Here is a 139180-nt window from a genome sequence, read left to right on the forward strand (position 1 = left end):
CTTCGGGCTTGAGCCCTAATAATAATAATAATAATAATAATAATAATAATAATAAACGGAGCAATTCCAAGAGGGTCCTCACACCATCGGTGCTCGGGCCCTAATTATATTGAAATAGAATTTTTAAAATAATACAATAATTATAAAATAATAATATTTCACAAAACTAAAATTTTTGGTGTATTTTTTTATCAAATAAATGCAGCCTTGGTGAAATACACTCACCGGTCACTTTATAAGGTACACCTGTTCAATTGCTTGGTAACAAACTGCTAATCAGCCAATCACATGGCAGCAACTCAACATTTATGCATCTAGATGTGGTGAAGACGACTTGCTGAAGCTCAAACCAAGCAAAAGAATGGGGAAGAAAAGGGATTTAATTGACTTTGGACATGAGATGGTTGTTGGTGCCAGACGGGGTAGTCTGAGTATCTCAAAAACTGCTGATCTACTGGGATTTTCACACACAACCATCTCTAGGGTTTACAGAGAATGGTCCAAAAAAGATAAAATATCCAGTGAGCAGCAGGTGTGTGGACCAAAATGCCTTGTTGATGTCAGAGGTCAGAGGAGAATGGGCAGACTGGTTAGAGATGATAGAAAGGCAACAGTAACTCAAATAACCACTCGTTACAACCAAGGTATGAATAGTATACCATCTCTGAACACACAACACGTCGAACCCTGAAGCTGATGGGCTACAGCAGCAGAAGACCACATCGGGTGACGCTCCTGTCAGTTAAGAACAGGAAACGGAGGCTACAATTCACACCTGCTCACCAATATTGGACAATAGAAGATTGGAAAAACATTGCCTGGTCTGATGAGTCTCAATTTCTGCCGCAATATTTAGATGGTCGGGTCAGAATTTGGCATAAAGAAGATGAAAGCATGGATCCATCCTGCCTTGTCTCAACAGTTCGTTCCGGCTGGTGGTGTAATGCTGTGGGGGATATTTTCTTGACACACTTTAGGCCCCTTAGACCAATTGAGCATAGTTTAAATGCCAAAGCCTACCTGAGTATTGTTGCTGACCATGTCCATTCCTTTATGACTCCAGCGTACCCATCTTCTGATAGGGATAATGCTCCAATACACAAAGCTCAAATCATCTCAGACTGGTTTCTTGAACATGAGAGTTCACTTTACACTTGCCTCCACAGTCACCAGATCTCAACCCAATAGAGCAGCTTTGGGACATGGTGGAACGAGAGATTCACATCATGGATGTGCAGCCGACAAATCTGCAGTAACTGTGTGATGATATCATGTCAATACGGACCAAAATCTCGAAGAAATATTTCCAACACCTTGTTGAATCTGCCACAAAGAATTATATTAAGGCAGTTCTGAAGGCAAAAGGGGGTCCAACCCGGTATTAGCAAGGTGTACCTAAAGTATAAAGTATATATGTATGTGTGTGTGTGTGTGTGTGTGTGTATTTATATATATATATATATATATATATATATATATATATATATATATATATATATATATATATATATATATATATATATATATATATATATATATATATAAAATTATGCCTGTATGATCATAGCCATTATATCATTTTGGTAACACGCAGAAACGAGAGTCTATCATTGTCCCATGTTAAAATGAGCTGAATATTCTTGACTCTGAGAGATTACAGAATTACAGAAGTTAAATATGTTGCAAATGTGTTTTATGTTGTCTGTAATAAATTTAAATCGTATCAGGGCATGTTTCCTGCAGTAACAAAAAGGCTCACTCATGCAGTGAATCCTCCGTGAGTTCACTTACTTTCCTCCATGGCGGTGTCATCCAGCAGGGCAGGAAGTGGATCTGGAGCGCTCGTTTTCACTCTGCTGCTGTCTCTCTCCCTTTCCCTCTCTCGGTCCTTCTCTCTGTCTCGGTTGTGATGTGTGTTGTCGAGTTGTCGCCTCTGCTGTTTGTTCTTCTGAGCCTCTAATGCTTTCAGCTTACGAGCATGTTTATGGCCTTTATAATGAGCCTCAGCCTGATTCTAGGGAAATACAGATAGAAAAAGACAGTGTAAGGAATGCAAAACCTTAACGAAGCTTCTCACATTTACAGAAACATGCAGACATTTAAACTACCAGTCATGAGATTCACTGAATTGGTGTTTAGCATGATCCTGTATTTTCTATACATTTTAATGTCCTAACAACACTAAAATGTGTATATCTATATTTATTAAGTAACCAGCATACATGAAATCTTAAAAACCTCCCAGGATGCACCTCAAAAAGTTAAAGAGAAGTCCAGGGTGTGCAGAACTGTTACCGAGGCTAAAGGAAATGAGACATTTTTGATTTTTGTTAAAGGGTTAGTTCACCCAAAGTCATTATTTACTCACCCTCATGTCGTTCAAAACCTGTAAGACCTTTGTTCATCTTCTGAACATAAATTAAGATATTTCTGATGAAATCTAAGAGCTTTCTGACCATGCATAGACAGCAATGCAACTGAAACGATCAAGGCCCAAAAAAGGTGGTTCAACCGTGATTTTATGAAGCTACGAGAATACTTTTTGTGTGCAAATAAAACAAAAATAATGACTTAATTCAACAATTTCTTAATCAAAGTCGGACATATAAGAGAATAAATTGTTGTATTAATTTGTTATTCTTGTTCTTATTTGTGCACAAAAAGTATTCTCGTAGCTTCATAAAATGAAGGATGAACAACTGATGTCAGATGGACTATTTTAATGATGTCCTTACTACCTTTCAGAAGATGAACTAAGGTCTTACAGGTTTGGAATGACATGAGGGCAAGTACTTTTTGGGTGAAATAACCCTTTAACTATTTTGTTGTGATTACATTATTCCCATACTGCTATTTGTGTTATTTCATAGTTTTGTTCTCTTAGTTATTATTCTTAAACCTGGAAAATATATACTAAACCTGGTCAAAATGCTTTGCATGATAACAGATATGCATATGGGACAAAAACAAAAACGTGCATATATGTTTAAGTGTCTACGCACACACAAACAGTGAGTATGAACAGTCTGCATTAGGGTGAAAAGAGTAAATGCCCAGTGGAAGGCCCGAATTACAATAGCAGGTGTCAATTGATATACACTGTATAATTATATTGTTGATAAATTTAGTGATTGGCATTGTGATGTATTCAAAGACACACATATACGTTGACTTACAGTACAACACCTCTTCAGTTAAAAAATATAAATGTTTCCAGACTCTAGCAATCATCTAGAGCCATAATCCAGATTCTGCAGAAATGTATAGTAATAATTCGGCATGTAATTAAAGTGAACATGAGCTGTTTACATGCTGAGCTGTGAATCCTTTATTGCATACCGAAATAATTTTAAAAGCTGAAATTGATTTGAAAATGACACTAACACAAAGCATAGAACTAACATTTTAAATTGCAAATGGAATGGCAGCTGGTTAATGTTTTTCGACTTGCAAATCAAAGCTAACACCTAGTTCATCGAGCAAATCTTGGGCTAATATCAGAGCAGAAATGAGTCTGTGGGCCCAGAGGGAGTAATCAACCCACTCAAATCCTCTTAAGTACTTAGCAGATGACCCTCATCTGGGGACAGAAGGGACAACACTGTCTGCTCTAAACAGATGAGGAGGAAGGATGTTTATACACTCTCCTGCTCACACACACTTATTACACATAATATAATATAATATATACTGTATATATACTGTATATACTGTATATATACTGTGCATATACTGTATATATATATATATATATATATATATATATATATATATATATATAAGATAAAAAGATCTTTTGAACTTTTTACTGGCAAATCAGCATATAGACAGATTTCTGAAGGATCACGTGACTCTGAAGACTGGAGTAATGATAATGACAAAACAGCTCTGACATCACAAATATATTACATTTTATAAAACGATAGAGAACAGTTTTTTTTTTAATTAAAATTTTGAAATTGTAATAATCTTTCACTACAAACACAGAGAGTTTAAACAAGCTATTTAATATTTCTACCAGCTTATAAATCAAATCTGTAGAGAAAGTTATAATAGAGAAAGTAAAATGAGACAAGAGGAAACAGACAAGACAGGCTAACAGAGAAACCAAAAGACAGATAAACAGAGAGAGAGAGAGAGAGAGATAGAGTATTGTACGGTGAACCACAAGCAGTGGGAAACTAATGAGCAATTGATAGACTTTCAGACGTCTAACTGAGCAAACGCTGTTGGGTTTCTCTCTCAGGATATATCTGGGCTAAAATGCCCTTAACAGCAGTGAAAACCGAATAATAGAACTACAAATGACGTCCCAGTTCAATATTTTTCAACAGCTTGTCAGAAACATACAAATATACAATGATTAGTTGCACAGGTTAATTTTCATGGCTAAAATATTGATGTGAGCCAAATGCTACACTCTTAGAAGAAAATTTACCTTTTGAGGTTCCTGGAAATAAGACGATGGACTTATTTTGGACGAGTGACAGAATAGTAACCCAAAATGACAATATTCATCAAAATTCATGCAAACTGCCCAGAAACTGATCAAGTGTCGCCCAGAGGCTGACAGAAACTGTAAGTGAGAGGGACATAACCCTTTATGACAACACAAGCAGTATGAATCTGGCAATGGAGATAAGCATGCTTTCATTTTTCATGCAGATCATCTCAGTTGCGAGGATCTTCTCTTCACTCAAGCTCGCTGTCCAACACAGCACTGGACTTGCCAGAAACAACAAAGACTGTTAAAGCTGCATGGATCAAGTTATTTACGTACATACATAAACATAAAAAAAAGAAAAAAAAAGAAAAAGCTGTACTCTAAACCGTTATGTATTATGTTCGTTGTGGGACACACACATAAAAATTGATAAGGGATAAGGGGCAGATGATTTTGACAGTTCAAACATTTTTTTCTCACTAAACAACCATGAAAGTAGTTCTTTTCACACCTTATATCTCAAGTCTTCCTAACTAATACAATAGCTTTTATTGAGGAAACAGGCAAAATTTTGTTGTTATGTACTATAAACCTGACGCTCTGAAAGTTCATGCATGGGCATAAATTTTGAGATCCAATAAAGGTGTCTTGTGTGTTACAACTAAATGTAAATGAGCTGCAGCAGAGGGGAAGATTTTCAGTGATCTACACTTTGGTCAGTTTTTGACAAAAGGCTATCATATTAGTGCACGAGTCATATTAACCACTTTTATAGTGCTATTTGGTAGGGGTGTTCCAATCAGGATTTTTGAGGCCGATCACGGAAAGCAGTATCTGCCGATACCGATACATATCATTTAAGCCTTCTTTTTGTCATTTACAACCAATGTTTGGAATAACAGTAACGACGTTATTGTTTCAGTAATGGGGTAATCTAACTAATTACTTTCCCTGTCGTTATAACGCCGTTAACATTACTGGATGTTAAATGCGGTGCGTTACTATGCATTGATTTAATAAACTATGTAATCCGAACGCACCTCTAGTTCACAGAGCGAGTGTGGAGGTGGGTTAATGACGAGATAAGCGATTATGGTTGGCTAAGGCAGAGTCATATGTTTCATGGTAGCCAATCAGAGCCAGTGTTTTTACTCACATGCCGGCACACGCGCCAGCTGCGCCAAAAACACACACACACACACACACACACACGCTACAGCTAAACAGAGATTCGCAGCAGAGATGGCGAGTCAGGAGCAATCCGATGAAAAGTTGGCATTTTCAAGGTGGAGATATAAGCACTACTTCAAATTCATTGTGGTCAAAGGCAAGAACGTGCATGTAATGTGTGACATACGCATATATACAAAGCCAAAAACACTTTTCTTACAAAGATAATACACTTGCTGTCTGTTGACGTGCAATAAATATAGAAAGTTATGTATGAACACCTATCTGTTCTATTCTCATTTCAACTGACTTGTGAAAACTGCTAAAAAAACTAAATAAATAAATAAATCTTTGACATTTAGCAACTTTTAAAAAAAATTTTTTTACAGTAATGCAATAGTTACTTTACCTGGTAACGAGATACTTTTATTATAAAGTAATTCAGTTACTAACTCAGTTACTTTTTGGAACAAGAAGTGAGTAACTATAACTAATTACTTTTTTAAAGAAACGTTCCCAACAGTGTTTACAACTATATATAGTGATACTCCAATCAAGATTTTTAGAAATTTATTCAGGGCCTAAATTTCATTTTTGAAAATGGGGGCAATTCCCCTGTTAGGTGAATCTTGTGAGAGGGGAAGCAGCATGGACTGTGCTTTCACAGAAGAGTCCGCTACTGGTCCTTGGCTGTTTACCAGGGCAAAATTGGTAGCTGTTGTACTAAAGGCACAAACACAGCATTTATCCATTATTTTGATTTCAAATCCAAACATTGTCCCTGAAAATGCTTTATCAGCATTGCAATTTTTAATTTTTTTACACAGTACAATAATATAATCTTTAAGAGACATGTTTAAACACAATAAATAAAAGCAACACATTATTCAATGCTTTTACTTCTTTATTTACTTCTAGATTTATATATTAATTTGCTCAAGCAAGTGGCAAAACATTTAAACCTACTTTTCTTATGTTATCACAAACTTACCATTGACAGAAATAGTCAGCTCTACTGCCTTTCCTTTTTTTAATATTTATTACACGCAATCCTGCCATTCATAAAGAATGAAGTTTTTCTTCCTCCACGAGTGCCATCTCATTGCTAGATTTATCTAAAAGTGCCCTTTCTCTTTAAACCTAACCAAAAAGCCATATGTGTTGACTGTGAAACACAGTAGACTTTAATAATATGCATGTATGGTGTAATTACTAAATTTTTGCATTAATCCATGTCCATATTTACTGAAAACAATGCGTTAACATGAGTGCGGAAAAAAAATATGCACCGCATACGCAATGCAAATGGAGTAAAGTGAACTTGAAGTGCGCGCTGCAAGTGTGCATGCGCAGAATGGTTAAACACGGTCAACAATTAAAAAGTAATGCAATTTATAAACTTTAGTGAAGATGTGACACTGCTTCCATTGTGCAAGTGAAAATTCCTGTGTCACCTGTGCAGCTTGCTTATAGACAAATGCGATGTGGGTTGATTTGAATCCATTTGTGTATTTTGAGAGTGAAAGAGAGAGCTTGCAGTGATACACTCCCACTGTTTGTGAAGTAACTTATTATTTAATGGAGAAAAATAGCATTATAATTATTTCACCTGTGCCAGACAGAGGCTGAGACGGCATTTCATGCCAAACCTCTTGTGGTATCGTCTTCAGCTTGAGATAATTTCTTTGAGATTGGCCTTTTCAGAGACCGCCGATCAATTATCCCAATAAAATTATTGGTCCATAGTGATCGGTAGCCGATCAATTATCCCAATAAAATTATTGGTCGATAGTGATCGGTAGCCGATCAATTATCTCAATGTGATTATCGTTTAATAATGATCGGGAGCCGATCAATCATCCCAATGAGATTATCAGTCGATAGTGATTGGTAGCCGATCAATCATCCCAATGAGATTATCGTTTAATAGTGATCGGTAGCCGATCAATTATCTCAATGTGATTATCGTTTAATAGTGATCGGTAGCCGATCAATCATCCCAATGAGATTATCAGTCGATAGTGATCGGTAGCCGATCAATCATCCCAATGAGATTATCAGTCGATAGTGATCGGTAGCCGATCAATCATCCCAATGAGATTATCGTTTAATAGTGATCGGTAGCCGATCAATCATCCCAATGAGATTATCGGTCGATAGTGATCGGTAGCCGATCAATCATCTCAATGAGATTATCGGTCGATAGTGATCGGTAGCCAATCAATCATCCCAATGTGATTATCGTTTAATAGTGATTGGTAGCCGATCAATCATCCCAATGAGATTATCGGTCGATAGTGATCGGTAGCCAATCAATCATCCCAATGAGATTATCAGTCGATAGTGATCGGTAGCCGATCAATCATCCCAATGAGATTATCGTTTAATAGTGATCGGTAGCCGATCAATCATCCCAATGAGATTATCGGTCGATAGTGATCGGTAGCCGATCAATCATCTCAATGAGATTATCGGTCGATAGTGATCGGTAGCCGATCAATAGTCCCAATGAGATTATCGTTTAATAGTGATCGGTAGCCGATCAATCATCTCAATGAGATTATCGGTCGATAGTGATCGGTAGCCGATCAATAGTCCCAATGAGATTATCGTTTAATAGTGATCGGTAGCCGATCAATCATCCCAATGAGATTATCGGTCGATAGTGATCGGTAGCCGATCAATCATCCCAATGAGATTATCGGTCGATAGTGATCGGTAGCCGATCAATCATCCCAATGAGATTATCGGTCGATAGTGATCGGTAGCCAATCAATCATCCCAATGTGATTATCGTTTAATAGTGATTGGTAGCCGATCAATCATCCCAATGAGATTATCAGTCGATAGTGATCGGTAGCCGTTCAATCATCCCAATGAGATTATCAGTCGATAGTGATCGGTAGCCGATCAATCATCCCAATGAGATTATCGTTTAATAGTGATCGGTAGCCGATCAATCATCCCAATGAGATTATCGGTCGATAGTGATCGGTAGCCGATCAATCATCTCAATGAGATTATCGGTCGATAGTGATCGGTAGCCGATCAATAGTCCCAATGAGATTATCGTTTAATAGTGATCGGTAGCCGATCAATCATCCCAATGAGATTATCGGTCGATAGTGATCGGTAGCCAATCAATCATCCCAATGAGACTATCATTTAATAGTGATCGGTAGCCGATCAATCATCCCAATGTGATTATCGTTTAATAGTGATCGGTAGCCGATCAATAGTCCCAATGTGATTATCATTTAATAGTGATCGGTAGCCGATCAATAGTCCCAATGTGATTATCATTTAATAGTGATCGGTAGCCGATCAATAGTCCCAATGAGATTATCGTTTAATAGTGATCGGTAGCCGATCAATCATCCCAATGAGATTATCGGTCGATAGTGATCGGTAGCCGATCAATCATCCCAATGAGATTATCGGTCGATAGTGATCGGTAGCCAATCAATCATCCCAATGAGATTATCATTTAATAGTGATCGGTAGCCGATCAATCATCCCAATGTGATTATCGTTTAATAGTGATCGGTAGCCGATCAATCATCCCAATGTGATTATCAGTCGATAGTGATCGGTAGCCGATCAATCATCCCAATGTGATTATCATTTAATAGTGATCGGTAGCCGATCAATTATCTCAATGTGATTATCGTTTAATAGTGATCGGTAGCCGATCAATCATCCCAATGAGATTATCGGTCGATAGTGATCGGTAGCCGATCAATCATCCCAATGAGATTATCGGTCGATAGTGATCGGTAGCCAATCAATCATCCCAATGTGATTATCGTTTAATAGTGATTGGTAGCCAATCAATCATCCCAATGAGATTATCAGTCGATAGTGATCGGTAGCCGTTCAATCATCCCAATGAGATTATCAGTCGATAGTGATCGGTAGCCGATCAATCATCCCAATGAGATTATCGTTTAATAGTGATCGGTAGCCGATCAATCATCCCAATGAGATTATCGGTCGATAGTGATCGGTAGCCGATCAATCATCTCAATGAGATTATCGGTCGATAGTGATCGGTAGCCGATCAATAGTCCCAATGAGATTATCGTTTAATAGTGATCGGTAGCCGATCAATCATCCCAATGAGATTATCGGTCGATAGTGATCGGTAGCCAATCAATCATCCCAATGAGACTATCATTTAATAGTGATCGGTAGCCGATCAATCATCCCAATGTGATTATCGTTTAATAGTGATCGGTAGCCGATCAATAGTCCCAATGTGATTATCATTTAATAGTGATCGGTAGCCGATTAATAGTCCCAATGTGATTATCATTTAATAGTGATCGGTAGCCGATCAATAGTCCCAATGAGATTATCGTTTAATAGTGATCGGTAGCCGATCAATCATCCCAATGAGATTATCGGTCGATAGTGATCGGTAGCCGATCAATCATCCCAATGAGATTATCGGTCGATAGTGATCGGTAGCCAATCAATCATCCCAATGAGATTATCATTTAATAGTGATCGGTAGCCGATCAATCATCCCAATGTGATTATCGTTTAATAGTGATCGGTAGCCGATCAATCATCCCAATGTGATTATCAGTCGATAGTGATCGGTAGCCGATCAATCATCCCAATGTGATTATCATTTAATAGTGATCGGTAGCCGATCAATAGTCCCAATGTGATTATCATTTAATAGTGATCGGTAGCCGATCAATAGTCCCAATGAGATTATCGTTTAATAGTGATCGGTAGCCGATCAATCATCCCAATGAGATTATCGGTCGATAGTGATCGGTAGCCGATCAATCATCCCAATGAGATTATCGGTCGATAGTGATCGGTAGCCGATCAATCATCCCAATGAGATTATCGTTTAATAGTGATCGGTAGCCGATCAATCATCCCAGTGAGATAATGGGTCAATAGTGATCTTTAGCCAATCAATCATCGCAATGTGATTATCGTTTGATAGTGATCGGTAGCCAATCAGTCGGAGCACCCCTACTGTTTGGTGCTGAACAGCCTTGGTCACTTTGAAATGTTGTTGTATGCAAAATAACAGCATGACGATTCCTCAAAAATAATTTTGTCCTCAATGGAAAACAGCATATGGGTTGGAACGACACACAAGTACAAATAATCACAGAATTATAATTTTTGGGTGAACATTATTACATGAAAATATTTTAATGAAAAGTCCTTTATTTTATGCAGCACCAATTTTATATAAGCAATGAGAAAGGCTGTGTTATACTGTATTCAACATAGTACCTTATTATTGCTTAATAGGTATTGGGTTACAGTAAATCTGCAGTAATTATAATAATAAAATAGAAGTCAATGAAAAGTACCATTTAACCAGTTACAGTTTTTCTCAGTCACTTTGGTGCATTTTTCAAAACAGAAATGAAATTCTCAAAACTACTTGTACAACCTCCACATCATCTAGTCATTTATACACATCATAAAACCAGTTTTTCATTCTTTCGAACAAGTTGCGATTGCTTTTGTACATTCATTCAACTGATTATGCATGTTTATCGGCAGTTTCCTGCATTATCAGTTGCTCATGTCATGTTGCTCAAAACGTATTGCATAGTTTTCTGTGCAACAGTCTTACCACTCAAAACATCTAGTCTTTAGTTCATCGTATAAGTCATTAAATGCAAAATGGTTAATCTAGTTGTCAAAAACTGCCTAGCACACTTTTTATATTTATTTTTACAAGTTATTATTAGACTTTTTGTAAATTTGGCATGAATTGTCCAAGTGAATCTTGACTTATGAAGAGAATGTAGATGATAAACCAATGATAAACCCTTTCTCTGAAATAGCTCAAAGGTTCATCTCATGAATCTTCAGTTGAAAAGCTTATACTGTATAGACAGAGGACAACACAAGAGTTACACATTCTGACAATGGACTTATTTTCATATTTTGTGTCATATTTATTTTTCCTTTTCTATATCACAATGACATTGTAAAGTTTTTTTTTTTTTTTTGGTCAGACTTTGTAAAAGTGTAACTGGGAATTCTATCCAGTCTCTTTCAATCAATATCCCACATACAGTAATGTGTAAATGTGTACGTTTGAAATGGATATATGGCATACATAAGCATATGGCATATTGTTCAATACAGTAGTTTACATCAGATCATCCCTCCAGAGTAAACTGTTATATTGACAACATGGCTAAGCAATTTGACTGTCTTATCTGTAAACTATGACACAAGGACTTGTCATTCTGATGGCAGTGATATGTTCATTGACAAAGATATTTATTTTTGAGAGATGAACTAAGGATTTTGAGCAGGAGACTGGCTTTTGCAGGTAATCCATGGTGATTTGCTATTTGTACGAGTTGTTTTGAGAAATGCACTTTATGTTTTGCAAATTGTGAGTCTGATTCGAGAAATGTACCAAAGCGACTGAGAAAAACTGTAAATGTGTGTGAGAGAGAGAGAGCGAGAGTGAGAGAGAGGGATGTTAGGGACTGATAATTTCACATTATCAAAGACTAAGTAAGAAAACCAAAGAAATAAAGAAAGCAAAGAGACAAATGCTATAAGGGATGAAACAGCTTTTACCCATCCAGTGTGATGTTCACTGTCTGTCATCACAACTGCGCAGGGTAAAATACACACACACACTACACACTAACCGTGGAGTTGAAGCGCAGGTGGCAGATATTGCATGAGATGACCTGTTTTTTCTTCAGGGACTGAGGAACACCAAACGTATGGTTTATCACAGCCTTCTGCACCGGGTCCATCTGAGGTAAGGGTGAGAAACAATTATACAAATCACTTACTTCGAATCAACAGACTCACTCTCTGCTGATTCAAACACATTCCTTCTATCCCAGCAGCAACCCTAAACATGATGCCAGAGGCCAAGGGACTTTCCCTTGACACCCCTCGCCATGAGAACACACACCACATCACAATGACTCTGCAGCTGGTCACACGTCTATTTGTTTTAGAGCCTCAAGAATGTTCTTGTTGTTCATCTGCAGTCATCCCTGACCAGCTGGGACACTGCCAGGTCAATGTGTGTGTGTGTGTGTGTGTGTATCAGAGAGTCTATGTGTCTGGTGAAGCCGCATTGTTGACTCTTGAGTACTGGAGAGGGTTAGGAGATGGTGGAGCATGATATTAATGCAGGAATGAAGGGGATGATGTGATGAGACAAGAGATGACACAATAGTAAAGAGAGGAGAGAAGAGAGGAGAAAATATGAGATAAGATGAGCAGAGCAGAAAACAAAAGTAAAAGTTAAAAAGATAATATGACAACAGATGACACAAGATAAGGAAAATACACGAGATGAGCAGAGAAATAATGACAAGACAAAAGATGCAATAAAGAGATAAGAAATAAGATGAGAAGAGAAGGAGCAGTGAAAACAAAAGAAAAGGATCAAGAATAAATGTGAAGAAACAAGAAGAGAACAATGAGATGCAAAGCATAAAATCAAGAGAAGGGATAAGATGAAGAGTAGAACAGAAAATAAAGAGTTCTAGCAGTAAAATCAAAAGAGAAGAAAGAAAAAACGAAAAGAGACAAGAAGAGAAATAATGGGACAAAAGCAAAGTAGTAAACTCGAGAGAAGAAGTGAGAAGAAAAGAGAAGAGAACAGACAAGAAATGAAGCAACATGAGATAAGAGACAACATGTCATAAGATGAAAAGTAAAGAGCCAATAATAAGACAACCCAAGTTGAGAAGAGGAGCAGTAAAAACAAAGAGAGAGAGAGAAGAAAATAAAAGACGAGATGAGAAGAGAGGACCAAACCATCAGAAGATGAGACCAGAGATGACACATCATGAGATGAAAAGTCATGAATCAATAGGGAGACAATACAAGATGAGATGAGGTGTGAAAAAGTAGCTGTAAAGAAATGACATGGCAAAAAGAAGTAGAAAAGAGAAAAGGAGAGAAAAAACAGAGCAGAGAAGACTAGAAGAGCAGAGACATGAAGAACAGAGAAGAGATGAGAATACTAAAGCAGCAGTAAAGAGAAGAGAAGAGGAGCAGTAAGGTAAGCAAAGGAAAGCAGTGGAGGATAAGAGAGGACAGAGGTCAGTGACAGCTACTTTGCTGAAGAGACAGGTGCATTTATCACTCTAGTACACACACACACACACACACAGAGAGAGAGAGAGACTGATCTGATCAAAAAGAGAACCTGTACCTGGCTTTATACTGACAGCCCATAGTTGCGATAAAGACGTGCTGTTGGTGTATATTATTTTTAATATATGTTACTATATATTATTTTTAGCCGACCAGCAGTGTACTCATGAATATAACACATGGAGTGTGTATTCCAGAATGCAGATATCAGAAGAAAGAGAACCCTGTTACACACAAACTGCCTTCAAAACTGCGCTCAGAGAGTCTGAAACTAAATCTAGATCCTAATCTGAGCTGCTGCTCGAGTCTTAAATCTAAAATTACTATCGAACACAATACACCTCTGTTTAGCGGCCCTTTTTGCAAACATTCTGCACTTTTAAAAATACCCTGCAGTCTGCTGAATCGTTCCTGACATTTAGAGATGACATTTGGGACCCAACGCAATGCCTTTAAAATGTTCCGAGTTGACTTTAAACTTTAAATGATGACACATTTGGGAAGGTGAGGTTTAGAAAATAAAACCAAGAGAGTTAATTAACTCACAGTGTTGAAGTTGGGGAACAGGTTGAGGGGGGAGGAGCCACTGAGCCGGAAGGGCAGGAAGTGTTTCAGGTCCAGAGGGGTCTGAAGTGGGCGACCCTGCACCGGTAATGAGGCCAGCAGGGGGCTCCCCTGAGCAGCCATACCTGAGAACAGCAACAACAATAACCAACAAATACAAGAGAAAATCACCACTTTACAGACCTAGGGCAAGAGAGTATTTAAATCAAGCAATTAGTGCACAGACACCATGACCAATGAAGAGAAAGGGGATATTTAATAACAGTCACACAGTTCAGTTAACCAAGATCAAATGAGTTTTAAACCATCATTATTCTGACACAAAAACACATCGAATTATCTGATTACAAATATTGCAATTAACTATTAAGAATAAATTGTTAACAATGCATGAAAAAGAAGGAATAATTATAAGCAAAAAAATCATCCCGAGAGGATCTAATATGATTTTTAAAAGAATCATATTGTTTAATGTTACCATTCAATTTGATGAATTTTTCACTTTTGAACAAAACATTTCAAGTTGTTCATGATTGTTAGTTTTAAAAATTCACAAAGAGAATGTAAGTAAATTCATAAAGTATATTCACTACTGACTTTCACATGCTTTAAAAAATTAATTTATAATTAATAATTAATTTATAATTAATTATACCCTATAACTAACCTGCATTTACATATAACACTCTTTATAAATGTAGTACATGAATAGTTGACAAAAAAAACGTCTATCAACCATTTATTTTCAGCATTAAGACTCTAGGTTAAAATGTATATAATTAACATGAAAGTGCATTTTAGGTGCCTACTCTGCAACATTGTTGCACTTTTACAGCAAATATCATCCCAACACTTCAAATGAAAACATTTTAGTACACTTAAACAAACTGCAAATCAGCTAAAACATGGTCATGTTAACAAACAATACAGAAACAGATTCTGACAAAGCAAGATTGCTACATTATATTTTAAAAATACTATTATTACTAGCCTTGCTTGTTGTATTGCTTTTCAGATTGTTCTTCAACCACACAGGTGTTTAAAGTCCCAAAGAAATAAAAATGTATGCTTTTTTTGTATTAATATGTTAGCCTTAAGGTTAAGAATAAGCTGATGTGTTCCAAAACAATGACAAAATGTTAAATTTAGGAGTTATAAGCTTTCAAAACGTACAGTCTCTCACTTCTTATAAAATAGATCACATATTTTCATGACATCACATCGCACTTCATCTTCTCATCAAATCTTCTGACCAATCTAATGCTCTCTAGAATCTGAAGCATCCGCCCCTATACTATAAATAATGGTGCTTTTCAATAATTTAAAATGTCGAAGAAAAGTTAATTTATTTCAGTAATTCCACTCAAATTGTGAAACTCATGTATTAAATAAATTGAATGCACAAAAACTGAAGTAGTTAAAGTCTTTGGTTCTTTTATTTGTGAGGATTTTGGATCACATTTAACAAAATCCCACCAATTCACATCGCAACAAATCAGAATACTTCATAAGACCAATAAAAAAAGAAAAACATCATTAGTGAATTGTTGGCCTTCTGGGAAGTATGTTCATTTACTGTACATGTACTCAATACTTGGTAGGGGCTCCTTTTGCTTTAATTACTGCCTCAATTTATGTGTGGCACGGAGGTGATCAGTTTGTGGCACTGCTGAGGTGATCTGGAAACCCAGGTTTCTTTGACAGTGGCCTTCAGCTCATCTGCATTGTTTGGTCTCTTGTTTCTCGCTTTCCTCTTGACAATAGCCCATAGATTCTCTCTGGGGTTCATGTCTGGTGAGTTTGCTGGACAGTCAAGCACACCAACACCATGGTCATTTAACCAACTTTTGGTGCTTTTGCAGTTCGTCTTCTCCTTAGCCCAAGTAAGTAGCCAAATTCCTTGACACTTCTGTATGCCCTGTATGCCCAGTCCATTCCTTGTGAAGTTCACTAAAATTCTCAAATCCAATTTGCTTGACAATTCTCATAAGGCTGGTTCTCTCGGTTGGTTGTGCATGTTTTTCTTCCACACTTTTTCGTTCCACTCAACTTTCTGTTAACATGCTTGAATACAGCACTCTGTGAACAGCTTACTGGCAATGAGTTTTAGTGTCTTACGCTCCTTGTGAAGGGTGTCAATGACTGTCAGAGACCATTTTGAAGGCTCAGAAAAACTTTGTAGGTGTTTTATGTTGATTAGCTGATTGGCATGTCACCATTTTCTAATTTGTTGAGATTAATTGGTGGGTTTTTGTTAAATGTGAGCCAAAATCATCACAATTAAAAAAACAAAATACTTAAGATTTCTTCAGGCTGTTGTGCATTGAAATTATTTAATACATGAGTTTCACAATTTGAGTTTAATTACTGAAATAAATTAACTTTTCCACAACATTTTAATTTATTGAGAAGCACCTGTAGATGCTGAAGCCGCGGCTGTAATCGGTCACTTGTTTACAGAATTAGTATTTTCTGCATGATGAATGGCACATAGTGCACTATATAGGGGACAGGGAACGATTCAGACTTGCTTTCCATTGAGGAAAAAGAAGTCTGAGCTATTAAAACACATCAGAGCTATTTGAATTCTACACAGAATGCTATATTTTATAGCAATATGGATGTGATTGTGGCTGTCATACCATGTCAAATGAGGCTTTACTGAGCTCAACGACTCTGAACGGTTTGGCCAAGCTATGCAATAAAGGAACGATATTGGCTATTTAAAAAAAGAGGCTGGGCAGCTTGATATGTCCCGCCCTGTCTTCTAGTTAAAATGACGTCAACACATAGAATAAAGCTGCATGTTTACAAGCATTTGAGGGGACTTCTAAGGATAAATAATGATAAATACATTGAAAAAAAGACACTGATCACATCAATAATGCACATAAACACACATATACTCTTAATCCCGACTAACCAGGTGTGGACTGGGGCACATTGGCTGTGTCTCACTCAAAGAAATGGACACCATGGGATATGGGATTTTTAATAGGGTGTGTTTGTGTGTGTGTGTGTGTGTGTCTGTGTCTACAGGGATATCATGTTTCTAATGGAGCAGGGATGTAGAGGTTTCTCATTTTCCAGTTGGCTGAATCTGAAATCTAGAAGCGTATAGATACTTACCCTACCACAAAGATCAATCAGTATCGTGTACACACACACACACACACGCACACACACACACACACACACACACACACACACAGTCACACACACACACACACACTCCAGGGAGGCCTGATATCAGTCATTTAATTCTATATCAAACTGTCACATTTCTGTGTGTGTGTGTGTGTGTGTGTGTGTGAAAGAGAGAGAGTACTGAAGCTTTCAACCACAGAAGTACAACATTAATCATAGCCCTGACAATTTATTAGAGCGAGTAAACATACAGCCAGCACCTCATCATAAACACACACATGCGCTCACATACACACACACACAGATATGCTCAAACTGTCAGGATTAAGCTTTTCTTAGTGTACAAAATATATATAATGCCACATGGAGTGTCATAAAAAGAATAATTCTCTGGTTAAAAATATCATCTACTCAGCTTAATGTCTTTCCATGCAAAAAATTTGTGTAACAAAGTTCAAAATGTAAATATTACACACTGATAATCTCGTCTGCATGTTAGAGCAGGACTGATGCATTGTTATTATTATATAAAAACAAATTCAAAAATTTCTGATTATTGAAATAAAGCTGAAATATAAATATAATATATATAAAACATATAAAAAAGCTAACTTAAAATAAATGTTTAAATACTAAAATTGCTTAAAAATATATCTACATGGAAATGTTTAAAAAATTATACAAATTACAAAAGCATGTAACAAAATTACTACAACTTAAAGTAATTATTAAAAATATAAAAAATATATGCAAATGTAAAATATGAATGAAGATACTATATGCTATTATGCAATACTATAATAGTATATATATATATATATATATATTAGTGCTGTCAAAATTAGCGCGTCAACGCATTCGATTAATTTGAAATATTTAACGCGCTAAAAAAAAAAACGCAATTAACGCGGTTGCAGTTTTTTTTATTTCCGGTTGTGGCCTATGTGTGTTCAACGTGCAAAGAAATATGGATAAGACCAAGGAAGGACTTTTAGACGGAAAGTTTCAGTATAAAACTCTGCCGGATTACTCTTCAGTCTGCCACAAGAAACAGCAACATTAAAATCATGAACTCAAATGTCATTGTTTAAAAAAAAAAAAAAAAAACAATGACTGTAACAGTGCGTAAATCAGACCTTTCTGTAACGCTAACGTTAATAAGCTTAAACGAAAATAACGAAATAATTGTGTAGCAGAGTATTTTTTGTACACAGTGCCGCGAACTGTCAATCACTCCTGTACGCGCGCATCACTGTCCTCCTCGCAGCTGCAGCAACTTGCGCTCTCTCTCTTCATCAAGCTTTAAAACAAAAAAGGGACAAAAAGATCATATTGTCTTTGTGCATAGGCTTTAGATTAATTAGATAAATGAATATCTAAATTTGTGCCTTGCCGTCTACGGTATTTTTTAGAACGTAGAAAAAAGATGCTGCAGCCAATGAACAGCCAGCGGGGGCTGCAGGACGACTCAACCTCCGCAGACAGTTTTTAATGTTTATCAGACAATAAATACTCAAGATTTTGCTTTAGTATAACTCACAACGAGTTTCACACGCCTTCTCCGGCCACGTTGAGTTGTTGACACTTAACAGTGGGAAAAGCGACACATGCACTATTCACTTGTATAACTTAAGGGTGAATGGGTAATGTAGTTTCTGCTTTGGGTGGGATGAATTAGGAAGCTTGCATTGTGAAGGGCGCTCTGAAAATCGGCAGTGCAGGTAAAAGATTAAAACCTCTATTAAAACAGATGTCCAAATGAGCGTACCGGTACGCTACAAGCACGTTCTGGGCGCACGGAGAGGTGGCGGTACGCTTAAGAGCTATATTTGGAAGTGGCGGTACTGAGTACCGGTGTGTACCGGCCCACTTAAAGCACTGGCAATGACTATACTTTTGAATTTTTTTGCAGTCCACTTAGACTTCAACATGGAAATCATTTTTGTTTTTTATTGGCATTGATTGTTTTGAAATTCAAATGGTACTTACATGCCTGTGTTTTTATTTCTGTAATAAATATGGCTTTCAAGCCAACAGTTAATTTGGAGGATATTGATGGTTTATTGCAGGTATGTTGTTTACATGAGAAAATCTGTGTTACAAGTTAAACAAAAATTCCAATAAACAATCATATTTTGAATTTAAATAGTTTCTTTGTCTTGAGTTTACATTAATTATTTACATTTTACATTTACATATCCAAAAAGTTTCAGTCTTTTAATTGCGATTAATCGAATTTAATGATTTGAAAAAATTGTGCGATTAATTAGTTAATTTTTTTTAATCGATTGACATCACTGATATATATATATATATATATATATATATATACCGTATTTTCCGGACTATAAGTCGCACTTTTTTTCATAGTTTGGCTGGTCCTGCAACTTATAGTCAGGTGCGACTTATTTGTCAAAATTAATTTGACATGAACCGAGAGAAATGAACCAAGAGAAAACGTTACCGTCTCCAGCCGCGAAAGGGCGCTCTATACTGCAAGAAATGCTGCTCAGTGCTCCTGTAGTCTACACTGAGCAGCATAGGGCGCCCTCTCGCGGCTGTAGATGGTAACGTTTTCTCTTGGTTCTTGGTTCTAAATGAATGCGACTTATAGTCCAGTGCGACTTATATATGTTTTTTTCCTCATCATGACATATTTTTGGACTGATGCGACTTATACTATACTATAAAAAATACTGAAATAACACTGGTCTGATGTCACTGAAGCCAAATGTCATTGTTTCTTGCATATCTCTATTACTAATCACAACAAAAAATCTGGACACATGCATAGGAATCACCAGAGAAAAGAGATTATCAGTGAAAAACTGCTTTAAATTGTATTCGAATATCGATGATACCAAGTTCTACAGACTTCCAGCCATTTTTGCACTGTCATTGCACAGAAAAAAAAGCCTGCCTTTCACCCCATTTTGTTTCACAAATGATAAAAAAGTCCAATGGCTTTAGAACAATATGAGGGTGAATAAAGTTAATTTGCTACTTCTTTAAAACACGCACACAAAGCAGGACGCTTCAGTCCTGAAGCCTCACGCAACCTCATTCCATCACATTTTCATGTTCCAAAGACATGTCTGCGTGACGGCGTGCAAGCTGTCTAACTCAGTGGAGCTCAAAATAAATGACCAGCACGCCCTGAAAAGGCAGATTTATTTTGTGATTTTATATGCATGCAATATTCAGCCAGATACACACACGTCCACACAATGAATGGCTCACATATGCTCTTGGCCTCAAACAGATAAAGCTTTGAATTCAGATGGTGCCACCAGTGTACTTCTGTTTGAATGTAGTGGACCACAAAACACTGAGCAAAAAGAAAGACAGGATATTTTTTCCCCTTTCTCTTTCCTGACAACATTTGAAAGGCATAATTATGATTTCCAGAGCGCTGTAATTAGCAGAATCCGCCGCCGTTGCTTCTCTGTCTATCTCCCTCCCTCCTTCTCTCTCTCTTCCTCTCAAACATAGCCACAAAATCAGTGCAGCGTCCAGCTGGCATATCTCACTGTGTTTCTATGTCACATCACATATTCCTTCCTCATTGCTCTTTTGTTTCAACACTCACACCCTCACACATCCATTATATAGAAATGCTTGTGCATAGACTACTGTTCAAAAGTTTGGGGCCAGTAAGGTTTTTTAAATAATTTGTTCATGTTCAGCCTGTATTTAATTATTCAAAAATACAGTAAATTTAATATTTAAAATTATGTTTTCTATTTTAATATAATGTTAAAATGTAATTTATTCTTGTGATGGCAAAGCTGAATTTTAGCAATAACATCAGATGTGCGAAGCATCACTTGATCAATGTCAAAAATGTACTTTAATTAAATTACTTTAATTATTGTCACAGAAATAGTGCAAATCTGATATATGCTTGCTTCAATTTACACCAAAAAGGAATCTGAATTCTTAAAAGTTTTGTTTATTTCCAAGTTTAAATGTTGAAACAGAATTTTTAAGAATTTTCAAATGTTTACATGTGATATTGTGTATAATTGTGTGCGTTTTTCAGAGTTTGGATAAAGGCATTGCCGACATCCTTATTTCCATTTACATAACCCACAAGCCTACAGCATGTCCCACACACACAACCTAAGCTCAGTGTCACACACACTCACAAACAAACCCTGCGGCATCAAACCCTGCCTGAGTCCATCTAGAGATGAAACCAAGGGTGACAGGCATGTGCGTGTGAGCTTGCGTGTATGCACATGTATATCTCCTTTTATTTGTGCTTGCCTATTTGTATGTGTCTGTGATGCGAGAGAATCTGACAAAGCGAGAGCTGCATTCTGTGCTGTTGAGATGAGCACATAGTATTTAACTGCAGTGTGTGTGTCTGGATTGCACTGGAGCCCTTTAAAAAGCACAAAGAAATTCAGCTTGGATCTGGTCAGTCCAGCAGAACCAGTTCAGATGGTGGGGGTCCAAGATCTGCTGATGTTTGCTCTTCAGTGGTGGTCCTGAGGAACTGTTCAGATGTTTACAAGATAGTGCTCTTTGATAAAGAACCATATTGGCATAATATCTTGGTGGCAGTCTATATCTTTGATGACAAAGTATACAAATACAGCATTTAAGATATTTGTGCCAATAATTTCGCCAATAATTTCCAATGAAATTGTAATTATTGGCTGCTAGGCAAATGTATATTTAAATTTTATTATTATTATTATTATTATTATTATTATAAAAAAAATTGGTGAACGAAGTTTGAGTAAATAATATTATTATCTAATATAAAATAATATATGTAATATTTATTATTATTATACATATATTATGATATATGCAAAATTAAGAAGTAAATAAATATATTTTTCTAAAAAAATTTGAAAGAAATGAATACTTTTATACAGCAAGGATTAGTTAAACAAAACACAATAAAGACATCTATAACGTGACAAAAGATTTCTATTTCAAATAAAATCCATTCTTTCTCTTCATCAAAGAATTCAAGACAATTACTGTATCATGGTTACCACAAAAATAATAAGCAGCAAAACTGTTTTCAACATTGGTAATAAAAAGAAATGTTTCTGAAGCATCAAATCAGCATATTATAGAGTGTTTTCTGAAAGATCATGTGAGACTGAAGGCTGTTGAAAATTCAGCTTTGCATCACAGAAATATATTTCATTTTAAAATACTATATTAAAATAGAAACAGTTATTTTAAATTGTAATATTTTATAACGCTACATTTTTACTGTTTTTTTTTAATCAAATACATGCAAAAAATCGACACCATTCTTTTGAATAATACAAAATCTTACATTTATTTGAGCAATTTGTGTTTTGACATTTTAGTCCTCACCTTGTTATTTTGTTTGTTTGTTTGTTATATTGAACAGTACTTCAAGTCAACTTCTGCTGCATTAAAAAGTGTTACATAAATAAGCATTGACTTAATATATCATGTATATATTTGCATTATATCAGCCATTAACCTTCCCAAAACACACATATCAGTCAACCACTAAAGCATGGACTAAAGATGTAAGTGGGATACATAATAAAAGGATGAATGCTTAACTTACTGTAGCTGAAGAAATACAAATAGAGAAATAAAGTGGGTTTAATAGTTAATTAAATGTGAGCAGCTGTAAATCTTGTTTGCTGGTATCGGGATCAACCATTGGCTGCGCTCAGAGAGATTGTGAAGGAACATGAGCCCTAACGCTTCATGACAGGAAGCATCCCTGTGTGCATCTTTCCATTCCTCAGGCCTGTCTGATGCATCCTTAACAACAACAAAAAAAAATTCAATCAAAGTCGAAACCCTTCAATCAGGACTCACTCCCAAAATCTCTTTAATTCACTCACTTTCTTTTTCTTTCCACCTCTCTCTGACCTGCACGTCTTTCTTTCTCTCTTTCTGTCCTTCCCTACACCACTTCTTCTCTCGGTTCCCTTCAAGAGAACAGTCCTAAAGGACAAGTATGCCTGTTTTGATTAGATGTAACAATGCATGAAGAACATAATGAGAGAGGAAATGATGGAATGATTGTAGGCTCCGCTGAAGCTACGTTTCAGAGAGACAGAAACAAGCAGAATTAATTAGTTGCAGCAGGAAGACCCTTCCAGAACACAGAGGTCACCCAACACTGACCTTTAAAACCAGGAGATCCGATTGGCTGATGATGCACATGTAATACGATGAGCATAATGAGCAAAGATTTTATCAATTAAGCATCAGAGAGTGGTGGTGGATGAGGAGACAATGTAAAGCGCTTATATTGTCAATTCCTTATATTTAATATTTAAATGTAAGGAATTATTATTATTATTATTATTATTATTATTGTTATTATTAAAAGAGAGAGATATTCTGTCCCTCTTTTTCTGCCTTCCTCTCCTCTTTGTTGTTATTTTTTGTGTGCCTGTTCATTTTGCAGTTCACCTGCCAGCTTACATGGAATCAAGTACGTAATCACTCTGGCTGTGTGTGTGTGTGTGTGTGTATTGGTGTGTGTCCGAACTCACATGCGAGTGAATAATAATGGCTAATGAAACATCATGATGCGTTCACTCAAGCCGAATTGAATCTACCCAGAAATCTCAATTTAATGAAGTGCTTTTGTGTGTGTGTCTGAACGTACACGTGCCAGTCTCAATATAATATTTTGTATGTGTGTGGTCCAAATTGCATTGTGCTAGGATCAAAATTCAGACGTTTGGGGTCAGAAAGATTTTTTTCGTTTCTGAAAGAAGTCCGAAAACATTGTGAATCCTTAAGTCATTCTAATATGCTGATTTGGTGCTCAAGGAACATTTCTTTTTATTATCAATGTTCACAGTTAAATTGCTTCACATTATTGTGGAAATTTAAGAATAGGAAGTTCAAACAGCATTTATTAAAAATATAAATATAAATTAATCATTATTGTAACAATGTTAAAGTCTTTACTTTCACTTTTGATCAATTTAATGCACCCTTGCTACAAAAAATAATTTCTTGATAAAAAAAACAAAAACATTCTGATCCCAATTTTAATGTTTCAATTTTTAAACCACATTTTACTTAATGTTGTTTTAACCCCTAAATGTAAAGTTAACACTAAACAGTCCCTCCAGAAAAACGCGGATTATTTTTGTGATTGTTGCGGACAAAAATCCTTGATTTTGCGGCAGGTTTTCTTAAAAAATGCGATGGATTATGCGGGATATTTTTGCAATCTTATGCGATGAAATTGCGGGAACTTTCAAAAACTGCGGTTTGATGAAAAAGAGAAAAAAAGTTGACCCCCCCCCCCCAACACCCTGTTCTCACTAGGCTACTACCTTACTGTAATGAGTCATTTCTTATGACTTCCTATGATAAGCAAGCATACTAAATCACATAATATTTAAGTTCTCATTCTGTTTTATTTCAGACCTTAATTAACACATGGCTCAAACTTACAAAACATTGAGTCAAACAAGTTCTCTAGCTTTACAAAAGGAACATTCAACTACTTCTGTAAAAATGAATACAAATAAAATATACACACAAATATACAAATGCTGTTTTACAGGAATTGCAAAGTGCAATCTCTTACTGCAACGTAAACTATTTTACATACTACTAATATACTTACAACTGTAAGGTTTTGGTACTATTCTGTAACAAAAAAGTACAATATTACAACTGTAGAGGTGCATCAACTTCTGAATAAAACTAAAACAGAAAACTGTGAAAATGAAAACTAACTGCGTAGCCTTCAACACTGGCCTATCATTCGCCATCCTCATCCTCATCCCTCTCTCAAAATGTCATGTAACACACCGGGTAACTGCTTCGCGCGGTCTTTAGCGCTTATTTTAGTTGGCAGATGAGAATGATTTGCGTCCTTCACCCTGGTTTCACCGCGGGGTTCACAGATGATGTTCACGTCGCGCAATTACGTCATTTCATAAGGTTCCCATTGGGAAATAATGGCGATTTACTTGTGTGAAGTAAACGCAACATTTTTCAACTTTCTGCTAAGATATATGTGACTTTTTTGCAACGAAAATTATTATTATTATGAAATCATGCTACCTCCGCATATTTTGCTTCCTGAAATTGGCAATTTATGCGGCGAAAGTGCGGCGTATTTGAAAAAATGCGACTCCCGCATAAATATGCGGACCTTGGCTAATTATGCATTACATCACGCGATCGCATAATCGCGTTTTTCTCGAGGGACTGACTAAATGGCATAATTTACTAAAGAACGTAATTTTTAATAGAAGTCTTTTATAACATTACAAAGTTTTTTACAGTAGTTTTTGATCAATTTAATGCATCTTGCTGAATAAACAAATCAATTTCTTAAAAAATGTATTCTTACTGACCCCAAACAGTAATTCACATACTGAATACATGGATAATATTACTGAAATCACTTGCACAAAAAAGATACAAGGATCTAATTTCTGTAAAAATGTTTGACCTTGACTGATCTACATTTATGTTCAAAGAGACTCTGAATACACATCTCTACTCTATATCTTAAATCTGCACATGCAATATTATTCACAAGAGATTCTGTCAGCTACATATTTTCTATCTAGCTAATACATTTCCAAAAGAATGGAGAGAAAGCGAGGCGCAAAGCATGAGAAAAAGAATGTTGAATGAGCATCTTTCCTGTTCATTAAGATGGCCTATTCGCCATTCCAAATAAAAGCCTCTTTTAATAACGTCTTATCATCTCCTCTGCTTGGATCCAGAAGGGGCCGATACAGTGCTTCTGCTTCAGCCACATTAGAAAGCAGTTTACTGGACATACTTGGGGAATGAATTTAATATATATAGCATAATAGAAATCAAATGTATAATGTATTTATATTCTAAACTGATTAAATATTTAAACTATTTTTATTTGACTTTTTCAGCTCAAAAGATCTATCGTTCTGCTCCATTTCATTACAAAAAGCGTCAAAATGCTTATAAAGTGCTTCCTTCAGTCTCTACATTGTGTCACGTTGGCAACTTAAAATTTAATACGGAAATTAATAGTATAATGTTTTTTTCTTACAATAAACAAGCTTTATTCCAGGCAATTCCAGGATTTTCCTTTTAGGGGGGCACAGCCCATAATGAGGATATATATATATATATATATAGCAACATCATTTTATAAAGTATATGCATTCATATGTGCATAATTTTCACTGGAGGAAACCTTTGTTGTGATGAGGGGTGAACACAGTGAACTTATAGTTAACTGATTGCTCCCCCATGATATTTTGTAAACTGTATTTATGACAAAGAACTGCACAAATGCAGATATTATAACAATCTATTGTTAAACACACACCTTTTCCTCTGTTTCTCACTCTGTGCCGCCACAGTCTGCTGACTGAAAAATAACTCTCTGAAAGACGGGGAGGAGTGAAATGTGAAATTTAGAGGGGACTGAGGCAATCAAGAATTTGTGCACAGTTTATGAAACTAATAGCAAAATTTTAGCTATAGCCTCCTAAAAATGGCCTAGCGATGCCCATGTGCAGTGTGAATAGAGGCTACTGTTAATGTAACCTGTACAGACTGCTACTGCATCAGAATCGAAAATAGTGTCAGCGAGCCCAAAAGGAGACAATAAACGACGTGATTAAATGATAAGATCAGAAAGAAGAGCGCTTGAGCGTGACTAGGAGCCTCAAGTGTTGAGTGCTGTGCGACGAAATAACATTTAATGTCTTTCATTAATCATTAACATCATAAATTCTTTTTATCAAAAAATAAAAATCAAATCAAATCAAGTCCAAAAATTTAAATCAAGACAAAATCAACAACAATATAAATCATTCTATAACACCCATAACTCTCTCTCTCTCACACACACACACACATACAGTATTGTTCAAAATAATAGCAGTACAATGTGACTAACCAGAATAATCAAGGTTTTTAGTATATTTTTTATTGCTACGTGGCAAACAAGTTACCAGTAGGTTCAGTAGATTGTCAGAAAACAAACAAGACCCAGCATTCATGATATGCACGCTCTTAAGGCTGTGCAATTGGGCAATTAGTTGAATTAGTTGAAAGGGGTGTGTTCAAAAAAATAGCAGTGTCTACCTTTGACTGTACAAACTCAAAACTATTTTGTACAAACATTTTTTTTTTCTGGGATTTAGCAATCCTGTGAATCACTAAACTAATATTTAGTTGTATGACCACAGTTTTTTAAAACTGCTTGACATCTGTGTGGCATGGAGTCAACCAACTTGTGGCACCTCTCAGCTGTTATTCCACTCCATGATTCTTTAACAACATTCCACAATTCATTCACATTTCTTGGTTTTGCTTCAGAAACAGCATTTTTGATATCACCCCACATGTTCTCAATTGGATTAAGGTCTGGAGATTGGGCTGGCCACTCCATAACATTAATTTTGTTGGTTTGGAACCAAGACTTTGCCCGTTTACTAGTGTGTTTTGGGTCATTGTCTTGTTGAAACAACCATTTCAAGGGCATGTCCTCTTCAGCATAGGGCAACATGACCTCTTCAAGTATTTTAACATATGCAAACTGATCCATGATCCCTGGTATGCGAAAAATAGGCCCAACACCATAGTAGGAGAAACATGCCCATATCATGATGCTTGCACCTCCATGCTTCACTGTCTTCACTGTGTACTATGGCTTGAATTCAGAGTTTGGGGGTCGTCTCACAAACTGCCTGTGGCCCTTGGACCCAAAAAGAACAATTTTACTCTCATCAGTCCACAAAATGTTCCTCCATTTCTCTTTAGGCCAGTTGATGTGTTCTTTGGCAAATTGTAACCTCTTCTGCACATGCCTTTTTTTTAACAGAGGGACTTTGCGGGGGATTCTTGAAAATAGATTAGCTTCACACAGACGTCTTCTAACTGTCACAGTACTTACAGGTAACTCCAGACTGTCTTTGATCATCCTGGAGGTGATCATTGGCTGAGCCTTTGCCATTCTGGTTATTCTTCTATCCATTTTGATGGTTGTCTTCCGTTTTCTTCCACGTCTCTCTGGTTTTGCTCTCCATTTTAAGGCATTGGAGATCATTTTAGCTGAACAGCCTATCATTTTTTGCACCTCTTTATAGGTTTTCCCCTCTCTAATCAACTTTTTAATCAAAGTACGCTGTTCTTCTGAACAATGTCTTGAACGACCCATTTTCCTCAGCTTTCAAATGCATGTTCAACAAGTGTTGGCTTCATCCTTAAATAGGGGCCACCTGATTCACACCTGTTTCTTCACAAAATTGATGACCTCAGTGATTGAATGCCACACTGCTATTTTTTTGAACACACCCCTTTCAACTAATTCAACTAATTGCCCAATTGCACAGCCTTAAGAGCGTGCATATCATGAATGCTGGGTCTCATTTGTTTTCTGAGAATCTACTGAACCTACTGGTAACTTGTTTGCCACGTAGCAATAAAAAAATACACGAAAAACCTTGATTATTCTGGTTAGTCACATTGTACTGCTATTATTTTGAACAATACTGTACACTCACACAAAAGCGAAATAACTCTCTATATGGAGAGTTTACTAACGTATTGTCCTTTCACTAACTGAAGACCATATGGCCCCAAAAATGCATTTTATGTGCCCTACTGTCAAATTAAGGCTCTTCAGTAGGTGTGCAAGTGTGTGCATTCCAGAGAGAGAGACTGAGAGGGAGAGCATCATCAAAACCAATGGTGCAAAGCGGGCAACCCATCTGCCACAAAGGAACAATAAAGCCTAAAGCTTCTGTGTTTGTGTGTGTGTGTGTGTGTGTGTGTGTGTGTTAAGCACCCTGAGGCTGCATAGTGATAAATTACTCCTTTTTTCTTTTCCCCCCAGAGAGTCCGGCTGAAGGAAGGGAGGGTGAGAGGTTTGGTAAACGACTGCAAATATCAAATTGATAAAGAGCAGGAATTGCAGGACATGAATATGAAATCAAAGTATTACACTCGTTCATCTGTTACGCTTCTGTAAACCACAGCAGCACATGGAACAAACCGCCATGCAGATGAGGAAGAAAAAACACAAGGAAAGCAATGAGAAACAGAAAGGAAGTATGTTCCTATTTGTGAGCATCATGACTGCAGGGTGAATATATGCAGAGGGAGAGCGCATGCTGTTTTCTTATCTCAATCACACGGTGTGTGTGAGTGTGTGTGTGTGTGTGTGTGTGTGTGTGCTGAGAGAGCCGACTGATAGCGACAGCAAAATCTTGCCAAAGGCTCTGCAGTTGTTACACTGATAAGACAATGTGCTTTAAAAAAATAAAATTAAAACACTATTAAAAATGATTAAAAATGAGATCATTATTAATCAGCACTACTGTGTTAAAAATTCTTCTTCTACTAATTGTTTTAATTTTGTTTTAATAATATAATTCAATTTATATTAATAATGGTTAATTTTTAAAATTCTGTTTAATTTCATACATTATTAAGTGTGACTTAAGTGTCCAAATGCCGTTAAGTACCCTGGTTATCATAGTATATAATATTATATATTATTTATACAAATTAATGATATAGTATATAATAATATTATTCTTAATAAAAAAATACAATTAAATGATAATATTAATTTAATTGCAACCAAAATAATATTCATGATATTTCAAAGTACATTTCAGAATTATTTATTTATTTGTTTGTTTGAATTTACATTTATTTATATATACAGATTATACGCTATACACAGTGACCCCAAAATATTTGGACACTTAAATCACACCTAAACATGAATGGATTTCATTGCAATAAAAACAAGTAAGTGCCATGTTAAAATAAATGCCACTAGGTATGGTATTTTGTAACGTAATGAATTTCATATTCTTCTTTTAATACACAAGCACCTCAAGACGTAGAAAATTAGCGCTCAATCACAGCCATGAAGTGATGTGGAGTGTCAGAAGTTTAGTGAAGTTAATTTCCTGTTTAAATGAAGTCATTTCCTGTGTCAGTAGACACTAAAGAGCTGTGTCCTCAAAATAAACATCACTTATAACAGGATTAAACACCTTGCTGAAGAAAAGCACAGCGTATACACACACCCCCAGACTTGGCGAGAGATGAGACGTGCCTGACGCTAATGCAGTGCGAGACTGCAGCAGCATGATAAGGAAAAGTGCTTTTAAAATCTCATTATTCATCCTGTAGTTGTAAGAATGTGTCTACTGAGAGCGTGAACGTAAATGCAAATGTACAGCAAAAATGGCGGAAAATGTGTCACACAGATGGAAGGCTGAGCACATAGTCATATCTACAAATCTGTATCCGTCATTCTGTGTCGCTCTTCATCTATCGCTCGAACAGCATTATGGTTCATTAGTAAGCAGGTGTTCAGTTTGAATAGATGCAGCACCTCTTGAAGGACATGATATCATTGAAATGTCCCTTCCCACTCGCTCTATTTCCTGCCTGTCGATGTGTTTTTTAGGCTGCTTTCGTATTTTGTTAGAGAGCATGGCAAATGAGTTGGGAGCTGAATTTGGCAGCAGTGGTCTGTAATTGTTTTAAATAAGCCTCATGCGTCATGCCACATAATGGCAGCTCATTGAAGACATTAATCTACACAAGTACATCTGTGCAACTTCATTTACCGTCCTCCCCCTCGTGACTTCAACCGCGCGCCGCTATAAACGGTCCCCACGGTCCCTCTGCTAACCGAGGACATGTCAACTTATTAAACAGCCTTTTGGTGATTTAAATGAAGAACCGCACAAAGCGTAACACCTCTGACATTCATTTCGCAATTATCTGTCCATCTCTCTGTTCTTTTTCCTCTGTTCTCTCCTCCTCTATTCTGATCTCTCTCTCTTTTGAAACAGGGGGTATATGCTAAATGCTAAAAAAAGACAGTCTCTTTTTTTTTTTGCAGTAAGATGCATAAATTAGCAAGATTATATGGTGATTGGAGCTGGGTGATGTCACTAAAATAATTGCTTTTCAATATTTTCCAGTCTTTAGATGACATTTGATAAATATCCCAATATGTATTTCAACTAAAATTACATAAAGGGTCATTCTTTCCTGCTTTCAAAATCTGAGACCACCAGTGACAGTGCTTCTTATTTTGCATTTTAATACAATTCATTTTATTACAAATTATTTTATTAGCATAACAATTTGAGTAATAAGCTGTGCTTCAGTTGAAGCAAGACGTCCAGTCTTTTGTACATGAAGTTCACATGATCAGTGTGACAAATTTAGTAATTAAAGACCTAGAAAAGTGCAGAATTTAAAATGTTATTATTCATTTAGTTACTTTTACAGATTCTTTTTTTATTATTATTATTATTTTACCGATTTAATGTTTTTTAATGTGAACAAAAATTAAGTTTTTAAATCTAATTTTAAGATTTCCAATACGGACTCCAATACACGTTATCACTTAAACATTTGAACAGATTTCTGAGTGATAACACAAACAAATCTCAGAAGAGTTTTGAAACAATTCACTGAAATGTTCATTCAGAACAAACTCACTGAAATGTTTCAAGCCAGCGACGCATATTAAAATCATCCTGATATTCTTAAACATATCAGCACCAGAAAAATCTGTGTGAATATTTGTTATATCACCTTGCCCTAGAGATTAAATCCACTGACGGGCCTGTCAGTGCTATGGTAGATAGTGTGTAGCTTTTGCATTATGCGTGATTCATCCAGTCAAACTGGTAAAAGCCCTCAGCAAGACAACACAGCAGAGAGGAATAGAGAGAGAGGCATAAACACACTCACATATACAGTATGTCTGCAATCATCTACTGCACTGGTAATTAAGTCATCTGCCAATCAGAGTGCTGATTAATCATCAGTTACTCAAGTTTAACCTTCATTTTATGGTTAAAATATCTTAAGCCATGTTACAAAAATTGCAACCAGATACATTTCTGAAAAGAAATGTATAAGCATTGGTTTAATAGAGGGGTACAGCTTTAATAATATCTGGCTATTAATGTTTGATCAGGTTAGAGAAACATACACAAATCTGAAGTGAAAATAAGTTAATACTATTGTTTTTAATTTTATGTGTACATCACATATGGGACCTGTGGAAACCAGATAATATATATAAAAAAAAGGAATTGCAACTTTTTATCTCACAATTTGTACTTTGTTTCTTGGATTTAAAAAATAAATAAATAAAAAAACTAAATTGTGAGATATAAAGTAACATTGTGATATAAAAAGTTGCAATTACCTTTTTTTTGTTGATTGATTGGTTTCATACCGTGGTAGAAACGGATTTCTACAGGGACCACGTCACAGCAAAAGCCAAACTCATGAACATGAATGTTAAACATATATGTACAGAAATACACATGCATATGTGTTCACATTCACCACACACACTGTCAAGGTGATGCATTGACTTCACCTTCAGGCAGTAGATTTGGGCAGACAGAGCACATCAGAGCCAATACAATGCTCAGTAGTGATAGAAGATGCTGTCTCTCTCTCTCTCTCTCTCACACACACATACACATACACACACAACATCAGAGTTTCCTTTTCACCCTCTCTATTCCTCTGTGGTGTATCTCACAGGAAATATATTCCCCAGTACGTTAAGTGAAATGTCCTTCCATGTAACAGACTCCAATATATCTGTGGCTGTATTTATTTATCTTCTCCTCTTGCTCTCTTTCACACATAAGCTTGCATTTAAACATCAAACACTGATAATATCATATTTGATTGCGTATAGCACAGACTGATTTTTATCTGTTGTAAAAGATCCAAAACTAAGCCAATCAAGCCATCTCCAGACTAAGAGGCTTACAGGCTTAGCAGACTTTAAACCAGACATTAAACTAGACTACATCCTAAGTGACTAACTGGCTAATTACTTTTCTGTCATAAAGCTTTAGTCATGCTTCTAAAGAGCACAGACTTTGTGAAGAAAGGCTAACAAATTAACCCTTCAAGGGTTAGTTCAACCAGAAATCAAAAATTTGCAATAGGACTTTTTCTGTTAAAAAATAAAAGAAGATATTTTAAAGAATGTTCACACTGTCTTTTTTATTCAAAGAAAGATGGAAAGACCCACCAAGCTCCAAAGAGACAAAAATTACTTTCTTTTCTTTCTTTTTTTTTTTACCAGTTAAATGTTGTTAGGTTTCCATAATTTGTTTTAGTTTTCAAGGTTCAGTTTACAAGTTCAAAAGTTTGGTGTTTAAGTCTTTTATGCTTAACAATACTGTGGCAAACAATAATGCACCTAAATGTATTTAATCCAAAATACAGTAAAACACTAATAATGTTAATATTATAAAAAAATTAAGTAACTGTTTAAATTGAAAACAACTGTTACATTTTAAAAAGTAATGTATTCCCGTGATGCAAAGCTGAATTTTCATCACCCATTACTTCAGTCTACAGTGTCACATGATCCTTCAGAAATCATTTTAATATACTGATTTGCTGCTCAAAAATCACTATTAATTCTTAAAACAACTGTGCTATTTAATATTTTTTATAACCATGATATATTTCTTTCAGGATTCTTTCATGAACAAAGAGTTCAAAAGAACAGCATTTCTTTGAACAGAAATCTTTTGTAACATTATAAAATAAAACTTAATATGTGTACTATATACATCAAAATGTTCAGTCTCAGTTTAATGCTCCTCAGTCTAGTTATGTTACAATATATAGTGACACATTTCTAAAATTAAAATTAATTTGTGTAAAATGAAGTTAGTTTTAGAATCATGAAAATGTATTTACATTTACTTTCCCAGTTATTCTTGATTTATATGGAAGAAAAGCAGTTTAAACATTCTTTTAAACATCTAATTTATGTTCCACAAAAGATAGAAACCCATATAAGTTTGCGACACGAGGGGTGAGCAATTGATGAGGAGCGGAGAGAAGAGGAGGAGAGGATGGGCCCATGGGCAGTACTGACCTTCTTTGTAGGAGCCTAAAGACAGAATTACCTCACCAGACCCCCCCCCCCCCCCTCCTGTCCGAAACCATGGGTGTGATGATGTTTCTAGGCCACCACACACACCTCCAGCATCCTACGGTGCACCCATGTATCAATGTGGCCAACACAACAAAACAATGCTATGTGTGTGTGCACATGACAGAGCGTGAGTGTGTGCGTGTTATCCCTGATGTTCCCTTCCCCTCCTCCCCTCTTTCTCTCCAGGGACATTTGTAGTCTAAATGGCTGCCCTTCCAAAATCCCCAAATTACCCCCAATCAACCCTACCCTTCCACTTTCTGATCCTTTTGTGTGTGTGTGCAATGTGCATACGTGGGCTATTAGCATTCACGGCGAACTGGTTGGACTCGACACCCCTTTAAAAGGCCTTTAAAGAACATTGGCACCACTGTGTCCAGTAGGAGGGCAGTTATGCTGCATTCATGCCATGTCATGATTACTGTAATTTCGAGATGACAACATGTGACGTTCTACTCTCCCCCCCTGGACTATCGCACTATCACTGCCTAAACATAGCGCCTTATGAATCTCAGGTGGAACAAGTTGTAGCTCTTAGTAAATTCCCAGTTCACAAGTTGCAATTACGAGATCTAAGAGGACATGAACGCTTTTTAAAAGTTGGAATCTCATAATCATGGTAAACAGATATGCCATGAAAGCACCTTTAGACCCCCTCCTGCCCTGAATGACCTCAATGATCACAATGAGTCAAGGCAGAGCAGAGATAACAGTAGCTGCATGCCAAAGTCACCTTCCCGTAAGAGATAAGAGGAACCAAAAAGGCCAGTTGGCCTGGAGGATGGGGACGGGGGGTACTTTTTTTGTTACGCTGGCTCGAGTTGGTCCTGCAGTTGCTCCGTTGCCCCCTTTGGGCTCACTTACAACGTAAAACTGTGGCAACAAAATGGCTCCCACTGCAGAGACTATGCGAGAGGATAAATCTATCTATAGTCAACGCAGTAATTTAATGCAGATTAACATTAACACAATAAAGGCAACACCAATAATAGCAAATTAAAGATGCTCTCGAGGGAGAACTTGACCTTCAGCCTCCACGTCACATCCACCATCTCAGGTCCCAGCAGGGAGAGCCTCAAATAAATATGTCCTGATTCCTGGGACATTTTTCCTCTCCACAACTTTTCTTTCAGGTTTCAGGTCTTGCTTTATTCTGGGATGAAACATCAACTTTTTGGGATCAAATTAATTCCTGACAGATAAAATCAGGTCTCACTGGAAGTAAAATGGGTTGCAAAAGCAATTTGATGCTGGTTTTAAATTCAGATATTAAAACAACATTGTAGGAAATGTGATTTAAATATTAAACATTAAAATATGCAACCATTCAGACTTTGGGGTCAGGAAATTGTATTTAACAAGGATGCATTTAATTGATCAAGAGTGAAATGCAAGTTTCACAATGTTACAAAAAAATACTGTTCTTTTTTAAACTTTCTAATCTTATAATAATCCTGAAAAATGTATCAAGCTTTTCACAACAATATAAAGAAGCTCAAATGTATTTAAAATAGCTAATAATAAGAAATGTTTCTTGAGTGCCAAATCAGCATATTCAAATGATCTCTTGAAGGATCATGTGACCCTGAAGACTGGAGTAATGATGCAGCTTTGAAATCACAGGAACAATTGTAAAAAAACATTTTTTTTTACATATATTCAAATGGAAAAAAGTTATTTTAAATAGTATATTATTTGAAAAACATTAATGTTTTACTGTCTCTTTGATCAAATAAATGCAGCCTTAACATTGAAAAAAATCTTACCAACCCCCAAATTTTGAATGCCAAAGCAAAAAATTATAAAGGCATGAAGAGAATGAACCAATGATATCATTACCATTCATCAGCAAACCGATTCAATTAAAAAATTCTGATGCTGTTTCACGCTGTCTTATATGGCTAATTAAACATCTGGTTTAATTCAGCCGCTCTACCTTAAAAAGTGATGGCTATTCTAGCAAGTACAAGCTAAATCTCACTCTATTATTGCAGCTCCATATATAAAGTGTCGATGTATACAATGGACAAACACACAAAAAGTACACAGACAGACACTGTTGGGGTTGGAAAAACTTAATCCTAAAATCACTGTGCGCACATGGATGCACACACACATTCTCTTAAGCTAGGATGGAAGAAGCCGATCTGTGGATGAAAGGCATTCCTTATCAGCTTCCTCATAAAGAAACGGGAATAGAAGGTATTTACTCAGCCAGACAGACAGCGAGAGAGAGAGACTGAAGCTACAGAAAAGCAAGTTGTGTGGGTAGAAAGATTATGGGTGGGTTGCAGCAGCACTGAGCCACTTCAAAGACTGTCACACTCTAATCAGAGAGAGAGAGAGAGAAAGAGAGAGCACATTTCTGTCCATTTCAAGTGAATTCAGACCCAACAATCCCTGTTTCATCCTGCATCTCTTTCTCTCTGGGTCATGAAGTCAAGTGTAGGGTGAGCTGGTGTTTAGAACAACAGCTCAGCACATTAATAAAGACCATCTCCTTAGTAAACATGCACTCATTCCCAACCAGCCTGTTTTGATAAACATTCACAAACACACATTCATAGGCGGGCATTTTTCGTCTTGTAACCCCTGCTGAGAGCATTTGCCCTCTTGTCATTGTCACACACTCGCTCACACACACACACACACACACACACACACACACACAAGCACATCAGACGTACTGACAGCCCAATCAAGCCCATGCTGTCATTTCACTTTAATGACTCGCCCTGTCACTCATTCGCTGTTCTACAGGGAGCAGAAGAACACTCACTGCGTCACTAAATAGATGAGTTGAATATAACCACCATTACCGAAGGAGAGGCTCCGGCGAGCCGAAACACAGAATCTTACAAAGGAACACGGCTTTCAGTCCATTCACTCTGGATGTTGATATAATATGATGCATCAGTGCACTGCGTCATGGGCTGATAAATACAGGGTGGTAAATATTTGGAGGCCACGCTGAAGGCCAGAATGCAAAAAGATGATAAAATGGAAATGTGATGCAGTGACTGAATTTCCAAGGTGCTGTTTGAGGGATGAAATGGCAAAACATCTGCAGTGAACATCTGTGATAGAAGCACATCAGGTTTTTGAAGAACGGTGCAAGAATTTGGATCAAATCTTAATTATAAAACCAATTAATCAAATTCTGATTGGAGGAGCCACATTCTAAGCCCCTGTAAAATGACTAAAAAAACATGTGACGTCACATTATATAATAATCTAAATTTTCAGCTTAGGTCACTGTAGCCAGTCTAATATTAGCACAATGAACTACATTAGGTGGAAAACTTATTACTATAATTATTCTTAATAAATGTACCTGCTTAACATACACCAGACAAACAATAAATTTTTAATAAGATATTTAACGAACAATTTTTCTTTTAAAGTCCTCAGCATTTTTCAGGAAAATTAATTACAATTGGGAATTCCTAAAATTGTAATATGTTTCTAATAAAAAACATGATTTGCGAATATGTCTTACATATATGTCTTGGCAGTGTTTCGTTGTGGCCTTCCTAGAGAGTGCTGTATAATGCAGCTGGCAAAGAGCATTCGCTTAAAGGATGGTATTACCGCATTCTGCTCACTTACAGACACAAGGGCTGGGGCGCTGCCACAACAACTGAAACCATGACAGTGAGAGGGGGTTGAGAGAACAGAGCCAAAAAATCCAATGATCATGGTATGACTTCGGCCCAGAGGGCATCACACACACTCACATTCGAACACCTCTGCAAATACAGAGAAGAATGTTCAAGACAGAAAATGAGCTTTTAATTAGCAGCTGATTTATGCAAAGCACTCAGACTTGTAAATAAATATAAAAAAAAAAACACAGAAATAAAATACTGACTAGTCATGGTAACACAAAAAAAATGAAGGTCAAAGTAAAGTCAGTGCACATAACTTAAATAAAATATCCATTGTTCAAGACTGTTAAAGAATGTCAAGGGCATGACCTTTGTCCTCATAACCTGAGCTATTCATGTCTTCACGTTAGCAGGTAATTCACGCCTGAGTCTAGGGTGATAGATAATTAAAATACACACATGTTCACTTGATGGTGATCGTATATGTGCTGATTTGAGACTAACTGTGAGTGAACGCTGGAGCCATTTCATGCTACAGCTTTCTATCCTTTTTTCCTCCTCTCTTGTTCTTTTCCTTCATTTTCTTGGATTTAATGGAAGTGTCTTTATTTAAACAGCTTTGTGGTTTTGGTTACTTAGTATAACTGTGTAACATCTGTGTGTCCTTTTGTCTGTGTTGCTAAGCGGACAGAGCAATGGTATCTAGCTAATAATGAGAGCAAGGAGTGAGAAGGGCATTTAAATCTTTCCTGCTTCTTTTATTACTTACAATATATTTACAAAAGCCACAAGAATTTAAATGATGGATTCTAAAATTAAAAATGACATTTAGAACTAATATATTAAAACACAGCAATTACATAAAAACCTGAAATAAAAAACCTCTAATAGGATTAGAATACATTTTTTTAAAAACTAAAACAAAAATGGCATACAAACGATAAAAATAAAAAAGACACTACATTCTTATATATTAAATATACGTATATATTAAGTACACATGGTTTACAAAAAAAAATAAAATAATAATAATAATAAAAACATTAAGATAAGAAACGACTCAAAAATGGAGAGAAATGCAAACCCTAAAAAGAAAAAGCACCGTGATGAAATGCATAAGCAAATGGCTTCGATCCCAACGAAATCTAGGGCTAAGAAAAATAGAAAACTCGAACAATTTCCTTAAATGAGCTGCGTTATTGATAAAGCATTTTGAGCGCATGCAGGATCAATCCTTTATCATTTTTAATTTTCCGCTCCGCTGCTTTGAGCTCTTGTGAAGAACGAAGAACACCAGGTGCTTTGAGGAGACAAGATGCCTTTAGAAAGGATTTTATAGAATTAATTATTTAATAGAACAAAACATTTTTTCGCATGAATTAAAAAGAAAACACTTAAAAATAAATAATTTGTACTCAGTACACAATTTAAAACAGTGGCGGCGTATGAATGACATCTTATAAGGAGGCTTTATTTGTTTATAAACGCATGTTTGTCCATAAAATGTGCAGAATAAAATCGCACATAATTTTACGATGCGTAGACGAATTTCTGCATTGCTGTAGCCTACCCCACTGTCTGCTATGAGGACCAGAGAGAGAGAGAGAGAGAGAGAGAGAGAGAGAGAGAGCACGAAAGTTGTTTTAATGTCATTCCAATGCGCTCGGCCGTGTCGAAAGAGATCAACAAAAATACACACCATTCCTTTTATTTTCTGTCGTTCTCTAATGTTATTTTTGTCTGCTCTGGAACTACAGAGGTCAACGTAAAAAGAAAAAAAAAACTGTTTTAAGGACCATGGGCACCTGCTACCGATAAAACCGGAACTACGGCTCTCTCAGGCTGGACTTGTAAAATTAAGTCCAGGCTTGTGCAGGTGTTGACTGGACTAAACGTCATCCTAGTTAATCATCTGACACACTAATGGCCGTTTGATGGCACGCGTATGACAGTTTCACGCGCATCTGCCAGCGTTGCGAGCAACCAAATCTGCCACACACACAAACATAATCGCTTCTTGAGCATCTCTGCTTCTGGAAAATTCTACATCATCTGCCTTATATTTTGTGGAAAGTTTTCGTTTCAGCCTCATTTTGGATCGATTAAGCAATACAAGTGCACCTAGACTGAACAGCTTTGCGCGTGCCGGTGTTCAGGACGCAGAGCGCGAGGAGTTTGGGCACGAGAGACATCCTCAGCGCAAATCCAGAGTGACAATATTAGGCTAACACATTTAGGACTTTTATACAGCATAGGCTATGACACAAACACACACAAAAAAACATATTTATCAGAACTGACTTACCGATCAGCATTTTGTGAAAGGTATCCTGGTTTCCAAAAGGAAACCAACCAAAATAAGAAGAAAAATAATAAATAAATCAGCGCAGGAAAATCAGAACGGTTGATAAATACTCTCCGACCGTTTGAAATATGTCTTTTCCCCTCAGATTTCTCTCTCTTCGATGAGTCTCACTCTTGTTTCTGGTCCTAGAGTTGATATGTCAGAAGAAACGTTACACACGCTGGCCACTCGCGCGCGCAGTGCTCCGCTGATCTGTGCGCTCTCGACGGGGAACGGGAGGAGGAGGGAGAGAGCACGATCGGCAGTCCTTTCACCCCATCCACCCCCCCCCCATACACACACACACACACACACACGAAAACCACCTCCTCTCTCGCTCTTTTTGCTGCCTGCCGCTTAACCTGCACGAACGGCACAGATGGGTAAATTAGCTGGTGCTATTTTCTCCTTTCATGGTCCTTGATTTCGACTGAATAATTATGTGAGCATCAGTCACATTTCACCTCCAACAATTCTATATAATTTAGCACGCATACTCTACATAAGACATTTAATGTTCTAGGATGAAAAAAATACAATGAAGCAAAAAAAATTGTTTCAGAGAAAATTGGGACAATTAAGGCCTTGGCCCATAGAACCATAACTACAACTCTCGATGACGTTATTTCGCCTGCCGTTTTGCTCGAGCTCTTTAAATCGCGTCTATTCTGATTTTGCTGAAAGTTTGTATCATTCTTCAGCTGTAAAAGAAAAAAAAAACGCTGGGAAGCGTTTATTTCAGCAATAACGTTCCCGTGGGCCTGTGTGGACTTCCCTATTCCTTGGAAAGTTTTGATAATTATGATTATTAAAACGTCATAGCTATAGTTACCGTTATAGTTATTTACCGTGATTTAAAGGGCCTTCAGTTTTTCCCCCTCCATCAACAAATATAGTTCCAAAAGAAGCCAATAAAGCATTACGTTGAAAGCTAGAACAGCATAGTACAGCAGTAGAGATTCATTGCATCCATAAAATCGTCAACTGTAAGCCTACATTTAATGAAAAACTTACTTTGCAATCATTAAAACAATCTACATAAAGTATGCATGTTTAGTATTAATACAATCAGGAGATACATTCACTAAGTTGCCACAATAGTCAGGGTGTTTCACTGGACTAAAAAAATAACTTCCATTCCATACCATTCTACCATTTTATAAATACTGTAAATTCAGACATACTACTTATGTAACTTTTTTTTTTTTTTTTGCATGCTATACAGTAGGGAAGTAGGCACTTTCAGATATATTCTCGGCTACAGCTCCAATCCAGGTTTTACATTTATCAGAGAGAAACCCCACACAAAATTATACAACTCACATATCCACTTTCAGGAAAACTCAACTTCCCATCTGCATGACTCACATAGTCTGGTCTGGAACAATGAACCCAGACGGGCAGAGAACAGTGAAACAATACACACCTGCCTGATCAAAAAAGAAAAAGAAGATGAAAAAATGACAGTAGTCTGTGGATGTCGTGGAGAGATTAGAAACTGAACTGGACATTTTGATGGAAATATTTCAGGTCATCAATCTTTTGGCTGGCACTTATTACAGCATGGTACTGTATCTCCATCAGTGCTCTATGGTATTTGGATCCCAGCCTGAGGACCCCCTACTGGTGCCATAAACACCTCTCCTTCACCCAGCTAGAGTTTCCCTGGAGGTCTTTCTGCATCAGTGGGGGTTTGCAGTGGTCCCTTGTTGTTTCAGCACCGCAGAGTGGGCTGTATGTGACAGATGACTAGAAATAATTTTTTTGTACATATCAATTCTTTAAATACTTTAAAATCCTTTCTAATTTTAACCACAACATTATCAACCAAACAGGAATTATATCAATTCCAGGTAATGCATGTACTGTGTCTGTGATCATGAGTTGTCTTGCTTAGCATATGTTGCATAATGTCATAGACATAACAAACAGTGATCAGATGTATGTCGGTTTTCTGTGCATATGTGTATGTAACAGTTTGTTCAGCCTGAAGCTCTGAACACTGAGACATTAGCGTTGAAAACAGAGACAGCTGTGCCCTCTTCCTGCCAAAATACTTCTGCCATCCATCCACCCACACACAGATCAGTGTTTGTCTGTGTTGTGCTCTAGTAAAATAACTATATAGTACAATAAATGATTCAGTATCAAAATGGAATTTCCATCTCAGTTTAGATTAACAAAAGTTTGCCCAAAATAAAATCTGTCATTATTTACTCACTCTCATATTGTTTCAAACCTGTACAGTGTTTTTTTTCCCCCATGGAACACACAAATAATAATAATAATAATAATAATAAGATAACTAATACAATATTATTTAATTTATTACTATTATTTAGTATTATTGTTAAAAATATTTACAAACATAACTAAGGTATTTAACCTCCATTTATTTATTTATTGCGTTTGTGTGTAGTGTTCAGAGTAAAAATGGTGTAAAAGAACTATAAAATAAAATTAATTATAATCATACTAATATTACTGTCAGGATTGTGCTGTCTTTGTTGTATTTCTCCCTCATGTGTCCTTATTTGGTCGTTCCTGTTCCTGTGTTCATTGTCTCTTAATTAGTTACCGGTGTTCCTCACAATTGGCTTGTTAAGTCATATATTTAATTCCAGTCTTTGCGTTCCTCCTTTGTCGGATCTACCCAGGGCCACTGCTGGCCAAATGGGTGCCCTAAGCAGGATTGTATTGTTGTACCCCCCTTCCTCAAATATGATGATGAAAAAAAAAAAAACTACTATAGGGGTGAAAATAGAACTTTAATCAAATAAAAAAGTAAACAAATAAATTGTATTATTTACAAATTACAATTGTAGCTCTCGACATTTACCTACAGTATGGCTATAAGCAGTTTTCTATGATAAAACCACGGTTTATTTTAGTAAGGGTTGTGGTATGCACGTTTTTTGTTGAAGAAATTATAAAGGCTATGTCACCTATAGCAAAAAAGTGGCCAAAAATGAAAGATTAAGTGAATATTTGAATTAAATGTTTGGTCAGTAGTCTAAAAAAGGATTTGATTGTCCTGTAAGTGTTACAGCAGCAAACATGGCATTTGGCTCCCTTTTCAGGCATTTGTAATAACATGTACATAAATTGTTTATTTTGCATTTGCCTGCATTATGTATTAACAGCATTATTATTAACCAATCATTATTGCCTCATTGTTTTTTATATCATGCATTTTAAGTCATTTTAAAGGCTAAAGTCTGTTTTAATAGCAACAACAACAACAACAAAAAATTACAGTATATTAATACTTCTTTGTAAATTATTAATTGAAGTAACAAAACCATGGTTAATTTGCAGTTACCATGGCTACAAGAAGATGATTTGTGGTATTATTGTTAAAACCATGGGTAATTTTCATAAGAGAACCTGAAAAAAAAAACCTTTCACAGGAATGTGCCTGAAATTGATAAACAGGCCTCGTTTTTACCTAAATGATTTATAATTTATTTTAATATATATTAAAAATGTATAAGGTTGTAGCTGTATATGTACATTGTAGCTGACACATAAATGAACACATTACAATTGTTTTATGATTGCAAGTCTTTCTCCTCAAATGCTATTGAGCTTCAAATTTGCGTTTGAGCTCATGTGAAAAAGTAGCATAATTTACACTTAATTTACAGTTTATTTGAATAAATATCAAACATTCAATTCAATTGTGCATTATAGCTGAAACTTAGATGAACAATTACAGTTGTTTTTATGACTGTTAGTCATTCTCCTCAAATACTACTGACATTAGAAAAGTGTATACCAATATTGCATGTAACTCTCGAAGGTCCAACATCAAGCCAACTTTGCATCTGAATTTTATTTATTTATTTTACTTTCTTTAGTTTTCTTTTCTCTGCGCCGGATTGCTGATGTCCTTTATCCGGGCATAGATGTCCATCCATCAATTATGTACATTCAGCGGCAAACATGAGGTGTGAGCAGTTGCGAGCGCAGATGGGAGAATGGTGCATGTTTTTTTTGTTTTTTTGAGCAACTGGCATGGTGCCCTGCCCCCTCTTGGAGTTGATGCCCTACGCAGAATGCATACTCTGCGTATAGGGAGCGGCGGTACTGGATCTAACAGTTAGGTATGTGTGTCTTCCTTGCCTTCCAAGTGTGGATTTACCCTGTGTGTTGGAATTTAAAAAAAATGACAGTTTCATTTATCCACATTAATCTCACTGTTCTCGTTTGGGACAAATTACCATCACCCTGTTTACCTTCCGGACACCACTGGACTGAGCTAGAGGGAAGCAATCATCCAGTGTCTACCCCCGATCCGGAACATGGCCAGACCCAGAGCCCAGCCCACCATCTCCCCACTACTCGGAGCTCAAGCCCGTTACAACCAATAAGCCATCACACAGGAGTGCGACAGAGCTGTTGATCGCCATGCAGCTTGCCAGACCAGGTGCAAGAGCCAGCTACAACGCCTGCCATGAGGGAGGAAGGTGTGGACAGAGAGGAGCTCTTCCCACTGCACTGTGGTGAGCTGAAAGGGGATTTGGGAGAATGCAAAGTGGAGGAAAACTTAATTGACTTGTTTACCAACTTGCCCACTTTCCTTCGTCCTCCGTCTGTGAACTCTGAACTCTTGAATGAGCCAATATTTGGCAGGGCATTTCAAAATGTCTCACTTTCAACATTTGATATGTTGTCTATATTCTATTGTGAATAAAATATAAGTTCATGAGATTTGTAAATTATTCTATTCCTTTTTTACTCACAATTTGTACAGTGTCCCAACTTTTTTGGAATAAGGTTTGTTTTTTTGTGTGTGTTCCACAGAAAAAAAAGATAGCATAAGGATTTACAATGACATGAGGGTACGCAAATAATTACAAACATTTTATTTTTGGGTTAACTAAAACCAGTCAAAAAGAAACTTTATACACTGTACATGTCTCAAGACCTGTAGCTGCAAAATTGCATAAGAAAAATGTGGAGAATACTAAAGTACAAATACAAAAGTCAAAACTGTTCCTGAATAATTTGAATAATTCAGCAATTAGTCTTAAAGACTTCAGTATCCCAGAGTGCAGTAGGGCATATTACAAGAGGGTGATGGGCAGGAGGAAGCGTTAAGAGTCTATTACAACCACAGACAGACATTTAGAGCAGTATTATGACCTTAGCGCAATGCTCAGTGAAAATCCTTTCAGCTGAAAAAAACATCGCTGATGTAAATAAAGCAGCCTGCCAATCAATCCCATCATTCAGAACAATCCAAACACACCTGCCATACAGCCGCTTTTAGCTATATTTAAATAGTACAGTAAACATTTCATTCCTAAGGATCCCATTGGTGTGAGGCAGTCTTTGTTAACTTGTTTCCTTTTGTAATTTACTGGTAACACTTAACAATAAGGTTCTATTAGTTAATGTTAGTTAATATTTGAACTAATATGAACAAACAATGAACAATACATTTATTAAAGTATTTATTCATCTTTGTTATTGTTAATAAAAATACAGTCATTAATACATGTTAATTCACAATGCATTAACTAATGTTAACAAGCACAAGTTTAGATTTGAATAATACATTAGTAAATGTTGAAATTGACTAATCAACTAAGATTAATAAATGCTGTAGAAGTATTGTTCATTCGTAGTGCATGTTAACTAAAGTGAAAGTGAAGTGACATTCAGCCAAGTATGGTGACCCATACTCAGAATTTGTGCTCTGCATTTAACCCATCCAAAATGCACACACACAGAGCAGTGAACACACACACACACACACACACACACACACGGAGCAGTGGGCAGCCATTTATGCTGCGGCGCCCGGGGAGCAGTTGGGGGTTCGATGCCTTGCTCAAGGGCACCTAAGTCGTGGTATTGAAGGTGGAGAGAGAGCTGTTCATGCACTCCCCCCACCCACAATTCCATCCGGCCCGAGACTAGAACCCACAACCCTTCGATTGGGAGTCCAACCCTCTAACCATTAGGCCATGACTTCCCCACAAAAAAATAAAGTAATTAAGTGTTACCAATTTACTTGCACCTTTTAATCCAAATGGCTGTTATGTGCACATGGTAGCGTCTTATTTCCTGGTCATGCTAGTCTACTAGTCCATCTGCCTCCTCCACACTTGCACAGGTCCGAAGTGAGTCTGAATGGTAAGGGGGGGGGCTGTCAAACAGAAAAACTGCTGATGAAGTCAAGAAAGGGAATTATAAAGCTAGTCTCAAATATTTTCTTTCTTTTTTTTTACTGCCATCACTATTTCTATGTGTTTAACAGATAAATATCAAATTAATACACAAGATTTGTATTACTCTTTAGGCCTTCTTGTGTTACACTATCTATCATTATTTTCTATAAGAAACATACATGGGCATTTGTGTAGACTTGAAATACCAGCCAATGAATGCAAAACATTTGCATTGAACATTTTGAACAAAACAAATTGACGGATTTAAGAATTGTGCAAACAAAGGCCACTAGTAGTGCTGGGCGGTTTGACCCAAAATTTATATCACAGATTTTTTCACCAAGCTGAGCCAGATAATGACTCATTCACGAGTCAAGAACCGGTTGCATCGGTTTTTGGATCATCAGTAGTTCTTTCGGACAGTTCGATTAAAAAAAACTGGTCGAAGAAAACAGTTCACAGGTTCTTTTGCGCTCGACGTAATGGCGTTATTGGTGATGACTGCCCTTGATTCAATCCTTCGGGTTACCTGGGCTCATAACACTAGCACAGAATCAGTTCAGAATCAATCATCAAAAGAATCAGTTCGGTTCAGATGCTCTGTGTGACAGTCTGCTTCATGCTGAATCACACATTCGCAGTATCATCGGCTCCTCGGTTCACGAATCGGACACGTCTGACAGAAACGGTTCTTGTCTTGAGAACGAGTCAGTCTTTTGTTCGTTATCTGGCTCGGCTCATTGTTCATCTTCAGTTCTCTCTTCACAGCAGTTCAGTCAGTGTATTGTTTGAGTACATGAATTACTCTGGGATATTGGTTTGTTTGAACTCAGAGGGAGTGTCAGCCACATTAAAAAAGTTAACAACTTATGTCATTTGTGTATTAATGCGTATTGGAGACACGGACCGTTTTAAACGATTCAGTTCGATTTTGTGAACTGGTTCAAAAAGATCTGGTTACATCAAATGATTCGTTCGCGAACCGGATATCACAAACTGCTTTGTTTTGAACTCGCTCACAACAGACCCGGAAGAGAAGACAATGCTGAATAAAATCGTAGTTTTTGCAATTTTTGGACCAAAATGGATTTTCGATGCTTCAAAAAATTCTAACTGACCCTCTGATGTCACATGGACTACTTTGATGATGTTTTTCTTACCTTTCTGGACATGGACAGTAGACCATACACACAGTTTCAATGGAAGGACTATCCCTTTTTGGGTGAACTATCCCTGTAAATGCACCAGTATGGCGGTATATTCAAAATTAACATCGTAATGAAAATATACACCGGTTTTCGGTATGAACCGGTTTACTTCCCAGCACTAGCCACTAGAAAAAGGAATATCCATGAGAGAAAGAGTTTTCACGCACTTAAGCTGGAAAATCGAAGAACAAAAAGGCTTACAACCTAAAGCAAACAAAATCCCACACTGTTGGCGCTCCTGCTGAATGACACTATGGAATAATGACAGGGGTTAGGGGGATTACAAAAAGAGTGAATACATATGTGTTTTAAGAGAGAGAATATGGAAAAGAGAATGGAAAGAATAGAGTTTAAGTCTTAAGCACCTGGAAAAGAGAAACTGAGAGAGGAAGAGTGACTGGAAAACCAGTCAAAAGAAGTCCATAAAGCAGAGGAAAAACTGAGTGTAAAGGTCGAGCAAAGACTCTTGCAAGCATGATAGAAGCCATTCATTTGAAAGATTTTCTCCTTTTGTGTTCCAGAAAGAAAGAGGTCAAACAGGTTTGGCATTACATGAAAGTAAACAAAAGAAATTTATTTTTCATTGAACTACTTTACTTTTGAAAGAGACGGTGTGTGTGTGTGTGTGTGTGTATGAGAGCGTGAGAAAGAGATTTGTCACAGTCAGGTGCAACATTACCTCACTTTGATTAGATGCTAAGATATATGCAACACACACAAGCATGCATGCAGGCTGGTCTGCTAACATTGTGTCATATGGAGCTTGAGGTTGCTTCCTACACATCATTTCCTGTGCAGGGCTGTCACTGCCCATCAGAGCATTGAAGAGATCTGACACTGACAGGAGCTGACAGAGGAAAAACACCCACATCACAAACACTCCCTGACACAAAACACACACATCACAAACACACTGGCAATTCAACACAAACACTCCCTGACACCAACACACCCAGAAACAACAACCCACTGAGCACACAACTAACACACTTTAACAACATTTTCAAAAGTTACAACAAACATCATCCACAAAATATTAAAATGGCAATATTATGACAATAAGCAACATCTACTAGAAGATAATATTTTGATTAAAACATTTTTTGATTATGTAAATACATTTAGAAAATAAAAATATATAGTTTTTAAAATTATATTGTATATTACACAATATAAAACATTTATAATACATATATAATATATATAATGATATATATTAACTATACAAATCTCTGAAGATTTCGATTTCCATCAATACTGTTATTTTGAACTTTCTATTTTCTGAAAATGAATGACAGTTTCCACAAAAATGTTAAGCAACACAACTGTTTTAACACTTAAAATAATAAGTAATATATTACTTATATAATATGTAATATGTAAGCACCAAATCAGTATATTATAATGATTTCTGAAGGATAATGTGACACTGAAGACTGGGGTAATGATGCAGAAAATTCAGCTTTGCATCACAGGAATAAAATATAATATAGAATAGAAATATGCTAGTCTTTTTATATCAATATTTTAACGGTGGTGTAAAAAGATTTACATAATATAAATTCATAAAATAATGCTTAAAAAATTTTGACAATTGTAAAAGATAAAACATGACGAATTATGTGTTCAGAGTGTGCATGGGTATTCAAATCCTTTCTGCAACATTCAAATGAACATCCCATAATATGGGTGTCACAATGAATCTGAAGTGATTTGCTGAGAATGTAAAACCTGAATATTTCACAGCAGCATATTAGCCTGAGTCAAACACATACACTCCAGTGACCGGTGCTCAATGTCACACATGCGCGCACACACACACACACACACACACACTGGACCCCTCTTTGTTCTGGGGCAGCATCTGTTTGGTCTGATAAAGGGATTAGGACATCCATTCCCCTGACCAGCCAATAGGGTTTAACCACACTGAGAATAACAGTATGAGTTTGTTTTTTTTGTGCGAGGCAGACGCCATCAGAAACAGAGAGGAAGACTAGAAGTGTGCTGTACACAAGACTGTTGTTTCTTCTTATGGTGTGTGTGTGTGTGTGTGTGTGTGTGTGTTTGCAAAACCAGATTGTGCCATTTTTCGCCTGAATGAGAGAAATGATGAAATACTAATTACACGCTACAGACATCACCCCAAGCAAATACTCGCTCAATCAAGTGCTGCCCAACAAAGCACACGATTGCAACCTTTAGCCTTCACAACACGACTTCAGTACATTCCTCTCTCTGTCTTACCTCTTCATCGACATGAAGAGAGTTGTTGCGCAGCTACAACATAGGATCAGCCATGTATAATTGGGAAAATAATTCAATGTCAGCAAAAACATGTGCACACAAACTTCACCGCATGCACGCTGATGAACACTGATGTGTAATAGGGTGGAGTGAGAAGGGCATTCGTGATTTGTCTGCTGTTGGTTCAGGGAATCATAGGAAGAGTTGCTGACAAGACATTATGTCCTTGTGATTTAATACACAGATGATGATGATGATGACGGTGATGATGATGACAAAAGCCATGATGCTAATGTTGATGATGTAAATGCACTGTGATGATCCAGTGCTGTGGCCATTATGTTTCTGGATCATATTATTTTTTATTAATAATAATAATTTTAAAAAATTAAAAGCAAATTCACTCTCCCTTTTTGTCTATTTCACCCTCTGTTTCTGTCATTCTGCCATACTTTATCATTAACTGCAGCCACCCGGAGCAGCCAACCGGAAAATTTCCATCATGAAACATTAACTCATCTGCATATTGCAGCCCCATTCGCTCACTTCCCGTGCATAAATTAATACATGAATAACAATGAAAGACCCGGTGTCGCTCTCTGAACTGAATACGACGTTTCTTTGGTAAAGTGTTACGCTGTGAAATATCCTTACACTTAAATGTGCTCTAAGGTTTAATCCATACACTTAGTGTGTGTGTGCAGTGATTCATCTGTCTGACCTCTTTGTCTTTTTTATATCTTAATAAACTGCAAGAGTATATGCAACAAAACTAAACTGGATACGTGTTATTTTTATGACATTAAAGTACTGAGAAGTGTAAAAGCATTGCTGTTTGTTGGTAATGGCCCAACCTAGCAACACTGATTCAGCCAATGTGTGAGTTTTGGGGCGGGGCTAACTGTTTGACAGACCAATTGCAGATTGGGGGCAGTAGGAGTGTTTAGCCGTGTTTCCACTGTCGAGCTTAAACCGGGCGTGCTAGTGCGTGCCAGGGCCAGTCGCGTTTCCACTGTCACTTCCGGGGCTTGATCGTGCCTCGTCGGGGTTCCTCGGGGCAAACAGTCAGGTTTTTTTGGGGCTTTTCTGGGGCTAGAGGTGTGGTTATTGAAAATGAGTCTGGAGAGCGTCAGCACGGATCATTTCAGAAAGATAACAGCTTTTACACCAGCATTAAAGATGTTTTAAAATAAGTTGAGTTAAAAAATCACTCTTACTCAGCAGCGAGTGTTTAAAATAACTTGATCCGATGTGGATTATGATCACCATACAAGGCAAAAATATTTAAAAACGATGTAAAAGACTATGCACGCTAAACATTAACGTTACCATAGTAAACATAGTAAATATGACCGCTTGAAGAAATCAGACGTCAGCTTCTTATTCTCTATCACAATTGTGTATTTATTTAGTAACATATATTATCTGTCATAAAGTCTCGTCTCGAGAGTTTAGCTCCACATAGCCTGTGTCATAAAAATATAATAATGCTATTTTTTTTATTTTTTTTTCGGGAGCTTTTATAAAAATAGAGATATTATCATTCATTCTAAATGTGACGGGCTACTGTGGCTACAAATAAAAAGAAACAGACACAGCTGAATAAGCAGGCTATTTTCATAAGCGTTTAAAATAAATAAATAAAATACAAATACATTTATTTCTGTGTGATTTAATTCTGAGTGCTGATAAATTAATTCATTATGATCAATGTATCACTTATTCTATAGTGAAACATTGATGCTTTTGAATTTGAATATTTAACAAAGCATGCAACAAACGGCCACATTTATCATATTCGTTTTGTGATCGTGCTAGTTCCAGTGATTTATTCCTTAGTTTTCTGATAACTTCTGTTTGTTGGTGAAATGATGAGGTTGCATTACGTTTTTCCTGAGAGGTGTGTAAAGGGCGGGTTTTAGTGAAGCGCAGTAGAGCTACTGGCCCGATGATGGAAACCCTGTGCTTTTCTGGCCTCGGTGCTACTGGCCCGAGATTATTAGCCCCGCCTGGCCCGCTTCAAGCTCTGGCTCACACTGGCCCGACAGTGGAAATGCGGCTTTTGACAACTTCATTAATTTAGAATTTCTATTTGGTGGTATTAATGAATAAACAAAGTCACAAACTGCAGTTTTACCAACAATTCACATTTTCTAAAACAAGAAAAATAAGTTATTATTATTTAATTTCACAAATCATTATTTTTGTGGTATTATTATAGTGGCCACAAATAACAATCACCTTAAAACAACAAAAAAACATCAAGGAAAAATCTGTTGGAAATCGAAAAACAGACTTCCTCTCAAAGAAGTGACAAGAGACCATGTAAAGAGTAATAGGGTGAACGATGAGAAGAGAGGAGCTGTGAATAATCGAATGAAAATTGGTGATAAAAGAGGGAAGTCAAATAAAGAGGGGGGGGGGGGGGGGGTACATTGGAATGGTTGAAAAACGCAGCTGTGCAGACACACTCATGCAGAAAATTTTAGCCTTTAATAAATCTCTCTCTCCCTCACACACACACACACACACACACACACACACACACACACACAGACACAGACAGTTACTATAATCCAATACCTCATGCTGCATTAGAGGAGACCAGAGACGGAGAGTATAAGAGACAGAGAAAGACAAACACAGGAGCAGAATAAACATGCAAAACACAATCATACAACACACAGAGATGAAGCACTGTACCAAAAAAAATACCAGCATGTGTTCACTAAAGCAAACATTGCTATACATGACAATACACACACTTGCACAAATTTGCTATTTAGCAGCCACCTTCATCTAAAGAGCTTTCCAACACAACATAATACTATACCCTTGAAGATGCTTCAGGATAACTGGCTGGCTAAAGGTCACAATTATTAGTAACTTGGTTTTTCAATCACCAATGCAGATACTGATATCAAGAGAACATGATGGCCTTGTATATGAAATAAAAAATAAATATTTTAAATGCATTTCCAATTATGTAACTTTATACGTTTATAGATTCCACTTTATTAATTTTACACCATGTGAGTGTCTATACAGTATATATAATTGGTATCTGCTATTTTCTTATTTAATATTACATTTAATTGGTAATTAACTGAAATACATGAGATGTACAAACTGCTAAAATGAGTTATATTGCCACGTTCTGGTAAATATTGTTCACAATATAAATATGAACTCACAAATACACATCATATCTACTATTTAGTGTTTGTGTGTGTCCAGGCAGCCTGATAAAAGACTACTAATCTCAGCAGTCATACTACAGTACGTAGCATACCAATTGAGGAACCTATCTGGGGATTGGGATGGTGGGGGTGAAATATGGTTTTAGAGAGGAAAAGATGGGATGAAGTAAAATGATCTGCCAGCTAGAGTGGACCATTAACAAATGTGGACAAAAGCAGATGCTCTGAGGGATTTAAACATAAAGTCCTATAACAAATGTTCATGTATGCACACAGTTCTAAAACAGATTATAATTATTCAAATGTAACAAAATAAAAGGTAGATATGATATCCCTGTAAGCACATATTCATATTACCCTCCTTGTGGCATGTGTGTATGTATGTGTGTGTTTGTGTGCAGTCATGCTGATTATGTGGGTTTGAGTTCAGGGGCCTGGAGGAGTCAACAGAAGGTGAGCAGTGATAAGACTGTTACTTAGCACGTCTTGTGTGTGGTTAAGTGTCGCTGTAAATCAAGTTTCCAGGCTTTTGCCTTTTCCTACTGACATGAAAGTGAATCACACACACACACACAAACACACACACACACACACACACACACACACACACACACAAATGCATTTAATTATTCTAAAACTGATTTACAGTCTTACCATATGCAATCTAGAATTTAGTAACTGTTCAGTAGAATGACTTCTAAATTAATAAAAAAAGTGAGTTCTGTAATGTGTATAATTTATAGTATACTAATAAGTACACAATTTAGGGGAAGGGGAAGTCGTGGCCTAATGGTTAGAGGGTTGGACTCCCAATCAAAGGGTTGTGGGTTCTAGTCTCGGGCCGGATGGAATTGTGGGTGGGGGGAGTGCATGAACAGCTCTCTCTCCACCTTCAATACCACGACTTAGGTGCCCTTGAGCAAGGCATTGAACCCCCAACTGCTCCCTGGGTGCTGCAGCATAAATGGCTGCCCACTGCTCCGGGTGTGTGTGTGTGTGTGTGTGTGTTCACTGCTCTGTGTGTTTGCATTTCGGATGGGTTAAATGCAGAGCACAAATTCTGAGTATGGGTGACCATACTTGGCTGAATGTTTATTTGTATACTTTATTTGTTTTGTACCCAATTAAGTTTATTAACATGTTCAACGTAGTTTTGAGCAAGGGCCTTTCTCTTTAGTGGGGAGGCAGTCCCCCCATGTCAACAGGTCCCCTGTGGCTCCCCTAAATTTGGAATCTTATCACAAAAAATTATTTTGGGTTCACTGTGCTGTGTGTCCTTTGGGTGGCAGTAATGGAAAAAAGTAAAATATCACCAGCTGCTAAATTCAAATCTGTGTTAGCCAGAGACAGACACGTTTTCACAGCGCTGCCCATTAAAACCAATCACACATGATTCTGTTGAGTTAATGAACACATCGGCCAATCATAGGCTTTCAGGTGAGTCATCGTGTTTTGCTAAGTTCACATGCCCTGACTGAATTCTGCTCTCTGGCGAATTCTCTCATCAGAAACAATTAAGTGCAGATGTGCGTACGACTGTAATATCTCACATTATTTGTTAGTTAAACAGTTTAAACTGAGTTTTTGAGATTGTTTGAACTCTGGCTAGAACTTGACTCTTTCTGCAGTTTACATCGCACATCGCCAGTAGGTGGCGTAACAATAAATGTTTTGAGTAAATCATTTACTCAAATGTGTCATTCAAACACTCTTCATTCAGCAACAAAGTAATGCTGCTCCACAAATAGCTTAATTCTTCTGAAATCGCATACTCTTCTTTAGAATAAGTCATTACTAAGTGACTGTTAACATTTTTTTATTTTTTGTACTGTGTGTGTGTGTGTTGTATGAATGAAATAAAATGGTTGTAAAGCAATACAACTAATGCTGAAAATCACCCAAAATATTAGGTAATCTGGGTACTTTCATTTACTGTTTATGTTTTGGACATACTCTTTTTTGCCTACTAGGCAAGTATGCATTTTCGGATAGAGTAGTTCAGAGCATGTTCGGAAGCTCTCGTGAACACGCATTGGAGATTGAAGGGGAAGTGAAAAAAATTGTGAAAATTTTTAAAGTAATTATTTTAGGTTTTTTTTGATGCACAAAGAGCATTCATGTTGCTTCAGAAAATTACAGTTACCGGTAAACCACTGGAGTAAGTAATGACAGCGTTTTAATTTTTGGAATGTGACATATCCCTTTAATTATATTCCTCTGATAAATTTTGGATGTGTGAGAACAACTATGCATGAGGATTTTTTAAAGCTTTTAAAAATATATATCTATAAAAGAATAATAAATATGTGTTTATTGCATTTGTTTATTTGTATTTATATATCATGGACAATAAACATTAACATCACTCTCTCATATAAATCCACTCAGTGTAGCTAAAATTGGTAATTTGATGAGAATTAGCATTTTACTTCTTCTAGCTGTCAAAAGTTTAGATTCTCACACAAAAATGAAGGAACTGTAGCTAATGATGCAGCATCACTGGCTAGTGAACCGTGCTGTACAGTGCCATCCACTTAAAATGAGAAAGACACATACAGTACTAAAGGACTCAATCACCGTTTTGTGTGTGTGAGGATGTGTACGCAAAGCAGATGTTATGTGTGTGTAGCATCATGTAGGCTTTAGGCATTGCTGTTGTATGCTCATGGGAAAGGCTGTCCAGTCTAATTTGACTTCTATTATGCTGTCGAACATTAGCAGAATGGCTAATCAATGAACCTTTATATCTTTATGCTTGAATGCAAACACACACATTCACACATAGGCATGCATTTCAGAGCTTCTCCGTAAACAACATAAAGCGTCACCATTTAGAATCCTGCTAAGACCCTAACACGCGCAAACACAAAAACTGCATAAAATCTAGCTGGCTCAGAGACCGTGAGTGCCTGTACCCCGTTGCTGAAGGGGGTGTCGCCACGTCGAGCATTTCCATGGTGAACATGTTCGGTTGCTATGTAATTATGGTCTATTTGTATGAGAGCCTGCACCTGAAGTGGGTCTGACTGCTGCTCATATGATTGGCCATGCATGCGTGTGTCCTTATGTGTAAGAATCAACAGCATGGAAGTTAGCTTTAATTTCACATTTGCATTACAAGAGAAGGAAAATTATGTTTGTAGGCCAGGGTTTCGTGTGTGTGGCATTTGCATGCACTTGCTGTCTGTGCAGGTTTGTGCAGAGCTCTGTTGTTGCGTGCAAGGACAAACAAATTGTGTTACTGGATTATTCTACTGTTGTTCAAATAAATGGACAAATTCCACATCTAATCACATGATTCTGGATGACTCCACCCAGTTTTGTGGAGATAACACTGCACGACACTAAGCTGCCACCAGCTGCCTGACTTTCTATCCAGCAATTATCTCCAGACTGACATCTAGACTTACAGCCCAGTCTTTACCACCGTATAACTACAACAATCAGCATCTCACGGGCTTCTCACATGCTCCTTCCTGACCTATCAGCTGGGCTTTAAAGCCGCATCACCATGGAAACATAAAAGCAAGTCAAGTCAAAATCACATATTAACTGCAGATGGACACAATGAGGTCTAAGGGTATGAATTGCATGCAGATGCCTGTCAGACCCCGGCTGACAACATGAAGGTGGTTGATAATGTTTTTAAAGCTGTTTGCATGTCATAAAGATATGAATTTGTGACTAACAAAAAGTCTTATGGCACTAGTGAAAATACAGATTTGTCTCAAAATTGTTTCTACACATTTAATACTAATATAAGAAAAAATATTTGTTGAAAAAAAAAAAAAAAAATCAACACAGCGTTCATAAAAATGATGTGTTAAGTGTTTTGACATAAATAGCATGACATGATTCAGCCAGGATGGACATGTTCCTGGAATAAATTCTTTTGTCACAAAACACTATTCCTGTACCCCTAAACTAAGGGGTTTTACAAAAATTTAATAGAATTATATTTTACAGCCATAGCCATTTTTTAACAGTATCCTACCGTAGTACCCTAAGAGTAAGTAGAAAATCAGTGTCAGATTAATAGAAGCTAAACCTTTTACAGATAACATGTTCCACTGTATAAATGTAGTATATATACATTAAAATATTGCAGTCAGTTAATCAAATTTGGGGTCTGTGGTATCAAAAAGTCAGGAATCCCCTGCTCGAACCAACCCTTGAAATCAAGGGGAAATGAAAGGCAGATAAAAATGTTGAAGACCCAACCCCAGCTCTGCATCTAAACCTACACCTAAAATCTGATTGGTTGATAGGAATGTTGTCCAGCTTGAGTAATCATGTTAAGTGACATGCACAAGAATGTACGGTACACAGTGTGAGTCACCCTAGTAAAACATGTGCCCAGATATACAGTATATATAATTTATTGGTCCTGGAACCACCTTCTAGAAAAAAATCTGTAGCCTTAAACACCGAAAAATCAGAAGGCACGGATGTTGCTAGATGCGCACTTCCAGGGCTGATAAAGGATGTTGATCCAGGAACATGTTTTGTTCAAACAACTGTTTGGGTGGATAATGTTAAGCAAGAAGCTACAGTTTCGGAGCTCCAGCTATGACAAGAACACCAGAGAAAGACACACATATCATACCTGTGCTGCTGTTGTTTATGTGTTTGAGTCTTTTCTGGTGTGTTTTGCCATTGTAGTGTATCTGTGCTTGTGCTGCGGAGTTCAGCTGAATGTTGCACACTTCACAGAGTGTGTACGACCTGTGTTTGCGCTCCCGCTTCGGACGAGAGTTTATAGGTGGGACGTCCTGTCTTATATACTCCACCCCATCAGAGGACATGCCCTCATGCCCAGTCTGTTCGGTCAGCAACCCGTCTTCAACAGGACTCAGCGGACGCTTCATTCCTAAGAGGAGAAGAAATGTTTAAGGTTCTCTTACTTCATTCAATTTATGATTTCCATCTAAAAACTTTTAAACCACATTTTCTCTATTTTATATTAATACTAAAAGTTTTAGTGAACTAAAAGTCACACACACACACACACACACAAAAGTTTTGGGTTGGTAAGCTGTTTTTATATTTTGAAGTCTCTTACGTTAATCTATGCTGCATTTAATAAAAAATACAGTAAAACAGTAATATTATGACAGTAATACTATCATTAAAAGAACAATTTTCTATTTTAATATAAATAATAAAATGAAATGTTTTCCTGTAATGATAAATGATGAATGTTCCGCACTCATTACTTTAGTCTTCAGTGTGACAGAAATTATATACAATCATTTGTTTCTCAAAAACATTTTTTATTAACATCAATGCTGAAAACATGATGTTTATTTTATAACTGTAACATAATATATATTTTATAAATATAGCATACTAGTTTTAATGTTTTTTTTTTTGTGTGGAAACTGATACATTTATTTGATAAACAGTTCAAAAGAACAACATTTATGTCAATTTAATGCATCCTTGCTGTATAATAGTTTTCATTTATTTCAAGGAAAAACTTGACCCCTAAACTGACCCCAAACTTTCGAAATGTAATGTATATATTTATTTATATATATTATCATTTTCTGTTCATCATTCTGACAATCTCCGGGGATTACAGCATTGCTACTAACCTCCACTAGAGGGAGATATTAATCAACGATGCCCAGAATTTACAGAAATAGTTTTGCTTTTTTTCACAGTTAAATTCAGTCTTTAACATTATAATTTTATGTAGTAATAATAATAAATTAGTTAAAAAATATTTCACTGTAACTCATGAATATCATCTAAATCACCACTAGCCTACTATAATAAACTCCTTGATCTCTGGACTTGTCTATCAAACACACACCTCACATGGACAAAGATATACTAGAGCATTTTACACATGCACACAGGCCCCATTGATCAAGTGCCTCTCTTTCTCTAAACACCACTCCCTGACCACAGACGGAGCACAGACAAGCACACATCTGTCCCTGTTGCCCAAACATACTGTAAACCCACTCCACCCAACTCACAACATGGTTAGTAAAATAAAATGTGAAAATAATACAATCAATTTAAAACACTCTTTCATTAACACATCTGTTTGGATTAAGAAGCAATTATTCTATAAGTATTTTGTGCATTTAAGCTGATAAACCTGAGTAGTTTATCTATCAAAGTATTATATTTTTTTATATTTTATACAAACAATATTGAGGTCTCATCAGTCACAGGTTTGTCAACTCCGTCATGACCCAGTGTAATAGTTTCTGTAAATAGTTGTGGGATAAATCTTGGCATTTTTGTTATGTTTATTAATGCAGCTACAACTAAAGAAGAAGAAAAAAACCTGCTCCACTGTATAACACATGGTAAACATATTTCATTTTGTCAGCTCCGTCAGCTTTTATGTCTGTGTACAGTCGCAATCTCTAGTAGAAATTATTTCTCTTTGCTCCTGGAATAAATTTTGTCAAAAGTTAGCAACCATTCAAATAGATCCACACCTGACCAATGAAAATCCTTCCTGAAATGTTATTGGTTGTTAGTGAAATGCACCAGAAAGTCTTTTAACAAATATGGAACTTTAATTTCTGTATATAAATGTAAATTTATGCTAGAAATGTTTTGGAATGGGATATTTGTCTGATTTGTACATATAAATATCCTAGTCTGTCTACTGCATCATTACATTTTACAGTCATTACAGGTAAAAATCCATCTGATGTTCCATTTATCTACATAAATAGGCCTAACATACTGTATATAGCTATTAAATCTTTGCTTGTATAAATTCAGTGTGGTCATATTTTGAATACCTCTAACTGAAATGAGGTCATTTGTTTGTTGAAATCAAGCTTCCTTGTGCTGTAAGTTGCCCTATTATAAGGACACAAATCATATAAGGTGAATGTGTCTTTTTAGAAAAAAAAACAACAACATAAAACCTTGAAATAATGAGTGCCTTGAAAAAATGGATGGACAAAAAAAAAAAATCTACAGGTATATGGCAGTATACAGTATGTGGTAGTTTTGCCAGTGGTACTAAAATGATTGTACATCATGAAATCAAAAATAACCCTACTTGCTTTTTTAGTGCACAGTAGTAGTCTTGAAGCAAATAGTTGAACCATGCAAGTCAATACACTGGGAAAAACATTGTCTGCCGTTTCATTCTTGCTCTGATGAAGTCAGTTTGATGGCTTGGGAGAATCCTCTTGTTAAGTATGACGTCCAACTCATTTCACTTACGAATACTATCTCAGCAGACATTTATTAACACTATTTCATTAATATTAAGTATTTAAGCTAAGCGTAATTTCTGTGCACACTACAGTCTCCCTGCTCACAGTGTCTCAGACACTAATATTTTAGCTGATTCAGTTTGTTGTTTTCTGAAGAGGCGTCTGGCAGAGCATTAAGTCCCAGAAGTGGTGAAAGATGATGTCAAACGTAACAAGCAGATATTCTTAATGGGGTCCTATTATGCTTTTTCACTTTTGAATTTTAGTCAGTGTGTAGTGTGTATGTTTGGGCATAACAAAGCTCTATAAAGTTACAAATCTCAAAGTCCACTCCAAAGGGAGATATTTAAAAAAACATTTAAATTCCTTTTCAAGATCTACAACAAACATCTTGTTTGGACTACAGCGCTGTTTTCCAAAACAACATCAAATTGATATGGAAATATTGATGCCATCCTTATCATAGGGAACTTGCTGCTTTGGGAAGGGGCGGGGCAACACTGAAAACCATCTGAACTGTTCACCAATCACAACACACTGGGACAGCTAACCAATCACGACACATTTTGTTTTTCGGAAGGCTGGTATTCATCAAACCCAGAACTAATCGAAATATTTGTGCCATGTTGGAGAGAAAGGTAATGACGTAAATTATATTAAAAATAATGTTTTTCAACCACCAAGCATGAGAGCATGTTCTAGTACACCCCCAAAACAAATTCAAGACATTGTAAAAGAGCATAATAGGACCCCTTTAACCACTCCTATCCAACCAGATATTGAAGTTAGAAATCCCTGTATCATGACCACTAATTCACATCCTTTAAAAGAGGGTTTTGTTCAAAGGTGCTATTATACATCCATATAGATCTTTGATATGAATATTTTTTGGTAATTAAATATCGCCAGCTAAAAAGTAACTAGTAACTTGTACTCTGAGTATTTTTTACTTTTACTTAAGTACTGTTTTGAAAGCAGTACTTTTATTTGTAATTGAGTATTATTTCATCAATGTAACAGTACTTGTCAAGTACAAATTTTCAGTACTCTTTTCACCACTGCAGTTCTGTTGCTGCTATAAGGCAACAAATAATAATATAATAATGCTGAACATTACAGTGAACCGAACCTAGGCTTCTTGTATTTTGTGAGCTACTGGAGACTTTTCAAGTTATTGTTTTAGAATAGTAAAACATGAACAGAACTACATGAAAACATGTCTATGAGATCAAAGAAACAGATTATTTATATTTAATATATTGTTGCAAAATCATATACTGTTAATGGGTGGATCAAATAAAAATATTATGCTCTTTAATGCACCTGACGGAAACAAATTAAGTTCTTTGATAAATTGATTAATTCAGAAAAAGTTGTTCCCTTACATGGCTCATTATTATAAAAAATGTATCATTAAATAATAAAAACTCACATTATAAAACATGTTTTATCCCTCAACTCAGGAATCAATGAGATATATATTGCACAAATGTATACTTATGTGTGTACATATACATGTGTATTTTGTGTGAGTATTTTATATGTGTGTGTGTGTGTATATATATATATATATATATATATATATATATATATATATATATAAAGAAAATGTTAGTAGGACAAAAGTACATATATCTACAGAGCCATCCAGACCAGCAGGAGAAACTCCTTATTGTTGAGCTGCAGTCACTGCTGGGCATGTTGACATCATGGAACAGTTAAGATTCACTGAGCTCCTATTTCTCTTAGTTAAACATCTGAAAAGATCCTTGAGGTCACCCTGTCGTCTGGACACACAGCTGAAGGAGTGGCAGTGGATCAAGAGAGGGCTGTTAGTGATGTTAGCGATCTTCTGCGCTGTACTGTGTGTCTTGTATCACATCTTCTATCCCCATGAGACCGCATCAATCAGTGCACGGATATCCTGCTGAAAGTCACTCAAGTAGGGACATGTGTGTATTTCTGCCACTCACACACACAAAAAAAACAAATGCACAAACAGCAGGGCAGATTGTCAAGCGCTCCAAAAATACTCTAATGAAACCAGACATGATGTGGCCAACTTCTGAACAGAGCACGCTCCACAGGTCAAGACAATATAGCAGTCTTTCAGTTACTGAGAGGATCAGTCTGAGTAAACAGAGTAAAAATAGTAATACATAAATAAATAAATAGATAGTTAAAATTAGATTGTCTTATTATTTAATTTATTTTTATGAAATGTATAATTTATTTGTAATAATTCCCTTTGTACAGAACACATTTTCATCAGCCCCACCACAGAAATTATATTCTATTAGTATTTTAATGTATGTGTACTGTAACTAAAAGTGAAAATGGAAAATAATAGACCTAGTAATAGTTAATGCATAACACAAACTAATTAAATAATAAATAAAAATATAATATAACAATTCCTGTTATCCCCCTCAACTTTCCATAAAAGAAATTCAAATAAAGACAAACTCACACAAATACAATTACCACTAATAGACACTTCAAATTATACAGAACAACACAAAGAGTTGTCTAGTTTCTCAGTCTTTCTCTTTTTCTCTCTTATTATTTTCAGTTCTTTTTTTGATCCCACTTGTCATTCCCAGCTCTAAAGGTTTGTCTGACTTCAGCACCTACATTCTAGCCAAACTGAAGATAAGTGTTGAAAGTGAAGATAAAATCAGCTCCAGAGTGCCACAGTAATAGTTACTATCAGACACAATAAAGACATGTCAGTGAAAATACAACGTCTGCCAACAGTTTTAAACAAATGGAAGCTACAGCAGTTGTGTGTGTGTCATTATTAGCCACTGGCGTTGTATGTACAGATGAATCTATAATTGGCTGGCTGAGCTCTGGAGTGATGAGTCTTCTGTTGTTGTTCCACTGAAGTGATGCTCTGTCTGGTTTGGAGACACAGCCCTGTGGAAAACTAGGAGTTGTGTGAACGGCTCACTGGATGCTCTCTCCCTAATAAGTTTACTAAAGGCCACTGGCATCACCAGTGGAGATGAGTGTGTTTGCTCAGGCCATACTCTGTGTGTGTGTGTGTGTGTTTGTGAGGCCATATGTGCGTTCAACTCAGTTGGGACAAGAATAAATTTGCTCTGTTTCATAGCTTTGCAAAATCTGCTGTGTGTCCCATAATTTCAGTTTAGTCCATTTTAAATGATTTTCTGTATGATATGAGGGGTGTGTGAATTACGTCGTACAGTCTGTACTGTTAACAACACATAATGTTTCACATGGTGAAGCCGATTGGTTCTAGCTGCATCAACAGCCAATGAGCTTGCTTCTCAACATTCAAATAGTTGGCCAGTGCTTGCCCTCCACCCGTCTGCTGCGGGGTAATTTCATATATGCTATATATGCAGGGTTATTTTATATATGCAGCAGCAGTATTTCTTACATGCTCACAGCAGCATGTCTGTAGATGTACTGGCATTAGCAAGTCTCATACTTGCTCTGCCACGGCAGCAGCGTAGCAGATCTTTTCCTCCAAAATCAAACACATTAACATTGCCATGTATGCTACCAATAGGACAGGAGAGGGGAGGGATCGGGAAAGGTCCACGAGCCAGTATTCGATCTCAGGCCACCCATGTACTGCCCACAAGGCTATCGGCACAGACTAACCTCAAACCTTTGAAGAGTAGTATATATTTTTCAGGGTAAGAAAGTATTTTGGGGGAGCAGTTTGGAAGGTTTGGAAGTGAAAAAACATGATCAAGTCATTTTATGTATGTAATATATTTTAAAAGAATAATAATAAAAAAAAAATCATGTCACTGTCCTATATTCAATCATTTCACATTAATTTCAATTTGTACTAAAAAATAGCCCATGTTACATTTCAAAGAGCAAGGTTGTTCCAGTGAGACAGTCAGCTCTGATTATGCTAACAGATGTTGTATAGATTATGGAGGTTTATGAAGAGCACGATCTGTCCAGGTCTCCTGTCTCTAAGCTTTATAACACCACAGAACATCATTATAAATTCAGAATTATGCAGGTGAAGTCAAATCACAGCGGATAGCAAACTCACATTGAAGGAGATGGCCAGCTGATGGTATGCATTAGCATAACATCAACCTGCACAGCCACTCTTTCCTCTCTCTTTTACTTCTCTCATTGACATTGCTTTCAAAAAAAGTGCCATATTTTCCATAAGGGGAAGATACTGGGCTTTGCTTCATGCATCTCAGTGATACTGTAAGTGAGCGTCCGTGAGATCAAGAAGAGGACGCCTGGGGACTTCTGAATCAGATGTGAGCATTATGAACTACAGATCACTGGGGAAAATGAGAAAAAACAACAAAGAGGTCAATTAACCCGCAAAAATTTACATCCAGAAGCAACTAGGGTAGAAAATACACATTCACAATGGGTGCAGAAATTAAGACTTTATGCTATTTTTTATGCTCTAATGAAGTTACTGTTATGAAGTTGAGTGCAGTTTCTTTTGTTGTTCTAAAGGCTGCTAAAAGGCACAATGCTTTATGTGATTCTGGCGCTCTTTCAAACACCCACACATAATTGCCTAATGCTTCACACACATAAACACATACACACTTAGCAGGTCAATCAGCTCTCTGACACCCAGGGTTGATACACTGCATCATCAAATAAGTGTGTATATGTTCAGTCAGAATATGTATGAGGCACAAACACTCACACACTCAGCAGGCAGTTTTACCAAATGCATGCACTGATATTCAGATGGAGAAGAAGAATGAGATTTGACAAAATTCTCTTATTCATGCACACAATCACACAATGTTGCACACTCTTTGAAAGGAGATCATTAACAGAAAAAAAGCATGAAAACCATAATTATAGAGCTATTAGCAAATTATTCTAGCCAGAAAAGCAGCACAGTCGTGATGGTCAATGAATCCAGAGCATCATACATACACACAAAATTGATTATTATTGAATCCTGATGCAAAAAGATAAGAAAAAAAAGATCAACTGTGATTACACATAATTTGTGTGTGTGTGTGTGTCCTGAAATGAAAAGAAATAGGACAGTAGAATTACAAATGGCACCATAACTAATATACTGTACAGTACCTTTACTGACAAAGGCAAATTATTTTTATTATTATTATTTTACCATTTTATTATTTCATAAAATATTTACACAAAATTTTAACTTGTAATTTCTCACAATTTCTTCTGTGGAACATTTTTTTTTTTCATACAAAAATGGTTTGGTTAACATTCTTCAAAATATATTTGTATGGTTAACATAAAAAAAAATAAAATAACTTTGAAATGACAGAGTGAACTAAATTGTTTATTCTCACACTTTCACACTGGAATATAAGGTTACATCCTTGACTAGGTTAGGTTACAACTTGGAACTCTTTGTGACAGGGACATACTTTATTGATAGCGATCAAATAAAATAAAGCCATCTCTTTACTTCAAGGTTCCACAAGAGCAGAATGGATGCTCCATCTCCATTAAGTGCGGGGATTTGAATGGATTTGGTAGCTGGCCACCTCCATTCCAGCACAACCAGACTAGTTTCATAATACAATCATCAAGCACTGTATACACATTATTCTGTGCAGACTTATACCATCAGCTGAATCTTTGAGCTCAAGGAACGCTTTTTAAAAATGTTTCCACACACATTGGCACAGTGTGTGTTGCTTGGATAGTGAGGTGGACTATTTGCAGCTGCACACACATTTAAACACAGCAAACGCTTTCCAAAGCAAACAAGTAAGTTGATTCGATGTCACTAACACTAAGGACAAACTGAAGCGGCCTTTTGAATAACCCCTCTCACTCCTTCCATCTGTACATGTGTGTATATGTGTGTGTGTGTGTGTGTGTGTGTTTGTGTGTGCGTGGAGGGCAGGAGGTTTAGATTAAACAACAGAGAGCTTAGTGTGTAACTAAAAACGTTTTCCATCACATTTGTACTCACTTTAGCCCTAATCCATCCTGATTACTCTGTCAATCATGACGAAAATACACCTGCCACGTTACGACACACACACACACACACACACACACACACACACACACTCAGACTGATCAAATGATAGATGCATACTGCTGTGCACTTAATAAATCAAGCTGGACTATATCATTTCATTGGCTAAATAACACAAACATACATACGCTTGGGTGTATTAAAGGAAGTGATAAAGACAGATGGCTGTTGATCTTCCTGTTTGCCGTTATCATTCATGGTGGCACATTTTGAATAAACTTTATTTAAAGCCTTTATGGATGCAGTGCGGCTTAAATTTCAGAGACAAAACACACTCCAGGAATGACTGGCCACATTTCCAGGCACGGGTTAACCACAGCGCCATTTGATCATCGCACCCCAGCATGAACCCCGTCATCTCTTAAATAGCTGTTTGTTTATTTTATGTGCATTAAGACTTATTAAGCAAACACTGCATACATACAGATCTTTCATGACTTTCTGTGGCACAGAGTTCACTCTCATTAGAATATGTCAGCTTAGAAACACTGAAAGGTGCTGATTTGAATTTGATGGGTTATTCAAGGTGGGTTCTGACATGTAGGCCACAGTAGAAATAAATACCCAAACAACACCAAGAAACAATGCTGAATGCATTTAACCCCAAATCACTAATGTGGGGCTGTGTGAGAGAGAATAAATAGCACAACTGCACACATTCACTCAGAACCAGCTCCAGTACAGAGGTGTAATTGTGAGCACAAGGAGTGCATCTAGACATCTATCTAGACATCTGTCAATGCATCCATCCTTTAGCCATCCATCCACCTATTCAATCATCTATAAATACATCTGTCCATATATATCTCAGGGTTGTCTGTGAAAATCAGCTTGTTTATTCTGCAAAATAATTTAGTACACCTCACCTTGGAGCTGTGTGTGGTCGCGTGTTTGGCTTTGGTACATAGAGGATAAAGTCTGGGTCAAACTGTGGGGTGTTAATTGGACCCAAAGGGCAAAAGTAATTGTTGTTACACTCTAGCCATATGCTATGCACACACATATTATGCTTTACTCTTTCAACATTCAAAGAAAGATTAAAAAGTTAATGCAATTAATTAGAGAAAACAGGAAAAAAAGAGGGGTAAAGAATTGTAAAGAGGGAGTTCTACACATTCCTGTGGCCGTTAACTACTTTGGTAGCAAGCAGAGTCCCGAGAGGAGTCATGGCAGCACAAAACAGTTTAGGAGCAAACAGGTGTCAGGATGAGCCATGTGCTCGACGAGGAGACACAAGTCACCCTGACACACACACACACACACAAAACAACACATACTTGTCACGTCTGCCCACCTGCTAGCATTTTCCGCAACACTGAGCATCTCAAAATATTTTAATGAACCTATATTTGTGACACACTTGCACACACAAATGCACGGAGGGTGAATCCGTATAACCCTGAATATTTTTTGTCTATTTCACATGCAGACACTCTCTCAGCATGTGATTACATGCTCTTTCACACATTACATATTCATCAGGTTGTCTGTGTATATTGCACAGACGCATACAACACACACAAAGACATTACACAGGCACATAGAGGTGAGGGTGACAATGTGGTACTGCAGAGGAAACAAAATTGCACTCTAAGTGACGGGGGCGCTACCGATGAAACACTAAATCAGGAGAGACATGTAAATGCAGATAGATCAACAAAACTGTGAGAATGGATTGATAGATTTTCAGACAGACAGACAAAGACAAAAAAGATAAGAAAATCTTTAGAAATGTACACTTTAAAAGTGTGTGTGTGTGTGTGTTTTTGTGTGAGATGGTTGAAGGCACACACACGCACACACACACACACACACACACACACACACACACACACACACACACACACACACACACACACACAGTGATTACCACTCATAATAACACACACTTTCTCCAAACTTCTTTCACTATGTATGTGTGTACAGGTCACAACATCTATGCCTAGAACAGTTTTGAACCTGCAGCAACAATGACAGCAATGCGAAATGTTACATAAGCCATGTGTGTGTGTGTGTGTGTGTGTGTGTGTGTGTGTGTGTGTGTGTGTGTGTGTGTATATATATATATATATATATATATATATATATATATATATATATATATATATATATATATATATGCACTCATCTGTGAGACATTCCTCTTCAGGGAAACCAGTGAGGGGTAAACAGCGAAAGTGGCTCACTTGGCCAGGTTAAAGAGAACATTTAAAGACACAGGACAAAGGAGACAAGCACACAGATAGACAAGGCGCCTCAGCATAGGATGGAGGGCAGGATGAGTCTCTGGAAGTTACAGCTATTCAACACTGTCCTCGATGTCAACAAGAACGGACAACAGTGGCAATCTGGGAATCACTGTTTCTGTGTGTGTGTGTTCAAAGTGTGCTTCCACTGTCTTCATCTGTAAGTCGCTTTGGATAAAAGCGTCTGCTAAATGAATAAATGTAAATGTAATGTAAATGTAAACAACACCCACTCGTGCAGATCAACATGTTGTGCTGCGTCAACTGCATTTCACAGGATGATGGAGGACTGAGCTGTGACTGTGCACCATCTTTCCATCAGCTGTGTTTGGAATGAATCACACGTCACAATTTACTGAAGGAGATAATGTGTGCCAAGGTCAAAGACAGGCAGAAAGAATAATTAAAAGAGTCTTTAATGGGCCATTCTGATGCTATTTAAGTACACTGATGGATAGAATGAGAGAGGAAGAGAGGGATGGAGAAAGAGAGAGAGAGAGGTAGAACTGTTGAAATTTAGCAAAAAAGTGTATTGCAAAAAAGCAGTTAATTTTGTATGACAGTGCAACACTAGAGGATTACAGCCAAGAAAGCTAAGGGATGCGTGTGGGTTTACATAGCTCTCTAGGGAAAAAACTGTCTCGGGAAGTTAGCGGAAATTGACAAAATGTCCCTTTAAGGATGTCTGGGAGTTAGAGTAAAAAAATGAACATTTCTCAAATAGCAATAAAGAGGACTGTAACTGTAGGAAATGCTGTATTACATAAGTCAAATAGTGGGAATGATCATTCAACCCTTGCTGATTCTAGTGGCATGGATTTAAATCAATGACATACACACCCCAGCATTATAAAGTACAGAAGGAGAAATAGATATTCATTTTGATATTTATAAAAGATTACATTCACCAGTATAATTCGTTTTTATATTTTGTTTAAAGGTGCTGTATGTAGGATTGACACCAAGTGGTTGAACTAGGTATTGCAGTCCAAATTCAAAATATTGGAGAGGGTTTTTTATCACCCGCACCCTCCTCCTCAGACTTGATGCACACGCAGGTTGCCAGATTGACGACACAAACAGAAACGAGTGCAGTTAAAGATTAATGAATTGAAATGCTGTGTTTTCCTGTCAACCGGCAACGTGGGGTGATGAAATACAATTAAGTAAACTGGCAGTGGGCAGGTTTCACAAACCAAAATAGAGACAGATATTCTGACGTGGAACACATATTTTCAAAGGAGAATAACTGAATGTAGCATTGTTTTTCAGATAAACAAGTGTGTTAACTTGGCATGTTTCTTAAATATCTGCAAACATATGGTATTTTTACGCTTTAGTAGAATCAAAAACTGACAAAAAGCACCTTTAACTTTAAAGGAGACGAATTATGCCCCTTTTTACCAGATGTAATTTCTCAGGTGTTCCCAGAAAGTGTATGCAAAGTTTCAGCTCAAAACACCCCACCGATAATTTATTATACCAAGCCCAAAATCACACTTTTTGGAAATGAAATGAGCTGCTGCTACCCTTTCTCTTCAAGAGAATGTGAGTAACACCATTAATGGAATATTTGCAAATACCTTTCTGACTGTGACACTTGTTAGCACGGTGTATGGCATTAAATGACACAGTACATGTAAAAAATAAAGAGAGAGAGAATGCACATCTAAATATCCAATATAGGCCAATATATATATCCAAAAATTCATATAAAAATCTATTTGAAAGAAATCTCCATATCACATCAAAATATGTATTAGTAGTATAATTCTTTACACATTTTTTTTTTGTATAAAAGATTTGTGTAAAAACAGGCCCAAATTATCATTATTGTTGTTATTATTATGATTAAATCATAAAATAATTTAATACAAATATTTTAAAATGTTTTTTTTATTTGCCCCTTCTTTTTTGTGCCATTTTTGCCTTTATTATGATAGGACAGACAGAAAGCAATGTGGGAGAGAGATAGAGGACATGGTATCAGGAAAGGTCCACAACTCAGGACACCCGAATAGAGCTATATGTCAGTGTGCAGCCCATGAGGCTATTGACGCCAACAATTTGCTACTTCTTTTAATTATAATAAGCTTTTAAGAAAAACACTATATATATAGTCTATAGTTTGTCCTAATTTTGCTAAGTATAGATGTACGCTGTGTGTGTGTGTGTGTGTGTGTGTGTTTGGGTAGGTACAGAGCTCCACTGTATTCCACCCCACTTCCCCGCACCCATACCTACTCCACACCAAATGCAGATTGCCATCTAAAACACAAACACACATGAACACACACATACACACAACCACAGTGTTGTCTTGTTCTAAGTGTTGGCTCTATGTGTGTGATATATGAGCAAAGGGAATATTTAAATATCAGGTGAAGGGAAAGTTCACACACTGACCAAACACACGCAACAGTAACATCCTACAAAAGCAGAAACACACAAGTACCTATTCATCCACACCTCTCATGAGCTGATGTGAACATTCAGAGCCGCTCTCCTGCTCAGTGTATGAATCACTCAGTGTTGCAGCTCAATCTATAATCACCCACTGTGGATTCCTCATTGCTATGTATCAACATCACTAAACCCCTGCACAAAAAATCTGATAGAAAACGCAATTTCACCTTTCCATGAAACCCATATCCACAGATCTGTTTGCTCACCTGCTAGGAACTCTGACTCAAGCCACTAGGAAAAATAGATCAGGAGATACAGAGACAGACAAAAGTAAAAATAGATGGAGAGAGGAAGAGAAACAGAGAGATAAGGGGATATAAAGTCAAGAGCCTGCCTCCTCAGCGTGAGTCAGCCTGGTCCAGACGTCACCATCTCCTCCAGAGCCATTCAGAGCTCCTGGACCCCAGAGGGACTCACGCTCTCAGAGGCACGAGGTGCCTGAGGTGGAGATGGGAGTGGGCTGGGGTCACATGGGGAGACCTGCAAGAGCAGGGGTGTGTTTTGTCCTTGAGAACCTCATTAATGCTTCCCACTGCAGCACATCAAATACACACACAAACACTTCAAAGTTTTGAGGTTTCCTTTGCCTCTTTTTTGTTTTTGTTCTGTTCCTGTGACGCAGGACTTTGATTTTGTCAACAATGTAAAAGGCAAGATGAAAAAAGTATCATAAAAATAATAACCAATAATAACAACAGATAATTAAAATGTATTTTAAATAAAGTATTGTATTGATAAAATTTTGTTTATGACAAAAAAAAAATTAAAATAAATTTACACAAAAGGGCAAATAGTCATAGTATTATAGGGATTGACTCTTGAACTGAAAGAGCCTAAACAGTACCATTTTGCAAGCACGCAATGCACATGCTAGCAGGGACACATTAAACTGATCGAAAGTAACAGTACATTTATAATGTCAAAAAAAATATTTCTACTTCAAATTAATGCGGTTCCTTTCAACTTTCTTTTCATCTAAAAATCCAAGAAAAAAAAAAAATCAATTATACAGTTTCCATACTAATATTAAAGGTGTCATATGATGTTGCTAAAAAGAACATTATTTGTGTATTTGGTGTAATGAAATGTGTTTATGCGGTTTAAGATTAAAAAAACACATTATTTTCCACATACTGTACATTATTGTTTCTAATCTATGCCCCGCCTTTCTGACACGCATCGATTTTTACAAAGCTCAACGTTCTGAAAAGTGAGGTGTGCTCTGATTGGCCAGTTATCCAGTGTGTTGTGATTGGCTGAATACCTCAAGCGTGTGACGGAAATTTTAGGCCCCATAACATACTGTGATTCCGTATCTCGGGCTAACGTGATGAGATAAAACCATAAAACCCATTACAAATTAGGCATTTGTTGCATCCAGTGGGGAAATAATTATGGATTATAATTACTTATTCTGTCTTTTTACACAGTGCATCAGAGAAATGACAAACAACAAGCTCTACTGTAAACTGCTCAAAACTCGTGTTTGAATTATCAGTGGCAAATCCTTTAAACGTGTAAATGTACTTACAGTCTGTGAGTCAGAACAGCTGGAATTGTGGGCTACTTTCCAAGGATCAGGGAACAGTCCTCCATAAAATGCTCTGCACTCATCTGAATATTTGGGTGGAACTGTTCTGGAACAGTGTCACTGTTAGTGTCCTCTTTTGGAAGGCCAATCAAAGTATTTTAGCTTTCACTGAGAAACACAGTGTCTTCAGCAGCGAGAATCAAAGTTTTACTTTCTTTCTTTGCGTGAACATCTGGGCTGTGTTATGAAAATCTTCCCCCACAGTAATGTAGAGATTTGGGGATGCATTTAACTGAGGTGTTTTAGGGGGGCATTGACGAGTCTTAACTTTGGGTTTGAGACTATAGTCTTTGCAACTTTAGGGATCTCATCTATGCATGAACAGCTTGTAACACTCCACTAATAACACTGTATTCGTTGTTTGATAAAATTAATACATTCTTTACAGGCATAAGATATTTCTTTTAAAAACATATTCAGATAATCAACTTAGAATTGCACAGATCAGAATATGTAACTAATGTTACGTGAATATAACAGCCTGTTTATCTATCCATCTTCCCAAATATCCATCCATCTGTACATACAAATATTGCTCTGTTGACATGTCTGCTAGCTAATTTACAGCAATATTATTAAATCTATGTGCAGGTAAAACAGATGTATAAAGCGTGATTACACATGTATGATGGTATCAGTGAGAGTACCACTCATAGAAAGCATGGAGAGGATTAGTGTGAGTGCAGAACACTCACCCCATAATCTCAGCTTTAATCAGAGCAGTGCTCGCTCTAAGCCATTAGACAGGCAGAGAGGTTAGTTTGGAGGTTCATTCAGGAGGACCTGAAGATGGAAGTAAGCAACAAAACTACAGCAAATTGGAAGGTTCAAGATGCTCTTTGATCATGACACAGCTACAGAACATCACCTCCACTGCAATCAGCCTCTGGTTTTCTGTCTGTCTCTTCCTCTCCAGGACACACATTCATCAGAACATCAGAAGAGCATTGTTACCATCAGAGAGTGCTTCCACATGCTAATACATTTTTACAGTAAATGAAAGCCTCTTATCCATGGCAGAAGAATCTTGGATCTATACTTCCAAATGTCTGTGTGTTTGAGATAAAATATAATCCTAGCTGATGCAGTTGGCTAACACTTATAATGTTTCTCAATCCACAGGGATGCTGGGTATTTTGTTTGTTAATTTCATTTACCATTATGCATTCTCTCCATCTATCACTCTCACATACATACATGTCACGTACACACAAGCATTATGGCTGTTGTCTCCAAAGCTCATTCTACTAAAAGACAGTTCAAATGAAGCTTTGCCTTCCAGATCAACATCTGTTTGTTGTTTTTTTAAGATAACAATGCAGCTCATTTAACATCATCTAATGATTACACTTCTGCACAGCAGTGGAGTTGAGTTACACACAACAAAATCTTCATTAGTCACAAAAACACTTAACAGCTTCTCTGACACTTAAAGGTGATTATTGGTGGTAAAATATATGCAAGGAATAAAAGACCAATAACAATTCAATAGACAAGACAATTCAAGAAAGACGACCAATTGCAACACAGTATGCAAATATTAAAATGTCATTTCTGTTGGTTACAGTTGGAAAAAAAGTGTTTAAAAACAGTTTAAAAAAGTCAATAGATTTTATCATAACTTCACTTTTAAATAATTTAAATAATTAACAGTACAAGTTTACAAAGACCAAATAAGACAGCAGTCCTTAGATGACCTACGGTACTAAAAAAACTTTAATGTTAAGCCAATCCAGCTGAATAAATAGCAAAAGAAATGTGAGGAATAATAAGAAATATTTTAGACTAAATGTTGTTAAAAAATCGAAGTAAAAAAAAGTGCATGGTGCACCTTTAACAATGTTAAAAGTCTCTTATTTTTTCATTCTGTCACTTAACACAGCTTTAGATGTGAAACCTCTTAAGGGTGAACCCTTTTTCTTTAGATATCTACTTGTGGAGCACCTGCTTGGTATTTAAAGGCTCACCTTGAAACACTTTTATGTGAAGGAGTGGCTGCTTAACACCACTCGATCTGAAAGAAAAAAGCTGCTGGTAATCACACACTTAACACACACACACACACACACACACTTAACACAAATAAAATAAAAACACACTGCACTTTGCTAAAAGGCAAACATTGCCCTCATTTATGTTAGAGAGGCTTGAAGGTGCCTGGGAAGAAAAATGTGAACCTGTCTGTCTGTTGGCTCCTCGTGCCATAGACAGCACAAAACCTGTCTATGGCACTGAGCAGGCCAGCAATTCTCAAATGGTTTTATTGCTGGACACAGATTTTACATTGGACATCAAATTGCAACATAACATAGTACTCAAAAGTTACAGAAATAAAGGTTCTTAAAATCACATGTCCATGACTGGCAAGTACCACATGCACGTACACATGTATTGACATGTCTGAATAAAAAAACAAAAATTACAAATCTGTACATGCAGGGTAAGAATATAGCAGAAATGTGATTTAAATGTGTCTTTAAATTTTGTAAAATAATTCTCACATACATTTATGGCGGATTACATTTCTACCCTCTAGTAATGTTTAATATATACATTTACAGTTGTTGTTGTATATATTTTTTTTACTTTTTAAGCAAATTTTTGGGTCATAACCAACCACTGAGAATCAGAATATCATCTTTAACCATTAGAGCATTAAAAACAACAGCAATATCTAGAATCACACTGTATGCTTGTGAGTGTGTGTAGAAGTTAGACCCAAATATTTCTCACAGTTCCTGACACTCACCATCCAACTCTAATCTGTAGGTGTGGACATCAAACACTATATATACAGGCTATTTGATTTATGCCTTCTACGCATACATTCTGTAGTGTAGGGAAGAGGAAAGCAGCGGTAGCCACCGGCTGTCAGGTGATGAGAAATGAGAGAGGTCACAATGCTGAAACATTAACCCTGGAGATCTCTGTGCCCCCGCTGAGAAGAGGTCAGTTCCCGCCGACCGCAGCTTAGAGCTGAGCACTCACCGACAGGGAGCACAGACAGCATGATGAGAGGGCGCTAAAGGCACGCTTCAGAAAAGGGCAGGTTGCGTGCCCTTGGGGCCTAGACAGCTGTCAGACACCACAGCATACACGGTACAGAAGCACATGTACAAGGACACACGCTTATACACAAGGGAAAAGCACAGCAGAGGGTGAGAATAACAGAGCTGGGGCTACAGAGAGAAAAGGGGAAAGAGAGTTGACAGGGGTTGTCTCACTTGACCGCTCTGTCTGCTTAAGTGATGAAAGCCACCAGGACGGAGTAGGGTGTAGGGATACACGTGTGCTCATACTACACCGCGTACAAACCAGATTCCAGCGACAAGCATTTCATCTGTCCACACTGAAAGGAAATATGCTCTGTGACGAAGCACAACGGCAGCAAATCAGAACCTATTTTTAACATTCAGTTATCTGGAGGGGGATTTTTTAATGATATTTCACTGTAAGCAGAGGCACTGAACAAGCAGTCACAAATAAATCCAAAAGAAAACAATTGCTTGTTATGGCTGGCTAGGCCAAAAAGAAGAAAAAAAAAGAACATGGATTTATCATGTTGAGCCTAGTTAAGCCATATTGCCACATGTCTGTCAACTAATTTAAACAGGAAAGCCCAGGCTGTCCAATAAAATGCCTGCCTAAAATTCTCAGTTTAGCTGGACAAACAGCAGAGTGCATTTATTGATGCTATTTGAAATTATATAAAATTAAAAAAATCATACATTTTGAATGATACATTGACACATTATTAAAAGGTTTTAAAAGGACCGTGTCCTATACCTATATATATTTTCTTCCTTCTAGAAGTCCATCTGTAAAGTTTCTTAGACCTCTTTTGTCCAGTTTGACTAGCCCATTATTGATTACCAGCAGCTTGTTAATCTATGTATACATAGGGCATTGAAACTCTAACAAAAAAAAAAAAAGGTTTAATAAATAAATACATTTCTGCTCCAGCTTGTTTACTCTTATGCTTAATACTTTGCAATGTGTACTACAAATATTGTTGCCTCTTATGATGAACTGCTTGCATTGTTCCTATTTTATTTGTCGCTTTGGATAAAAGAGTCTGTCAATGACTAAACATAATATGTAAAAAATTCAATTGTGTTGCTTTGCTCAATGTTGTAAACCTAAATTTGTATTGCAGATATTTCATCCTCTAGCTTTGTTTCTCACCTCACGTCTCCCTCTGTCACCGGCTCTAACACTGCCATGAAAATAGAATGATTGAAGAGGCAATGAATGATAAAGAGAGAGTGATGAGCTGAGAAGAGTGAATGACACAGAGAGAAAATCCTATATTTAAAAGCGAAGCATTTAGCCCAACAGTTTACATTCCAAAGCAGCTATTATCCAACAGGTGTCATCCCCTCATGGCCTTCATAGCTTAGAAACAGATCCACACAACTAAACACACACATACACACACTTCTATTGGTCTATAGTCAAGGTTCTTATTAGTCCCTCATGTGTGCAGGTAGAAATTGAATCTTACGTGTTAATTCTACCAGGAAGACTCTAACACTAGTTACATCATTCACTCATTCTCAGTCAATCATGATGCAGTTTACATTTTAAAGATCCTCAAACAAACTGTCATTTTGCTGCTGTCAATGGACAATTTGCCTTCACTCACAGCATCATGAGTCCTGCTGGTAGAATATAACGATTTAAACCTAACCGATAATATTCATGATTTTTCTTAAAGGATAAAAATAAATAAAAGGCGAAAAATATACATTACTACAAGCTCTTGAAATGTTTAAGCTTTTTGTGTGATTCCTTCCTTATCTTTCAGCATAAATGGGAAATACTGTAACTAGGTTTAGAAATAGATTGATAGATGGTAAAAAGTCCTTCTTTGGTTTATATACACCTCTAAACTCTTTGTTTCATGTTCTCTCCCACTTTGGCCAAAAACAACATTAGAAACAGGAACTGCACTGTAATTAGACATTGAATGGGTTCAGAAAGAGCAGTTCATTCGTAGATATCACATTCAACAACGTTTTCATACCTACTGAGAAGGTAAATACTCATGCAGTGATACTGGCAACTTTCCCAGAGTAGATGTTGGCCTAAAAAACTGGTGCAAACTGGTTTATTAATCTTTGCTCAATTAAATAAGCTTACAAAAATAGTAAAAAAAAAAAAAAAATACTCTTCGCACTTAAGCAGTAATATAAATGTATATATTTCTGAAACTATTTAAATTGATTGATAATGGGATATATATACTGACAAACATTGAATACAGTATTTAATTGTGCATGCTCTTTTCCCTTATCTATCAGTCAGTGAAAATAAATATTTAAAAACACAGATCATTTAATAACGTTGTTAAAGCTGCAGTAGGTAACTTTTGTAAAAATGTATTTTTTACATATTTGTTAAACCTGTCATTATGTCCTGACAGTAGAATATGAGACAGATAATCTGTGAAAAAAGCAAGCTCCTCTGGCTCCTCCCAGTGGTCCTATTGCCATTTGCAGTAATACATCACTCCCGGTAAGAAATAACCAATCAGAGCTGCGGTCCGTAACTTTTTTATGTGTTGAAAATTTACAAAATGTATATAATAAGCGAGTACACCATGAATCCATCAATACTGAATCACTAGGGTGCACCTATAATAAGTGTTTATTTTCAGACTATTTTAGATTGCTTCGTGGATACCGCGGCGGAGTAACCCAGTACCTTTGTGATTCTTCATAGACATAAACAGAGAGAAGTAGTTCCGGCTACGATGTTCTTCCGCAAGACGCAAGCAGTTCTGTTTATTAACCATTATGCGTCAAAAGTTACAGACTGCAGCTTTAAATGTAATCTTTATCAAATCTTTAAATTAATATTTGCATACAGTACACAATATAATGTTCATTTATGCTACAGTATAATGCCTAAATTCACCAGCACACTGTAAAGAATTATTTTGCAGTTTAGTTGTTTCATTCATTTTGTTTTAAGTAGACAATTTACAGTTTCTGAATTTGTTCAGTCAATTTAACATTTTAAGTTTAATACTAAGTTAAAATAGCATATTTCTTACCAATAGATGCTATTTACGTGCAAATACCAGAATTTTTTGTGATATGCTATTTACACTAAGTACAGAAAATACATATAACTATATAGATTCTATTTACACTACGTTAAAATTGTACTACTTATTGCAAGTAGTGGCATTTATCTGCACCTCAGTATCGTAGTACATTGTAAAACAGTATACAACATGAACTTACTGTAAATTGTAATTATAATTAAATAATAAAATTATAAAATTAATGCCAGCTTAGTGGGGCAATAAAGCCCTCCATACACCTATTCTAACCCTACCCAATACTTTCTTTTCAACTTTTTGATTATATTCTTCATTTTCATTGAAAATAAATGCTTTTATGATGTCGCACATTTTACCATCTATGCCACTGGAGCTGATGATCATTGGTTGTCTTTTACAGTATTGACTAGCCGAATCACACGCTGGTGGGCGGAGTTAGTGTAAGTAGCATCAGCCAACAAGGCAGGCTATTTGCACGTAATGTAGGGTGACCAAACATGCCATTTTTCCAGGACACATTCTTGTGTTATGTAAAATAGGGCTTTGGTGACTGAGATGTAAACTTGTCATGACATTTGACTTTCTCTGTAATGATTTATTTTTATATTTATATTTATTATTTTTTAGTTTATAGTTTTAATGTGGTTTAGTATTTTTCTTGTTTATTTTTTGTATTTTTCTTGTTAACAAGTCTGCCATAGAGGATTATAGAAGAGAGAGTGAGGTTGCAGAGGAAAGCCCCGCCCACTGCTCCACCACTGAGGCTGGACTCAGAGCATCTTATAGACTTACTTCATCTCCTGTTTTCTGAACATTCTGCCTGTCCCGATACGGCCAAGGAGGCCTTTTATGAACTTTTTGTCTGACCTGAACTGTCTGTTTGTCCTGCCATGACCATGAAGGTCGTTCCCCTGTCTTTGGTGCTCCCTGTGATGGGTGTCTCAATTTTGTGAGTGTGGGCAGCACACACCATCCCAGAACTCACTCCCAGTAACAAATTCACACCCAGCCTCCCTCTCCCACCTCCTCTCAACAGTCGGCTGCAATCTTCTGCCCCTATGCCGCTGGATCCTGCCAGTTCCTCAGCTCATCCTCAGTCCACCATCTGTGATGTGGGTTTGACGCGGGTATGCCAGTCTTCATCGGCGTCATGGCTGGAGGATCCCTTGCCTCCGCCTCCAGCCTCTGTGTCCCAGACTCTGCCTCGGGAAAACCCACCCAGCATCTCTGCCATGGCTCCTAGCTCTCACCTCTCTGTCGTGGCCTGTCAGCCCACCAGCTCCGCCAAGCTCCTCCCTTCCTCCAGTTCCACCTTGGTCCTCTGTTGCTCCAGCTCCACCACGGCCTTCTGGATCCTCCACGTCACCCTGGCTCTGCAGTTCTCCATCTCTGCCTCGGGCTCCTCTCCCACCAGCTCTGGCACTGTCGATCGGCCCCCTGAAGTCGTCAGCCCTTCCTCCACCTTGGTTACTCCTCAATTGGCTCTACCATGGGCCATTATGTCAGCTGCAATCTGGGTGATTTGTTACTGTGCAAATCAGACTGCGTCTGGGTGGAGGAGAGAATACTGTCACAGTTGGACCTTGTTTTTTGTGTTTTTCTGTTCTACTGCCTTGTTTCAGCCCCTTGACCTAGTTTCCCTTAGTTCCCTTGAATAGTTCATTCTGTTCACCTGTGTTCGACAATTATCCTCATTTGATCTGGGTATTTAAATTGCTCCCTTTCAGTCCTTCCTTAACGGTTATTGCTTATTGTTATGTGTGCTGCTCGTGTTTCCCTGTGTGTTCTTGGATGTCCCTCTTCTCCTTGGATCATTATTAAATGCCATTTGAATCATCTCCGTCTCTGTGCGCCAATCTCCCACGAAAGCCCTGACATATATGAATGTTTTGATAAAAATGAATGTTTAGGTTTATTTGTGCTCTCTGTTATGCCAGGATAATTAGTTGTTGAAGTTTATTTAACTCATAGTTTTAAGCCAGCCACGTAAACTTTTTGGATTATTGTTATTAAAAAACGATGTGTAGTTGAGTGAACTTAAATTTGAAAGTTTAATCAATCCTCTTGCTTGCTTGAATAAATTGATACAATAGTTAATCCAAAATTATGACAACAACACAACATAGAACAAAATATGAACTGAAACAACAAAATCACTATATTTGTAATAGCTGAAGTTATTAGTTTCAATGAACTCAACACTTTAAGGCAGCCAGGTTACTTACTGTAGGCTACTTTTTTTATTTAAACCAACAAATCAGTTTAAAAAGTTTATTTTTGGTTTTCAGTGTTGTGTTTTTAATGTTGGTACTAGGGCTGTAAAATCAGCTAATTAATTCATTGATTTTACAGCCCTAGTTAGTACTGTAGGATTTTAGTAATTTAGAACTTTCATTTATTTAGACATAGCACTGAAATAATGGCTATTTATGTTATCATTAAAATGAAATTAACAAAAGAATAGATTAACCAAATTTACAGTATGTTGAATCAGTTCTCTGTAGATTAAAATAAAAAATAAAAGCAAAACAAGTATATGGTACTGGAGACATATCTTTTTCTATTAAATGGGCAAAAAATTTATGTTTTCCTTAACCAATCAACCAAACCGCTGTTGTGGAGGAGAAGCGCTGAAATGATTTACTGTCCCTGCAAGTAAGAAAAATGATCAATTCAGACTGTAATATTTTTTGATACATAGCCTCTTTCAATATTACCTGAATGAAGATAACGATAGACATACTGCATCTAAATCCTTTAAAAGAGATGCAGGCAGAATGTCATAAACATAAATAGCATACCAATGATATATTGCCAAAATATATCTAATCTAATATCAAATCTCCAGTGTTACACACTGACTGGAAGAGAATATGAGAAAATCCAGCCTTTCCACAAGCCAGTACTGCCAAGAGAATCAACAGCTTCGCACTAAATCCTGATAGCTGGCACTCTCTACACAGCATCACTTGTGTGGTCTGTATACCTATTGGTAATTGGACATTTATAACCCCCTGCCAACTAATCAGTGCCTCTGAAAGCAAATTTGTATTTGTAAATCAGGCCTATTTAGAAGAGCATCGACATCCAGTACAGAAAGACCAATGTCGCTCGCTGTGGATTGGGAAAGTGGTTGGTTTAAATAAAGCTTTGAGAATCTATATAATAAATCCTCAAGAGTAAATTACAAATGTATTATTTGAGTTGATATGCTGCACTTCAGTGCACTTCAGCAAAGATCCTTAATCATCGTCTCAGTTTTCACCTTGAAGCAATGGCCTTGATCCTATAGTATAAAGCACTTCCTCTCTTAGATCACACTGTGGCATTCACTAGGAGTCACGTAGCATGAGGAGAAGAGGTGTTTTATATTATTCAGAGTTATTGTGTTCTTCAAAAAGTCTGTGCTTAAAATAGGCCAAGCATTGCTTTAAACTGTAAGCAGTTTCCTTTAACCGTATACTTTAATGTAACAAAGCTTTTCAAAAAGCCCTTTATTTTAAACACACGTGACAGACATTGAAATACACATCAAGCTTGATACATTTCGCACATAATGAAAAAAGGGGAAAAAAGCAATGTTAAAAAGTAAGGCATAGAACACATTTTAATATGGTCTTCATTTGTCAATATCAGACCCGTCAGAGTGGACAAATAGACTGGCTGAGTCTATGCATCATCTCTCATATTGCCTCTAGAGACAGATGAGCATCTCTGATCCGCGCACCTGCTATGTAATGCAGAACGAGCTTTCACTCTCCCACTGTGAAATGTGGAAAATTGGGTCTCCAGTGATTTCAAATTATGACTAAGGATCATGAGAGAAGGAAAGATTTGAAATGTAAAGGAGATATATTAAGTCATGGACATCTCTCTAAAAATGAACATTTCTAAGCCCAATTTATTCATCTGAATAAGATCATATTCCAAAACTGATAGCGCACTGTCATTCGGCATTAAAAAATACCCCTATAAAGTGAGTAAGCTCTCCAGAAAATGATCATATTTAAATCCCTCTTCAGATGAATGATTGTTTTTGCTCTTAGAAAGTGGACAATTCTGCGCATCTACCGGATGCCAAATCAACTCAAATTAAGACAGAATACATGCAAACACTTCAGACCAATGGAATGCACTTATCTCTAGAATGACCAAACCAAATATCCACCTAATGCATGTTTTAGGGATTGAGGTAGGGTTGTGGGCTAGTTCTATCTCATGACCATGGTGGTAGAACATCCTGATGGATATTTCAAACAGGACAAGAAGTGCAACTGCCGTTTTTATTACATTTACATGTGCCTGATGAATTAATCATGTTGTAACTTTTAAGATAAGCATCTGCTGGTTGATCATCATTTGCAGCATGTCATGTCTATTTGCAGCATAACTAACAAACCAATATGCCAAACTTGATTGGAATGGAATGTGTCTGCGTTTTTTTTTTTTTTTTTACTTTAAATGTTTTCAGTGAAACACACACAAGGCAGCTAATATAGTTAAAATATAGCCTACAGTATGGTCAGATAATTGTACACATAAAAACCCTACATAAAAACCTACATGTTATACCTTTCCAAATTATAATGGAGAATCCAAGACCCTCCTTCTATTTCCGCTTAATGTGCTTGTGATAAAATCAATGAATTGAAAAATATGATAAATGTCAAGACGCATTCATCAAGACGGGGTCCATTTTCAGGATGCCATGAGGAATTTTGCCTGTTTTCACAGTAAAGTAAACAAGTAGTAATACTTTTATCACAGAGCTCGGCGGAAGAATGACAAAATTGCTTCAAAAATCAAATTAATTCACTCTACAATATCTCCGTTATACTTTTATACACTGTTTACACATTATTGTAAGATAAGTTCATTTCAGTTGGTAGTCTATTTGATGACACGGATATAAATCATTTGTTCGTCTGACAGCATGTCACTCGCGCATCCAAACTTGTCCTCTTTTTGATTTGGTCAAACACCTGCCATTTCGATATAAACCGACAGTCACACTTAAAGTACAGTGAATATAAGGAGCGCTTACCGGTACCGTTCCGCTTGAGAGTCTCTCCGTGGTCGTCTGAGCCCAGCATTACTAGCGTACGTGTTTCCGAGCTGAGCTGAGCTGAACTGATTGTGAGCACCTCGCGCAGCTCAATGGTCATCCGTGCGTCACAAACCAAACGGCTCTCCAGCAAAGCGCGTGTCATTCACACTAACGGGGCCGAAGAAATTAAGCTCTCTTCGGGGGAACTTTCTAGACCTTCCTTCTTTATTAAATATTTGTTGCTAGTGCAGAAGGCATAAGTCTCCCTCTTCCGTTTTTTTATCCAATATAAATTCATGTTTCCACTTGATGTTTATGATTTAAAAGGCTTAAGTAATTTAGGCTAATACTAGCAAACCGATACAATAAATATTTTTATACTGTAATGTAGGCAGAAGTCTCAGAAGTGTTTGGCTATTTGGTAACCTAACCATAATGCTTTTTGGACCAATAATGCAGCCTTCATGCGCTTACTTGTGTCAAGTTCAAGTAGCCTACCTTGTTTGTGGTCGGGGAGAACATCTAAAAATTACAATATGCGTACAGTAAGTATAGTAATAGTTAGTAACTGAAACCAGGACATAACATCCCAGCGAAAAAAAAAAAAAATCTTTTTTTTTTTTTTTCAAAATATCTAATTTAAAATTTTCCCAGAATGCTCATGGAACGTTAGTTTTTGGTTCCCAGAACGTTAGTCTTTATGTTTTTATTTATTTTATTAATCCCCATAACTGTCATTACTTAGGTCTGAGTTGCTGTGTTTTTGTCTTGTTGTCTGTGTGCCTAATCTCTGAACACATGGGTTTTGTTTTGGCAGCTCATGTGTTCTGCTGTCAGTGTTGTTTCTTCCCCTTCCAACTCGTTATCCTTAATACTCTGTGTTCTGTCACACCTGTAGCCACTCTTTCCTCATTAGCTCTCCTCTTTTAGTTCCTCTAGTGCTCTGTCTTTTGTAAGACCGTTGTAAGTTGTTTAATGCTTCGCTGGTGACTGTCTTGTCTTGTTTGCCTAGTCCTGCCTTGTTATGTTGTCTTAGGCTCCAAGTTTATTTTTTTTTATTTTTTTTTTTGTCTGGAACTGTTCCCTCTCTTCCTCTCAGACTTGACTCCGGTCCTTGCATTTCTTTTCTGTTGGGATCCCCCAAGACTTGACTCCAGCTCCTCTCTGCACTCTATCGTCTCATTCAGGGAGTTTGGTGGGCCTTCGACGCTGTGTCCCAAGGACTCTCAAATCAGTGTCACTTTGACGTTGTGTCCCCAGTGACACTCTGGTTGGTGTGACTTTGATGTTGTGTCACAGAAGACGTTAGGACCGGTCCCTGCTTAGAGGTTTCTTTTTGGCCCAGTGCTCTTGGAGTGATCATTCTTTTGTTTTCCCTGTTTGCCCCGTGAGGGCAAAATAAACTTTTTGTTACCTGCAACTGAATCCTGTGTATTCCTGACAATAACATTATTATAATATTCTATATGTTTTTATTTTAGCCAAATCTAAAGTTCCCATAAGTTTATTATAACGTTAGTCTTTGTTTGTTTTTTGTTTTTTTGGTTAGCCAAATCTCATAACATTATTATAATATCCCCCTAATGTAAGTTTTTGGTTCCACTATTACAACGTGGCCCTAACCTCTTTATTCAAATATGATCACCCTTGTGCACGTCAGTTCATCCAGCACACTCGTGACCCAGTAGCTACAGTAAAAGCGGCATGGAAATAATCTGTATGGACGCCTAATCAGTATTATAAAAACCACATCTTAACACCTCTAACTCTCGCTTAACATCATGTTCTCTTCAATTTTTTTAAAATCCCTCCGAAATCATATTTTCTCGCATAAATATATTAATTTTAGAGGGGGGGTGAAATGCTATTTCATGCATACTGAGTTTTTTACACTGTTAAAGAGTTGGATTCCCATGCTAAACATGGACAAAGTTTAAAAAATTAAGTTGTACGTTTGAAGGAGTATTTCTGTTCCAAAAATACTCCTTCCGGTTTGTCACAAGTTTCGGAACGTTTTTTTCGAGTATGGCTCTGTGTGACGTTAGATGGAGCGGAATTACCTTATATGGGTCCTAGGGCACGTCTGCCGGAAGAGCGCACGCTCCCGTATAGCAGAGCACTGAGAGCAGAGGCATTCAGTGATCAGAGCGAGAGCGTCGCGAAATGTCACAAAAGAAGGGTATTTTTGGTTGCCAGGGCAAGACAACCCTGCACAGATGACCTAAAGAGAAACAGCATTAAGGGACCAGTGGATGGAGTTTATTTTTACAGAGCATCAACGGAGTTGTGCAAGTGTTTGTGTTTTTTTCCCTGCATATCGAAGATGCTTGTTTTACAAACAAGGCCCAGTTTGACGACGGATTTGCGTATCGTTTATTTCTTAAGGATGATGCAATCCCAATGAAAAAGGGTCACGATCGTGTGTTGGAACCGCAGGCGGTGAGTAAAACTGCTTCAAATATCTCTGCCTCCTTGTTAGTGCGTCCGCCTCCCATGCCGAGACCCGGGTTCGAGCCCCGCTCGGAGCGAGTCGTTGCTGCTGCTGCTCTCGTTCAGTTTCAGCCTCGGGATCTGATTCTGGAACATAAATATACGCTGAATCTGACTGTTAGCCATGGTTTGTTTTGGTTGGTTTTGTCCTCACAGTGTCACAGCTTCCAAACGCTCTCAACGCAAAAACCTACAGGCGCTCGTGATTCTTTAGCTCCGCCCACACGTCACGGATCCAGGCGCTCATGTTTTTCTGAGAAAAATCGGTACAGACTGTCTTTCTCTTATGAATATAATAAAACTAAAGACTTTTTGGAGTTATGAAGGATGCAGTACTACTCTATAGGTACTCAAGATTAACAGGATATTGAGTGAAAACGAGCATTTCACCCCCCCTTTAAGTAATCATTCAATAAAGAGATTGATAAACGAGCGAGTCAGTCAGCCATTAAAATAAAAAAATTACCATTATTTTTTTAATTCTGCGAACGAGATGCTGCGATGATGTCATCGCCTTGGGAACACCTTTGGTGTGACGAATGTATGAAGCCCTTATACCATCACGCCAATTTATTGGCCGAATAGCGATTAGCACGGCCCCAACGCACATGTGAGTGAGCTAAATCAGAGTGCTGCACGCTATTTCATCAGATTTACTTATTACGAAGGAAGCGCTATCACAGGTACAGAATGGCCCACACCGCAGCATCTCGTTCCCTACTCAGGGAACCAAGGTTTCATACGTAATCGAGATGTTCCCTTTCATAGGTCACTTCGATGCTGCGATGACGTCATCTCCTTAGGAATGCTATACAATAACACCTGACGTACCTTGGATAGCTGGAGACCAAGGAAAGCGTCTGCTCAAGTGGATAAGACCCGGGAGCCAGGAGCTGACCTCACGTCCGAACTGTAGAAGTTGATGAAGGTGCTAGGAGAGGACCAACCCGCCGCAGCACAAACATCCTCCAACGACGACCCTTTGAAGAAGACCTGAGAAGAAGACACTGCCCTAGTAGAATGAGCACGCACCCCTATCGCCGCATATCCATGTTCCACCATTTTGGAAGCCATGGAGAAATCAGCGGAGGCGGGATTGGTAATTCACGCCAAAAAAGGCTGTTTCCAAGACCTCGAAACCTCATGGTGGAGGTCTTGGAAAAAGGAAGAAGCCTACGAGGTTGAGATGGAGCACTGCTAGACAGTAATCGATTGCCCAGTTTTGACTTTCGTTGGCTCGCTCTCCCATTCTAACCCCAATTTATCCACGGCACGTGTCACGACGTGTAAAAGCCCGCTGTAAGATTGGGAAGTGCATTTCTCCTGTCTGCTCGGAGGGAGTGAACTGCGCTCTTCGTCCAAAAAGCCCTCTGAATCAGAGGCCGCTGTAGAGAGCACGTCTTCGTCACATGGCATACAACCGAAAGACATTGCATTGCGAGCTTCTGGGGTAGGCCTTATATCATCGTTGATAAAGACAATAGGCTCTCTGTAGTGCTCTTCGAGCGCTTGCACATCCTGGGGAGAGTGAGAGAGAAGGAGAAAATTCTGTCGTCCCATTCACCATGGGCGCCAGCTCGCATGTGTCGCCCCAAGCAACCGTATCATGCGGCGCCTCGGCAACTCATAGAAACGGGTAGTGGGGGTTAGACACGGGGCCTACTCTTTTAGAAAAGGCTGTGAGCCTCGAGCGCAATACTTTTAGCCATAGGCTATTGCAGTGTTGACAGTCAGAAAGGCTGCGCTGCCTGAGCATGGTGAAGGCACAAACATAGCACGCACCTGTCGTGAGTGTCCCCTCCTGCGATGAACCTGTCACATGGCTCGACCCATCTTCTGAAGCTCATTGTGTCCGCTGAAGAGGAGTAAACTGCTCTTAGAAGTAATAACGATAGCTGAGAACACGACGAAAAACACTTTCCTATGGGCGACAGATGATTCGCTTCCTGAAGGAATGAAAATCTGATGAAAAAGCGTGCAGCACTCTGATTTAGCTCACTCACGTGCGCATTGGGTTGATGCTAAGCGCTATTCGGCCAATAAATTGGCATAAAGGTATAAGGGCCTCAGATATTCATCACACCAAAGGTGTTCCCAAGGCGATGACGTCATCGCAGCATCGAAGGGACCTATGAAAGGGAACCGGGGGGCAGGGTTTCATATTTTATTGAAGCAGGCCTGCGCCGCCATTGGCTAGCGGACCCCCACCTGCTGTTAGCATTCCATTGACTCCCATTCATTTTGGCGTCACTTTGACAGCGAATAACTTTACATCTGAGGTGTTTAAAGACTCCATTTGTCCATTAATTATTTCTAAAGAAACACGAAAATGTGGAAAAGGCTCCATTACCTTGTATCTTACGTTATGGTCCTGTAGAAGCAGTTTTTGTAAAAATAGGCTAACGATTGTGTCATAACCTGCGACTCTCTGTCGCACAGTACACTGTAAAACCCGACAAGTTAACTTAACTCAAATCGTTTGAGTAAACCGATTGCCTTGACTGTAATACCCGACAAGTAAACTTAACTCAAACGGTTTGAGTAAACAGATATCCTTAAGTTATGTTAACTCAAACCATTTGAGGAAACCGATTGCCTTAAACCATTTAAGTTGAAAAAAACTAACAGTTATGAGTACTCTGAACTTAATTCAGTTGAGTTCACTGAAAGAAGATATACATTGCAATTAAGTGATTAAGTGATTAATTGAGCTTTAGTGATGAACACCTGCTGTTAACAAACATAATTACTGAAGAAAAGAGAGAAAGGAACAACAGCTGACTTCAGACACAGCCCTACTCAAACCTGACAAGTTATGTTAACTCAAACCGTTTGAGGAAACCGATTGCCTTAAACCATTTAAGTTGAAAAAACTAACAGTTATGAGTACTCTGAACTTAATTCAGTTGAGTTCATTGAAAGAAGATATACATTGCAATTAAGTAATTAAGTGATTAACTAAGTGCTGATTGAGCATTAGCGATGAACAGCTGCTGCTAACAAACAGAATCACTGAAGAAAAGAGAAACACAAGAACTACTACAACTGACTTCAGACACAGACTTAGATGAAATCAACTGAAATAAAATACATGAAATCTCTCAAGATCTGATGAAACGACCCCACAAACAGCATCACCAGCTCCACTTATTAATAACCAGACTGACTTTATTTCTGTCAGACGTCTACAGAAGATCTTATTGAGAATGAACTAAGGTTTAGATGTTGATTTATTGTTTCATTTGAAGTAACCATGTTAGAGATCAGTGTTTGCTTTAGTTGGGCTCTTGACCCTTGATTTCTGTCTTAGTCTTTTCTCTGGCTGTTATAACCGTGTGTTTCTGAAACACATTTGTTGTAACTCAAAAGCCCAGAAGAAAAGCCGTCAGGTGTTAACCTGTACCTAGGTTTAGGTTGTTATACTTTATATTGGTGATGATAATCATCAATTATCGATCTGTATGGAGTCTAATCTCTGATGAAGTAGGTGTTGTGTAATTAGTAGAAGTGATTCTAGTGAAAATGACACTAAGAGCCAGTGATTCTGTGATAATCAGTTAATATAAAAATGACTTTCTAAACATTTTGTACACATACATTTTTCTTCTGACCAGTAACTGGTCAAACACAGACATCAATAATCAGAATATGAACCTCTACAATGGTGACGAAAAAAACATGCTGCAATGCATGCTGGGTTGTAGTACAAAACTCATCCATGGCTCCCAGCATGCTCTGCAGCATTTTTTTTTTTACTTTATTTTATGGTCACCATTGTTGAGGTTCATATGCTGATTATTGATGTCTGTGTGTGACTAACTGACACCATAGAAGACCAAACTGTTTGGAAAGTCTTTGTATTAACTGATTATTACAGAACCACTGGCTCTTAGAATCACTTTTACTATAATCAATCGAATTACACAACACCTATTTCATCAGAGATTAGACTCCATACAGTTCAATAATTGATGATAATCATCACCAATATAAAGTATAACAACCTACACCTAGGTACAGGTTAACACTTATTTCTTCTGGGCTTTTGAGTTACAACGAAAGTGTTTTAGAAACACACGGTTATAACAGCCAGAGAAAAAAACCAAGACAGAAATCAAGGGTCAAGATCCCAACTAAAGCAAACACTGATCTCTAACATGGTTACTTCAAATGAAACAATAAATCAACATCTAAACCTTAGTTCATTCTCAATAAGATCTTCTGTAGACGACTGACAGAAATAAAGTCAGTCTGGTTATTAATAAGTGGAGCTGGTGATGCTGTTTGTGGGGTCGTTTCATCAGATCTTGAGAGATTTCATGTATTTTATTTCAGTTGATTTCATCTAAGTCTGTGTCTGAAGTCAGTTGTAGTAGTTCTTGTGTTTCTCTTTTCTTCAGTGATTCTGTTTGTTAGCAGCAGCTGTTCATCGCTAATGCTCAATCAGCACTTAGTTAATCACTTAATTACTTGAATGCAAAGTTTTAAAACTTACAGGGTTTAAATCAAGGCAATCTGTTTACTCAAACGGTTTGAGTTAAGTTAACTTGTTGGGTTTTACAGTGTAGAGAAATTACCGTATGGACAGGAGGAGAAGCTCGCAGGCAATCTTTTACTGTCTATGAGGCAATCGGGGGGATGAGGAGGCATAAAGTCAAGGGAGATAATTAATTAGAATAATTACCAAAGTTTGCTCCTGTTCACGCTCGCCTTTTTCTGCAAGATTCGTTGGGTGATTCAGATTTCTCTTGGCACAGCAATTAGAAGAATGCTCACGTGACATCTACGTCATCAAGCTCAGTTTGAGTATGCACAGTACGCTTGATCCCCAGGAAGTGCGTGCTTCTAATTGACTTCATTTTTCTCTGTTGAATCCAATGGAGTTGTTGTGTCCATTTCTTTTACTGTCTATGCTGATCAGCATCATTTTAAAAAGTCTCAGTTTTCGAACGTGGAAAACTGCAGAGTAGTGGTAACAAAAAAAGTTTAAAACGAAAACGCACTAGTGTAAACGGGGCCTGAGAGGTCAAGTAAACACTTACAGCAGATCTAAATATTTATAATTAATCATAACTAGTTATGATTGATTATTCATATTTCCCCTTTGAGCTGATTCGCTACAGCAACATTTTTGCAAATCTATTACCCCATTTATAAACATATAAGAAAACACACACGCAAATGTTTTATACTATAAGAAATAAATCAGTAAAATAACAGAAAAGGTACTGGCAGCTCATTACCAGGAAATGATCCATTCATTGTACAGAAATTTCCATTAACCCTAAAACACAAAGCAACAAAGTGCAAACTTCTAAATAATGAAACAGTTTTTTTTAAACTGATTCAACACATTTAATATGGCATTTGATCTTGCCACAAGTACATCTTTAGTGGATAGATATTTTAATACATTTGGATAGAGGTAGAATATGACAGCTGGTATTTGTGTGCTTATTTATTGCTATCAGCACATGGCTAATGGATGCTCTTGTAAACACACTTAGACCCTCACTGATCCTTTTCTCTTCTCCGATCAACCAACAGCAAGTGGCCAACCAAAATAAAGTCCCACCCTGTAGGGCAGGACAAAACAGAATACCACACCACACCTAAATACACACACACACACACACACACACACACACACAATTTCAGCAAAATAAAAACATATCCAATCAGTCTTGGCTTTCAAACCCAATCCACAGTTTCCATTTAAATCACCTGGTCTCTATGGTAACTGGCAGTAAAGTGCACATCATGCTTTCAAACAGTAGGGACTTTCAAATTTAGAGTTGAATGGAGCCTTTTGAGGGACTGTGAAAAGATTAAATTTAATGGATTGAAGGAAAAGTGAAAGAACAAGACAAAGACAAAAGAAGCTGAAGTCCAACACTCTCTAGGTTGAACAAGGTGTTATATTAGTCTGAAATAAAAGCTCTCAGTTAAATGATTGGAAGGAAATGGAAAGCGTTATTTTTTTATTTTTTTTTATTTTGTGCTTTCCGAAATTATTTGAAAACTAAAGGATAGTTATGGAACTAATGCTTGTTATGCATCAATAAACCATCATTCTTGGTTGTTGCTTTTATTATTTGTATTATTCTATTAATTAAAAATTTGATACATTATTTACTGTCATACAATACATATATACTGTTATTCCATGCTGTAATAAAATATAAGCTTATATGAAAAGACTGCACTGACCAATATTAAAATTCTACATAAAATCAACGTAAGCCAGTAATTGTTAATTGTTCATAATGTTATGGCCTCCAACCAGTAAATTAATAATGTTGATATATTCTTTGTAAATTAAATAAATAAAAAATAAAAAACTGACAGTTTAGCCATTGCAACATTATAATGTACATTAGGAGAAATGGATAATCATTTTGAGATTTGCTAAGATTACATTTAACAGTATATAAGTAAATACCTGTGTTTATAAAGATTTCTTTTTACTTAAATTAAATATCACTTTTAAAAAGTCAAGATCCATGTATGTGTATTGACATATATCAAATAAACTTAATCAATCAATCAAAACTGATACTGATAAATAAATACGTATTACTGAAATTATTTAGTTAGCAAGACTGGTCCATCCACTGTTGGCGTCAAATGCTTTTAAGGAAAATAAAATACAACATTTGTTGACACCACAGAAAATATATGCATCCTGTTTGGCATTCCTTCATCTTTTCCTTCCAATTTTCCTCTAGTCTTCTCCCTTGTCATTTCTCAGCATCCTTTTCAGAGAGGTGTAATCAGCGAGAGAGCAAACTGATGAAATGTTTTTTTTTCTGCACACCCTCCATTACATATCTTAGAAAAAAGAGGATTGGGAGAGTAAGAGAGAGAGAGAGAGAGAGAGAGAGAGAAAGAGATGATTCATTTTCCTCATATGTCACTGCCAAGGATCCCTATCCCCCAACCCATTCTCACTCCAAAGGCGTCAAAAACCGAAGCATGGTCAAGCGCCCCTAGCGTCACTTTTATGACGCCAAATGTGCCTCTCGGCGTCGACTATCGAAGCACTACGACCTTCATTGCTTTCAGTGGGAAACTTTTGGCGTCAGAATTCGACACGAGGACATGAGATGTTTATCGCTATGAAATCACGTTCAAGAAGTCTCATTCAGCACACATCGCGCGATACTTGCTATCATTTCCACAGTTTGGGTGAGTAGTCGTATATACGCTCTTTTAATGCCTTTTATCAAATGTATTCTGTCTTCTTTATTAATCAGATTAGTGCCATATGTTTAATCGCTGTATTATATCGGTCATCCGCGGCTGTCTTTGAGTTTCATTGCGTTTAAATAAATGAACACAGCTGCTAATTAGTGTGATTAAACTCTATCTGTCACGTGACGTGCCATAGACCTTCGATCCGTTTTATATTATTATTAATTTCAGGATCAATGATGTAAGTTGTATTTGTAGTAAAATCATGGTAATCATGACACAATAGTAATAAATGAAATGTGAAGTTAAAACACAGTAAATGGGACATTAGTAACTGTAACTGTAGTTTTACTATGATATATTAATAATCAATACAACAATACAATAATCACCAAACCAGCTATGTTTGTATCACTGTAATGTTAGTGTTTTTATGTGCTTTTATATGACAGAAATCACAGTAATCATGTGTTCTGTACCATGCTTTTAATACCTTTTAATGTGAACCCAAAAAAAAAAAAAAAAATCAAATTAAAAATAAATAATAAAACATGTATTTTTCCATCTTGCAGTTCATTCATATCAGTTTATATATATATATATATATATATATTTATTTATTTATTTATTTATTATATCTAAATATTTTGCTCACAGATCATTATTAACATTCTGTATATAATTCAATTTTATTTTCTCTCCCCTTTTTTATTATTTTTATTTTTAGCTGAAAAGACGTAAAGGCAGTCAGCCCAGTGGTGTTTCTGGAGAGGGATTCCTTCAGAAATGGAGAAGACAGAAAGCTGCGGAGGCAGATATTTGCAGCAGTTAGTCTGTGATAGTTTGTCTCTTTTATCAAAAATTCCTGCTGTTATAATTTGTACAGCATTTGTTGTTTCTTAAACTGTTGCACTGTCCAAATACCCACACTTGCCATCTTTTCACTTGACCACTTGATTACTTATTTGAAGTCTTTCCTGTATTTGGCCTAGTGTTCGAGTGAGCATGATGACCACGAGTGTGTGTCGAACCTTTCATGACCTGATGACTGTGTTTCCCAATCCTGATCCTGGAGAACCCCAGCACTGCACGGTTTTGGTGTCTCTCTAATCTGCCTTGGAGTCTTCACTGATGAGCTGATGAGTTGAATCAGGTGTGTTTGATCAGGGAGACATCTCAAATGTGCAGTGTTGGGCTTCTCCAGGACCAGGATTGGGAGCCACTGCCTTATGGGACACTTATGTGTTTAAAGAGATTTTTAATATATAATTATCAATATTTCACATACTGTACATTGGACAGCTTTCCATGACCTTTTGTGAGACCTCGGCAAAAAGTCTGACGATTTATTCCAAAACATGATGCATGATGGGATACACTAAGCTTTGTATAGCGCTCCGGAGCAGTATTGGAGAGGTTTAGTGTGTGTTAAGGACGCTGTGCTTTGGGATTATTAAGTCCGGGGACAGTCTCGTTCACACACTGTCATGTACACACACTCTCAAGTGGCCAAGACTGCAAGTGTGGGTATCTGGACAGGGTCAAAGTCTTAAAAATGATCCCTAAACACAGTCGCACATCACAGTCTTAATAATCCAGTTTAACACTTGTATGATATTGTACAAGCCCCAGGACGGTCTCATCTGACACTATCAAAAGAATTCATATGACTATAGCTTGTTATTAATTACTTGCTTTCAATAATGGATGCATTTAACATTTAATTATACAGCATCTTTACAGAGGTGTAATGTACAAGTTGCACGTAATTAATAATATTTCCTTCCTTCTGTCTTACAGGATTTTTTCCAGATAATGCTGTTCTTCTTTTTCAGGTCTAAAATATCGAGCTCAACAGCTATTTGAAGAGCCAACCCTCACAAACCTTCCTAAAAACTAAAAGAGCTATTACTGAGTCTCAGCGAATCTTGCCATGATCAGCTCTTCCCAGGTACATTTGTTTAGAATATTTTTTTAATCAACATTTACTCATCAAATGCTCTGGTCTGAATCTTACTTTAAATTAACTTAATTATGTTTAATGAGCAACATTAATTGCACACAGAGTAAGTAGAGATTTTCTTGTTTGACAGAAGAGAAGGAAGACCAAGGAAATGATTTGCTCAGGATGAGGAATGAAGATGGCCATCTTGTGCTCAAACAAACAGAAGTCCTCTGGTATGTGTGTGTTGAAGCAATGATGTGTTATACAACATTTTATGATGATCTCTCACAGAATTGGTCATGTCAGCCTTGATTTCGTTTTATACTATTACAATTACAGCATGTTAGCAAAGTGTGGCTGGACATTTTTAATATTATGTTTTTAAAAACACACCACCTGTTTTAAAAGTAGACAAGTATCACGAAATTGGTTTAGTTGATATAAACACCAATTGACATTATTTCATTGTTTTGTAAATGTTATGTTATAAATTGTGAATTGATAGTGGATTGGTTTGAAGCCAGGCCTTACACTGCACAGACTAAAACACATTTGTGAGAGAAGTCAGGAACTTTGGAGAAAGATTCTAGAGGAAAAAAAAACACATTCACTGCAACAATAGATGAATTCTAGAGTCTCTGAGAACTACACATGCTAATGCAGTCTAATGAGCAAGATCTTTGCCTCTGTAACTTTTTCTTAATTCTTGCAGAATGACATTATTATTGCAGTATTTTTATTGGTACAGATGATCTCTTCAGCCAAACGAGGGGTTTTGACCAAGTGATGCTCTTGAAAGGAGTGAAAGAAGAGGATGTGGTAAATTGTCTTCAGAGAAAAAGCTTCTCAAAAGGTCTTAAAACAGCTTGAAGAATGGTAAGTGTACAGTACTACAAGGGTCATAGTTGCTCACACTGCTAAAATCACACAGAACATAAGCTGCGCTCTCTGTCCATTAAACAACTTGATCTGGATTGTGTGTTTCACTTCAGGTCTGGGATGTTAGGACTGAGAGATCCTCTGGCTGAGAACAAGCTACACCACATCAGTGCTGGACATCAACCACAAACTGTTTCCAGACACGAGAGAAGAAGATCACGATGGGGAGATGAAACCAGTTTAGATGTGATGATGGGAATCATTATTTTCTGGAACAGTATCACATGTCTTATATGTATCACATGATCTGTATCACAGTTGACTGGATGGGACTGTGTGACTTTTAAGGACATTTCATCACTCATCTGTGTGAACTGATTTATATATGAGGTTAATGTATCTTTGATGATAATTATTTTCATTGAATCTTATTTGTCTTGATGCTACTTTATCAACTTTATAGTCTATGCTTCAATAAAATGAAAATGGTGAATATTGTGTTCTGAAGATTCTTGGTAAATACATCATTTTACTAGGTAGGCTCATATGTGTTTATTTTAGACTTGGAAAAACGACATATTAATTATTGGGATTATTTTTTTATTTAAGACATAAACATTTTTGATCGGATTAATAACATCTGGGACATCAGTACACCAGAAAGTATTTTTTTATATTTTAGTAACAAATATGCACATTTTTTGTGAAATACAGGGAGTTACAAGATTAATTATTCTGCATTACAAGATGGTGCCATGGGCTTTATTGTTACAAGCACTTGACGGATAACTGAGAATGTAGCAGGAATGATCAACGTGGATCTTGTACTGCATTAAAACCAAGAGCACATTACTGATGTCCAGCACCTGAGGAGCAAGATACGGGGGTGAGGAGGACATTTTTACACCGATTTCGGCTAATTAGTTATATATAATGCTAATATATATATATATATATATATATATATATATATATATATATTAATATTCTTAGCACTGCATGAATTTGTCCTTGTGTAATAGTGAAGTATCACAATGTGTATACATTGTCCTTGATTACTGCTTTACAGTGGGGAATAGATAATGGCAAGTTGTTGCAGGTTCATCCATTATATTTCTTGCCATTTACTTCAAAAATCAAAGAAATAATCTATTATTTTCATTATTCAATCATTTCTTTATAATTTTTCCATGTTTCATCAGATGGCCTCACAATGTCCTGTCAAAAGGTATAATAGTCATGATGAATAGAATAGAAAACAGAGGACTGTGAAAACTGTCAGATATAAATGTGACTCAGCTCAGTTTGTTGTTCATGATGAGGAGAATACATATATGTAGGTTTTACTGCCCTGCTACCCCCAGGGGCCCAGTAGCACCCCCCGGAAGAGCCCAAAACTGTACATTTCAAATGGCTGTAAATCAGAGTCCAATTAACATATCAAAGAGAAAATGGGCAGGATTATTACTTATGCTATGCTGATAAAATAATGTTGAGCTCAGTTTTCAGAAATAAGTGGAAAGCTGGCATAAAAGCATTTTAAATATTGCTCACTGTAAAATACCACATTTCAGCCTGCCTCTCAAATATATCACAGATGTTTGCACAATAAACATATTTAGATATCCAGTTTACCTTAAAATAAATAATTTATTTAGTTTCGTTAATAAAAAGTTTTAAACTACATTACCCACAAGCCTCCGTCGTTCTATCTATGCAAAGGCAACACTAGGGGGCTGTTTTTTGTAGTTCATTGAAGTTATGCTTAGGGTTAGGATTAGGATCTCGCTAAAGATGTCATTTTTCTCAAGATAGCAACACTTCATTGTTGACTTAATATATTACTAATGTGATGATAGCAGCAAAACATACTTTTTAACATGATGCGCTGTTTAATATGGATTAAAAGATAGTCCAACCACAGACTGTCCTGAAAAGTCATAGCCAATGACATCTAAGCTGAGCAGCAGCGTCACATTTCCTTATCCATGTATGACAGATGTCTTTCGTTTTTCGGCTGAAGGGATAGATTCGGTTAACAATAGATTAAGCTTGCTACTTATAAGATACTGTTTTATTAACGTCTTCACCTTCCTCCGTTGTTCAGCTTGACAAAAATTGGGCAATATTGATGTGCACATGCCCAGCAGTCGCAGTTGTATCCAACAGATAGATTCCTCTCATTAAATATAAGACACATTTTTAAGATTTGTATATTTTTTTTTTTTGACCAAAGACAAATATATTTACTAATCAAATGACGTGCTTCTAAAATTTACATTGTATATTACATTGTGTTTTAAAGTTAAAATTGTTCACATTTGTGTTTCTGTGATTTACCATTCTCTACCATTTGAACCCTAGGAATAAAAACAGAAATTATAAATGAATGAATGAATGAATGAACAAATAAATACATAAAGCATAATAAACATGCATATTTTTGTAAGGATCTTCCATTATTTATTGATATGTCAAACTCATTTAAAGACAACATGCCCAAATTACTACACTGCATCCTCTGTCACCAAGCTCGTTTTTGCCACCATAAAGAATAAAAAGGCAGTTATGTTGTAAACATTAACTATTTTCAGTATGCAAATGAAAATGCTTTTATTAAAAAACAAAACAGTAAATACAGTATGTCTTTCAGAGAACACTGGAAAAAGATCAATTTTATTAAAAAAATTAAATTGACCAAAATGTTATACAACACAATGTAAATGTTTCAAACTCACAAAAAAACACCATGAAGACATGCATGTCAAGTGTGCAATATCATCTATAAAACTCAATCAGCACAGCATCAAATAAACACTGATTGTCTGAACAATGGAAGACAGAGAAAGTGTTCAGGAAAACAAACACCTGCTAGCTTTGACATAACATCATGAATTCACTTCATGACTGGAGCTAGGGGATGACTGTGTATGAATATCTCCTTTACTAAAACTCTTAATTAAAGTCTAAAAAGTTCACTGTATGAAGCTTGAAAAAGAGAACAAAATGCTTTATCAATACGAAAAATACTATTTTTAACTATTGTTTTCATCACTGGTTCTGTAATGTATTCATTATGAGCTTATAAATAAAACAAAGTTACATCTTCTGCAAAAATCAAACCACTGCAAAGTCTAATCACTGATCCAGGGACCATATCTGTGTGTGTGGGGGATAAAGAGTTAACGAGGTGAGTCCTTGTGCATGATGGAGAACTGCAGTGTTATCCTCAAACAATCCTGTAAAACAGAAATATTACATTACATTCAACTTATACATTACACTGTGTTTTGTTTAGACCATAAAAGCAGCCTCTGTAAAGATGCTGTAAAATTAAATGTTAAATGAATCCATTATTGAAAGCAAGTAATTAATAACAAGCTATAGTCATATGAATTCTTTTGATAGTGTCAGATGAGACCATCCTGGGGCTTGTACAATATCATACAAGTGTTAAACTGGATTATTAAGACTGTGATGTGTTTAGTACAGTATGTGAAATATTGATAATTAGATATTAAAAATCTCTTTAAACACATAAGTGTCCCATAAGGCAGTGGCTCCCAATCCTGGTCCTGGAGAAGCCCAACACTGCACATTTGAGATGTCTCCCTGATCAAACACACCTGATTCAACTCATCAGCTCATCAGTGAAGACTCCAAGGCAGATTAGAGAGACACCAAAACCGTGCAGTGCTGGGGTTCTCCAGGATCAGGATTGGGAAACACAGTCATCAGGTCATGAAAAGTTTGACACACACTTGTGGTCATCATGCTCACTTGAACACTAGGCCAAATACAGGAAAGACGTCAAATAAGTAATCAAGTGGTCAAGTGCAAAGATGGCAAGTGTGGGTATTTGGACAGTGCAACAGTTTAAGAAACAACAAATGCTGTACAAATTATAACAGCAGGAATTTTTGATAAAAGAGACAAACTATCACAGACTAACTGCTGCAAATATCTGCCTCCGCAGCTTTCTGTCTTCTCCATTTCTGAAGGAATCCCTCTCCAGAAACACCACTGGGCTGACTGCCTTTACGTCTTTTCAGCTAAAAATAAAAATAATAAAAAAGGGGAGAGAAAATAAAATTGAATTATATACAGAATGTTAATAATGATCTGTGAGCAAAATATTTATATATATATATATATATATATATATATATATATATATATATATATATATATATAAACTGATATGAATGAACTGCAAGATGGAAAAATACATGTTTTATTATTTATTTTTAATTTGATGTTTTTTTTTTTTTTTGGATTCACATTAAAAGGTATTAAAAGCATGGTACAGAACACATGATTACTGTGATTTCTGTCATATAAAAGCACATAAAACACTAACATTACAGTGATACAAACATAGCTGGTTTGGTGATTATTGTATTGTTGTATTGATTATTAATATATCATAGTAAAACTACAGTTACAGTTACTAATGTCCCATTTACTGTGTTTTAACTTCACATTTCATTTATTACTATTGTGTCGTGATTACCATGATTTTACTACAAATACAACTTACATCATTGATCCTGAAATTAATAATAATATAAAACGGATCGAAGGTCTATGGCACGTCACGTGACAGATAGAGTTTAATCACACTAATTAGCAGCTGTGTTCATTTATTTAAACGCAATGAAACTCAAAGACAGCCGCGGATGACCGATATAATACAGCGATTAAACATATGGCACTAATCTGATTAATAAAGAAGACAGAATACATTTGATAAAAGGCATTAAAAGAGCGTATATACGACTACTCACCCAAACTGTGGAAATGATAGCAAGTATCGCGCGATGTGTGCTGAATGAGACTTCTTGAACGTGATTTCATAGCGATAAACATCTCATGTCCTCGTGTCGAATTCTGACGCCAAAAGTTTCCCACTGAAAGCAATGAAGGTCGTAGTGCTTCGATAGTCGACGCCGAGAGGCACATTTGGCGTCATAAAAGTGACGCTAGGGGCGCTTGACCATGCTTCGGTTTTTGACGCCTTTGGAGTGAGAATGGGTTGTATCCCCAGCACATGGACAGCTCACACAGTGTTAGGGAGTAACTAGTTACATGTAACACAATTACATAATTTAATTACAAAATAAACGTAACTGTAATCTGTTACAGTTACTAAGAAAACGTGACATCTAGTTTTGATTGTTTCTTTTTCAATTTGCATTTACTGCTCTAAAATATAGACACCAATGTTTCATGAGTTTAGGACACATTCTTATTTGATAACTGTATTATTATCTGAGTTTACGTATGCACTTATATGAACTGTTTTTGCCAGGCATTGTTAGATGCCAGTGTTTCAAAAACAGTATCATAGCTATTAAACTTTATAATGTTATGATTTAAAATCTGTTTTAAACCTCAGAATTATCTCAGTAAGTAAAAAAAACAAACAAAGTCAGATTTTGTGATGGCTGTGCTTTCAAATTAAATGATTCTTAATTCAAGTGATGAAGGATTTTAAAGTCTGACAGTAATCCTTGTTAAGTACTGTACTGTAATGTTAAGCCTTTCTGGTTCAGATGTTTCAAAATGATGAACAGTTGAAAACATTCATTAGAAATGTAGAAAATGTATCAAAAATTAATCAAATGTAATCAGTTACATTATGTTAGTTAGTAGTTACACTACTTATTTTATTTTAAATAGAGTAACTTGTAATATGTAACCTGTTGCATTTGCAAACTAAGCTTCCCAACACGAGCTCACAGACAACTACCGGTTTGATTCATCAGACCAGAATCATTTAAAACCTTGTACACTCAAGCCACTGTATGAACTACTCAGGACTGGCCATCTAACTCTCCTCATGTTGATCTCCATCCACTCTGTACCATGATTATTAGGACAATAATTAGAGTCTTTAGTTCAGTTGACTATGTACTGCCTCATAAAATCATGATTGTTTCATAGACGGTTCTATATTCACAAATGCACAAACTGATTTTTTATTTATTTATGTAACTGGTTTAATAATCATAATCACAGTGCATTAAAAGTGTCAAAGGGAAGCCTATTATGTTTCTTAAGCAAAGTTTGCAAAGTTTTTGTTTCGTTTTTTTTTGCACGAAAATGGTCCAATATTCATTAAAAAAATATATAATTATCCAAATCATTATCATTCTCTGTGAAACATTCAATTTCATGGAGAGTTACCCTCTTGCAGAAACAGATGTAAAAGCCCTCTCTCTGTTGTGATTGGTGAACTTCATCACTTTATCCTTGCTCTGCTTTATAACATGTTGTGTGTCTCAAGCTGGCAAGTGCTGTCATAGAGCTGTCATTTAATTATTTTTTTATTAAAATGTTGTTTAAACATGCAAATGATGTCTTATCTAATCAACTATGCAATGATTTGTATACATTTCCAGAAAACGTTATGTAAATCAGGCAAATGTCATGAAAAACCTCCAAAATACTGATTATAGGAATAAACTGGGAAGTTTGGTGTGTGTAAACCTTTAAGTATTGTTATTGTTGTAGTGTAAAAAGATGACATTTAAATGTGTATTTTAGATGTTTTCTTTCTACTAGTCTGAAAGAAGACATGGAAGCAAAATTACCAGTTCATGAAAAAAAAAGGTTTTGGCTGTAGTGTCTTGCCATAAAAGCAGACAGTCTGTGCTCCTACTGCACTCAAAATGAGGTGGAAACAGAACTACAATTCTTGGCATCAGGGCCTAATTACACACATTAGAGACTCTTTCACTTTCCTTACTATTACAAAGACTTTCTTTGCCAAACACACATGATAAAAATCACCCACTTAGGCTGTCTGACCATTAAATCACAGTTTTTGTTTTTGTGTCTAAGGAATGGATTTATCCTAAATAAAACATGTAATGGAAAATGTACATTTATTATTATTGGCTAACACACACACACACACACACACACACACACACTCACACACACACACACACACACACACACACACACACACACACACACACACACACACACACACACACACACACATATATATATATATATATACACACACACACAGTCATGGCCAAAAATATTGGCACCCTTGGTAAATATGATTAAAAAAGGCTGTGAAAATTCATCTACATTGTTAATCCTTTTGATTTTTTATTTAAAAAATTCACAAAACTGTATCCTTTCATTGAATAATAAGAATTTAAAATGGAGGGGAAATATAATTATGAAATTAATGTTTTTCTCAAATACTCATTGGACACAAAAATATTGGCACCCCTAGAAATTCTTATGAGTAAAATATCTCTGAAGTATATTCCCATTCATATTTACAATTTTGAGCACTCCAGCATGATTATAAACATGAAATCATCCAGCTCTGGCTTCCTGTTTCACAGAAATATAAAGAGGATGGAAAAAAAATCCCAAATTCCCTCAATCATCCATCACAATGAGAAAAAACAAAGAATGTATTTCTGATGTGCAGCAAAAGATTATTGAGCTTTTTTTCACCACAAATTAGTGGACTGGCTTTAAGAAAAGAGCTAGAGCAGTGAAAATTCCTATTTTCACCATCAGGGCGATGTTGTGGGTCTATATTTCTGCTGGAGGTCCTGGACATCTTGTTTAGATACATGGCATCATTGATTCTATCAAATACCAACAGATTAAAAATTAGTAAGTGACTGACTAGATATCTGTTAGATATCTTATTATCGGCCATGTTTGGATCTTCCAACCGTACAATAACCCAAACACATACCTCAAAAACAACACAGAAATGGGTCACTGAGCACAAAACAATTCCAGTCCTCTGACCTGAACCCTACAGGAAAATGAGAGGAGTGAACTGAAGAGGAGAAGCTGGGAATCTGAAGGGTCTGGAGTGATTCTGGATGAAGGAATGGTCTCTGATCTCTTGTCAGGTGTTCTCTAACCTCATCAGGCATTATAGGAGAACATTTAGACCTGTTAAACTGGCAAATGGAAGTTTCAAAAAGTATTAAATAAAAGACCAAAAGGATTAACAATGCAGATTAATTTTCACAGCCTTCTTTGATCATATTTACCAAGGGTGCCGATATTTTCAGCCATGACTCTGTATATGTGTGTGCGTGTGTGTGTGTATATTTAATTTTATACATAAATTATTTATAAAACTCTAAATTATAGTTTAAAAGCTTCCACTAAAATCAATCAGAATCAAGTATTTGTTGTATAGACTGTGATGTCAAACTCAGAAAACAAATTAGAAGATGGATATCAAGTTGACTCATCAATCCTCACACAAAAACTTATTATACATGTTATACATGTACATATAGCCTACATGTGTCATCATGAGAATTCGTTTTTATCATGTCAATAAAGCTTCTTTGAAAATGTAACCTGCCGGGATCCATTTGCCTGGTGTGAGAGACTGTAGGCACTAGGGAGTAAATACTTTAAACACATTTGACTCTGGTAATGAAGTAGATGAAGAGCATTTGGTTTGTAATTTGTTCTGGAGAGCTGTCATCAAGCCCAGTAGACTCCAGTCCATTAATTTCATTCAGTGTGTGGATCTTAACTATTTTGTATTTAATCAATAAACCATTAAGGTGTACAGAGTGTAATTGAAAAGTCACCTTCACACCCAAATGAAAATCTCATGAATGAATATTCAGCTCCCGTTCAGCTCACTTTCGAAAATCACATCATTTCTTTGATTGGCCTGATATGATGTGCAACACATGTCAAAGTGGTATGAAAGTCCATCAATACTGTGATAATGCCAGCAGCGTTTTGTGAAAACACAGTATAATTCAGTAGATATAGTTCATTCTCTCAAAGCAATTTTTATTCCCTGAAATTCAATATAATATTTCTCAACTGATTTATCTTTCAGGTCACTAATTGAACAAAGGCCACCTATCCTCATTTCCAAGGACCCACTCGGATCACTTTGAGAAATTTGATATTTCAAATCTTATATTTTATTTAAATATATTATATAAATAATAACTATATGATCACATGAATTATGGGCTTGTTTAAAACAAAACAAACTGAATAGCTCTGAAATGGCATTTGTCTGTAATTGCTGATCTATTTGTCGGACAATCACTCATCTGATGGGCTTTACCAGTTATAATATTGTAGCTGTGAGTGTTGATACTGATGTCTCTTTAGGGTGAATATAAGTGAAGTATCTGATGCGATGTGATGATGGAGAGGCTCTTAAAATGACCCAGAGCAGGGGATGGAGTCTGAACGTCACCTAGGGATGATGTGCTTTTATTGAGATACTCAAACGATAAGAGTCCTTGACTGGAGGTCTGGAGAGGCACAGCTGAGTGGCTTTACCTAATCCACCCACACAAAAAACACATTTCAACTCTATAGCACATCAACACTAAATAAACTGACACTTACATGCACACAGACATTCACACTGGTCACATATGGACTTGCATGCAAAAACATTCACTGAAAAGACATGCATTCATACACAGTTGCATCAACAAAATCGTTTTCTCATCGATTAATTTCATACAGGCAGCTGAAGTACCATATAGATGTATGATCCAAATGTGCAAACTGAATATAGTTGGTTGTGAACACTGTATCACAAATTTAGCTAAACGCCAATGATTTTTAAAACTACTGTATGTACATTTTTACACTGAAATATCAGTTTCAAAATCATTCTAACTGTAGTGTATACTGATTGAATGACTTTTGTTTCTAGAAGTTTTACAATACCTTATAGCTAACTCTTCTGTAGACTTTTCACTCAATGGCAAGCTTTAGTCTGGAAAGTTTAATGTTGGCACTCCATAAACATATGTCCCTGCTTTCCACCATCAAGATGCCTGCAAAAAAACATCTGATTTTAGAACTAAATTCTGAATGATTCAAAAAATAAAAATGAAAAATGTTTAAATGCCATGCACGCACCAGTACGGTAAATGCAATCAGCACCCATTCATGCATTTAAAACATGGATGCTAGTACAATCATCTAACATTTCACCTGAATCATCCTCTTCATAGACTTTCAAACTCTTAAGGACTCCTGCTATATCAACAAAACACACAAAGCATTCATAAGAAATGAACCGGGTCCAAACTCAGGGCTGATATGATCAGCGGGCCAGGGAAAACCACTTCCTCTCACTGCTCTCCAATCACTGCAGCCACTCCTTATGGCTGGGAAATCATGGAATAATATCAGGGCTGGATCCTCCGAGCCACTTGATTGCCAACCCATTAGGAAGTGTGCCAGTCTGAGGGTCTGTCATTACCTAAACTCACCATTGAACAATGAAACATCCAGACCCACCTGCAACACATTTAACCCATTATGCATTAATGCTGATTTTGTTGCCAAAGATCTGTGGATAGTTTATGAACTTTTGTTTGGCATATAGCATGCAGTATCATTTCTAATTATTGCCCCACAGTAATATTGCAGCACTAGATGCACTATAGAAACTAGTCATCCCAACCTAATTTCATTCCTTAATCCTCTCTCCCTATCATTCTCTCGGGTTTTCATTTTCAATCTAAATGTCCCAGAAAAGCTGTAATCCTCCACCGCTCAGTTGATTGAAAAGCAGCGGAGGCACACTGACGTTAACGGTTTGTTGACACAAGCAGTTGCTCTGGGTCACACTTAAAACTCTGGTCACAAGAAGTGGAGCAAGTTCCTTCATGCAACAAAAATACAAATTTAAACAAACCAATCTCAAGAAATTGGATTACATTGTGATTTTAACTACTGAAGCACTGAAAAATTAAGATAAAGTGAACATAAATAAAATACTTACATTTTGGGGTAAGTTTTTTACAATTCTTTTTTAGTTATTGCTTTTATTTAAAAAGCATGCATTCATTTAATCAAAAATGATTGTAAAACATTTTGTTACAAAAGATATCTATCCTGAAGAAACAAGAGATCGGTTTCCACAAAATAATTAATAATCGTGACACTAAAAACTGGAGTAATGGCTTCTTAAAATTCAGCTTTGCTATCCCAGGAATAAATAACATCTTAAAATCATTTCAAATGGAAAATAATTATTTTAAATTATAACAATATTTCACCATATTACTTTCACATGATTACAAAATCTTGACTAATGTCCGTTTTATGATGGTGTTAGGTTATAACAACACTCCTTGTACTCGACATTAATTTATACCGTTTAGAGTTACAGAAGTTATGTTATATTTAAATAAAAATCCTTCCCAGGGAAATGAGGGGAAATTATATAAAAGTTTTAAATAAAATGCATAAAAAACAGAGTTACAGACTGCAATTATTTCCAGTCTCTCTACATATCACTTTATTGTTTTTCCTGACTGAGAGGACATATATTTAAATATGGAGAACTTGGATTGTGTGGAGTTTTGTGGAGGTGTAGTGACCGGTGTAGTGACCAGCGGGCAGTGTGGAGTAGAGCTGGGGTGGAAGTGGGCAGCTTTGAGCCAGAAGCCACTGAAAGAAACACTGGTCTACTTGTTTAACATGAGAGTAGCCAGTTGAAATGCTCTGGCCTTTCAGAGAAACTTCTTTCTTTTCTTTTCTTTTCTCGACAGCCGTTGAAAAACTGATATTTTTCTCTATTCATTCATCTTGCCATCTATCTCTCCAAGGCTCTGCACAACCCCAGCACACCTTCCCTCCCCCCTGTGTCACTTGTTTCTCAGTCCTTTCCTGTCCTTTTAGTGGCTTACATCAGCTAGTGAAGGTTACCTATGCCTGCAGGCCAGTGTGCGTAATGTGTCAGTGTGTTTGAGACAGAGAAAAAGCATGTGTGTCACTCCGTTTGCAGCTACATGAATAGCCATTTCCCACCAGAGCAAACCCACTTTCCCAACACCCACCTTACACATGAATCCCAGCAGGAGCACACACAAAATTAGACTGACTGCAGCATACAAAAAAAAAAAAAAAAAAGTAATTATAATACATTATCACAGATTCTCTGAGGTGATCACTATGGTAGCCTACACGAACGACAGGCCTTTCAATTCATATTTACACACTGTAAAATCAATTTCTATTGTAATGATGAAAAATGTCATGCAAGATCTAATCTAGCTCCAGAAAACTCAGTCTGGCTAATTAGAAGTGAAACGTCTTTTAATGTGTATTTATTCTTAATTATTAGAAGAGTTGACTGTCTTATAAATTATTCACCACAATATATGAATAATGATGCTAAGAACTGTCAATTAAACATATCCCATTGTTTGTACTTAGTTATTTATCAATTAGCGAGCCCAGCTTACTTTAGCATAGCACTATTTTAATTACTTAGAACAAGAAATCACAGTAACGCCACATATTTTATCAGAAATTGAAGAAGGGGAACAGATATTGGGACGGGGGAGGTGGGGGGGGGGTAGGATTTTACACAATATTGACTCACCATCAATCACATGCAGAGCAAAGAGATGAATGACAGCATGAGGAAAGAGAGCAGTGATATCTCACACTAGGCAGACATTGTACATCAGGTTGACAAAATCACTGATAATTGGGATTGGAATGTTTGCTTGATTATAAACATTTCAGTGTGATTGCAAATCACTTTTTGACTGTTTCTATATGGGTCGTCACGTGGGTGGACTATAAAATTACCTTACTTACACTCCAGTTCAAAAGTTTGGGGTCAGTACATCTCTTTAGCGGAATTATCAACAGTCATTGCTCCAGTCTTCAGTGTTACATGATCACTCAAATTTCAGGCTGCAAAGGGTGGTTATTCTTTTCTATAACCACTATATGTATGTATGTATGTATGTGTATATATATATATATATATATATATATATATATATATATATATATTTATTAGGGGTTCACAAAATTCACAGTTCGGTTCGATACGATACACTGATGTCACAGTTCGGTTCGGTACGGTTCGGTACAGTTGGGTATGTTTTAGATACAGCAAAAATAAAAACATCTCAACTTTTCAGAATGCCGCAAGCGCACCACGGGTCATGTGACAAGAACTAACCAATCATCTTCATCCTTTCCCGTAACAACGTTGAAAGCTCAGCCAAGATGAAGGAACAGCTGATCATAGTTGTATATGGATTGCAATTTTGAAATAAATTAAGTAGCAGAGCTAGCCTACTGCAAGCGATTTTTAGAGCTGCAAATCCATTTATCCTTTGCTGAAATTTCTGCGTCTTCATGGAGAGAGCACGTCATGGTTGCTTAGCAAAGGCAGACCCCTCAGGGGCGCAACTGCCCAAGCGCTTTGGAAAGGAGGAGAAAGACGTGTGTGAACGGCGATGTGTGAACGGCCCCTAAGGCGCTCGCTCACTCAGCACACGCTGAAGGCTCGTTGCAAAATGTCTAATGCATTTAACAGACCAGAAATAGAAGATCCTCCAATAACCAACAGGTCTGCTGTTTGGGTGCACTTTGGATTCCCTGTAAGCTATAATGGTGATGATAGAATTAATGGTAAATAGTAAGGTCTCATATCCGTGGCTATAACGTAAATTAAGCCTACCAATCGCTGGAGTGTCTTTTTGTGACGATGTGTGTGTAGGAAAACGCAAGGAGAGGGTAAGATCCAATTGCTGGTATTTATTGCACAAAAAGGGAATACAAAATAAACAGTCCAAGGAGACAAACAAAACAAAAGAAGGAACCGGATGAAACGGTATGGGAACTCGGAAGAACGAGAAGGTAAGGGGAAGTCTCGGGAGACGAGAACATAGGTACACAGACGGTAAGGACTCCATACAAACAACAGAGAAGGGCAACTATTTATAAGGAGACTAATGACAAAGGATTGTCTGCACCTGTGCGCTTAATTGGGGTGCAATTACTGTGAAGACAGGACCAGACTGGAGGAATTAAAGTGCCTATGGTGAAGTGCCTAAGGAGAAGTGAGCTCACTAGGGAACACCCAGGAAAACAGAGACTGACAGCGTGACATTACCCCCTCCCCTACGGAGCAGCTACCAGCTACTCCACCTGAAACCCAGGAAAACCCAACAGAAAAAGAGGTAGGAGGGAGGTGGAGCGGCGGCGGACTAGGGGGAGGGACAGAGGGTCAGAACACAGAGACAGTAGAACCAGATAGAATGGGAAGACAAAGACAGGACAACCAGGTAAAATGGAAAGACAGAGACGGAACAACCAGGTGAAATGGAAAGACAGAGGCAGGAGAGGTGTAACACAAAACAAGGAGTCCAGGAGGGTAGTGGACCGGCGGATGATCAGGGGGAGGGACGGAGGGCCAGGTCAAAAGAAGGAAATGGACAGAAAGCACAAGAAACAAAAACACAAAAACATGGGTCCATAAAGGACATCACGTGATGCCTACCCGGAGGACGAAGATCACCGGTGACTTGACTCAGTCCTCGAAGATCACCGGTGATTAGCCTTGTCTCTGGAAAGTCCATGGTACCTAGTCCTGACTCTGGAAGGTCATCAGTGACTAGCCCTGACTCTGGAGAGTTCGCTGGAACCTGACTCGACTCTGGAGAGTTCGCTGGAACCTGACTCGACTCCTGAGGGTCAACGGTAACTAACTCTGACTCTGGAAGGTCGACGATGACTAACCCTGACTCTGGAGGGTCCATGAACACCTGACTCAACGCAGGAGGGTCAACCGAGAACTGACTCAACTCTGGAAAGTCAATGGGCACCTGACTTGACTTGGGAAGGTCAACAGGAATCTGACTTGATTCAGGAGGATCAACTGGAACATGACTCGACTCTGGATGGTCAACAGGAACTAGCCCTGACTCTAGAGGGTCAACGGTAACTAACCCTGACTCTGGAAGGTCGACGGTGACTAACCCTGACTCTGGAGGGTCCATGACCATCTGACTCGACTCTGGAGGGTCAACCGGAAACTGATTCAACTCTGGAAAGTCAACGGGCACCTGACTTGACTCAGGAAGGTCAACAGGAATCTGACTTGGGCACCGCCTCGGCCTCCGGAACAGCATCGGGCACCGCCTCGGCCTCCAGAACAGCATCGGGCACCGCCTCGGCCTCCAGAACAGCAATGGACACTGCCTCGGCATCGGGCACCACCTCGACCTCCGGAACAGCATCGGGCACCCCCTTGGCCTCCGGAACAGCTTCAGGCACCATCTCGGGAACGGCCTTGGGCACCGCCTCGGCCTTCAGAACAGCAACGGACACTGCCTCGGCATCGGGCACCCCGTCGGCCTCCGGAACGGCCTCGGGCACCGCCTCGAGAATGTCCTCCTGGACGTCAGCGGACCGCTCGGGAACATCATCCTGGATGGCAGCGGCCCGCTCGGGAACGTCCTCCTGGACGGCAGCGGCCCGTTCTGGAACGTTCTCCGGGCTTTGAGGAATGGTAGACACCTGTCTCCTCCTCCTCTGCCCTCTATGATGGCGAGTAGGTGGCACCTTGTCTGGAGACTCAGGCGTTGAGTCGGCCATCTTGTGCTGAGGCGCTGGGCTGGCGGCCATCTTGTGCTGAGGCGCTGGGCTGGCAGCCATCTTGTGCTGTGGCGCTGGGCTGGCGGCCATCTTGTGCTGTGGCGCTGGGCTGGCGGCCATTTTGTGCTGTGGCGCAGGGTTGGCGGCCATCTTGTGCTGAGGCGCTGGGCTGGCGGCCATCTCATGCTGTGGCTCTGAGCTGGCGGCCATCTTGTGCTGTGGAGCTGGGCTGGCGACCAACTTGGGCAGTGGCTCTGGACTGGCGGCCATCCTACCGGAAGAGACAGAAGTGGCTGGGGTATCCCACGGAAGCCGATGCTGCAGGTAGCACACAAACTCCCAGAACCCGAATGTGTTCAACTGATCGAGTTCCTCCTGAGAAACCGGGTCATCCAGTCCAGCGTTAAAATAGGCCTTAAGGGCTGCATCATTGCAGCCCATGCCCTCTGCCAGGGACCAAAACACCAGTGCCATGGCACCCACTTCATTGCCCTCTTGGTGGAAAGAGGTCAACCTTAAATATTTATTCCTCCACTCCACCATGCTGGTTGGGGAGGAGACACGAAAAGACATACCGCTGGATCTCTGTTGATGGAGTCCTTCTGTGACGATGTGTGTGTAGGAAAAAACAAGGAGAGGGTAAGATCCAATTGCTGGTATTTATTGCACAAAAAGGGAATACAAAATAAACAGTCCAAGGAGACAAACAAAACAAAAGAAGGAACCGGATGAAACGGTACGGGAACTCGGAAGAACGAGAAGGTACGGGGAAGTCTCGGGAGACGAGAACATAGGTACACAGACGGTAAGGACTCCATACAAACACTGGCCAAAAATTATGGCATTCTGTTTTGTGCCAAATTAAACTTGACTTCTTTGTACAATACATTTGTCTATGTCTACTGTTGTTTAATTTGTGTTGTCCTCCCTGACGTGTGTTCAACTGAGTTTTATTCTTTATACGCTACTGCTCACAGTAAACTTCAGTGGATTTTACAGATATCCGGGTAAACAAATAGAATATTTAGAATTTTTGTAATTAGTTCCCACCAGCTTTCTGAATATAACGAGTTCAAATATTAAAGATGAATTCATCGAAAAGATTTAGAAAAATCATTATTAAAACAATCTAAACATGACACAAACAGAATCCCATACACTCTAAATACTGATCATTTTCTTTACTATGACTTTAATGTGACTTTTTATCAATTTAATACATCCTGCCGAATAAAAGTAATCATTTCCTTGTTGTGCTTGTTAATCAAATGCCAAATGTTTTTACTTTGAAGTCATTCATAAAAAGGTAATAACTTGTGAAACAAATGTATTTTTTTCATCACAAAATCTTACATGTTTTCACCCAATGGGTTCAGTCGGGAACATAATGGCACCTTTTCACAATCCAATCAACCCTGATGCATATAATCAAGTCACGTCCTAAATATTTGAATTTTGAAAGACATTATGTTCAATGGGTATATCTTCAACCAAGATATTGAGTGAATGTGTTTGTGCAGTTTGGATTGCACGTGCTGTCCAAACATAAATGAAAGCACTGAGTGTGTTGTTTTTTCAATATTACACATTGTCTCGCAATATCTCTCTCACACACACACACACAGTCAGAAACACGCATGCTAACACACACCTGGCTGTTTGTGGAGAGCTGGCCTGCACAAAAGCCAGATAGAGGTTGATTGAACACAGCAGATGTGAAATTACCCATAGCCCATTTGGGCCAATTTCCTTGTCCTTTACTGGCTGTTACTGGCTATCTGAAGAGAGTCAACACATCCATTCAGTCTCTACACAGACTGTTCTCTGCCTCTAGCCTCTCTTGTTCGACACTGTAAAAAAAAAAACAATCCCAGTCTACCTGATCATTAATGCACAGCTTCTTCTAGAAGAAAATAGGAGCCTATTAACTATAGAATAGGGAGAATAAAAGAAAACAAGATTGACAGGGTGTTTTTCATATAAGCCAGAAAGAGATGGACAAAAGGAGGAGGAAGGGAGGGAGAGACAAAGAGAGCAGGACAGACAGAGAGACTGAAGGAAGGAAAGGTGGATAGACAGTGTGACTGTGCCGAAAATGACAGACACACACTGCACATTGTAGACAAATAAACGACGGCTCAGGTTTCTTCTTTCCTTTGCCTTCTTAAAAGAATAGTCACCTCATTATTGACTCGCCCTCATGCTGTTTTTCATTCTGTAGAGCACGAAACGAGCAATTTCACACTTCCTAGTCCATTGAATCTACAAAAAGGACAAAACACAAACAAACAAAAAAAAAGTTGTTTGAGAAACAGACTCAAATTTAAATAATTACTTATTCATATTATTATTATTTATTTAGACTCTGTAAAGCAATCTTGAGTTTTGAAAAGGTGCTATATAAATAAAAAATACATATTTTTAATACAAATAATGAATCAGTGAGTCGGGTCTTTTCAAAATGACACCAACAGTTGATCATTTAAGTTCAAATCTCATCATAATAAAGAACTATTCTGGGTTCCCCCAAGAACCTATTATAAGAACTTTTTTGTTTTCTTTCAATAATCTGCTAAATCTTTTTTCTATTATAAAGAGTCTTTCGCGCAATGGAAAGATTCTACGGACATAAAATGTTTTTTACGGAATCATAGATGTCCATTTAGAACCTTAGTTTTTAAGAGTGATGATCTAGTTGCAATGGTTCTTGAACGATCAACTGATTAGAGAAGAAAATTAGTGAATACAAACCTAAATTTCAGTTTGGCATCAAAAGACTTAGCATATGAGTCAAAAGTAGCACATGAGTCTTAAACCACTTTATGTGGTTCTTTTAGGATCTTCAAAGATTACTATGATCTGACATCTGAAAAGACATGTTTACATTCTTCAGAATTCACTTTTTGAGCTGCAAGAAATAAAAGCAGAAAAAGAGTTTGGAACAACATAAAAATAAGTGACAATTTTCATTTTTGGGCGAGCTTTTCCTTTAATCACTCACTACAGTCCCTCATTGCCTTTTTTATAATAAACTATATACAGGTTCAGCGTATTGTTATTGTGGTCAGATGTTTATATATGGAGTGAAAAACTGTCTTTATATGTTTCTGAATTGGTCAGCTCTTGCATTCGAGCATGAGTAATTAAAGACCATGTTTAACTACAACAAAATGGGGAAAGGAATTTTGGAAATCTAGATTTACTTTACGAGACAAGTCCGTATTTACATTCAAAGCTGTTTTATAATCCTTTTGAAGTGACCATAACTATCTGTTGGGTAAGAGCTTTCATAACATTTGGTTTCGATTACAGTCTTTGTTGGACTAAGAGGAATGTCTCTCAGTCTCTAGATGTGTGCTGAGTCATTTTGAACTGTCAGTGGGAGGAATATTTGGTTTGGCCTTCTTGGGGGAGTCCATTCATCCATCATCTCTTTTGCACCTGGGACTCTATGAACACACACACACACACACACACACACACACACACAGAGAGAGTCAGACAGAGGAAGCTCTAGAGAGTGACTTACACAAACAGACTTAAACACACCTAGTATGAACCCTGCTGACATGATTAATCCTGTCTGATAAAGCCAGTCCAGGACTGAACACACAACAACAACAACATCTGTGCCGTGTGTGCTTATGTACATGCTGTAGTGTTGTCTGACCTGTAGTGTTTCTGACCAATAGCTTTTGCTAGACTCTGTGATCTCTCCTCATGTTCGCATCTGCATTCAACTGTCTGACATGGCTAACTGAAATACTTAATTCTGATTAGTCAGTAGCAGCATTCAGTGGTCAAATATTATTGTACACTAAACTGTATATTGGGCCGCTGCTCCATCAACAATCTGGAGGCCTACACAGAGCTAGCTATAATAACACATCTCTTTCCTCTCACATAATAATGTCCATTTGTTTGATTAAGACCGCTAAAGTTACATTCATGCACAGGTGATGTACTCACAGAAAGCAAAAAATATAGGCATGATGAGAAAATCAATATGCTAAATAAAGGAAGACTGAGTTAAAGGTACGTATATACATCTGGGATTCAGCTCGTCATTTCTGTCTGACAGAATTTTAGCTTTGACTTTGAATGACCTTGCTAAAGTCTGTGTAGGGCCTAAATGTGCAGCATGTGTATGTGTGTGTGATTTGTTCTGTGGGCATTGTGTGTGTGTGTTTAATTGTGTGCTGTGGGCGTTGCTGCGGCACTGATCCATGCAAAGCCACACTGGCACAACACTACCCTTTATGTCATCCCCAGGCCTATGGATCTGGCTCTCTTTTGCTTTGGTTACATTTAACATTACAATACAACATGAATCTTTATTCAAAGTTTGTCCTCCATTTTATTTGCAGATACTGTACTTATTTACTAATTGCCATCCAGTTAGTTTTGAACCCACGTGCAAGACTGAAAGAACACAAGGCTAAGGAAGATGAACCGTGAACATAATAGATATTGACTTTTATAATGACAAGTGTGTCTCTTACTTCCTTCGCAACTTACTGGTTTGACTTATAGCACAGGAACTAAAAGCTCAAACATACCAAAGAGTGTTTAAACAAGGCAAATCGCATGTGCAAATGACTAATTAACTAAGGAAAACTAACAATAATTAACGCGAACGGAAAGCAAGACTGCTTGGCGCCATCTAGTGGTTGAAACTATGTACTATCAAAAATCAATCAGAAACTCCCCCTTTTTAAATATATCTGACTGTAGACTTTCCTCACACACAGGTTCATAACACTAAGTATCCACTTGAGTAGCAACTATAAGGAAGAAAATACATCAAATACAGTGCATAATTGTTTTATTATATCTTTTTGAAAAATCATATATTATAGATATGATATACAGACTCATGTGGTTATGCAGAAAATTTAAAAAAGGTCAGAAAAGCATACGTTAGACGCATTATCCTTTTATGTTTGGTGAGAAACATATATTAAGTGCTATAAACAAACTTTAAATGAAGACTCACAGATTTTGAAATGTGTTCATATTTCTCCTCGTTAAATGAATATATGTAAATGTTCAAGCAAGCTGAAAGCGAGGGCCATTAAGAACTTCAGATACATTTAGAGACATATTGCACAGTAATATCAACAATAACTAATAATCTGAGCAGCAGAGTCCTGATCCCAGAGGAGGACACCAGAATAATCAATGAGATTAATAAAAATACCATCACAACACACACACTTTTTTCAGACAAAAGCAAACGAAACTCTCACATGATAGAAACTATGAAGTAAACACTACAATTTAAAAACATTATTTAAGTACAGCCAAGATGGATAATCAGCATAATGAGAATGGATCATGGTATACTCATGATGCTAAGAAGTTTGGAACTAACAGCAATCAATGGCCACTTGCAATACCTCCATGACCTACAAGAAGAAAACCACTGGTACAGATGTGCTGACTGTAGACAGGGAAAACTGTGACAGTGTTTTAACTGAGTTTAAATGACGTGTCAGTCGTTTAAGTTTAGGTTAGGGAAACGGCTGCTCAAGTCCTCAAGAAAGTCGAGCTCTTTCACCTGGAACTCGACATCCTTCCACTGCTTGGGAGTGGATTTGCCTCCAGGAGTCTTCAAGGAAAAGCTTTTTATATTTAAGCAGGGGAGTATTACCACCCTCCTGAACTTCATCTCCATTCCCCAATCCTGAGAAATAGAGACATAGCGATGAAGAAATGTAGCTCACTATTCTTAAGGACTTCTTCCTGTGTTTAGTTGGATACATTCATAATACAACATCACCTATTCTTGTTTTTTCGAACACAATCTATACCTTTCCACATTTGTTGCAGTTGATAACCCGTCCAGGCTCCCAATCTTCAAAGCTCCTCTCCAGAAAGACCTGCCTTCCTTTTTTATAATGCCTCCTATGAAACAGAATTGTTTTTGATCATGGTAGGGATCATTGACTTCATTTATTTTCTGTCCTATAAACTATCAATCAAACCCTTTTTGCAAGCATATTTTGATTTTATACATTATTAATTTATTATATTTTGGTTTAGACATTTAGTATGTCTATTATAAATGGTTTTGCCAAATATCTTACTGTAATAGCACAAAATGTGCTTTTAAGAATATAAGATAAATGCCACTACCATTTAAAAGTTTGGAGGCAGTAAGATTTTATTAAATTAATTAATTATATATAAATATATATATATATACTTTTAATACTTTTATTTAGCAAGGATGCATTAAATTCATCCAAGTGACAGTAAAGATTTTTATAATGTTACAAAAGTTTCTAATTCAAATAAATGTTGTTCTTTTGAACTTTCAACAGTGAATCCTGAAAATAATAAATGTATCACAGCGTCCACAAAAATACGAAGCAGCACAACTGTTTGCAACATTGATAATAATGAGCATATTAGCATGAGTTCTGAAGGATCATGTGACACTGAAAACTGTAATGATGCTGAAAATTTAACTTTGCAATCACATGACTAAGTTAAATTTGAAAACAGAATCAAAAAGATGATGTAATTTTAAATTATATTTCACAATATTACTGCATTTATTGTATATTTGATACAATAATTACAGCCTTGGTGAGCATAAGAGACTTTCAAAATCAACTGAATGACCCCAAAATTTTGAATGGTAGTGTACTGTATTTCATGAAACATTTTTCAGCAGTATTAAATGTCTGTTTGGTCTGTGACACTGACTGTGATGAACTCACACAAACTCAGGGTTGATGTTGACATGGTGTGTATTTTCTATTTTTCTTAAATCTTCTCCACTGCAGACAGGCAAGAAGCATCCTCTGCATTGAAACTGAGCCTGAACAGGACTATAGCGTTGCTTTCGGTCATCCTTCTTCTTCTCGGCCTGGATTCGAATCAGAACAGCGATTTGTTGGAGCTCGCTTATCTGACAGCAATAAAGAAACAGAAATATGACCTTACGGTAAAATGTGAAGGCAATGGAATTTGAATACTTCAAGTTTTTCTATCATTTGACATGAATGCAGAAATTCATTGCAAACCTTGTGTCTAAACTCTCTGGGACTCATTTGCTGCACTTGGTCAATAGCTTTTGCCGTCAGACTTTCTAGATACTCATTGGTGAGTTCCCTGCGTAGTTCTCGCCCACCTTCTTCAGCCACCACTGAATAGACGCTGTTCACAGCTCGAGCCCGCCCAGTGGCCTGCTGCTGAGCGATCTCATTGGTCAACAGCCCGTAACGTACAACTAAGTTGCATTCTGGAATATCAAGCCCTTCCTCAGCTACGCTGGTGGAGATGAGGAGGTTGAGGATTCCAGTTCGAAAATGTTTTATGGTGTCCTTCTGTTCATTCTAAAAACAAACACAAAAAAAGCAGACAGAAATAGGAAGCAGAGGAAGTTATAACCAAACTCAGAATTAGTCAGTTTTTAGTCTGTAATTACTGCACATTAGACGTTTTTCTTCAAGTAAACATGACTTTTTAGGGAAACCATTTGAGACGTTTTCTTGTGTGAAAGTACCTGGGTCATGTGATTTGCACCTGTACCCGCTCCAGTGAGAATGCCAGCCCTGATGTTGACCCTCTGCAGTGCAGGTTTGGTGTTCACCCAGTCATAAAGACAACGGGTGCCCCTGCGGGTCTTTGAGAAGAGGATACCACGAGAGTTTTTATCACTAAACTCATCCAGCAATGTGCGTTCCAAACGGGCCAGTTTGGGGTTTTCGTAGCAGGCAGTCGATGCCAGCTGTTTCAGCTCCAGGCGATTCTCTGAGCAGAAACAGAAGAGCCGGATTATATCTGCTAATAACAGAGATCTTCAAATTTTGCTCTCAACAAAAAGAAAGCTAATTTATCAATGAATAATGACTTTAATTTCAGCCTGTTTCCCTCAAAAAGTTATCGTATGTCTTCACAAGACTTGGATATAGCGAAAAATCAAGTTGACTACAATTATGGTGTTTTTTTTTTTTGCACTGATTATAAAATTCTGGTCAATAATTATTTTTATAATATAGTAGACCAATGAATTCTATTAACAATCTATACAATTTAGCCCAAATAACTTAAAATAAAACTAAAATCAATGGTTTTAAATCCTACATGTAACTATAGACATCACAAAATTATAAATTACAGCATTTTTTTTTTTTTTTTTTGTACAGTATTATTTTGATAAATTATAGCTATTTCTTAATAATTTTGAGTGTTAGATGACAGAAAGGTAATCTAAATGTAACAGCAGGGTATGTGAGCAGGCACCAAGTACATATATTTATGGTCACACACTTTATTTTAATGTCTAATTCTCAATATTAACAAATCATTAAATAGTAGTAGTAGTAGCCCTTTATTGTCACTGGTCACAGGTACCAGCGACCTCTCCATAGCCCCTTACACACTGCCATTCCGGCAAATACACGGGTAAAGTGTTCCTGTAATTGTTCCCGGGTCGCTAGATTTGGCACTTTCACACTGCCAGTGTTGACCCGGTATATTTGCATGCTTTCACACACAACCCTTGAAGATCCCATAACGACACGTGACATCAGCACGTGACATGTAATGTACGAGTCGACAACGCTAGGCACATTATACTTTCACTGAAGCAAGCGAACGATCTCGGCGTCAGCGCGGAAAGTGAGTAACTAACTGATCTCTGCTTCATTACAGTTTGCACATACATATAATTGCTTAGATCTGGCTTTTGTTCACACACAGGGGCGGACTGGCCATCTGTGTGATCTGGAGAATCACAGAATGGCCAGTGCTCCAGGACGGCCGGCGGGCCAGCCCACCACCCACCACGCGTGCAGCCATCACCTGTTTTCTTTCCCCCCGCTAATCTGTTTTACACTCCAGTACTGCAGGTGGCAGCAATGCACCTTTAAGTTGGATGCCAGCTGCACTGGCCGTGGCCACCAAGTGAGGAGAATAAAAAGTGGAAGAGTAGGAAGAAATGAACAGCAAAGACGTTAACATTAGATAGAAGATGCATAGAAACAAACAAACAATATGCATAACGCGGCCGTGGGTAAAAAACGGAAAGAAAAGGGTGGAGCTGAGAAGGCGAGAGAAAAAATTACATACTGAAGCCGCTAAATTTCCCAAACTAACCGAAATATATAGCAATATTTTCCAGAAGCATCACCTCGCAGTTAAATATTAGCAGCAGTGAAGTGAGCCAGACAGGTATGCACAACATGCCACCAGTGATGATGAGGGACAGAAAGATGAGCGGGTTCCACAGGCAGATCCAGATCCAAGTATGGAACATGAGAGGAGAAAGAGTGTTACTTGTTGGGATGATGTTAGGAAGTGATATTCAGGTTGCTACATTTTCAGCTAAACTTCAACATTTTAGCTGTAAAATGTCACATGCAGTAGCTAATATTAAGAAATATGTTGTGCTTTTACTTTTAAAAATGTTGGTAACATTACAGTAAATGCTTACAAACTTTGAAGATTTTGAATACAGAAGCTACATTTGTAATGGTGTATTTTCATTTAGATTTGGTATTATTATCTGTGCAGTAAGATTAATTACTCAATGAATTAGGATTAAGTAATACATTTATTTTATAATGTTATAACAGCATATTATATAAACTATTCCATGCTATCTTGGAATAAAACCTGTTTAAAAAAAAAAAAAAAAAAAAAATCCATTCCATCGTTGTTTATTCAGGTTGAGCTTAGACCAAGACCAGAGAAAGACACCCACTCCAGCTCAACATCTAGTCAACATCAGTGCTATTGCTATAATTTGGATGGTATGGTATCATGAGCCACAATTAAAGTCTTGTGACACTCATGCCATGCGTTATTGTTGTTTTTGTCGAGTTTACGAGTGCCGATTGCTTTGGGCCGGGCCTAGTCAAAGTCCAGGGCTGTTTTTTAGTCCCAGTCTGTCCCTGTTCACAAAGCGCTCATCCCGGGTTGAACCCGGCAATGTTACTAGGTCCCCAACCCGGGTTCAATGCGGGAATCAATCCCGGGACGTGGTTGCTTTCACACAGAAGGTGACCTGGCAATGTTCCGGCAATATGCCGGGTGCGACGTGCAGTGTGAAAGGGGCTGATGTGACTTTTGCCTCAAACTCCTGATTTGCTGCTTATTATTAGTCATTAATCTGTGCTTAATTAGTACTAATAAACAGCCAATATGTTAATAATAGGCATGATAATAAGCAATTAGTTAATAGTGAGAATTGGTACCTATACTAAAGTTTTACCTTATAAATACATTTAAATATATAATATCACCAGATATATACCTAATACTGATGAGAAAAACAAATAAAAAAATAAAAACAAAAAATAATTGTAAAATTGTCCCATAACCCCTGTGGTGTCATTATTTTTGAAACTTAACAGCCCCTCAACTAAAGGCTTCCACTGTATGGTAAAATAGCATGCAAAATTTATCCCGTTATTATTATTATTTGCGTTTGTGTGTGTTGTGTGAAATCAAAGTCATACAAGTTTGTAACAACACTGAGGTCAGTAAATGATTTTAACTGTCCCTTTAACCCCTTAACTGTAACTCACATCTTTGAACATTGACTTTGTAGTGCACAACCCAAACTTAAATTTGTATAATTCATGAACTAAAATATATTGTAACATGATATTGATGTACCATTTTCATGGTAATGCAATGTCCGATTTTAAAATGGGTTTTAAGGGATGAATTTTGAGATTTTAAGTTTTCAGTCGATTTATAATTTCTGATGATTTCTAAAATGTGATAGAGAAAAAGGCAACAAAGAAGTCTTTTTTTTTTTAAACAAAGGTCAAACCTCCAGTTACAGTGGGGATCGAAAGTTTGGACACCCTTTGCAGGTTCTGTGAAAATGCGAGTAATTTTCAAAAAATAAGAGAGATCATACTAAATTCATGTTATATTTTATTTAGTACTGTCCTGAGTAAGATATTGTATATAAAAGATATTGACATTTAGTCCACAAGACAAAAAAAATGCTGAAATTATTAAAATAACCCCACTCAAAAGTTTGGGAACCCTTGGTTCTTAGTACTGTGTGCTGTTACCTGATGATCCTCGACTGTCTTTCTGTTTTGTGATGGTTGTCCATGAGTCCCTTGTTTGTTCTGAACAGTTAAACTGAGCAGCGTTCTTCAGAAAAATCGTTAAGGTCCTGAAGATTCTTCAGTTTTCCAGCATCTTTGCATATTTGAACCCTTTCCAGCAGTGACTGTATGATTTTGAGATACATCTTATCACACTGAGGACTATTGAGGGACTCAAACAAAACTATTTAAAAAGATTCAAACGTTCACTGATGCTCCAGAAGGAAACAAGATGCATTAAGAGCTGGGGGTGAAAACTTTTGAACACGATGAAGATGGCCAAATTTGTCTTATTTTGTTGAAATATTTTTTTTTTCCATTTAGTTCTGCCCTTCGTAAGCAACAGAAGATACTTGTATGTTTCCCGGTACACAAATTAAGTACAATTTACCTTGATCTTCAAATTCCAAAAGTATTCACCCCCCAGCTCTTAATGCATCTTGTTTCCTTCTGGAGCATCAGTGAATGTTTGAATCTTTTTAAATAGTTTTGTTTGAGTCCCTCAATAGTCCTCAGTGTGATAAGATGTATCTCAAAATCATAAAGTCATTGCTAGAAAGGATTCAAATATGCAAAGATGCTGGAAAACTGAAGAATCTTCAGGACCTTAACGATTTTTCTGAAGAACGCTGCTCAGTTTAACTGTTCAGAACAAACAAGGGACTCATGCACAACCATCACAAAACAGAAAGACAGTCGAGGATCATCAGGTAACAGCACACAGTATTAAGAACCAAGGGTTCCCAAACTTTTGAGTGGGGTTATTTTAATAATTTCAGCAATTTTTTTGTCTTGTGGACTAAATGTTAATATCTTTTATGTACAATATCTTACTCAGGACAGTACTAAATAAAAAATAACAGGCATTTAGTATGATCTCTCTTATTTTTTGAAAATTACTCGTATTTTCACAGATACTGCAAGGGGTGCCCAAACTTTCGATCCCCACTGTATAATTTAGATTTTTGAGGGTGCACTCTTGTCATACATTAATCGATTACTTTTCCTACATAATTTTTAACAAAAAGTATTGGTAAAATATATATTTGGGAGTCTTAGACCTTTCCAACGATATATAGTTTGTCAAGATTAGATTAGATTTAATTGTAATATAGTGAAGTAAATGTAGGCGTCCCACAGGGTGGACAGGTGACAGTTAACAGGTTAAGAGAATCACAACAGTCATCAGCACAGTAAACAGTCCATACCATCAAAAAGTCCCTGGAGAAAGATGTCTGTTCCATCCAACAGTTTGGTTTTCTTTGAACTGTAGAACTCGTCTAAACCCTGGAACGCGTCCACCATGCGAACCGTGTCATTAATGAGAAGAGCGTCGTTGTATTGCCGCAGGTGCAAAGCACACTGAGCAATCAGTCTGTTCTCTTTCTGTACACCTGACACACAAACACACCAGCAAATCAAGTCATGTCTTTGCCGGGGATTTACAATGTACAACTAACAAGTGTCAATAACCTGCTTTTTCGAGTTCCACCACATCAGCTTCATATTCCTGGGTGCCCATCTCTCGCAGGCTGCGACTCACTATTGACGGCATAAACTCATGAATCATCGACATCATTGCCTTTAAGTGGTCGCCAAATGGATCCTGTTGCATACAAACAAACATATACACACACACACACACACTCATTAGTCTTGAATATTTAAGCAGTTGTATAGAATCACACAATCTGAAAGCACACAGAGGAAAGTACCAGAGCTCTTTTTTCAACAATATCATATTGCTTTTTGGGTCTAGGGACGACTTTCTGCAGCACTGGTTTAAAACTCTTGGTGGACACAATTACTGAGTCCAGATTGGCACAGATCTGAGAACGAGAGAGACAAAAGAGATTCTTTCACTAGTTCACAGCACTAAATTAAATGAGTTTTCAATTGACCTGATGTTTCTGTGTGTATTAATGTCCATTATGGGTCCATATACAGTCTGATATTAAATCTTTGGTGTCATTGTGGGAAAACACGACTTTAATTTTTTATTTTATTTTTTAGCTTCATTACACAGTCTTATTGTGTACATTTAAACACACCTGCAGTACATGTTCAACAGCCTTATCCAGTTTCCTATTTCCTCCTGTACCAGGTGATGCTGTGAGACCCAAAATCTGAGGCAGATTCCCTTCTTTTCTTAATTTCTTTTCAACATAGCGGCCCATAATCTTATTATAGACGCTCTCCTTTTGTGTATGGTGACATTCGTCTATTACCAGCAGGGTAAAATCTGAATAGAGACGAATGAAGGGTATTGTAAAATGCATATTAGTACGTCATCATGTTTTCGACACAAAACTTTTTCAAAAATCAATTATATGAAGTAGTCAGTGAATGGAAATACTTAACCTTCAAGTTATTGTCTGCTTTAGAAGATCAAAATAAATATTGAGCTGTTCTAAGTGTAATCCTTTTCTGTTAGGTTTCCAACCTCAAAAATGTTTCAAACCATTGTTTGTGTCATTTCGGAATTTTACAGCAATTAACCTTAGCATCAAAATTAAATATACTAAATATTTATGTGTAACAAACAAATAAATAAATAAACTATCCCAGAATGGGTAAAGGGGTTGCAGATTTAGCTTAAATAAAGCTGTCGCTTAGAAGGTGCTACTTGGTTTGTAGCTACCGACTTATATTTTTGGGTTAATAATTAGTAAATAATAGTTCAAATAAGTTAATCAAAAGTCTCTTATCATAGTTCTTACATCAATAAAGCATGGGAATTGTTCCTCTAATACTTGCAAATAGCCAATAGCCAGTGGAAAAAGAAAAAGTTTACATTCGTGTGCTGTGAGTTGTTGTAAGGCATTATATATCATGGTGTGTCATGAGGAATCATCTGTTACCAGACAGCTCCACGTGTTTTTCCTCCTCCGTGTTAATCAGGGCATTCTCCAAGATCTGAGCCGTGCATATGATCAGGTCTGAGGCCTTGACTAGACGCCCAAAAAAGTCTTTCTCATTACTGTCCCCACTGATGGCTGTTATATGGTATCTTCTCTCGAGATAAGGCTTGAATTCTTTTGCAAAGTGCTGGTCAACTAGATGCACCTGAGAACAATGGATATGAAAACTCAATGTGTAAATCTAAATACAATGAGAGTAATAAGCCAGAGTGATAAAGCACTAATCTGACTTTACCTTGTTGACCAGAACTGCCACTTTGGCATTGGCTGTGGTCTCCAGGTGCTTCTGAGTGACATAAACCGCAGCACGGGTTTTTCCTCCACCGGTGGGCAGCCAGATGATGCTGTTCTCCCCTCGGAGTGCTGCCTGCACCACCTCTTCCTGGTACGGTCTAAGATTGAAGTCCATCTACAATAAAAAAGTCAGAAGAAAAAGGTGCAATAATAACAGGTATTTACATTGTCATAAATGATCAGTATTCATGAAACACATCAGTTTTGTCACCACACATGGTTTGACTGAAATGACTGACGCATTTCCTGAAAATAATAATGCACGAGATTAGTCATTTTCTGGGCTGCCAGCAAATGCTAGGTTACCAACACTCTTCAAATGATCTTCTTTTGTGTTCAACAGAACAGAGAAACACAGGTTTGCAAATGGATGACAACATTTTGGTCCTGGTGCTTTAATCATAATAATGAATCTTTAAATAATTATTCCATGTTAAAAATGTCAAAGCTACTAATTTACTTAGGGTTTTAAATTGAAAGACGATAAAGAACTGTAAACTAAGATCAAATAACTATCTGAACAGATCAGTATTGTGTCAGTATGTTCACTCACCTGTGCTGCCATTACTGTAGCGGTCCCGTCTGAGAGGCTGAACCTCCTCTGGTCTTTAAAACGGTCTCTTTTTGAGTCTGCTGAGCTGAGAAATGAAACCGAAAACAGAGAGAGGGCCCGACTAGGGGAGATGAATGACATACAACAAAATAGGGGCCAAATTCAATGACAACAGGCATCTGTGGACTGTTAGTATAAGAAATAAAATAAACTTTTTTTTTATTTGTTGTTTGCGTCAGTTGTTATCAGAGGCTTGTTTTTCTATGATTGCACCTTGGCACAACAGTGATGTGGACTGAAACATAATTTGATTCGTAAATGTAGAGAGCAGGGCCTGGAATGAGGGCAGAAGAAATAGAGACCTAAATGGGGCCCCATTTGGCAGTCAGTGATGTTAGGAAATCAAAACTGAAGGAACAAGCTTTGTCATCTGCATGATAGTCAGGCTCTGATCAAAACAAACACATTATAGAAACAGACAATATTCAATTAAATAGATACACTGTTAAATAATTTTTTTTCAATCTTGTCTATATCTTACTAACCTTAAATAAATTACCCTATTTATTTTATTAAATATTTGAAATATCATAATACATTATAAATTACACCCACCCACACACATATACATTAATAGATAACTTCTTATTAATAATTATCTGGGATTATTGTGAACATGACAAAATCTTTGAAATGGCTTAAATCAGAAATGTGAAATTCAAATCTAAATCACTTCTCAGCAGGGCAAACTTTAAAAAAATGTTTATTTTCAAAAACAAAACAACAACAACTATAGTACACAGAACTGTAGCAATTTACATGCACCTTCCAAATGTAACCATGGCCAACCACCTTCTATCACACCCGTCTGTCCTTTTCATTAGAGGGTCATCGGTGTCCCACAGTAAAACCAAAAATAAAGAACTCTGATAATACATCAATATTGCAGCAGTCATGATTCAAGTAAATGCCCATTACAAGAGACTGAAAAATAAACCTGCTGTCCTGTGCATGAACAGTAAACTAGCAAACAACATGCGGTATCAGAGAAAACGTACATATTTGGAAACACGGGTTTGTGCAGCAGTTATGACTGAAATGGAAATAGTTGCTCCTGGTCCCAAATGGGGATAAAAAGCAAGCTGCAAAAACAGTGAATGGTGACACCTGGGGTCATGACATGCTGAAAGCTTTTGAAGAAGACAAATATTGGTTTGCAAACAGAGATAATCCCTTTACAAACACAAGTGGATTTCCCAGTAATTTCCGGAAGAGAACAAAAACACAGACTATTGTTACTTGAAATGACCTGTCAAGGAATGAGCAGTCTTTTCTTCAATAAAGAACACTGAAGGAACTCAACTTAAAACAAAAACCGGGAAAACAAACAAACAATTTCCCTCATATTTTCAGATTTGTACTCAATAGGCACGTCCTGTATATGACTAACCGGCTGTTTCAAACAGCTTTGGCAGAGAATGGTGGCACCGCAGTGACATCCTCACTAGAGGCCAAACATTGTCCGTCTTTGGCTGCAGCATCTCAGGTCAGTAAGTTTTACAGGATAAGACTTTATGTTGCACAACCAAATGTTTGTGTGCAGGATGTAGAGCAACAGCTTGCTCTGTTCGTGAGTCATTCGTTTAATGGCGCATGGGACAGATAAACAGAACTACTCATAGCCATTTCTGTCTAAGTTAACGCCCACATCAAACACACTTTCAGTTTTCATTTTCCCTTAATGCACTGGCACAGCAGCCTCATAAACACAAATATAACCTTGAGTTTCATAACTATACTGTATAAGGAAGAAAAAAGTAACAGAAAGCAGCAACTTTTGATAAGTTTGGATGTCATTCATCCAAATTAAACGTGAATGTGATCACACTCTCTATAGTATCTAACTGGTCCCTTGTCCTAGGCTAGATGTCTGTTACTTGTCAATGAGCCCGGCCTCTTTCAGTTTGAAGTAGAAAAACTTCTCCAGTGTGTGGCACACTTGCAGTACTCGCTGTCTGGAGGGTTGTACTCTCTGCAGTTTGTGATCACCCTCTGCAGGTCGGCGATAAACAGCTTTTTTGTCACATAATACCGGTTCTTCAGACGCTCCGTCATCGTTTTCAAGTCTGAGCAGGAGGAGAGGTTTATTCAATTGGATGCAAGATGCCATTGTTCAAAACTGTATAGACCTTTACTGATTAGTATCTTTTCAGAAAGTTTAAATGTCATTTCTATATATGCAGATTATATTAGTACCTACCAATGGGGAAGCGGATGACCTATAATAGTCTGGAGCTTCAGATTTCTTCACTGGCTCCATGAAAGGCCAGGCGTCTGGATGGTTCCTGTTTACACACCAGTCAAATGGTGAGAAAATACCCCAATATTGTGTAGTTTATGTGCTGAAATGAATGTGAGAGTGACACAGGCCCTCTTACTTTAATCTGGCGAGTAGATTCTTTTAGCATGTTGGTAGAGCAGATCTGGATCTTTCAGCTCTTTACTGCAGAGATAAAATAAGAGAGAATGATGGATACAAATAGGGCACAAAAATAACAGCTCATTAAACACCAAAAGCAAGTAGAACAGCCACTTGCCAGGGCTGCTAATTTTATTAAGAGCTGCAACATAATACTGCTGTTTGGAGAAATGGCTCATCTTTCACACACAATGTGCCGTTAGTCTCAAATATATGCAGATATTTAAAGTTATATGCAATATATATCATGCAGAAAAACAGCTATAATAATTTAAATAAATCATTGACATGCTTTAAAAAAACGTAAATTACAATTTTGCAATGACTCTAGCAACTTTAACATTTGAAAGGATACTATGGCAAGTTATTGCTTTCTTTATTCAAACTGATTTTTCTTTTTCATAAATATATGGTTGAACCTGAAGAATGAAAGCTGTACATACACTCTGAAAATGATGAGCTGTATCACTGCTTATTGACACAAAATACAGATACTTGGTTTCACTAGAACAAGACAATATTTTAATACTATTTTTTAAGAAATTTTCAGTGACAAAATATTTGTCTTTTAATTACATAAAGTAAAAACAATGCAGTTGTATTTAGAAATATTATGACTAATCTAGGGGCTGTAACTAATGATTACTGTGGTAATCAAGTAATCTACTGATTATTTTGACAGCTGAGCAATCTGATATTTTTTATGTAACAAAAAATACCCAAGTGAAAACGAGGCTTAAGCATGACTTTTTATATATAAACTAACAATGAGGCAGTAATAGTTGGCTCAAATAAATATAAAAATCAAGAAAATTAATTGTACGAACAACACTGTTAAAATGCATAATGCAAACAACTGCAATTTGGATACTATTATGCAACGTCTTGTGTTTATAAGAGCAAAACATTCTGAATTGGCTGGTAAGTTATTTTAGTTGAGACTGAATGCTGCTCCTCTCATTCCATTGATTGGCGAACTCGTGGACTCAAAAGTGTTAATCAACAAGTCTTCTTTTTTTTTCTTTTTTTTAAGTAGCATTATTATTTTTTTACGCAGCCAAACGCTGCACGCCAGAGATCCTGCACGGTGCCAGAGAATTTTAAGCCCTCCAAGTTTGTGGTACGTTTTTTTTTTATGTTTAAAAGACGTTTTTGATGCTCATAAAGGGTGCAAAAATTAAGTAGAGTTTTCTTTTGTAATTATTTCAAAATGTAATTTATTCCTGTGATTTCAAAGCTGAATTTTCAGCATCATTACTCCAGTTTTCAGTGTCACGTGATCCTTTAGAAATAACCAATATTTTGATTTGCTCCTCAAGAAACATTTCTTATTATCAGTTTTGAATACAGTTGTGCTGATTAATATTTTTGAGAATACATGCTAAAATTTTTCCCGATTATGTGATGAATATAAAGTTGACAAAAAAACATTCTTGCTAAATAAAAGTATTAATTTATTTTTAAAAAAAATCATACTGAGCCCAAACTTTTGAAAATCATGGGTAAGATGCAGTTCCTCAATGATCCAATACAGACACACAGATGGTCTAAGATTTCAGAATAAATATGCATGAATTCTCCTGACCTTTTCTCCTTGGCACTAGGTTTCCAACCAGTCTCTCCTTAAGAAAAAAAAGAAGGAGAGTGTGTGAGAATGGAAGAATTCTGTAAATATATAGCATATTATGTTGTGTTCTATCAGATATTTCTTTTAGACCACACTGGTGTAAAGAGCAATAGTAATGTTGCGTGTTTTCCACCATATGTTTAGACCATAGTGACACATGGGTCATTCTGCTGAGTGTTTATGCTATGGATTAGCAGGTGTTTTAGCTCACCTCTCAAGCTCTTACTCATTCTGTCTCTTTATCTTCTTTCCAGTTCTCCCTAGCCTTCATTTACGTCTTGTCCTCTCATCCCAGCGTGTCATCAGAGACAGCAGCCATGAATCAGAAGGCTGTACTGATCACTGGTTGTTCTTCTGGTATTGGATTGGCACTTGCTGTTCGTCTTGCCAAAGATGAGAAAAAGAGGTTTATGGGTAAGGATATCTATAGTCGTATAATAGTTAAAATAGAACAGTTAAATAATAGTTTATTAATTTTGGTAATGTTAATGAAAATACAGTTATTCATTGTTAGTTCATGCTGATTCACAGTGCATTAACTAATGTTAACCAGCTTTTGATTTGAATAATTCATTAGTAAATGTTGAAATTAACATTAACTAAGAGTAATAAATGCTGTAGAAGGATTCTTCTTGCTAGTTCATGTTAACTGAAGTAGTCAACTAACATCAACTAATGGAACCTTGTTCTAATCTAAAGTGTTATCGACAGATTGTCCCACCATTAGTGCTGTCAACAAAGGCATGTCCCAAACAATTCTTTCTAAAAAGGACAAATGTGAATGTGCACATTATTGACAGAAAGGAATGTGTAATATTCAAAGAGTTACTGTAACCTGTATGTAGTAAAATGTATGTTGTTTTTCCGTAAACAACTTTTTAAACTTTCTGCTATATAAATTGACTTTGCATGTAGATTTACTACAAAGTAAGCTTCTGAGAAGCACTAATCCATTAGTCATTAAATAACGACTTCGATCACAATCTGTTACTTGGAAATGTAATCAGATTAGTAAAAAGAGATAAATATATATAGTCTAGTTAAAAAAAAAAAAAAAAAACCTTAGTCTATATATTAGCTTTATCAGTAATTATACGAGTAGCTTTAATAGTAATTAAATTATTATTCTCCATCTGTTAGCTGAAACCTTAGCAGACTAGTTCAAATGAAAGTTAAGCTAATATTTTGGCTTTGGCAGTGTATGCGACTATGGATGAATCTGGCTAAACGTGGAGCTCTGGAGAAGGCAGCCGGTCATACTTTAGGCAGCACACTGGAGATCAAGCAGCTCGACGTCTGTGATGAGAAATCTATCAAAGCCTGTCTGGACAGCCTGCCCATGCGCAGAGTTGACATTCTCAGTAAGGGTTTCCTGTCTACTACTTACATCAAAACACAAATGCTATGCTTTAATTTTGTGGCCATAATATCTCATTTTACTCGCCACACCGTGTGCACCGCTCCTTAACATAAGGCGGTGACAGACATAATTGTAAACACGCAGGGATTTCTTTTTTACACTGCCCTTAACCCCGGATTATCTTAAATCTAAACCTCGCTTTTAACCCTGGAACCCTTTTAAATCTGTAAAATTCAAGAAGACTTCATGATTTGTTTCATTTGTCTTCTGTGAATCAGCATCGTTGATATTACCCTTGCATTATCTGTGTTACAGTTATGCATTTATGCAGAAATGCCGAAATGGGAATGATTGGCCCATTGAGTGTCAGACCATTGATGAGATGAAATCTGTCCTGGACACCAACTTCTTTGGGCTTGTGCGACTGTTGAAGGAGATTCTGCCTGATATGAAGCAGAGAAAAAGTGGCCACATAGTGGTTATCAGCAATGTAATGGGGATTCAGGGTGAGTTGTTAAAAATAACCCAACCAGCTTTTATTAATGACTGGTTTTTCTTAAGCCGATATTTGCATTTAAGCTCTTTATGCCAGGGGGTGAGAGGTCCAACTTAGATACTTAAAGGATTAACAACAATGACTAAAGGAGCTCTGAGAGGATTCAGCCTGGGTAATCACTGTTGTGTTCACGTACACAGGTATTTTGTTTAATGACATTTATGCTGCTTCCAAGTTTGCTGTTGAAGGGTTCTGTGAGAGTCTGGCAGTTCAAGCTCTGAGATTCAATCTGAAGTAAGCGGTCACACTCATATATATGGTCCCAAAAACCCCACTACCTCATTAAAATGTATTCACTTAAACATGAATCTATGAACCACATTGCTTCATCACATCCTATGGTAGCTTTGTATGACTAGAATTACTCAAATGTACAAGTTTATAAGAGCTCAGTTTTCTTCTTCATGATAATAGATCGCAGCAATAATTTCAAGATTTTCGATGTGTTTTGAAAGCTTTGATCCCCACGTTTAAGTTGTAATTGTATGTATATTGTATTTGCATCTGTGCAGTATCAGCCTCATTGAACCAGGACCCGTCATCACAGAGTTTGAGCGTAAGGTGTACGAGGAAGGCGTGAAGATAGACCTCTCCAAAGCTGATAAAGTGACAGCAGATATGTTTACCAACATCTACTTGAAAAACTACAACCAGATATTCCAGAGTCTTGGACAAACTCCAGAGGATGTCGCAGAGGTGCTTTTTCACATAGCATTTCATTACATTCAATCATCTATCTTTCCAATGCTCTGATGTTTGGTCTCGTCTCTGATTTACTAACAGTCCATATGTTGTTTCTTTTATAACCAGCACACATTCAAAATGATTACAATGACCAACCCGCCATTTCGCCATCAGATTAACCATCTGTGCACACACATGACCAACCTAAAATATGCAGATCCCAGTGGTGACCTTCCCATTGAAACCTTCTACAAAATGGTGTTTGAACATGACAAGGTGTTCAAAACAAGTCTCAATTTCCTCAAAGCTCCTGCGCTGGAGAAGCCGTAACACCTTGTCTTTGGATAAAGACAAGAATGCTTCCTAAAGAATATACTGCTGGAGACCTGGGGGTATTCCAGAAAACGATTTAACAATTTTGTTAAGCCAGTTTGACGGTTCCAAAAAACTGAGGAAATTGCATGGTATTATGCAGTATACAGCAAATTACTCTCTAAACATAAATCGTTCTGGAACAGGATATGTTCCAGGGTTGGTTTAACTTCAGAAAAAATGCCTCTCAGCCTCATAGATATTCAGTGAATTCTTGCCTTTTTGTTGAGGCGCCATTGGGCGTGACAGCAAAGATAAGGCCTGATATTATCATTTTAAGGCATTATAATACTAAATATTTCTATATTATATAATTTATTAATTAAAAAAATACAACTAACGTACACATGAGATAACATCACACCAATATGGAAGTAAAATTGCTATCCCTAAAAAATCTATATACATACTGTATATGGGCAGGAAATGTCTAGATTTGCTCCTTGATGCAAGATAAATGGGTAAGGTTCATTTTATTACTTTATAAGTGTTTGTATGTATACCAAACTAGATCAAGCACTTGGCAGCATCTAATAGCACTTTAAGAAATTTGATAATGCACTTAATGCACTTTGAGTAGCACTTTACTGTGTATGTGTATATGTGTGTGTCCGTCATGTATGAGTATGCCATATTAGATGCCCTGTTGCTAACTGCGGCATTTCTTATATGTTGTTTGTTGCATGTAGTGTCTTTTAAATTAAGTCGAATCATGTTTAAATTAAATGATTAGCTGTGTTACTAGGTATTGTTGAAGACTTCACAGGGGACTAAAAATGTAAAATAGCCTGGGGGCTAACTATGGCATATGTACAGTACATTACTGAAAGCTATGTTCATTCATATGCACTGTCCCTTTTAAATAAATGAATAAATAAATAGCCATAATATCTTTGCATAATATCTTTATTTAGCATCAGTTCTGCATCCCTCAAGTAGAGTAGCCTACCAAGAAAGGAAGAAAGAAAAATAATGTTATAGCAATATGTGCTTCTTCTTAGCATTTGTTTTCATGGAGTTTGTTTCAAGGATTCAACACTCTGCTGAAAATATATTTGTGTTGATAAAGGTTGAATTTTCACAAAAACACCAGGCATCATACACTTATTAACTTGTAAATGGTTACTGAGAAAACCTGAGCATCATACACTAAGTAACTGAGCATTTTCAAAGTGTGTCTCATTACAAGAACATACTACATACAAAAAATAATAAATAATAAATAATAATAATAAATAAAACAACTGAGACTGTGCTCAATCTGGCCATCATATGGTATTTTTTGTTTTTTTTGTTTTTTTGGTTCTTGTTTTTTTTTAAATCTGTCAACATTGACTGCCGATAACCTGCAGGCTGGCTCTGACTTTCAGCATCTAGCATCAGTGTGTCCAGACTGAAAAAGTCATGTTGTGTATTCCAGCCTTAACTCTAGACCCAATTAATCGCACACATTCTACAAGTTATAAAAAAGTGAAAGTCATGACATTTTCCAAGTATGGTTACCCATAATCAGAATTGGTGATCTGCATTTAACACATCCAAGTGCACACACACAGGAGTGAGAAGTGAAAACACCATGAACAGTGGGCAGCTATATATCCAGTGCCCAGGGAGCAACTGGGGGTTCAGTGCCTTGCTCAAGGGCACTTCAGTCATGGTATTGAGAGCACTGTTCATTCACTCCCCCCACCTACAACTCCTGCCAGCACCGAGACTCAAACCAGCAATCTTCTGGTAACTAGTCCAGCTCTCTAACCATTAGGCCACAGCTGCCCCGACTGCCAAATTCAGGATTTATATGGCAATAAGGCCCAGTCCACATGAAGACGCATTTAGCTGTAGCATATACAAAAAATCTTTGTATCAGATTGGGGGTTTTTCCAGACGGATCCTGCATTTTGAAAGCGTGAAACAGGGTCCCAGAGTACAGCCAATCTGTATATTTTTTGAAACGATGATGTTACCCTTATTCTCTGGAATACCTCCAAGGACAGCTGACCTGTTGTCATTATTTCAGAATTTCATTATTTGTGAATAAATGCAATAATGCATAATACCAAATATTGTACAGTCTTTTATTATAAATCACAGCTAGCTAAAAGTTAACTATGCAAAATGCATAGTTTTGTTGTTGCCTGTGCTAATTATTCCTTCTGAATAAATTAATTGTTCATCTGATCTTTTCTCTCTTTCTTTTGGTCATCTTGAAGTCTTATAATCTACTTTAAGTTATCCTTAAATATAGGCCTAGTACCAAGCAAAATTTAATCTGTCAGACTTAATATGGATAAATTTCTTGATACAAAAAAAAAAAAAAAAAAAAAAAAGAGGACATGAGGGAAGAGATTGTATTCTTATCTTTTGGATATTATCCAATTACTCTATGTAATGAATGAAACTGATATATTCTTTTACCAACATTTGGAAGAAGAAAATGAGTTGAAGAGCTATATAGCAAATGCATGCGGGGAAAGGATAAAGAAAAGGTGAGGAAAAAAAAGCAAACATCATGTTGCCATTAGATCACAACCACTTGAGGATAATTCAGAGGAAACAATAAAATGTTTAAATGAAATGTTTTAAATGAAATGTTAAAATGTTCTGCATTCTGCACATTGTTTTTTTTTTTTTTATATATCTTGTTATAGCACCACCTTGTGGCCAGTTCTCTCAAAAGGGCATTGCCTTTTTACATCACACTTGTCATAATCTTCAAATAACATAAATTGTCTTATTGGCCCAGTTGTTAAAGGTAAACTGATCGGATTTTGTCAGTTTAGAACATTTCTTGAACATGGGTTGTTAAAAAAAATAATAATAATCTCATTTTGGATTAGATCCAGTCATTCAATCATGGTTTTAATTGTCTGTAGCTATGTGTTGTTCAAAAATGTTATCTTAACCTTTGATAAATAAATAAATAAATAAATAAATAAATAAATAAATAAACAACTACAGGATTATCCTGATCAGACTGGAACTCTATAGAGCACTCTTCCTCAGGATAAGTGCATCATGGGCAGTTTAATAGTTTTGGGCAATGTTAAAAAATAATAAAACTCATGCTTGGTGTGGGCAATCTGGACATCATTTGGAAATGAGACAAATTGACCAGGCTAGCCAATGTAATATAATAATAATAAAACTTTATTTTATATTTAAAAGTAGCATCTCAAAGCACTTATATGAAATTATACACATAACAAAACTAAAACTAAAAAGCCAATATAATAACAAACAAAGTAATCACATGAATCACATAAAAGCTACCCTAAAAAAGTATGTTTTAAGAGATGATTTAAAAAACACTAAGGGACTCTGTATTCCTAATCTCAGAGGGCATGGAATTCAACAATTTAGGAGCCAAAGAAGAAAAAGCCACATCACCCATAGTTTTTAGCTGTGTTGTTTGGACAGTTAAAAGACCAGCTTCAGAAGAGTGTATAAAGCAGGTGTAGGCAGGGACGCCACTAGGTTTGGAAGACAGGGGGGCTTAGCCCCTAGGGTATTTGTAACTTGCGTTTGCAAAATCTTTGCACTCACATACAAGCATGTTTGTGTGTGTGTATATATATATATATATATATATATATATATATATATATATATATATATATATATATATATATATATATATATATAAATAGGCCTATAATGACGTCCCTGGTTCCCTGCATGAACTGAAGCCACCGGCCCAGATCATTATCTGTTATGTGTAAGATTTAACATGTTGTAGCTCATGAGAAAATAGTAATTATTAAACTTTGTGATTTGGAGGGGTTGTTCTTTTTTGCTGTTTTTACAGAGGGTGATATCACTCCAGAATCATAAAGCAAATGTTTGGGGGCACTTTTTTATACTCCCTGGCCATTACCATTGCTTATGCATCCCCAGGTACTGAAGTCACTCTGAAGAGAGATTCTCCTTCTAGTCTCCCTGTATAGTTATCAAAGCCTGGTTTTGGAGATGACCAGCACAGAGACATCTTTAGGTCCACAGCTAAGAAACGATTGCCACATTCCTATAACGAAGACACCGTGCTGAACACTCCATTCAATTTCCCTTAGGTGAGCTTTTCTATTTTCTTCATTAAAAGGTTGTTACAAAGTTGTTGTACTTTATTGCTGGTCATACCAATAAGATCTGAATACTAATCCTGTAACATTTCAATTTCTGTAAGAATGCTATTGCTATAAATGAAAACATGTCACACATGACATCCTACCATTTATTCACAAATAACCATTTCTTTCTACAACTATCCAACTTTAGTTAAAAAAAAAATTATCAGTGAGCGGGAGCATTTTGACAGGAGGACCAAACAACAACTAAAAGAGATTCTTCAACAGGAGTCATCCAAGTTCATGTTTTTAATAAATGGTGTAAATAAATAATATTGTTATACACAAAAAAGTTGTTTCTTTCTTGTCAGAGGGCCAAATGGCCCTTGGAAATTTTGTCTTTATAAAATGCATTGTAGGACACTGTTCTGTTGTATGAAAACCAATAGTGAATAGTAAATGATTAAATCAATATCAAATAAATATTTAATTGATGGTCCATATCTGGTTAACATCTGAATGTAGCTTTATGTAAATTAACAACACACACACACACACACACACACACACACACACACACACACACACACACACACACATATATATATATATATATATATATATATCCACTTCTGTATGAAAACCTACAGTGAATATAATTAGGCCACATCATGTATCATTACTTTGTCCATTTGATCCAATTATGGGTATAGTGCAGATCATCTGATATCTTAATGTAATGTTTATATTCAAATTAACACACAAAAAACAAACAAACAAAAAAAACAACAACTTTCAATCAGTCATGTTTATGGACAGGATGGTTATCAATAAACTTTCGAGCTCGCCGTGTATCCTCCTCCACCTACTGGACGCATAAGGAACTACAGGGGCGTGAAACTGTGCGCCGTGGATCTGCTAGCTCCAGGTCTGCAGCCTCCTCTTATAAGCTCTTTTTGGATGCATGGGTGCCAAGTCCGAAAGTTTTTTTTCCACAGCATTTGACTACTTTTAAAACTGTTGCCATGGGTTGATTTTTCCAAGTGGGTTAAAGGTTTTAATATGGCATAAAATACATTTGACTGAAATTCGTGTATTCAAACAATTTGCATTCTACCTATGATAAAACTATCATAGACTTTTTCATTAACTGTTCCCTTCTGGTGGAACGACCTGCCCAACTCAATCCAAGCAGCTGAGTGCTTGAAACGACTGAAAATACATCTCTTTCATCTTCATTTGACCCTCTAACTCTAGCACTCTCTAATTCTATTTCTTTTCTAACATTTATTAAAAAATAATAGAGCCTTTAATACAAGTATTCTCTACTCTTTTTCTGTTCTATTGAATTGTTTTATGTTTATTTGAAAATGAGCCTCTAACACTAGCCTTCCCTATTATTTTCCTATTCTATCTACTTATTTTCTTTTTATTTATTCT

At 37.0% G+C, this 139180-nt stretch overlaps 2 protein-coding genes, 1 long non-coding RNA gene and 1 pseudogene across 3 annotated transcripts; 2 read left to right on the top strand and 2 right to left on the bottom strand.

The window, feature by feature from the left end:
- Positions 1-1558: 1558 nt before the first annotated feature.
- LOC113097643 (zinc finger protein 385B-like) lies at positions 1559-84057 on the bottom strand. Its single transcript, XM_026262916.1, has 5 exons — positions 83828-84057; positions 57811-58074; positions 14291-14433; positions 12271-12381; positions 1559-2014 (listed from the first exon to the last, which is right to left on the bottom strand). The coding sequence occupies exons 1-5, from the start codon at positions 83991-83993 to the stop codon at positions 1784-1786; spliced, it is 915 nt and encodes a 304-aa protein (XP_026118701.1). The 5' UTR covers positions 83994-84057; the 3' UTR covers positions 1559-1783.
- An 11579-nt stretch (positions 84058-95636) lies between these two features.
- On the top strand, positions 95637-96478 carry LOC113088540 (uncharacterized). The gene is made up of 3 exons (XR_003286095.1): positions 95637-95692; positions 96208-96335; positions 96452-96478. It is a non-coding gene; the product is annotated as an uncharacterized LOC113088540 (long non-coding RNA).
- A 20079-nt stretch (positions 96479-116557) lies between these two features.
- On the bottom strand, positions 116558-126750 carry LOC113097651 (probable ATP-dependent RNA helicase DHX58). Its single transcript, XM_026262921.1, has 12 exons — positions 126602-126750; positions 125990-126163; positions 125695-125899; positions 124885-125075; positions 124549-124662; positions 124307-124439; positions 124042-124227; positions 119266-119513; positions 118784-119095; positions 118478-118668; positions 117563-117656; positions 116558-117435 (listed from the first exon to the last, which is right to left on the bottom strand). Exons 1-12 carry the CDS (start codon positions 126740-126742, stop codon positions 117244-117246), a joined length of 2181 nt encoding a protein of 726 aa, XP_026118706.1. The 5' UTR covers positions 126743-126750; the 3' UTR covers positions 116558-117243.
- A 4246-nt stretch (positions 126751-130996) lies between these two features.
- On the top strand, positions 130997-133674 carry LOC113088551 (retinol dehydrogenase 8-like; annotated as a pseudogene).
- Positions 133675-139180: the final 5506 nt, after the last annotated feature.

The sequence above is a fragment of the Carassius auratus genome, chromosome 6 (genome assembly GCF_003368295.1).
Source record: "Carassius auratus strain Wakin chromosome 6, ASM336829v1, whole genome shotgun sequence".
Classification (NCBI taxonomy): domain Eukaryota; kingdom Metazoa; phylum Chordata; class Actinopteri; order Cypriniformes; family Cyprinidae; genus Carassius; species Carassius auratus.

What these genes read in the sequence shown, in the direction of transcription:
- LOC113097651 (XM_026262921.1), bottom strand. Translation starts at nt 126,742, where the DNA reads ATGTCATTCATCTCCCCTAGTCGGGCCCTCTCTCTGTTTTCGGTTTCA. An exon ending in TGGCAGTTCTGGTCAACAAG is followed by an intron (nt 125,900 to 125,989) that starts GTAAAGTCAGAT and finishes CATTGTTCTCAG; the next exon opens with GTGCATCTAGTTGACCAGCA. An exon ending in AAAACACGTGGAGCTGTCTG is followed by an intron (nt 125,076 to 125,694) that starts GTAACAGATGAT and finishes GTCTCTATTCAG; the next exon opens with ATTTTACCCTGCTGGTAATA.
- LOC113097643 (XM_026262916.1), bottom strand. Translation starts at nt 83,993, where the DNA reads ATGACACGCGCTTTGCTGGAGAGCCGTTTGGTTTGTGACGCACGGATG. An exon ending in TCTCAAGCGGAACGGTACCG is followed by an intron (nt 58,075 to 83,827) that starts GTAAGCGCTCCT and finishes TTCTCCTCTTAG; the next exon opens with GAATGAAGCGTCCGCTGAGT. An exon ending in CATAAACAACAGCAGCACAG is followed by an intron (nt 14,434 to 57,810) that starts GTATGATATGTG and finishes TGCTGTTCTCAG; the next exon opens with GTATGGCTGCTCAGGGGAGC.